At 42.5% G+C, this 108,217-nt stretch overlaps 4 protein-coding genes across 8 annotated transcripts; 1 reads left to right on the top strand and 3 right to left on the bottom strand.

The window, feature by feature from the left end:
* Positions 1 to 6,383: 6,383 nt before the first annotated feature.
* STK31 (serine/threonine kinase 31) lies at positions 6,384 to 42,122 on the bottom strand. 2 transcript variants are annotated; one of them, XM_072329051.1, is made up of 24 exons: positions 42,040 to 42,122; positions 41,775 to 41,834; positions 41,084 to 41,136; positions 39,751 to 39,849; positions 38,760 to 38,834; positions 37,860 to 38,018; positions 36,463 to 36,815; positions 33,190 to 33,376; positions 31,612 to 31,736; positions 30,916 to 31,075; positions 25,847 to 25,969; positions 21,885 to 22,064; positions 20,482 to 20,598; positions 19,867 to 19,986; positions 19,262 to 19,393; positions 18,619 to 18,720; positions 17,668 to 17,748; positions 17,247 to 17,372; positions 16,431 to 16,556; positions 16,144 to 16,230; positions 15,192 to 15,341; positions 13,246 to 13,371; positions 11,120 to 11,188; positions 6,384 to 7,749 (listed from the first exon to the last, which is right to left on the bottom strand). In XM_072329051.1, the coding sequence occupies exons 1-24, from the start codon at positions 42,095 to 42,097 to the stop codon at positions 7,525 to 7,527; spliced, it is 3,093 nt and encodes a 1,030-aa protein (XP_072185152.1). In that variant the 5' UTR covers positions 42,098 to 42,122; the 3' UTR covers positions 6,384 to 7,524. The 2 variants fall into 2 exon arrangements, with proteins under 2 accessions (XP_072185152.1, XP_072185154.1); XM_072329053.1 differs by having other exon boundaries at positions 41,953 to 42,110.
* Positions 42,123 to 42,828: 706 nt separating this feature from the next.
* On the bottom strand, positions 42,829 to 50,644 carry FAM221A (family with sequence similarity 221 member A). Its single transcript, XM_072328741.1, has 7 exons — positions 50,326 to 50,644; positions 49,092 to 49,265; positions 48,402 to 48,592; positions 46,995 to 47,201; positions 46,265 to 46,375; positions 45,714 to 45,802; positions 42,829 to 44,375 (listed from the first exon to the last, which is right to left on the bottom strand). The coding sequence occupies exons 1-7, from the start codon at positions 50,379 to 50,381 to the stop codon at positions 44,313 to 44,315; spliced, it is 891 nt and encodes a 296-aa protein (XP_072184842.1). The 5' UTR covers positions 50,382 to 50,644; the 3' UTR covers positions 42,829 to 44,312.
* A 4,816-nt stretch (positions 50,645 to 55,460) lies between these two features.
* Positions 55,461 to 68,012, bottom strand: CCDC126 (coiled-coil domain containing 126). Of its 3 annotated transcripts, XM_072330130.1 has the most exons (5): positions 67,837 to 67,878; positions 67,377 to 67,509; positions 58,720 to 58,849; positions 57,791 to 58,190; positions 55,461 to 57,108 (listed from the first exon to the last, which is right to left on the bottom strand). In XM_072330130.1, the coding sequence occupies exons 4-5, from the start codon at positions 58,026 to 58,028 to the stop codon at positions 56,927 to 56,929; spliced, it is 420 nt and encodes a 139-aa protein (XP_072186231.1). In that variant the 5' UTR covers positions 58,029 to 58,190; positions 58,720 to 58,849; positions 67,377 to 67,509; positions 67,837 to 67,878; the 3' UTR covers positions 55,461 to 56,926. The 3 variants fall into 3 exon arrangements, with proteins under 3 accessions (XP_072186231.1, XP_072186230.1, XP_072186232.1); XM_072330129.1 differs by lacking the exons at positions 67,377 to 67,509; positions 67,837 to 67,878 and adding an exon at positions 67,900 to 68,012; XM_072330131.1 differs by lacking the exon at positions 67,377 to 67,509 and having other exon boundaries at positions 67,837 to 67,895.
* A 3,358-nt stretch (positions 68,013 to 71,370) lies between these two features.
* TRA2A (transformer 2 alpha homolog) lies at positions 71,371 to 94,901 on the top strand. Of its 2 annotated transcripts, XM_072327750.1 has the most exons (9): positions 71,388 to 71,613; positions 79,579 to 79,890; positions 80,170 to 80,303; positions 81,161 to 81,332; positions 85,382 to 85,570; positions 92,234 to 92,349; positions 92,866 to 92,973; positions 93,696 to 93,763; positions 93,933 to 94,901. In XM_072327750.1, the coding sequence occupies exons 4-9, from the start codon at positions 81,300 to 81,302 to the stop codon at positions 93,941 to 93,943; spliced, it is 525 nt and encodes a 174-aa protein (XP_072183851.1). In that variant the 5' UTR covers positions 71,388 to 71,613; positions 79,579 to 79,890; positions 80,170 to 80,303; positions 81,161 to 81,299; the 3' UTR covers positions 93,944 to 94,901. The 2 variants fall into 2 exon arrangements, with proteins under 2 accessions (XP_072183852.1, XP_072183851.1); XM_072327751.1 differs by lacking the exon at positions 79,579 to 79,890 and having other exon boundaries at positions 71,371 to 71,613.
* The last annotated feature ends 13,316 nt before the right edge of the window (positions 94,902 to 108,217 follow it).

The following is a 108,217-nucleotide window of genomic DNA, read 5'->3' as shown; positions in this document are numbered from 1 at the left end:
TGGAGAAAGGGAGAGAAAGGGAGAAAGGGAGAAAGGGGAGAAAGGGAGAAAGGGAGAAAGGGAGAAAGGGAGAAAGGGAAGAAAGGGAGAGGAAAGGGAGAAAGGGAGAAAGGGGAGAAAGGGAGAAAGGGAGAAAGGGAGAAAGGAGAAAGGGAGAAAGGGAGAAAGGGAGAAAGGGAGAGAAAGGGAGAAAGGGGAGAAAGGGGAGAAAGGGAGAAGAGGGAGAAAGGGAGAAAGGGAGAAAGGGAGAGGAAAGGGAGAAAGGGAGAAAGGGAGAAAGGGAGAAAGGGAGAAAGGAGAAGGGAGAAAGGGAGAAAGGGAGAAAGGGAGAAAGGGAGAAAGGGAGAAAGGGAGAAAGGGAGAAAGGGGAGAAAGGGAGAAAGAGAAAGGGAGAAAGGGAGAAAGGGAGAAAGGGAGAAAGGGGAGAAAGGGAGAAAGGGAGAAAGGGAGAAAGGGAGAAAGGGAGAAAGGGAGAAAGGGAGAAAGGAAGGAGAAAGGGAGAAAGGGAGAAAGGGAGAAAAGGGAGAAAGGGAGAAAGGGAGAAAGGGAGGAAAGGGAGAAAGGGAGGAAAGGGAGAAAGGGAGGAAAGGGAGAAAGGGAGAAAGGGGAGAAAGGGAGAAAGGGAGGAAAGGGAGAAAGGGAGAAAGGGAGGAAAGGGAGAAAGGAGAAAGGGAGAAAGGGAGAAAGGGAGAAAGGGAGAAAGGGAGAAAGGGAGAAAGGGAGAAAGGGAGAAAGGGAGAAAGGGAGAAAGGGAGAAAGGGGAGAAAGGGAGAAAGGGAGAGAAAGGGAGAAAGGGAGAAAGGGAGGAGAAGGGAGAAAGGGAGAAAGGGAGAAAGGGAGAAAGGGAGAAAGGGAGAAAGGGAGAAAGGGAGAAAGGGTGAAAGGGAGAAAGGGAGAAAGGAGAAGGGAGAAAGGGAGAAAGGGGAGAAAGGAGAAGGGAAAGGGGAGAAAGGGAGAAAGGGAGAAAGGGAGAAAGGGAGAAAGGGAGAAAGGGAGAAAGGGAGAAAGGGAGAAAGGGAGAAAGGGAGAAAGGGAGAAAGGGAGAAAGGAGAAAGGGAGAAAGGGAGAAAGGGAGAAAGGGAGAAAGGGAGAAAGGGAGAAAGGAGAAAGGGAGAAAGGGAGAAAGGGAGAAAGGGAGAAAGGGAGAAAGGAGAAAGGGAGAAAGGGAGAAAGGGGAGAAAGGGAGAAAGGGAGAAAGGGAGAAAGGGGAGAAAGGGAGGAAAGGGGAGAAAGGGAGAAAGGGAGAAAGGGAGGAAAGGGGAAGAAAGGGGAGAAAGGGAGAAAGGGAGAAAGGGAGAAAGGGAAGAAAGGGAGAAAGGGAGAAAGGGAGAAAAGGAGGAAGAAAGGGAGAAAGGGAGAAAGGGGAGAAAGGGAGAAAGGGAGAAAGGGAGAAAGGGATGAAAGGGAGAAAGGGAGGAAAGGGAGAAAGGGAGAGAAAGGGAGGGAGAAAGGGGAGAAAGGGAGAAAGGGAGAAAGGGAGAAAGGGAGCAAAGGAGAAAGGGAAGAAAGGGAGAACGGGGAGAAAGGGAGGAAAGGGGAGAAAGGGAGGAAAGGGAGGAGGAGGAAAAGGGAGAAAGGGAGAAAGGGAGAAAGGGAGAAAAGGGGATCGACAAGGGAGAAAGGGAGAGAAAGGGAGAAGAGTAGGAAAGGGAGAAAGGGAGAAAGGGCAGAAAGGGAGCCCGGTTCGCCCGTCGTGGCCCTTTCCTCAGTAGGTCTCCCTGGCTCCCGTCTTCCCTAAAGGAGCAAGGCGAATCGAGACAAGAACAATATACATCATACACCCAGACAAGGCTAGAGGGAAAAAGGCTGCTCTGTAACAAATCCCTACAACATATCCATACTATCAGATTCACATTTTACACACATCAGTGGTCATGTAAAACTTGCAAAGAGCAACATGAAGCAAATATCAGCATCACCAAGCAAACAGAAGCACCGAACTATTCCTGTTCCAGACAACAGTCATCTTTGTGGAAACAACATAGGGAATTAAATACTGAAATATAAAGGCCACTCAGTCATAGTCACCATACTACAAGGCCCTGGCAACAAATACATCCAATGAATCTTTTAGCTTTACAGATGCACAAGGCAGTAATACAACAAAGTCATACTCTGTTTAACACAGTACTTCAGAGGATTATTAGGAAAAGGTCATTAATGTAAACATGTTTTCATCCACTAGTAACAACTCTGTAATATTCATTTCATTCCAGCGTTGGAAACCGGCTCCAGCTTTGCATACACATCCTACACATATTCACTTACTTAATGAGCATTCTACATTAGCAGGTATAGGTGGCTGACCCAGCACAAACAAGCCCCAACTCTTCAAGCAGCCACAGGTAAAGGGAGAAGCAAACAATAGAGACTGCAGGTCTATCTGAGCAGCTACTGAGCAGTGAGGTACAGCACAGAGTAACAGCAATAGAAGACTCAAAACATATACATGGAAAAAATGCCCAAACAGAAGCATAACCTGCTTGACCAGAATGACACTGCAATGTTCCTCTGAGCATTACCTGATAAAGTGCAAAAGGAAGGAGCATGCTTGCCTTAAAAGGATGAACATCAGTTTGTAGGAGCTCAAACACTGTGAAAGTCAGCAGATCCTGGGTGCTAGACTGGGGAACACAGGAAGGGCTTTTGCTTTTGAGACTATGGAGACCATACTACCAGAATTACATATTACCACACCAGTGCAAGAGCCATCATAAAACTTTATCCTTTCCTTGCTAAGCAGAAGAAAGGTCACTTTTGCTCTAATACCCCAGTGTTTCTCAATCCAGGATTAGCTCTACAGGAAAGTATCACAAGATCCGCTGAAAAGAAGAAGACTGGGAAAGGTATAACCTGAAGTATCATGGTATCATAGTATCGTGCGAGTTGGAAGGGACCTTAGAGATCATCAAGTCCAACTCCCGGGATTTGAGCCCTTCTGTGTAGCAGAGCAGCACTTCTACCACTTGCGCCACAGGGGGGATTCGAATCCGGGCCCTCCGGTGCTGCAAGCAGCACTTTATACCACTGCACCACCGGGGGCACAAGTATATCCAGGTGCTGCAAAATTCAATGTGCCGTACAGCGATCTATTATTTCATCAAAAGATTACACAAAGGTACATAGTAAGTATGTAGGCACAGCAGCCAATCCACAGGCAGATGGTTTTAAAAATAAAAGAAGGCATCCACAGACACGGGGCTAAGGGAGAAACAGAACACTTGTCCTACATAAAGAGTGGCAGCCAGAAGAAGACTTGAATAACAGCTCCACCTCTTGCTGGCAAGGAAAGAGCACAAAAACTATCAGGCAGAAATCTGACTGATGAGCTTCTAACAACGACATGCCCGTAACACGAACACTGCCAACAACCAGCCTTCAAAAACTAGCATGCACTGCTTCTGTGAAATCAGTGTTTTGACAGTTATTTCAAATTAGAAGAAAATGGTGAGGGAATAAACCTGTATTTCACAAGAGTGGACTTCAGTTTTAAACTATTCTAACAGAAGAAGGTGCCTTCAAATAAAAATAACTCCAGTTCTAGCAGCCTTCACAAGCATATTCTGCTATCAATTTCAGCACACATTCACTTTCAAGTATTCATCCAGCTTTCATCTCAGAAAAGTTGGACCAAAGCAACTTCCATCTATCTTCTCCTGGCCATACACACCTACACATACAGATGTCTGTCGGGTCTTTCAGCCAGCAGGCCTTGCACAGCACGCGACATTCTGCAGTTTACTATGGTTCATATAAACACAGCATAAGCATTTGAAGCAGTTTAACTGTCACTTCAAATTCTTCTACCAAACCCTGAGACACTCAAAAGACTTTCTAGTAGATGCATAACCAATATACTCTTCTTCAGAAGTTGCCCACACATCTAGTTTACTTCCGCCTTGGTGAGGAATAACTCACCAGAGAGTACAGTGTCAACCCTACTAAGCAATTTCCATTCCGCAGATTTTCAGGTTCCAGTAACACCTTCACAGACCAGAAGAACAGAGAAACCAGAATACCAGGCTGAAGTCAGGGAACAGAAGATCTCAAGAGGCTGACTAGAAAGACAAGTCACAGAAATGTACAAGACTCATAAGTGATGGAAAGGCAATCAAAAGCATTCCTGGAATCCACTGGAACTAACTACAATACAGCCCTATACTGCCTGAAAGGCCAGTACCTGTTTAGTACCCTAGACTACACTTGGGAGGACAAACCAAGTCACAGATGCTAAGGGCAAAATGTTCTGCAAAACTAATACCTTGCACCTCAAAGCCCCATGGCTTACAGACATAATCTCTCCCCCCTTTCTGGTCTCTCAGGTGCACTACAAACACCTGAGCTCCCTTGTGTTGGCCCTGCCTTCCTACCAGGTGCTCAATACTGGTTAAAACCGTGACTTGGCATTTCCACTACACCCACAAATGAAGAATTGTGTCAGTGAGTTTTGGCAAGCCTTCCCAGCTCTGCTCAGCAGTGGAAGGGTCTTTATCTACAGCAGTTGGCTAGCTACTAGCAACACAGAAATATAACAAATGCAAATGAGCATCACTTAGTCTCACAGCAAAGCAAAGAGTGTTTCTCTCCACCTACTGGTGATTTGTTTTTACAGCGTTAACACAAAAACACAAAACAAGAAATCCAGCTCCGTGTTCCTTCAGAAGATGCATCTACATGGTGTGATCTTGATGTATTCCCTTTCAAGCTCGAGAAATGAAGTAACTGCAGACAAAATAAATCTTTACCTCACTTAGGGGAAGTCTTTGAGGCAGCTGCTACAACGTAATTTAAGCTACAAGCTATACATAACTTTCAGCCACCATCATCGGGAGAAAACCTGTGAAAACACCAGTGAGTGTTAATGAGGACTTGCAGATAACTATTCTGTAATACAACAAACAAACATCTAAAAACTACGCAGGCAGAAACGTCAAATGCTACTGGAGTGACCAGCAAATTACATGGACGATGTGAAGTTATTATGGATGTTGGGACCAACATGCAGTTTAGGAGACAGTGAACACAACAGCGGGAGTCTCAAGAAATGACCGGATGTTTATTCCTATAGCTCCACCCAAACAATGCAGATAAAGGCCTTTGCTTCCTCCAAACCTTCTGAAAAAGGTCCTCTTCAGTAATAGGAAAAGCCTATCTCAGGTCTGCGAGATAAGCTGGGTAAGGCCAAAGCATGTGGCTGTTTGTACGTGCCTAAAGAAAGCATAAGCTCTTATACGGTTCATACCAGATCTATAGGTTAGAAGGTGACTGTGGTAACTGACTTGGGTATGATGTCCAGTGGAGAAGCTGACTGATACAGACACATGAATGGCAGACACCAAAGCCAGGAGAGCAGAGAAAAGAGAAAACTGAATAAATAAAAGATCACAGCACTCAGTTTTTCAAAAGTCAGTTCTGCAAACTGCAAGAACAGGTTCACGACTGAAAGCCATAAGATACAAACGACGTAAGGGTGTTGCGTGCTGTTGTGTGCTGAAATGAAGCATAGCCTGTTAGTCTGCACAAGGCTACTGCTTAAAACTGCAAAACACTGGTAACAAGAAAGAGTGAGGGAAGTTCAGCTTGAGCTTCTTAGCTAGTTAGTAGAGACAGCAAATCTACAGAAAGCGTCATTTCATTGTCCCATCTTCCAGACAAAAGAGATGTTTTTTATTAAAACATGCCTCAAACTAAACAGCAGGCAGCCCATTACCATGATTACCACGGAACTTCGGCAGGATAACTCTGTAACATGACCCTGAACCAACATGCTTTAAGGCCTCTAGAAAACAGCAAAGGAGAAGAAAGCCAATGATACATTACGGGAAAGGTCAAAGCAGAAATACACAAAACTAATGACCCTGTAGGACTCTCACCATTTAAATCTACACTTAATTTGAATAGAAAAGCTGTCCCATACCCTGGTGCTTGCACATACCAGAAGTTTTCAAAGGCTTCCTTGCCGATTTTATAAATAATATCATCTCTTATGTTAGGTTCCACATGTAAAATATCAGATTACTTACTGCTGGTGGAGAGATGCTGAAAAGACTGCAGTTTTTGAATCAAGCACAGACTTCTGGTTTCAGAAAACAAAGGAAGTTAAAAACTGTAGGATTTTAGAAGTACAGTTTAGGTTGTGCAGAGAAAACAGGTGCAGAAAACAGGGCAAAAGTTTATTAAATGACGGAACATCAGGTTAGTTACAAACTCTGTTCAGTGTTTAATACTGAATTTAGCATTTGTGAACAGCAAAAGGCTTCAATCAGCATTTGAAAGCATCCCACAGAACTGCTCACAGTTGTTTTCACCGACCAAAAGGAAGGAAATCAGTCTTCTGTGATTTCAGCAACAGAAATACATTAATCACACTGACCAAAAAGTTCAAATTATTTTAACAAGTGTTTTAATAACATTAATTACATACACAATAGAAATAAACAATCATTACAATTCAATGAAAATAGGACCGGGCATTTTACTTTGAGTAAAGAACAGTGACATAGGCAAGCCAGCCTGTTATCACAGAAGGAACTGCCAGAATGATACATTCGACTGTTGACTATTATTGTACCTGAGGGCTTCCTAGTTTCCCTGCTGCTGCATCTTGCCCATTACACACCAAATTTTTACATTCTTCATCTGACAACATGCATCTTCAATAATTCCTCTGCAAAATACTAGTCTGCCAACAGCACTGTCCAAGAGCAACACCCAGAGGCTAAACCTATCGCTACAGAAATTCTGAACATTAACCTTTTCCTCTCCCAAGAGAGAAGAACTATAGATAAGCAACAATTTCCTATAAAAATAAAGCACCAACAAAACTCTTTTAAGGGTAATGCAAACAGAAAAGCGCTGCAGGCAAGTAAACACGCTCAAAATGCCAAACTACAGCCAACAATATCTAAGAACAAATGATACACACGGTAGAACAGATAAGCAGTGATTTCTGCAACAGGAGCATGTGTAGAATTCCACTTAGCACAGCAACACTGTAAAAGAGCAACTGAAACAATGCTTGCAATATAGAAATCTTGAAATGCAGAAAGGGAAGAGACAGTTTGCATCCTATTTTCTTGACCAGTTGAAGTTGTATTTTTTTCCTTAAATCTTGAATACAGCTGCAGTAGGAAATACCTTGACTGCAGTAACAAAAAACTTAACTGAAAAGATATCACCCCTAGAGAATCTCTAGTAGGAACATGTATTCTGGAACTGCAGCAAGAAGAGGGATAGAAAGCTGGATACAAAAGTCACTTGACCTTAATCTTAAATACTTCCATCATTAACAAACTATACTCCATAAACACAAAGCATACATACCAGGCAAAGAGAAGGGTAACAAATCAAGGGAAAAAAACCACTTATTTCTGAACTCTTAGACTTTGCACTTTAAAGAAAACAATGATTACTTAAAACATGACTGCACCTATCAAACCATTTACATTTTGAGATTTTAAATCAGGACAACTGATCTCAAAACAAAAACAGAAGTGTCAAACACCAGATAGACAAGCTCCATATCTATTGGGTAGGGTTTAACGCATCCTTCTCAGAGTTAGCTGTATCTTCCTCTTCATCCTTCTTCTCAGAATCATGTTGTTCCTCAGGCAGCTCATGCTCTTCAACTAGCTGTGAAGGAACTGGAACGGCATCAGCTAAGAGGAAGCAATCATTCCTCAGCACCTGCTCAGCTGTCAGTCTGTCACAGCAGAACAAATTCAGGATAAGAGATTTAACTTTATCATCCTACAAGCAGAGGGAGAAGAATTTCATCAGCAAGAGAAACAAACATGATTCCAAATAACAACCAAGCATTTGATGAACAGGTCCTATAATTGCATAATAAAAGCAAGTTTTCCGCACCAGCTTGGCCAACTTTGAGCTAGCAGATTTCACAGAAAAGCAGAAATTTTGCTTTAAATACCAATTCCATGAACTACTATAGATTAGAGAAATGCGAAAGTCTGCCTTTTTACTGGGAAGGAACAGAACCAATGCCAGTAATTAACTGTCCTATCACTTTATACATTAACCAAAGTTGGGCTCTAAATCAACAGCAGCTGTTTTGCTAATCAACCACAAACTTACACCTCTGCTTTTTGGATTTTTCAGAAGGATTACATAGTAAATGCCAGGAACAACAACAGCAACAGACTGCTTACTTAAAATACTAGAACACAACTGCTACACATACACATAAACATCAGTTGTTGAGAAAAGGTATGCACTGGATTCAGACAAGGGAGCCACAAGAAACACTCAAACGTTCACCTAGAGACATATTACCAAACCAGGGCATGACAAGAACCTTTCCACAAGAACTCTTGATCGTTTGTAGCCTCTACAAACCAGCATCACCTCCAACCTGGCTCAGTAAGACAGCAAAGCATGAGATACCTGTACACCTAAAAGCCATTCAGACAAAAGAGGATCTGTGATGGAAAGGAATACACACAAGTTGCCAAAAGCCTGAAGACAGAAGCAAAGCAGACAATTTCCAGCTCTCACTGACTTGCCAAGTGACTCAAGAAAATTAACCTTTCCCCAGATGACTGGAAATCTGGGTGAAAACATGAGATCTGGAAACTGTTGATCTTACAGATATAAAGGATTTTTAAAATGCTTACAAGACATCAACAGTGATTGAAGGAGGATCTCTAGACAAAAGCATTTGACTATCTCATGCACTGCAATGCAGGGGGAAACCGTGCCTATGCACCTTCTCAGTAGAATGAAAAATGAAGAAAGCCCAAGCATTTATGGAGCTTGAGAAGCTTTGCACTTATATATTTCCATTCCACAAAAATATCAAGTGTTCATCAACAGGTTTCCCCCTTCTCATCAGTTTCTCACAGTACAGCAACTGAAAACTGATCCCCCTAAGGTAATACTGCTGTAGGAAAACATCTCATTGCACTTACTTGGACTAATTTACATCTTTGTATAAATTTAACAAAACAGAATACTGATGTACATCAAACACCGAAGCTGAGCATGACTAAATGGGTACATACAAGACGCTGCCTCTAATCAATGGCTTCCTAAATCTAACATCCCCTTTTTGAAGCTTAATGCTACCTTCCTGCATCAATTTTACGTTTCTGGAAAACAATAAATATTTTACTAGATGAAAGTGTACAATTCCTCTGGGCATAAGACAGAGATGGAAGAGAATTTACCAGCCTGTCAAGAGCTTGCAGATGGGCATAGAGATTAATTCTGAATAAGCTGATTATAGATAAAGTCTTTAAAAGCAACGTATATTTTTCCCCAAGAACTGGGGCAAGGCTTAACAGCCAGAGTTAAGTGTCCTCAAGAAACAGTTGGAATATATTCATTAGTATTACAGCTTTTAATAAACCCTCATGGGTGTTCATGTGAACTGTAGGAAACATATATCTCTTTGCAACAAACCTTGGTATTTGGTGCACATGCATCAACACATATCAGGAATGAATTCTTCTAAATTAACAGGGATGTGTTGATTGTCATTGTATCACCCATCAAGGTTAAAAAAAAGTTCTTTTCATCATCTTTTTTCAGTATCTAAGGATTATTACACATAACCCGAAATGATGCAGTGACCAGACGGTTCTGTACAAGTTTTATGGAATAAAGTTTAAATCCTACAGTTAGCACTACTGGTGATTCATGAAGTACCAAATCTTCTTTCCTATAATACTACACATTTCATGAGACTCATTTAAACTTTTAATTAAGAACCAAGAACCAACAACGAGACATAAGAAATACTATTTACAGGATCACCTCACTGCTCAAATGTTACACTTTTAATTCATTTTTCATGACGGTGTCACACTTGAATTAATTCTGCGATGGAATTTGGTAGACAGTCCTGTGCTTTGTTAGCAGCAATTTCATCATTGGAGAATTTGGCTGAATGTTATTAAAAAGACATACTGTAAAGGAGATAAGTAACCTAATAAAATTGTTTACAGTACTGGGCTGTGCAGTGATAACACACTGTCAGCACTGGAAGCACAGCAGCTATGTTAGTCTGCCTCATACAGTTTCTTAACTTAAACAGCTAAGCTCAGAACAAACAAAACTCTAGTAAATCTAGACCAATGTTTGCCCTGTGCTATCTAAGATATCTTTGCAAAGCATTCACATCATTAAGTTAATACATGTAGCGAAATCAACAGAAAAAGCATGATCTCCAGTGATTAAAAAAATACAAGAGTCACACATAGGGGGAGCTGGGAGGGGCAAATGACAAGAGCAAAGCAGTCACTAACTAGAAGAGAACAAGGACAGCAGAGGTCTGAGGCAAGTGATTTTTAAAAAGGTCCATTAATTTCCCAGGGAATTTCTTTAAACTATGTATGGTAGCATAAAAGTCAAAATAACATTAAGACATAAGAAGCATCTGTGGCAAAGGTGTTAGTTAAAAGCAGGCAAAAGAAAAGGTCTTAAGTCCCAGCAAGATAGAAAGCTTATGGGAAAGAGTCACACTGGAAAATAAACCCAAGGAAAGAGAAGTACTCAGGTTAACAAAGATCTAGACAAGGCCATAAAATCATCTAACTATGATTAACATCCAAGAGATATTTCCTATTGTAAGGAAAGGATTAAATTCAAAAGCTGAGGACCTAAGTCAGGAAATACGAAGGCACACAGATCTACTACTTTCAAAAGAATCATCAAGACATGGATAATGTTCAGACTCAAAATACAGACCAAAAATATAGTACAAGGTGTCAACAGTTGCTGATGCAAAGGCAGGCACAGAACAACAGCTGACAGAGGAGAGTGAAAGCAGCAACAGAAGTTCATGTCACACAAAGTTCTCTTATGTCTCTGGATTTGTTTCAGAGGCAAGGGAAAGCTTACATTTCACACACACACAAAATGGGCAAAAGACAAAGGGTATGTTACACACTTACAACTGCAATTAAGTGATTAAAATGGAAGTTGGCCATTTTATTAATGCTCAAGAATTGTGCAATTATTAAGTAAAAGACAGATTAGCAAAGTAAACCTCCTTGACTTGAGAAAAAGGCATGTTCCTACCTCAGTTACCATCTTTGAGGCACAAATCTCAATTACTTATCCCCATGTCTTTAACTGAGGGATACCATGACAATATACATACCATGCCAACTGCATCCACCTCAGGTGTTCCATCTTCTTTTATGCCAAATTCCTGGTTTTGAATGCATAGCTGTAAATTAAAAGATACCTAGTATGTAACACTGGTTTTTCCTTTAGTTTAAACAAATATCAGTCAGGGAGATTCCATGTTTCAAGTGAAAATGAATTGTTGTGGAAAATAGGTGAGGGAAGACTTGCTTGTCTTTTCACAATAGGGAAAAATACACAGGGGCCTTGGAGCGCCTTTGCACAGAAACAAGACCCATATAAAAATACAGTATCAGAAAAGTAACTATTAGATGTCCAAAAAAATGGACTTTTTGAAACATGACTCAAAGTCCATGCCTGAGCTGTACATTTGATTCCATTCCCCACAGCACCTCTTAGATCGTCTCTACAGATGTGAATCCTACACCTGTAAAGTAAAATTTCTGCAGCCCTTTACTATTGCCCGGAACAATGCTGATACAGAGAGCTTTTCTCCAAAATTCTGCTTGCAAGTTAAGCTGCAAATGCCTCTGTTCTGTACAAAGATAGGAGAAAGAAACATGTCTCTAGTCAGTGCTGGGCTCTTGTGACACGAGAGCCTCTGAGAGCTCACAAAACCATAGTCTCCATTTTAAAAGTGGCAGGACTGCCCAGTGAAGAACACAGTTTCAGATACCTGTCACTAAACTGGTAACTGCTGATGAAAAAATTTAGCTTGTGTTGGTTCAAACAATCAATACAACAAGACTGAGCTGCAGATTAGTTAAATACACATGGATTACTTTGAAATTCACCTGGAAAGCTTAGACAGGGTTTCAAAAGATTGCAGATGTTGCTGCATCCCAGATATTCTCTTTGAGTAGAGCCAACAATTACATTTGTTATGGTGGCTTCATGTTTCCTATTTGCTTTACGCTCACTTTCTTTTTTTTACTCACCAGGAATGTGACTTAATTTTTATTTTTTTTTAAAGCGAACAAAGATCTGAGTGGTACTAAAAACATTCCAACCAAACCATACCACATTAATAAACTATAAGCATTACAGCACTAAGCTATACTTTAGTTTATCTATTTCCATAGAAAAGTTACTTAGTTTTAAGCAAATGCTTCCTAAACTGGGAGGAAAACAAAGAGGTATGACTTCTATATGAACAACGTTCATTTCTCAGCACAGATAACTGGTAGGGGATAAAAATTAGCATGCAGTTTATATCCCTGTTACAAAGCATCTCCAGACCCTGTGACACAGAAGGGCTTAACAAAGCAAACTGGCCACATTTCCCAAGAAGATGAAATTATGTACCTTGGACCATCAAGTGGGACTCAGTGAACTAGTCCCAATGTACCAAGTGCTCATGAAAAATCCTTGCATGAGAACATCAACAGTTACTGGGTAGCTCATGGTTTTTAAAGTCCATGAGGTTGGGAGTTTTCTATTGGAACACACAACACTGATGCCCTGAGCTAAGGAAACTGCAATGCAATACTAGAAACAATAAAGGGGGAGGAAGAGGAGATGCTGTGTAACATACAACTTAACACAGGAAAGCAGGCAGCTTTTTCCTCCTCTCTGGCATCTCACACAAGAAACAAAACATCCATTTGAAAGTCCTGTTCTTACCCAAATCAAACAACAGGGAAGATGAAGGCAATTCCTCGTGGGCAAGAGTATAAGAAAAGAAGGAGAAAAGGCTGACAATGAATGAATTAGTAAGAGCCAACAATCCACAGCATGAGGAACAGTAACAGTTCTTGGTCACGTTACTAAATGAAATTTATGCAATAAATTTCACTGCACACCTAACAGGAAAAAAACGCACTTTCTGTTCAATCTTAACTCTGCTCCACACCTACCACCTAGTTTAAAAATATTAAAGAATCATCATAGAATGGCTTGGGTTGGAAGAGACCTGAAGGATCATTAAGTCCCAACCCTCCTGCCGCCAAGGAGCTAGGTTAGCCACCCAGCTAACCAATAGATCAAGTATTAGATCAGGTTGTCCAGGGACCCATCCTAATATGAGTGCTTATTTCTCCAATATTTGTCAAAGTAAAAATAACATTGATCCATTTATTGCTACCCTTGACGTGTGCTACAGTAATATTACCAGAAATTCTCTCATAATCCGTAACATACCCAGAACAGAAGGCAGCCATAGGCATACATGTCAGAAGCTGGAGAAGCTGGCTGTCCCATCTTCAGCTCAGGAGAAACCAAGCTCAGAGTACCAATGACCATCGTGTCTGCAGCAGCACGTTGCTCCTATGGGGAAAAAGCTGTACTCAGAATTTCAAGTGAGATCAATAGCATGTTGCAGCAGAGGTATCGCCCTCTCCCTTTTAACAGGTCAGACGACTTGAATAACAACATTCTATACTGACTCCAAAAGAACCGTAAAACACTCTTTCACTGACAGAAAAAGATGTGTGTAAAGTAGAAAGGAGATAAAAGTCACGCACCTATCATCTCTAACTGTAACAAAAGAATAGCACTGGCAGATTTTACCCCACACTAGAACTATCAAAGGTCACAGAGATGATAATACAAACTGTGACACTTCTCAAATAACAAAAAAACGATAGAAAATGTTTAAAGATATTCAACACTACTTTGGAAAATTTTAGTTCAGTTATCAGTTCTGCCAGCTTTCTCATTTCTTCTTCTCTGTCCTTCTGGTGTAACTTGCTGCTTCCTCCCTCCTGGTTTCCAGCACATTTTGGGAAACAACACAAGCTAGCCTCCAACTTTCAATCATTCTTCATGGTCAGCACCCATCACAGCCAAACTGAAGGGAGACTGGTCTCTACACTGCTAAGAGCATCCATTAACACAACAGTTTGCAGCTCTGCTCATCAACTTGTGACCACGCAGAAAATACAATCACCGATCAATACTCTGACACCATCTATTGAAATGGCACAAACCGGGCTGTGAACCACAGTTGAAACTTTCCTGCTCTATTATAACATTTCAGTACAGTCCACAACCTCAGGGTATGGAAAAGAGAGAGAAAACTCTCATCAGCTCTTACAACTTCCAAGATAACACAATCTGCAGTGAGCATGATCTTTCAGAATTCAGCTGTAAAAGCTTAGAAAACACTTTTCCTTAGCACATTAAAAATGCCATTTGTTTCAGACAAGTTATGCTTTGTTGTCCAAACATTTGACATACCTTGTAAGATTAATGTGCATTACATTTTTATATTGCTATAAAAATAAAACATAAAGCAGACCTCTGGCACAAAAATTTATGTAAGACAATTTGAATTGAAAATATCAAAACATGAGAGTAAAAATACATGGAAGTACTGGAAACAATGATTTGCAAATACAAGTGAAGATAATAAACTGTATTCCTAGATTTTCCCCAAAAATGACCATGAGATTCTTCATTACAGAAACTAAGGACTAAAAAGAAATACATATAAATACAAGTCAATTTATACAGGCAACATGCAGAATCTTTTCTGTTCACCAAATGCTGAGATTCAAATGCACAGCAGAATCCCATTACTTATTGCTTCCCAGAGAAGCTGTGCATGCCCAAACTGCAAGGGTGCTCAAGGTCACATTGAATGGGGCCCTGAGCAGCCTGATCTGGTGGGTCATAATCCCACCCGTGGCAGGAGCCTGGAATTGGAAGGGCATTAAAGTCCCTTCCAACCAAAGCCATTATACGATTCTATGACTCTGTGATCATAAAGAAAGGCAAAAATATGAGCGAGATTATTTTTCTTTCCCCTAACACAAGTTATTACTCTGCTGATACTGATTAAACACAGAAGACAGACAAGTAAGAAGTACTCGAACCCCTCCATTTTTCTGTTCCACTGTGTTCTTCAACCTAGGCCCAATTCTCAATACTTGTTTTTTCCCGTCCTTCAAGATTAGATCAAATTGTGCCTTGCTGAGATTTTTGTCAAACCGCCCAACGCTAATCAGAAGTTGAGACAAAAATTGCTGCAATGTTTATCAGCGTATCTTATAAAGTGCAGATACACTTCATTTTTTATACGTAACTGACTAAAATAAATAGATGAAATAAAAAACACACTGCAAGTTTGGGTTTTGGTTTTTTACCTCTGATTTAGTGAAGTCAAAGTCTCCAACAATTCCTTGTTTTCGATTCACAGCAAAAACGTTATTTCCATGCAGAGATCCGTGTACTATGTTAGCTCCATGCAATGTTTGCAGACCTTGGGCCACTCCTTTCATCACTTTTAATGTCTCCTAGTGATTTAATTCAGGTGCTTTTTAAAAAGATAGATATGGGAGAACCAAAGCAAAACATCGTTCTCTTCCAAAACTAGGACAGATTTTATTTATTTAAGATTCGTACACATTCAAAGTTTCTGATAATTGTTCTAAGTAAGGATTAATTCTCAGTACAATTGGGATAACCTGCAGTCAGTCAAAAACAAATTGCAATCATTGATTAACAAATCATTAATATGAAACAGAGAATTAAACTAACAATAAAATAAAATAATCCATGCAACATGCTTTGAGAAATGCACCTTTACAAGTGTCTTCAAGTTAGAAACCAGAAGCTTTAAGCCATCAAACACAACTAGGGAATAAACTTGTACTGGCTTCTGGCTACCTCTTCTCTGGGAAGGGCTGGTTAGCCAATATGCCAATGAACTGCGTATGGAAAGGAAAGAGGGGAGAGAACAACACACCCAAGCTCCCAAAAAGCAACCTCCTTCCCACCCAACAAGTTCTCTAAACTCCAACACAAGAATGCCTACGCTGACAAATAAGATATGCTCACTCCAGTGTTTAAATGTACTAGTAAGACAGCTGAGGCACTGATTTCAATAAAACAGTGAATCCAAGCGAAATCGTTTACAAAATTACAGTCTACTGCTTGTCAAAATGCTAACCAACCTATTCTGTGCAACTCTACAGTCAGAATTCAGCCACCTAAGGAAGAATACTGCTGAAATACCTTCAGCAGCAGCAAAATGGTGAGAGTACAGCCCAAACACATAAAAAGGAAAACACTAATAGTTTAAGTAGTTGTACTTACTTCTAAAGTTAAAGGTGTATCAGCCTGTACAGCAGTCAAACTTGCTCCAGGGTAGTACGGGACCATTAAATACACCAGAGGATCAGACTTGAGCAAGAAAATAATATATTATTTCAAATGTCAGGAACACTGGAAAGTTTCACACGCACTAGATATATGATGAATCAATTATCTAAACTATTTTCTTAGTAAACATTAAGGTCAGAAAGTAAAAAATACATTGATTCAATGATCCAACTTGAAAGTCTTTCAGCTTAAGCAAAAAAAACCACTGGTTTAAAACTTGCCTTGCAGAAAAGAAGAAACAACAGCTGTAATAAACTGGATTCCTCCTTCTGCTGATCCCAGGCTTTGTGATACTTGGCAACTCTCTCTATCACTTTGGCTTCTGAGCTCACATCTACAGAGTATCCCTGAAAAACAAGACAAATACCCAAGCTCCCATTCCTAATGCCTGTATCACTACCACATGATACTTATAGTTAAAGAACGGCATACTGTTACATTCTACCAAGTAACCTTCTTTTCTTTTTATAAAAAATAGAACTAACATCCAAATGTTTTATGCCCATTTATCAACACTTAAAGTGTGTACCAGTGAAACAGGGAGTGAGTCTCCCATTTAACATTAAGATTAATTTTTATAACAGTGCCTCCCATAACACTACATCCCTTGGATTTTTAATTGCTAGCACACTGGAAAAGAAGCAAAGCAGAGAAAAAGCAGCAGTTCCCAGAGTTTCACAGTGAAATTATCTGGAAGACAAACCTGCATTTACAAAAAGAAACAAGAATGAATAAGTCAAAGGGCTGATCAAATATCAGAATGAACAGGCAGCAGTAGAGATTCACTGTTTACTACAGCTGCCCTCAAATGAAGAGAGAATTTAAAAAAAAAAAGAAAAAAGTAAGTAACAGGAACAACCCAGAGGGAAAACAATGCTGTGTGCTATACAGGCCCCGATAAAAAAAGTGAAACGCTATCAGAAAAGGGTTTTTGAATGCAGGAACTGAAAAGAAACAGAAGAGTTAGTTCAGAATCAGCACATTCACGAGCCAAGGTCTCACCTGCAGTGATACCTGAAAGCCTGGACAAACATTACCTTGAGAAGAACCTTCTGATCCTGAATTTCTGAGCACACTAACGGCCGCTTTGTGCTCAGTTTCTTCAAGGGTTCAGCATCTAAAAGATCTCGCTCCAGACTGTGTGACAGAAGTCCACCTGAATTCTGTACACACACAGAGCCAAGGTAAGAGCACAGCTTTAACAGTCTGTAAGGCTCAAAGGCTTTGACCATCTCGCCTCTTTCTTAAACAACTTAGCAAAGCACAAACAGTGGGGGCTTGTTAAAATTAAAATTACAGCATGTGTTAGCAGGAGTCTAGCCTCAGACAAAATGGTATCTGCAAGGCAGTTATCAAGATACTGAACATCAACTAGGAGAATGGGCAGGAAGAAATAAAAAACCATGACAGCGCCCTGAACAGTAACTGGCAGCACACTCAAACACAACCTATGCTTACCATATAGCTTAGAATTCCTGCTTCTGGATACAGAAGTGGCAGCTCAGGGAACCATTTCTGTACCAAAAACGCAAGTTTCTCCTAAATGAAGGAAACAAGGCAGCTTTAGGTCACTACCTTCTGACATCACAGATGTCGACATCTGAAAAGTATATATGTTGCAGCATCTTGAATACACACGTTTGTACCTCCTTTAGCAGCATTTCTTAAAGTAACACCACCACTTTTTTTCTACCAAAGAAAAAAAACTCACCTCTCCCAGTAAGACAGCAGTTCAATACAGACAGACTTCCAAAAGCTCTAAGGGCGAGATCACTGATATTATGGGACAAAAGGAAGTGCTTTTTCTACAGTATACCACCTTTTCAACAACACAAAAGGTATAACTTCACTGAGACTAAATGGAGAAGACAAATCAAATAGTAATGCAGACCAAAGCAATCAAATCAGCTCCAGAGCTGTCATAGCTATAATGCAAGGTAACTATTACACAAAAAATGCTGCGTTTGCAGAGGAAAGCTGCAAGGCAGTAGTTTCAACTCTTCCGTCTAGATGGAGAACTCAGTGAAACAGTGACTGCCTTCAATTGGGGATAAATCCTATTTTAGCCTAGTCATAAGGAAATATTTCCCCTTTCAAGAAATAATCTTTCTTCTACACCTAATCTTACACTCACACCAGCAGTTTTTCTTAGTCAAGAAATGCAGTTCATTTTCTCTTGCTTCACCTGCTTTACGTGGGGGGGAAGGGGAAGCAGTGGTAGAATATGGGGGGAGAACTGTCTGAAGAGATCACACCCAAATACCTGCTTCCTTTCCTTCTCTCAGAGATTCTGCCAAGGAAGAGACACCTTAACATTCAACACTATTTTATCCACAACATACAAAAAAATTATCTGAAAAGCAGATGGGGCTCAAACAGCTTTATTTTAGTTGCCTAAATAATACTTACATATTCTTCTTGTTCCTTATGTATTTCCTGAAAAAGCTTATTTCGCAGAGCAGCAATTTCTTCTTTTATTCTTGTAATTTCAGGCTCACTGTAATCATCAGACTACATCAGGAATAACAAAGTTAGTATATAATTCTCATTCTGCTATTGCACCAAACAACAGTAGTCTACTATATTAGGATTAAATGATTCTATGATTAAAAAGCAGCTCCCATGTTACAGTTCTGGAGCCTAAGTTTTAGTTTCTATCCTGGAAACCCAAAGGATTCTCTTAAAAGAACTGCTATCCTTCCCAGATGGGCTCCCTTCAGAGCCAGCCCAGGCTTCACAGCAGCAGTGTTTGGTGAGGGATTTCCTATGATTTCTACATGCTACATAACTGCAGTTTCTAGCTTGACATGAAGGGAATGCAGGTTATTCAGCTCTAGTTAAAAGCAATGGTAGTGTGGCTGGGGAAAAAAAACAAACGGCTACGTACAGTTACAAGAACTCAGATCAAGCAACTTCTCAGTCCTAAATGAACCCGCAGAACACATCTTCAAAGCACCAAAAGCACATTTTGTTCTGTCTAGTTGCCACTGATTTTAACAAAATCTACATTTCTAAATAAACTTGGGAAAAAAGACCCCTAAGATTTTCATACTTCCTCAATGTTCTTTTTCTCAGTCAACTTCCATCTTAACTGGGCTTTCAAACTTTTCACTGCCTTTTTGATTGATAGTAAGTTGTCAGAATTAGGTCTTCTATTCAGCCATTCCTCAGCTTGCTTTTTGAACTAGGAAAAAAAGTAAAAAATAAAAACCAGAAAAACATTCAAGAATTCTATTTTAATATGCTTTAATCCATGCACTAGAGAAACTGCCTGAAGCCCATCTGAATTCAGCTTTTCAGAATGTTCCCTGCAAAAACGGGGTTTTAATTGTGTTTAATTTTGATTACATTTACAACCTGCTGGAAAACATCCTACTGGAAGTTCTCTTGAGTTACATACTAGATTTGCAATGAATCCACAGATCCCAGTTCCCACTGCCTTAGCAAAGCAACACCACACAAACCACCCAAACATGCAATACTGTATTCATACAAAGCAAAGTCTTTTCTAACTCTCTCTAACTTCCATCCTCTCACCACCAGCATACACTATAACTCCCATTGTAAGAGAGAAAAGATAAAAGGACATTTTTTAAAGGTACATCAGAAAGCATTACTGATGCAGATCAGCAAGGCACAAATAAACCAAGAGCTAACCTCAACACTGGCCAAGTATGTTTTTTGTATGACTGTGATCAGGTTTTGCTCCTGACGAACTTCATGCATAACTTTACTGTATGCACTCTTAATTACTTCTTTCTCTTTCTCATCATGTTCCTAGATTGAATGACAAAGATTAAAGTTTAAGAGTCATTCACTATTTATATGCACTAACATTTAATATGTAACAACTTTACTTATAAATTCTGCAGCTAATGGAAAAACTCACATATTAGATTTTTCATCTTAAAAATACAGAAAAAGGAAAGCTATTGAGTTTAAGAGATCAACCAGTAGTTTCAGTAAAATAAAGCTAAACAGCACTTCTACACAGAGAATCCATTTCATGCTAAGCAAAAAATTACTTCAATATAGAATATTAAGTACATATGGAGCACCGAAGTATGCAACCATTCTTTCAAAGCAGCCACTGGTTCTGTTGCGGGTAGCAGGCACAAGCCATGATCCTGTAACCCAAGGCTGCCCTCTGCCTGTTGCCTGGAAAACATTCTTTTCTCTCCAAGGAACAACCGGAGTGATTTTTCATCACATTCCCCCATCATTATTTCCCTGGCCCAATAAAGAAAAACAAAATTAAGAAAGAAAACATACTGTTAAGTCTGTCTTCAGTTCTTTGCAAATGCACAACTCAGCTTCTTTGAGAGCGTCATCCACATTACCAGGAATTTCCTCTATATTAGAAGATGCTTCTGAGCTCAGGTCAAAACACTTCAAAAGAGGGGGGACAAAAAATAAAATCAGCCTTGCTATCTCCTTGCTATCTTTTAGCTTTTAATTACAAGAACAGACAAAAGAATAGATCTCCGTTAGTAATGACTTCTGTAATCAGAATGTATGTCAGATATCACCTTTAACTGCCTGACTCTTCGGTGATACACCTATATATATCCTAATCCTCACACTGTTGGGTCTAATGTGCCAAATAAACGTTAGTGCTGCCTACAGAGTGATACACAAGATGCTGACAGCAAAGCTCAGTGTGGCACTCTCAGCGCTGAGTGGGTTTTGTTGTGTTTTTTTTTAAATACACTGCTGCTTGAGATAAAGCTGCACCTTGAGATCTATTTCACTGCTGATAAACAGAGATGTAAAGCTTAAGATTACCACAAAGAAACCTTGGATGTTTCCATACAAGACAGAACTAACAGCTTTGAAATAAAGATGCAGATAGCACTAGATTGAGTAAGATCAGATTATAATTGCATTGTATGTTGTTTTGGCAAAAATTTATTACTTTCATCTATGCAAAAAATAGTACATCAGCAACCAGAACTGCAATGAAAATTTGTTTCTGAATGTAATGTGCAATATACACCATCGTAATAGGAAGCAGTAAACTCTTCCTTACTCATTTACCTGTCAAGCATGTGCATTTCACTAAAGATCACAAAAACATTTTGTTGTCTTAAATAAACAAAAGCTTCTATAGCTATGTTCAAATGGTATATTGCTTCCGAAAACTGTGAGTTACACAGTGGAAAGGAACCATTCATTCTCCAAAAACAAAATCCATTATCATTCACTGATCCAATTCCATTCTAGATTTTGATGGATGTTACTCCTGATTACATGCATTTATAGAATCATAGAATGGCTTTGGTTGGAAGGGACTTAAAAGGATCATGGAGCTTCAACCCCCCTGCTACAGGCAGGGCCTCCAACTTCCACATTTAAAATAGGACGTGCTTCAATCCAAAGGCTACTTCAATCCTTTAAAGTATTTCAGTCACACAAGTATTAGATAGTGCACACACAACTTACACAGAAGCACTTTGCTTAATAGAAAAGATGTCCTCTCATATGAAAGCATAAACACTTGCCTGGTATGAGTTCCTCAAGATATACCTTCTCCCTGTGTACTGTGGCTAAGGCTTTGTGTACATGAACAGCAGAACTAGCTCCCTCTCTGCTAATGACTACTGCACACAAGCTTGGTTACATACATCATACTTAATCTTCTTCAGGAACAAGAAAGACAGACTTGTTTGCATTACCTTTAGGATGCCACTGAACAAGTCAGTGAGAATTTTCAAGGCAGCATCTGTATTATTTCTAATATCAACGAACTCCTCTATTTTAGCACACTTCCACTTAAGGAACTGTTGAAACACCTCTTCAGAGTCATTCACTTCACAAACTTGACCATAAATTGCTTCCAAAGAAACAGACAGTTCCTGTGCATTAAGCAAACAAAAACAGCATGTCGGCACATGGAAAGTACTTTTTTTAACTACTATTTTATTTAAAAAAACAAAAACAAAAACCATATTTAATGCAGAAAGAGTAAGAAATAGCCTTATGTCAGCAAGTAGTGCTATCACAAAATCCTCTTACAGTGAAGTTCTTTTCATATTCCACTTTCCTGACAAATTTCCTGGCAGTATGTCTATCAGGAAACACAATGCAGAAAAGAATCAGGCACTACTGAGTCTGATACTCCCTTCAAAATATGGAAGGAAGGGATCACAAAAAACAGATCATAATATGACAGAAGTGTTCCAGGGTCCTCTACTTACACATTGGACTTCAACACCAGACAAAAAGCAAGAACAGGTTTAGTTCACAACGCTCCTCAAAACCAAGTGTACTTGTACTAAGGAGCAAGGTGAGCAGCCAAGTGTCCAATGAATGGTTCTGGACACTGATACCTCCCATTAAGAGTCATTAGGCAAATCTCTTCTGACCACATTGATCTCCAGATGGAACCAAACCATCTGTGTGTCCAGTATCTCCAAGGACCTCTGAAGTTATTTTCACTGTCTAGAAACATTTACTTCCACCTAGATGCCAAGTTTTAAACACCTCCTTTTAATTTGCATTGGAAAACGTATCAGTGGTACACATACAGAAAAGGCACAACAGGTAAAGCTCAGGGCAAGCAGAAATCACTTGAAAATAAGACCAGTCAAATGACCTCAACAACAAGCAAGTCATTACCTCAGTCAGCACTTCAGAAAACATCTTAACAGAAGGCAGCCTTCCTTGTGTCCAAATAGAAAGTCATGTTGAAAAACACTTGAGCTACAAAGATACTTACAAAGATGCTTAAACACTATTTGCCACAGCTCAAAAGGTTGAATTTTCCCTGAAGGATGGGATTTGACCCATGTCTGCCAGGACCCTGAATCTCTAAGTGAGAGTATGGGAAGTAGATTCCATCTGAACAAGTTCAAACAAGTCCAAGACATCCTCATGCAATTGAAAGTGTATAAGTCCACAGGACCAAATGATTTCCATCGTAGGGTTCTGAAAGAGGTGACTGATGTGGTTGCTAAGCTGCTCTCAAATATGATTATATTTGAAAAATCATAGCTATCCAGTGAAGTCCCCGGTGACTGGAAAAAGGGAAACATTGCTCCTGTTTCTAAGAAAGGGAGAAAGGATGACCTGGGAAACTACAGGCCGGTGAGCCTCATCTCCATCCCTTGGATGATGATGGAGCAAATCCCCCTAGAAGCTATGTTAAGGCACATATGAGACAAAGAGGTGATTCAAGACAGCCAGCACGGCTTCACCAAGGGCAGATCTTGTCTGACCAATCTGGTGGCCGTCTATGATGGAGTGATGGCATCAGTGCATGTGGGAATGGCGATGGATGTCATCTACCTGGACTTTTGCAGAGCCTTTGACATGGTCCCGCACCACATCCTTCTCTAAATTGGAGAGGTGTGGAATTGAAGGATGGACTGTTTAGTGAATTAAGAACTGGATGGCACTTTTCTCAGATGGAGAAGGCTGAAGTATCGTAGGCCTTCCCGAAAACCATCTTGCTCATGTAGCCAAATAAAATAAACCACCACCAGAATAGTTCTCTTTCTCCTCCTTACACGGTATTTTTCAGCTTAGTCAACATCAAAAACTCTTTCAAACTCAGTCAGTGCTACAGAAAAAGCAACATGTAACATAATTTAAGCCACTCAAGACCCTCTCCAAAAGGCAATAAAATAGGATCTTATGAAATTCTAATTTGATTGCAAATAGGGTGCATTCAGTACAATAGGTTGTTTAAAACAGTCATTTCCAAGTGAGCCAGTTGGCACAAGCTTCATATGAATAAGATATGCCTACAAAACAGAACCAGTCACATCAGAAGAGCACCTGAACATATTCCAGACAGTCCTCAAAGAAAAGAGTCTCATAAGTCCTATTTCTTCCCATTTGTCTGTTTTTTATAAACACACTTTTCTAAAGCATTAGCAGCTTTATCGGCAGGAGGATATGAGAACAGATTTCAGAAGAATATCAAGCTGCCAACCAAAGACTGTTCAATGGCCCACAAACATTGAAACCAGCCACTATATGCACACGTGGAATTGAAAGTGCAGAATTCCAGGGGAGAAGAATACGCTACCAGAAATTAACCACGTGTTTATGGACAGGTAACATGGAAAAGCTCACAACTGTTCAGCTCATCCTGGCCTACTGTAAAGTAACATACGATATGTATGCCCTCACATCTTTTTTTTTTCTTAACCAATGCAGTTTTACCACTTAGAAAGCAGGGATCTAAAAAACAACTGTTTATTTGGATCAGCTGGATTCAGCTGAGGTGGAAGCTGCTTGAATTTGTCTGTAGCTCAGGCCAGTAATGGTTCTCACCAAAAAGTCTAACATCAACAGGGTGGGTTTGCAACACAGAGCGTCACTGGGACAGGCATGAGTTCCTAAGCTCCTGCTCTTCTGAGAGAGAAGAAAATACTTTTCTCTGAGGCCGCACAGAGTATGACCTCTTCAGCTCCATAACACGGCAGCCATAGTTCTCACTGAATCTTTCTGTTCTATTCAGAAAAACAACCCATATCATCTACTTTTTAATAAAAGAGAAGGGCATCAACACGGTTAAGCTAAAGCACAGAACTCAATCAATACACACACCACAGCATTTCAGTACTTCTTCAAATATCTTCCAGACAAACTACTACAATTTGACTGCAGTACAAATACCCAGGGGATGTTTAATGCCTACCACCTAGTGGGTTAGCATAACACAACCTTCATAGTCATACAAATAAAAAAAAACAAACCACCAAACCACACCACTGTATCCTTTGGTTTGGAAATAACAGGACCCACGCACGGCCCCAAATTATGGAAAGCTATGAAATGACACTCATCCAAACTTTTTTCTAAGACAACATCAACCTGCATTTCAGACTCGTAACCAGAACTAAGTGCATCAAAGCAAACCCCCCAAATAGCAGTATACAATAATTCCGTTAGAAATTGAGTAATTCCCTTAGAAACTGGATGCTTTTCTTTTTTCTTTTACTAATGCTGCTCCAACCCTATTCAAATCTGCATACTGCCTTTAATTGGGGCACTTCTTCACAGGAACCCAATTCTGTATATTTGTGGAAGCATCACAGAATGGCTTGAGTCAAAGGGACCTCAAAGATCACGAGGTTCCAACTCCCAATAAGCATCCAGGATTTGTACAAGCTGTCAAACTAACAACCTTTTTTCGTGTCCAAATACATCTGCACAGTCAAAACGAAAGTAGTATTTCTGCAGTTAAGAAGAAGAAAATAGATTATTTCCAGTAATGAAATCCCCAATACCAGTTTGGTAGTACTTCCATTAGGTGATTTTCAACAGTTCCTACTGCATCTACAAAGATTATTTCCTCACTTATAACTTTCCTGAATTGTAGGTTCTTAACAGCACTTGTCTTTTGTGTTCTCTGTGCTTTGTGAATTCCTGTTAGTCACCAAACACAATATATTAAGATAAAACCCTCGCCCAAACCCAGGATCAACATCATTTGCTTCTAGAAACAAAACATCTCGAAGACCAAGGTAGCAAGAAACGCTGAGAACCACAAGTGTCAGATGTACAGCTTAGCTCAGAAGCGAGATCTTAAGCTTCAGCTGCTTAGGTCTACAACCATAAAATGTTTAAGAAGCATTCCCAAAGGTTCTCAGTGTTTCAGACTCAGTAATTAGACCTCCTGCCATACCTGTAATACGTTCGAGCGTTCACAGATGAACAGCTGATCCACTTCCAAAATAAATTCTTTAACTGCAGAATACAAGTTTTGCTGCACTCCATTTCTTTTCATAATCAACTCATCTCTTTCATCCTATGCAGAAAGAAAAGCACATCAGGAACTTGCACACAAATGCCAGATGATAAAGAGAACACTTAAGTAGTTTTCTAGGCAATGAAAATCTTCCTCTGGAGGACTAGCAGCATAAGCTCTGCTGCTGGGAGAAGAATCCCACGTTCATATGAGACAAGATACCTAACAGACTAATCAATATCAAATCTCTTGAAATGGGTGAGGGAAGTTGAAATCCACACTCAAACATGTTTGCAGTGCTCTTTCAACAATGATTTGACACAACATGCCAACAGAAATCTGAAAACACATATGAATGTGAACAAGCAAACAACAGCTCTACAGACCTGCTGTAAAGACTTAGGGGCGTGTTCTACGTTCACCTCCAAAAATAAAAAGAGGTAAACAAGACGATGCATGCAGCTCCAACACACTGCCCTGACACAAATCCCCTCCTCCATTTCTCCCTCTAATAAAAAAAAAAAAAAAAAACGTTGGGAAGCCTTGTGTGGAAGACAATTAGCAAAGAAAATGTCATGGTTTTGTGCTGTTGCTGTCAATATTCTACATCATGACATCATGTGCAGTATGAATCATTAACTGAGGGTACAAATAGTGGCAAACTGTTTTGGTGGTATAAGAAAGTGTAGTTGTTAATGGCATACAGAAGTATAACAGAGGGTAGGTGGAAGTGTAATAGGGGGTATGCGGAAGTGTAACAGAGGGTATGCGGAAGTGTGGAAGGTTCATGCTCCAGTTCTGTGGAATGGCAGCATCCCGAGTACTCAGCTCTTGGAGGAGAACTACATATCCCAGGGGACAACGCGGTCAGAGACGAATCACCGGAGGAGGACACATATATAATCTCACTCCCAGGCTGGAACATCCTTCTTTTCGCTCTATCTATCGCTTTGGAGCGCTCCATCCCTGCCGTCTTCCTCTATCAGCAACGTTCCAGCCTGTCACCTAGAGATCACAGTAGGCCCCCCGGTTCTCCGGGACTCTTTCTCTCTCTCTCTCTCTCTCTCTCTCTCTCTGTCTTGTTTGATTTAGTAGTTGCAATTATATTGTATCATATTGTGTCATCTTGTATTCCAATATTATTCGTATTTAGTAAAATAAGTTTTCTCCTTAGATTGCTGCCACTGTTTTTGTTCATTTCCCTCCTTCCAGGGGCGGCAGCCTCTATCACAGGTAAATCTAGATAACCCGATTACAGAAACAAAAGACAAAAGTTAAATCTGGGCATTAATAACAGTTTCACATGGGGCCAATGAACATCCTACACAGTTAAATGAATACTTTCCACTAATAAATACCAAATAAACATCACGCATCCATTATGTATGCACAGGAAAAAAAAAAAAACAGAGGGATTCAGAGACCTTTAAATTTCGTTTCTCCAGTGAAAGCTTAGAAGATGAGTAAAGAGCTTCTAAGTATCCACAGACAGACTAGAAACCTTTTGTCAGACAAGGACAGAATGTGATGCAAGGTCTGGAAAGAGGAAGTTGGACAAACTAGCTGTAAATAAACCTAACATTGCACTGTTTATAAACCTAAAACCCAGATTAGCGATTGAACAGATGTAATTCAGCCAGCCAGCCATAAATGGGCTGGATAATAAAAAATACCAGCAAATTAAGTTTGAACGCAGACCTTAAAGAATTGCTTCTGCTGTTACGAAAACACAAAACAACCAAAAAAGTTATAAAGGCACTTTGCTTTCTGGGCATTTCTGGTAACTAAGCGCACACACCATTTTTACAGGCTAGATGGTAAAAGAATATGCAACACTGCATAATAATGTTGAAGGACATCTCATCCTAAAGAACACTTCCCAAGAAAAGATTCCAGAAAGCATTAACTACTTTAAAAGCTGACATTACAAAGACTTAAGCTCATCACAACAGCAGACAGTGGAATTCACTGAGGCTGAAAACTCCTCGAACTACACCTAAGAAAAGTGATTTATCCATCTCATACCTCAGACAGACACATACAAAAACCCCAGCACCCCACTGGTCTCAGTCACACCAAACACCAGTCCTCTTCAGCATTTTGTTTTCAACAACAGCAATCTTTATTATTAAATATTGTGAGAGCAGGATAAAATAGTGCAACCACTTCATCGATGCCTTCTTGCCTTAGTGACCTCATAAGCAAGAGAAAAATGCATCCCTTTCCATGGATACTTTCTAATTCATGTTTTCAGCCTCTTCCTACTTTTGGCATCAGATTTTGGCTTTTTTAGTGCAAATTATTAACTTGCAGGATGTGAAATAGTTAAAGCTAGCACTAGAGTCAGCATCCTCATTAAACTGCTCTATTTATCCCACCTTCATAAAGCAAATCTTGAATCTATTTCTAATACCAAAACATAAATGAAGCAACACTCCATAAAACACTGCCTACAGTGTCTGAGTACGCAATGCTTGCATTCCAATGTTACACTATAAGCATGCATTGCAATAAGAACAACTTCTAATTATCTGTTCCTCTACCTGTAGAGCTGCCACTCTCTCAGAAAAGTTTCACACAAGAGCTGCTTAAGTAACCAGCATCAACATCCTTTCTATTTCAGTATATTCCTTCCCATGTTGAGCAGACAATTTACATCCAATTCTACAATAACTTTCACATACATTTTCAAGCCCTTTCACTCCAGATGAGCAACCTACACTGTTCTTATGCAAATCATACCTCAGTACCATCTCAGTTCACTGTTATGTTTCCAAGATATCCATTACATAATCACCTCATTCAAGAACAAATAATTCCACCATGCATCTTCATTTGAGGATATTGAAACCGAGCAAAAAAAGTATTAAAAAACAAGGACAAATCAGAAGTGACCAAGTTAAATCAGCAAAAATCAACTATGAAACTACAGAATGCGCATAATGAAACACCACTTACTGTACATTCAAATTCTACTGGGCTGGCTTACCTGTAATACTGTCTAAGATGTACTAGGTTTCTCCAAAAGCAAGATAACACATTTACTTTCAAGAGCTGACAAACCAGAGTTGTTACAGGGAGAGGAAAGTTAAAGGAAGACCATACTGCTTAGGCGACCTAATAGCAAAAGCTAACTTTATATAACTAATTTTGACAGCTAAGTTAACAGCCAAAGCAAATAGAGTTAAAACAATCTGTTATAGCTCAATAGGCAGCTATTTCTTCCATCTGTTTGGGTTCAGTGGGCCTCCTGTGCACTGGTATCTCATTTCTACTAAATAGGAAACAAACGCAACTGAGTATGCTGATGTTGCTGGCTATTAAAAATATTTGTTAAATACTTAAATCATCATCAAGCAGAATAACAAGCAGACTATTTTACTGTGAGCTTCTTGGACATTTCTTATATCTGCAGGCAAATTCTACAAGAGCCTTGGAATATCCTGCTTCCAGCAATTCATCTTGAAAACTAAATAAACCCTTCAGGGAGCTCTGCTCTTCAACACAGATTCCCAACCGCACACCCTCTGCAGTTCTCAGGCACTCTAGGGGATACCTGACACTCAGAGCTCCTGTCATTTCTCCTTTTCCCCTATTTAAAATATGAGTGACACTGCCATGACAACCTTCCATAGCAGGAATCTTCGAAAGCCACAGAAGGCTCTTGAGAAGTCATAAGAGTTTGTGCCATTGTGCATTAATGCCTTAGTTTAAGCAATAAGGAACAACGCCAAAAAAGAAGACGGGGGTTTCATTTCTGAGCAGAACTGGTTTTCAGACTGTTGTGAGGCCACGCTTTGCCAACACAGAACATGGGGCTGAACAAACAACTGGAAGATCACAGTGCAGTCTGACCATAGCATTTCAACTGCTTTAACAGTTCAACACTACCACGCATCCTGTAGACAACATCATTGTTAGCCATTCACAACTAAAAAAAACCAGCAATGTCAAGATGGCCTAACATATTCCACTAAATTCATTCCAAAATATATATATATACATATATATGTATATCCTGAAGCACTTGTCACAATTGAGACCTCTTCACGAAACTTCTCCTGGAAGAATGCTGCTTCCTGGGGTTGGCGACTCAAGAGGAAAGAAAAGAAGTAACAGCAATTCTTCTATGTTGCCAGCCTATACAAAGCAAGCCCAAACTGCTGTATGTTTAGTAACACTTTCCTTAGACATCTGACTATGTTTTCAGTAGATAAAAGAATCGCTTCTCACCTACAGCAACTGAATGTGTGCTATGCTACAGACGTTCTAATTCTCGCCCCAGCACAGAAACAGAATGTATTTTATTCAACCAGGAGGCTTCTTATTTTTTAGTCACATTACATGAGCTATTAAATTCACTGAAGCGCTGCAACACCTCTTCAGCAAAGACATTTTAAAAGGCTTCAGGTTATATATGAGAATACAGCATGTTTGCTGCTACCTTCCCAGCCCCACCACACCACACCACCTGCCCCATAGCACAGAACCCTCCTGTTCTCCAAAGTAGCACTGAGAGGCAGTACATAAGCATATTTATCATCACAGCCACTTGTACATACTCAGGCAGGCTCTCACTGGTTGTAGCAGCTGAGGAGTTACACTAGATGGCATCTTTCCCCCGTAGAAGCCCATCTTCCTGCACAGTTGCTATTTGCATACCAATTTCCCTACACACCCCCACGGGAGGGACTTGCATAATACTGTAGTGGCATAACGCTTCAGGAAAGGTTTTAAAGACACATAAGCTGCACAGCTAAAGCGGTTTTTAATTATTACAGAGTAGAAGCCCCCTAGTTAATGTGTTCTGACATCTTCAGATGTCTTCTTAAATACCAGAGGTGTCAAAGAAGTCTACATTAACAGAACAATAACACTTCATAAATATATCAGTTGCAGCAGGTAACAAAGCTCTGATGTCTGCCTTTTGCCAGGCAGCGTTTCCTTTCTATGCCCATGACACCCCGGTACACTTAGAAGACTAGAACACTCTTGTCAAAACCTACCACGTTTTTGCATAACTGAATCATCTCCTGAGCCAAGTCATGCTCTGTCCAAAGCTTCTGCAGTTTCTCCAAGGAACATGGAACGGCGATATTTCCTTCTGTAACCAGTTTTATGGCTTGTGAAAGCTGCTCCCCAAAACCAGCGTTCTTTTTCGCATGCCTGAATATTAAGGAAGAAACAGACTTTTTAATCCAGAAGATATTTATTTCTCCCCAGAACTCAAAGCATCTCAGAAATCAACGCTATTCACACACCTTTGACATACGGAGCTTGACAACTATCACGTTAACCCAGTTTCTACCACAAGGCAGTAGCAGCGGTGTGCCTCCCTCAGCTGTTAAATCAGTCCCAATTTGAGGAAGAAGGAAGTACCAAGAATACATTCATTAAACCACAATATTATGCTTTTAATTTCTCCTGCCTTCTTTCACCCCTTTACATTTTCTTTACTCAACTGTTACAAACATGTAAGTGAGTAAGTATTATATATGCTCCTTCTTATAGGCACTGACAGTCACTTCTATATCTCAGCCCCACTGCAGCTTAGTTCCTTCTTTTAATACTAGAGAGGTAACTTCAACTACCCAATGAAACATATCTCGACCAGAAATAAAGATACCTAAACTAAATCATTTAGTACACTTTCAGGGGATAAACAGGGCAATAATAAAAAGTACTATTTTAGAGACAAATACCTTGTTTCTTTCAACACCTTCACGTTAGCAGCCAAATCTTTCATTTTTGTTCCAATGTACTTATGCAGGGTTTCCTCAAGACATTCAGCTCTTTTCCTGGATTCTTCCTTCTCTTGATTAATCATCTATCAATTTTGAAGTAACATTTCAGACAGAAAGATAGAATCAGCTGGTATGACTAATATACAGACCACAGTTTAGACCTTAATAAGCCTAGCTGTTATTGAAACACAAACAAAACGCTTAGGAACACAAAAAAGCAATATTAAACTATTTTTGTTTTTAATAGCTTCTTGCTGGTTGTTGGTTCATTTCCTTCCTCTCATTTTAGTAGTAATGTGTTTTAAGTGTACTCCCCGTTTGCTAGCAACCATTAAGACAACACAGAACATTTTCTTACTGAAAAATTCCTACACATTAGTCTAGGGAAGTCATGTTTGGGACCACATTCAACTCCCTGCTCTCATAAGCACACCTCAAAACTGTGCAGTACAATTCTTGCTGTACTCACAACCACACTGATCTTCCCACAAAGAATTTTCTGAGCACAAAGCAGAAAAACAAGAAAAGGTAATTTTGCAGGAAAAAAAAAATAGAAAAAAATCGTCAGAATATAGTTAAGAAACACTGCTAAGAACTTGAATTTAAGGAACTTTTCTTAGCTCCAGATCCTATTCTGTTGTTGGTAAATTTCATTTGCATGAATACACAAACATGGTATCTTTAGCTGATGACAAAGCCCTGTCATAACAGGTCAGTGCATATAGAAACATGAGTATTCAAGGGATACCTTGAATACCAGTAGTCTCATTATAGCAAGAAAGAAACAGGAAAGAGCTCTTTGCAATCTTGGTATTGAGGGCATCGGAATGCTTTACACAATGGTACATTTTCCTTCTTATCTCTAGATAAGAAGAGCTCGCAAGGTATTTTTCTCAACTCACACAAGAATTACATCCCTTCACACACTGATCTCTTCTCACTACTGCTGTTTACCACGTAAAACCACACAGCACTTTGAAGCCTATCGGTAATTAAGCACCGTGCTTCTCGCACAATGTTAGAAAGAATGTTTCTTTCCCAGAAGAAATACAAGCATGTGGTATTTGCATCTTTTCTATTAAGCAGCAATTAAGAAAACAAACATTTTCCTCCAGTCCTAAAATTCAATGGCTGCTATAATTCTCTGATGCTTTGGAGTTTTCAGCCTAGTACATAGAGTTTTATTTAGCCTTTAAGCGAGGAAAAAAAGGCACTGACAATATCCTTAGAAACAAAGCACGTTTTTAAATCACAAAATGCAGAACTCGAGGCTCAAACTGCATGAAGTGCAGCAGCAAGCTGGTACATGCACTCAAGGGAGTGAGGGTGCAGCCTGGACCACAGTGCTTGTGACAATGCTGCCAGCATGCCCTGCACTGGAGGAAACCAAGTCTCTGTCCAAAGCCTGTGATGCTGTTGTATTTCAAACAGCAGGGCACAGCCCTGAACTGCAGCCCGAAGAAACTACAAGACAGAAGCACCATGAAAAACACCTGCAACCAGGAAAGCAGTCTATTTTTTTCAATGTCCACACACCTGAAGTTCACCTTTCAGATGCTCAACTTCCAGTTCTAGTTCCTTCTGTCTTCTCAATAGATTTACATTCTCCTTTCTGTTAGCTTCTTTCTCCTCTTCAAAGATGCCATTCTCTTCAGCCAGGTTCTGATCTCTTACATGTGCCAAACCTCTGCTAAGCACTGGGGCAGAAGATGATGTTTTTTCCCTTTAGAAAAAAAATTAAGGGGGAATTAAAAAGACAAAAGCCACCACCGTGTGCACTCTTTCACTCTATCATAGTTTCAGTAATGACTACAGAACACCCCCAAAGAGACTATAAAAGCACCTACATAGTTATGCTTTACTTCTTCACAATTTTGAACACTGGAGAGTGTTATAAGACTGTTACACAACACTGAAGAAGAAAACAAAGAAGAAGCACAACACACACACACACACACACACATCATTTGAAGAGAACCCTTTATATGTTTTACTATCACCAACTCAAAGGCCTTCCCATGAGGAAAAAAAATCCTGCTGTACTACACATCAGACCCAGAATAGCCAAGGTCCACCATAATTCCAATTTTATACCTACAGAATAGGCTGAAATACTTTAAGGGAAGCATTTTGTATCTCTACCCCTGCAGAGCATTAGTTACATCACAGTTTTTCTTTCCACCTCATTCTCCTTCATGATTACGTCCCTCCTGCAACAAGCTAACATCACCAGAATACGTGGAAATGGAATAAGGGACCCGCAGCTGCCAGCTGCTCAAACCAAACAGGATTCTTTTGGGTACAGTGCAAGCTCAACAGTGATACATGTTATAACAATAATATTAATTATTATTGTCTCTAGTTTAAACATTAATTTGGAGTGTATGTAACTCAGAAAACAGGCCAGATTATTTGCTTTATGATAAAACACAACACTATAAATTCAGACTTCTTTGAAGAGCACTTCATCTCGTGTTAGTATTTGTTAGCAGCATAAAATTGCCCAGGTGATTTAATTGTAATTTTAAACAACCCAGGGTGTTTGGGGTTGGGTTGTTTTGGTTTGGTTTTTTTTCTCTCCGGAAGAATAGAATTTCTTACATCACTGCAGCTCTCTGAATGAGAAATACCATCTTTTCCACCCACAAACATCTTCCCCAGCAGCCTGTTGCCATGGCAATCCTAGCGATTGTAGGACAAGTTTATTTTAAAAGATTTCTGACAACTCTAACTGCCAAGTTACCACTAGCTCTTGTCAGTGTAATTACAAGCTGCAGACATCACTACCCCCTAATGCTCACATCAGACTTCAATTGCTGGCTTTATTTCTTATAAGCACACACAGTTGAGCTCCTGCACAAATAAATAACCAAAATTTGTTTGTCCTGCCAGGTGAACGTACTTTCACATTCCACATTTGAGTATGATGAGTTTTTAATACCTGTAAATAAACAGGGAGTAGCAACAAAGGGGTAGCTTGGGTTGTAGTGATCATGAGATGGTGAAGTTCAAGATCCTGAGTGGAGAAAGCAAAGCAAGAAGTAGGATTGCTACCCTGGACTTTAGGAGAGCCAACTTTGATCTCTCCTGGGACTTACTTGGGGCTATCCCATGGGCCAGGGTGTTAGAAGGCAAGGGGGCCTGTGAGAGCTGGGTAGCATTTAAACGGCTCTTCTTCCAAGCTCAGGATCGGTGCATCCCTGTGACTAAGAAATCAGGAAAAGGTGCCAGGAGACCTGCATGGATGAGCAAGGAACTCATGTGCAAGCTCCATGGAAAGAAGAAAGTACATGATATGTGGAAAAAGGGTCTGACTACTTGGGAAGAATGTAGTCAGGGACTGCAGAGATGCGACCAGGAAGGCTAAAGCTCACCTGGAGCTGAATCTAGCTAAGGTGATAAAGGATAATAAAAAAGGCTTTTTTAAGTACGTTAACAGCAAAAGGAAGGCTAGGGAGAATGTGGGCCCCATACTAAGTGAGGGGGGCGTTCTGGTAACAGGGGATGCTGAGAAGGCAGAAATACTGAACGCCTTCTTTGCCTCTGTCTTTAGTGAAAGGGTACTCCCTCAGGAATCCAGACCCTGGAAGTTGATGAGAGAGACTAGGGAATGGGAGAATTCCCTTTAGTCAGGGAAGAGTTGGTCCATGAGTGCCTAGGAAACATTAATGTCCATAAATCCATGGGACCTGATGGGGTGCAATCGTGTGCTGAGAGAGCTGGCGGAGCTCACTGCTGAGCCGCTCTCTGTTATCTTTCAGAGGTCTTGGAGAACTGGGGAGGTGCCTGAAGACTGGAGGACAGTCAATGTCACTCCAGTCTTCAGAAAGGGCAAGAAAGAAGACCCAGGTAATTAAAGGCCAGTCAGCCTCACCTCTGTCCCAGGGAAGGTGATGGAACAGCTTGTGCTGGATGCCATCTCCAGACAACTGGGAGAAAAGGAGGTTATCAGGAGTACTCAGCATGGGTTCACCAAGGGGAGGTCGTGCTCAACCAACCTGGTGGCCTTTTATGAAGATGTCACTCACTGGGTGGACGGGGGGAGAGCGGTAGATGTAGTTTACCTTGATTTCAGTAAGGCTTTTGATACGGTCCCCCATGAGATCCTTATAACAAAGCTGAGGAAGTATGGGATAGATGAGTGGACAGTGAAGTGGATCGAGAATTGGCTGACTGGCTGTCATGGTTTTGCAATTCTGTAATTTTGCTATCAGTATTCCACATCATAGAGTGCAGAGGGTTGTCACTGGTGGTGCGGTGTCTGGCTGGAGGCCTGTAACTAGCGGCATCCCCCTGGGGTCTGTGCTGGGTCTGGTCTTGTTCAACATCTTCATCAACGACCTTGATGAGGGGATAGTGACCACAAGTGTGTGGCAATTACGCGGATGCATAAATGAACATCACTGTCAGTGCAGAATCTCAAAGAAGCCCAATACCCTGCAACCTTCACTGCCAACTATGGTTCACTGTTTAACAGATGTTACACTTCCTACATTTTCAGAAGTCTCACGTTAAGATACAATCAAAATTCTCTGTGGAAAGTAAATGAACAACATGCAACAACAGTAACAAACAGATTCTGTATGGATTACTGTCCTAACTCCCATCACCACAGCACACCACACACATACTTGTATACGTACTCTCCTTCCACTCAGTACCAGCATTATTGGATACTGGGAAGACGGGAAAAGAACCTTTCACTTTAGATACTCATTTACCCCACTACCTTCTCATATAAACATATCCCAACAACTACACCAATCGCAACACTCACACAAACCTTTTCCTGATATCCCATTGCCTTACTTTGTAAGAACCATACGGTTTCCAGCAAAATCCTCATTCCTTGCAGTGGGACCTACAGGGTCCAAGAAAGCTCTGGGACGATTGCACAGCGCATGGCCAGGCCTGTTCAGCCACAGCTGGGCAGGAGCCTTCATCTTCTTACGCTGGTTTTGCGCGGCATCTTCTCTCTTTTCCACATCTTCGGTGCTTCCTGGAGATTTGTTCTTTTCAGCAAATCCTGCCTTGGCCACCTCTTCTCCAATGTCTACTTTTTCACATTCTGCCTGGACAAGAATGGTATCACCCTTCTGCTTGGCCTTCTGTCGTACTTTTATTGCCTTTTCAAAAACTAGGCTACCCAAGAACGTCTTCCCCTGTGAAGTGAAATATACTGATGTTGTGTACTGGTCATTTTGAGAACTTACAACTCAATTTAGACAGCTTTCTGCTATGAAACCAAAACAAAACAGAACTTAAGACCAAAACCCAAAGAGAAACACAAATAAAGCTTCTTATGTTTGACACACTTATTCTGAAACAATAGTGCACCTATACAACTCTGACTGTACCCGAACTAATCTCTGTTAACATCAGACTGGACATCAACACCAACATTTCTCCCTCATTATTCAACTTTAAAGAATTTGGTATCATTTATGGATAACAAGTCCAAAATCCCATCAGCTAACAGCTTTTATTTTTGTTCAGCCACGTCTGAACATAAGTTGCTGCCACTTAAAACTGAGACTGGAAGAGACTGGAGGAAGGAAAGAGGTATAGTTTCAACACACAGCAAGCATAAAAAGCTTCACTGTAAGAAATACAAAGTGATGGAAAGACAAGCAAACAAAAACCAAATGGAAATCATAACAGATTTTCACATTTTCATCACATTAAGCAACGTGAACAGGACCACAGTGAAAAAAACTCTATACACAAGGGGTCTCAGTATCTCCTCTGAATGGCACAGAGGTACAAGGCAAACAAGACAGCCATTCCCTGTTCGGCTCTTCTGGCAACTGCTGCTCAAAGCAGCTGCTGGTGAAGTGCTGGAAGCACCAGCAACAAGAGCAAAATTTCAGGAGCGCAGAATGAGTGGTGTCCACAAAAAAAGAGATCAACACTCAAAACTGGATTGACCAGTGCCACTAAGAACAGCTCTGAGCTGTTATTAGTCCTGTTGGTAACAGCTGCTGAGCACACAGAACTGTAAAAGTCTACTCTAAAATCATTTCCCCCCCCCCAACACACCGTGAACCAGAGCACTTTAGCTTCTGGACTTCGTTCAGGGCAAGCGACCAGTGCTTCTCAGCATCCCCTGCTATCATAACTGAGCACTCAGCTCATCAAAAACTCCTCAAGACACTACGTAGATATTTGGCACCATCTGTTACAGGCACATCATATCTGCCACTCACCTGGTCAAACATGTTTAAGTTCTGGTCAGCTGGTAACTGCAGTCCCCAGAGTCTGTACTTCTTGGCAACACCTGGATATTGCAAGTTTTCGGGAATTTCAACTATTTCTGATCTATTTATTATCTCAGAATTTCCATAGTCAATGTATAATACCTGACACTGTAACAATGATACAAAACATAATTAAGAAGTTGTGTGAACCTCCTACCAAAACATGCACTGAAAACAACTACAGCACAAGCATTTTAACAAACAAGTGTGACAAAGCACTATGCCTAACATCAGACCCTCTCATACTACGTCTAACACACCCTTCAAAGAAAGGCAGTTAGAAAAGTTGCACAAAAACTGACAAAACTTGGAGTACCACGACATATTTACTGGTGACATTCTTTTACCCCTCCAGGAACTACAATTTGGAAGTAATATAGAAGACTTCCTTCCATAGGCAGATACACAATCTAAGGTGCTCAGAAATCATCACTTTAAAAAGGAACTACAAACCTTCTGGGTCAGCCACCCAAAAGAGACAAACAACCCTTCCAGTGCAATTGGATCAGTGCTGACACGCCACACAACAGCTACCATTTTCACCTCTCCGCAGCTTGAAATTAAACTGCATCGTTTAACAACATTAACTATCGCTTGTGATCTTTTTTTTTTCCCCAAGACATCCCAACAGCACTTTGCAAGTATGTCACGTCTTGTCAGTCTTCTCATCAGCAACATTCAAAATTGCAGGTCGCTTGGATTTGTGTCACATATCCATATTCATTGGTTTTTCTATTTATTCTGACAGGAAGGCTAGGAGAAGGAGGAAGGAGTTGCTTTCATTTCCTGCAAGAGCGTAGAAAAGTTGATATATTTTTAAAACTGGAGGGAAAAAAAAATGGTTCCTGCCTTTTCATTGTTGATCATACGCTGCACCATACATCTGTACCAACATCTATCTTCAGAAAAACAGCCACCATAGATCTGAAAATTAGGAAAAAAGATCAAGAGCAGCATTTTGAAAATACAAGCATAGACCAAAATGATATTCGTAACACACTGCAAATCTTACTTTCACTCTGCTAGAATGATCTCAACAGCACCATAAAAACAAAGGGATGCATCTGATGTCCCACCTCTCACAACAACATACACTTGATGCTTCAAAAACTATAAACCTCTACTCCACAAACAACAGCTCAAAGATAATCCTCTAACTATAAAAACTAAAGTTTGACACAGCGGGTTCGTACATGTTTTTTCTACAAACATGTCACTACAGCGTTTTACTGGCACTGGCAGCTCAGTAAGCTGAGCTAAGGAACAGACGGTCACACCACAAACATGATGAGTTTGCTGTCGATGTGTTTTCTTCAAGAGGAATGCCGAAGGCCATTTACCTGCACACAAAAAACAGCTCAAAGATAGACTGTTTTATTAAATCTTCTTTAGCAGTAAGCCATCAGCAGTTCACTAAAGTTTGCTACCACTCTTTGTAGGCTGAATTCACCATAAAACTGCTACTAAACATATTCTTGTTATTTTCTTAAGACCACTTTGTATGCCCAGTAAGCACTACAGATTTTCACTTGATCTTTCATACTTTCTGAGAGGCAGCAAAGAATCCCTTCTCTAGAAAGCATTGCTCTATAGTTATAAACCACAATCTTATATCAATACATACATGCACACACACGGTTGCATAATTTAACTGAGATCTGAAGTAAAGAAAGAAAGAAAATTTGCTCTTCTTTAGGATCAACAGCCGTTCTTAAATAGATTTGGAGAGCACAGACCCAAAACATAAAGACCAATAAAACAGCAAAGAAACTGGCTGCATTCGATTAAAGCTTTTACATCCAAGGGGAAAACAAATTTTACATACACATAGCCTACATACCTTATTAAAATCAAGCTTGCCAAATGCTGCTTGAGCCTGAGGACAAGCTTCTGCCAGAGCACAACTTAATTTCAAGAGGTCATTACAGCTACTGATATTCTAGGTAAGGAGAGAGGGCATGAATTAGTGTCATTTTTAATTGCTGCTTGATGGCTTACAACAGACAAAAATTAAGTCAGAACAGTTGTGCAGCTGCTGAAGTAAGTAATGCTCCACCTTAAACTTCTGAACTTCGTGGTTTTAGCTGTACTTCTAAGCCTGCTCTCATCTTTCAAAACTTCATGGAGAGGTAGACAAACGTATCCCAAAATGGACAGTCCACAAAGAGCACTTTTAACAGTTTAAATACCAGATTCTTCGAGAAATACACAGATCCATGTATCAATCCTGCCTCACAAACTTTTGTATGTGTTCAGTGTTCTTTGTATCTCTCTCCATAAACCCAAGAGACAACAGCTCTAGCATGCCCATCATCTCCTTACTTTGAAGACATAGGTTTTGGTTTAGCTAAGCAATGCAGATACTTTCTAGTTACAGCTTGGTTATGTGAACAACTGAGAGGCTTGGTCAGATCCAGAAGCGTGGTATGCACTCAATGTCAATTTCACATGTAATTCAAAGCAAAACATTCAGAGCTCGGAAAGAAAACATCAGTGCAGCTAAACAGTCTGTCATCCTCAAAAGTAAACTCCTAACTTTTACACCTTACAGTAAGAAATAAGACACCGTAACCAAGACTGAGAACACAAGGGTAAGAACCCAAAGGAGAATGAACTATTAGATCTACTTTTATTTTAAAGAGGAAGCTATTACATAAACAGTACAAGCAAAACTTGCTCTCTCTCCCCGCTAGCTCTTATTAACACAGCCAGTGCCTGCTGTGCCCATGGGGCTTGCAGTGAGACAGGTGCTGACAACACACACTCCATCAGTCTACAGCAGCCAACAGACCAACCAGACAATGTAAACCCAGAACCACCTGGATTTCTCTTCTCCCTTCTTCACCCAATTAATTAAAGCTGCTTGTTTGCATCTCATTCACACCTCCCTCCTGCCCACATAGCCCAAAATGGAAAGGACCTGATGCTTCAAGCAGAGCAGAAGAAACCCACCCACCCCCCCAGCTGCCTGCTGAGGTGCTCCCATTGCCTCCCATGGTACTTTGCAAGTAATATCAAACTTGCAACCACAGTGATTCCATGAAAACCTGGCTTACAGTTCAAACAGACAGACACTTATTTTTGACTTTTAAACAAAGTGACTGATGTCAGTTTTAAATGATACAGGACTTGTGATTCTGAGATCTAAATTAACCTTTTTGGTTTACACTCACCTGTGCCCAAAACGTTATGGCATCTTCAACATAGCAGCCCACAACATCCTCGGCTTGTAGGAGGAAGAAAAAAATGAGTAATGAAGTATTACATTTGCGGTGATTTAACCCAGAAGCAGCTGAACACCACACAGCCCTTATTCACTGCCCACTTCCCAATGGGGTAGGGGAGAGAATTAGAGAAAAAGGAAAGTCATGGGTTGAGACAAAAAGCTAAGGTAGAGAAGAGGGAAAAAAAAGGATGGCAGCTATGATACGAATACGTAAGTATACCAAACAAGTGCCACACAAAGCAATTGCTCACCACCTGCTGACCAATACCCAGACAGCCCCCATGCAAGCAGCTCCTCAGCTCTACAGTTCTTCCACAGGATGCCTCGGGGCAGGAATAGCCCTCTGAGCTGCTGAGCTCAGCTGTTGTGGTTCTGCCCCTTCCCACCCCTCGCTGGCAGGACAGCAGGAGCAGCAAAGGAAACTGACAGGTCTGTGGCTCTGTGCAGCGCTACTCAGCAACAACTGAAACATTGCTTTGTTACCAACACTGTTTTTCTCCTACAAACACAACGCAGCATCACACCAGACACTGTGAGGCAAAACAGCTCCGTCCCAGGTAAAACCAGGCTAACTTCGTTCTCAAATGTAAGGCTGCATTGTTCGTAGAAAAAGAATAAAAACAACAACCTCGCATTACCTTTTCTGTACTCTGTGCCTTCATCCGTGCAACCACTCGTGACAGAATTCATGACAGCCCCTGAAACACCACAGACTCCCTTCAGCTGAGGCAAAGCAGCAGTATCACCCAAACAGCCCACGAGACCCCTCTGAGGCTAAAAGCAAGATCTCCACCCCTCAGCACCCCCTGCGCTCACCTTACCCACAGATCGGACCCCGCTGAGGGAGCTCAAAGCGCATTTAACCACAACAAACCCCCACCGCGTGACAGCACCTCCTCTAACCCGACGGCTGCACACGCTGCCGCCTTTCGTGCAGCTTCCCGCCGCTCGCCCTGCGCATGCGCGCACCGCGCCGTGGCCGCAAAGTGCGGGAGAGGGAGGCTGAGGGAAAGAGGTGGGAGCCCCTTCTCCTTCCCTTATCACTGGCCGTTCTTTAGTGTCATGAATACCACACCTCAGTTCTTCCACGGGAGGATGGAAATCAGTGAAAAAAACTGTCTTCTACTCTGAGCATTGTAAGAATGGCAAATATTCGATTGAAAGCCAATGATTCTAAACACAAAAAGAGGCTAAGTGCTGCCTCAGACTTATGCAATTACATTTTAACAGGTTAGAGCACAATATTTATGACAAATCCTCATATCTCCTGCGCCTTCCCTTTCCCTCCCCTCCACTTTCCCCTTCCCTTTCCTCTTCTCCTTCCCTTTCCCCTTTCCTTTCCCTTTTCCTTTCCCTCTTCCAATAGAGAAACTATTAAAACCTCTCCCTGTAAAGCATATTGTTGCAATACACCTCATCTTTGAATTGTACACATACATCTCTGGAACTGCGTTCTCCAACAGCTACAGCCATAGGGATAAATACAGAACATCTGGAAGAAATTTCTCACTTTACTTTGTAGTAATCCCTTGCAGAACAGAAATCAAATTATTTTTTTTTCTATATTTTTATTTGCCATTTTTTTGAAGTGTTATCTACGTGTGTGTTTTTTTGTTGTTATTTCTTCTAATTCTGCTGTGAAACCGCGCAAGTAGAGGTACTATAGAAATGATTGCTTATAAGGACCAGAAGAGGGAGCTCAAATTAGTATTTTTATTTATTAAGTTAAATCGTATGTAACAGCATAGAATTTAAAGGTAAATATATGTTTTAAACATTCGGTATGCACTTCAATATATCATGCATTCCAACAAAGGTAATAGGTTAACCTCTATGATTAGCATCGCTGGTAAAAGCAACACAGAGCACAGTTAAGTAAAGGTGATCAGTCACTGCTCCCTCTCCAATTTGGGCAATCAAGCCTTTAATCTCTCAGCACTCAGACCCAGCCACCTCCATCAGTCACTGTATGACTCACATGCACTTCCAAGAGCCTTCCTTCTTTTGCACAGCTGCTATTGGAAGAAAAGACCAAGTTACCCAAATGCATTCCGTCTCACCAGATTTCCAGTATGGCACACACAAGCACCACAGTGGATTCAGCTCTCTGATGAGAATCAAAGCCTTTAAAGCTTTTCCAAGTCATGTTCAAGAACTCTTAAAGACAAACAGCTTTACATCTCTGTTTTCAGGCAAGCCTACAAAGTTAACTCAGGTGCTATTTTTGCCTCCTAATTCCAACCATCCTGCAGCCTCAGCCAGGTATTCAGCATCATGCTACTGAACAGACCTAAAGCACCACACAGCTTTACCACATTTTAAGTTCTCACACAAATATCCACAGCCTTTAGTACAATATATGCTGCCACAGCTGCGCACAAACTAAACAAATGGCCATCTCCCATCCTGAGAGACTCTTGCATTAGACATGATGTTGGATAAAAAGCTTTATATCAAGCGATATATAATTATTTACATGCAATAATGTCCGTTTCCATTTAACGTTGTCAGAAGTTCAGTCTAACAGTCACTGTTCTGCAGACAGCAGGATCCCTTCAGCTAGCCAGTAAGAATGTGTGGAAATGCAGTTGTGAGCACGTGGAACTTCACACATAACAAACACACACGGGAAGAACAGAACGTAGAGAAGCGTGAGAGACAAAAGGTACGTCTGAATTTCATGCAACAGAGATGAAACCAACAGAAAGAAAAACAAACAGTTTAAAGATTAAAATGTCAGCGTTAATAGGACAAACACTACCGAGTACAAATCCATGAGCAAGGTGAGTCTTAGCAATTGTACAAATAAAGTGTGTCATAGAAGTCTAGGAATAGGATGCTTAACACTTCCTTTGCCCTGCTGCGATGTAATACTTTAAAACACGCTCATTCTCTCAGACCTTAAATAACAGTTCTGTAAATCCATAAATATGGTTTTTCATTCTCAGAAGAGTACTTGTATAACAATTCCAGTGATTAGAAACGCTTGGATTAAAGTACCAAATTTATTACAAGATAATTAAAAATTAACTTGGGTAGAAGAACAGAACCAAATAAAGTAGGGAAGAAATCAGTAAACAAACGCGTACAGTGACAAAATATCCTTAACATATGTAATTAACATGTGATCAACAAGTCATAAATGATTAACCACAGTTAATATTTATTCATTAATCTCAGGGCTTCTTTGATGGCACCAGGCTTTTCTCTCTTCTTTTAGCAGCCTTCTCCTTTTTCAGCTGTAACAGAGAGAGTCACGTCAGTGATTCAAGAGTTAATTTGCAAGTAGGCTAACAATGACAATAACACTGAGCCTCTAGAACCAGCCACAAATTTAGCAGTGATTTATGGGACAGAGAGAGGTAGAGATTATTCTTAGTTCAACCCAGAAGTGCTCACTTTTGAATCAAGTGACAAAGAAGCGCTTTTGTAGCTCTACAGCTCCTATGCTATTCAAGCCAGGACTGCCTTTATTTCTGAAAAAGGCAACGTAGGTATTCACGTGTCCCTTGAGGCCAAAGTCCCTCAATTCATGGATTAATCTTAATCTCAATGAAAATTAAAGGTGTTTTATCACAGCTGTGTAACAAACACAGAACAACCGCCACACACAAAACCACAATGAAATTTTGTTGCTGAAGTAGAGGTTAAAGCTGCATCTCCACGTCTCCCTGCTGAGCACAAGGTCACTTCCTCCTCAGCAGGCTTTTTCACATAGTAGGCTCTTAGAGCACGGTCTGATCTGCCAGCATGCACCTATTTTAACTCATCCATTTTATAGTAAGGCTTATTAATTAGTCCAAACAAAGATGACCATTGGTTTCAGAAGCAACAATTTTCCTTGTGTATTATTACAAGTGACTGAAATCCTCTTCAGAGCAATTATATGAAAGGGATATATCAGAAATGCAAGGAAAAAGAAAACAGCATTTTTAACATGCTTTTTTTTTCTTCCAATACAACAGTCTAAAAGAAAGCAAAGGATGTTATAGAAGCAAACGGACTGCTAACTATTCCTGTAGATGTCTACACAGGAACTCACTGTAAAACATCTTCCTTTATTTGCAGTTGTGAGGTCTGTCACTGAAATCCCTCCTAACTTTTGCAGAGAAATGAAACTCTTGGCATGGAGGGAAGGCTTAGCAATTTGAATGTTATGGTAACATTTTCTCCTGGAAATTGATCCCGTATTTGCAACATTCTGTCATGATTTCCAAAATAAAGAAAACGATTTAAAGGTTCACAAAGCTCCAACAGCTTTCTCAGTTACAAACACACCTTGTTGCAAGGAGCAAGCGGAACAGCAGTTAAGCTCTTAGGAGGTTCTTTTTAATGTAATGGAGGGTTGGCACGATAAAAATCCATGTGTTTAAGGCAAATACCATCCAGACATAACTGACTGTCCTGCAATAGCACATAATTGTATTTCAAACCTTGTCTTAATAGGCTTTTAATAGGTTTTTCACATGGAGAGATGACATCATATATTTATATGCCACTTAAATTGGATGCTTAACTTTCTTAGCCATCTCTTTGTGAGAATCTATTCAAATGAAGCACTAAATACAACAACTTGCCCGCTCCTGATAACGCATTTCGAAATAAGCCATGTCATCTTCTTCTGAACGCCTGTCATGAGAAGTCGGTGCTGTGGCACTAGAACCACCTACAGAGAAAAAAAAACAAGAAACCATTGTCGTTAATGTTACTCTCTATTCCACAGTACTGGCAAAACTAGTTTAAAAATGAGATGTAGGATGCGTGTAGTAAAACACAAGTAACAAACCCCAGAAGCTGAACTAATGAGTATCCCTTTTAGTCTAAGGCCAGTGGCTATGAGAAACAGGAATTCAGCAGTGATAGTAATCGCTTAATACTTTTTCAAAAGAAGGAATATAAAGCAAGCATAACAGATCCGTAATTCCATGCAGAAAAGACTTTCTGGCAGAAGGCATTCTTACTGGATTGAGCTAAGCAACTGCGCTAACTTCCAGATAAGTAGGCATCTACACTTGTTTTAGCATATAACTTTGATTTTTATCCCTAAACGTGCTACAGCTCAGAAGTAAATTAGGTTTTATATGATATATTTACTGTAAGAGGTATAACTAATATACTAATATACCACCTGCTATCTGCGAGATGCTCTGGGCAGAGCAAGAAGGTCCCTGAAATGCCTTTAGAAATGGATGATCCATGCTGGTTACAGGGGATTCTAACAGCTCAGCAGAAGGAGCCCCTGTTAAAGAATAAGTTGAATGAAAACAAAAATTCACTTTGCAAGATGCATTAAAAACATGGATACTGGTGTCAAAACAAAGGTACAGATTCACACAAACAACACTGTGCAGAAAAAGGCTGAAGAGGATGGCTTCAAAAGAAATGGAGGGCTCCAGTTCACAGGCACTGATCTATGGGGGGCGTTTTTTAATGTTGGAATAATACAAAAAAAAGGAAGGTCTGGACAGAATTGTGCTAAAGGACTGACATAAATACAAAATGAAAATAATAATAAAAAAAGAAGCTGCAGAATTATCTTTAAATACATATTGCAATTCGACTAGAAGCTACTGTGCTGAACACTGAAATGACTGATAGAACATCACTTGGATCATTTCACTGCGGGAAGTTGGACAGGACGGTGATCTCCTCACACATAAGGACTGCTGGAAAGAAGACTGTCTTTAAGTCCTACTCCTGTTGATCCAGTTCACCTTCAGACTCTGGAAGTCCCTGCTGAACGGCTGCTTCACACAGAATCACAGAATTGTAGGGATTGGAAGGGACCTCTTGAGATCATCGAGTCCAAAACACCCAGTTGGAGCACTCCAGTTTAATCCTCGGTCAGCTGCACTCACCTATTCCGCTGTCATCAAGTCTCATGTAGCCTTCTGCCAGTGAACTGAAACCGGTCAGTCCTCCCATAGCAGCATAAGGAACGTCCTGCCCCACTGGCCTTCCCTGGGCTAACCGCTCTTGTTTAGTTTCCACTACTGTTTCATGTGCATATGTTGGCTGACCACACCCACAGGTAAAGCAACTGTGAAATCCCGAACATGTGGTACCTAATTAACAAGTAAATAAAAGTTGTGAGTGAGATGATAATGGCATTTAGACCTCATAGCAGACAAAGCGCTATTTCTGATCAATAAACCGATCTTGTCAAAACTAGAGTTTCTTCACCGCAAAAGCATCCAGCCACATTTTCCATAGGGTAGCTTCTACACGATTTGGTCTTTGCTAAAAACATTTCAGCCTCACAGTATGAAAAGGATACAGGGCAGAGGTGTATCTGCCCTAAGAAAGGCTCAGAGCAAGTATCATAAAGCCCCGCTGGAGAGAGATCTGGACAAGAAATTGAAGAACTACAAACGTTTCATTATTCTTTTTGGACTGCACTACAAACCTACTCATGACCTGCCCCTCACTCATCTCAGTTACAGGTCATCCTGTAGAGTGTTCTTAGAACTGTTAACGGCTTGCTTACTTCATTTTGGGCACCCTCTAGTCATAGAGATCTTACCCTGTATTTTCATACAAAACATAGTATGTGCCATACATAAAGTACTGGTTTTAGATTTTAATATTACATCTAATTTATCTACCATGTTAGCTTGACAGCTGGGCTAGAGTAATACTAGTACAGTAAAACTACACTGAAGCAAGCCTTGGCCATTCTCTGTGTGATCTCTAAAGCTCTCAGAAGTGCCTGCTGTTTTCAAGAAACACAAGACAAAGTGCAGAATATAAATGACTGTGTAAAGCATTTTGTTCTAAGGTTCCACTTTGAACCATCCGATTGCACATTTAGGTCTTACACACGACTCAGAGCAATCTCTTGACAGGCTGTCACGTAAATATTCTGTGTTAATCCCATGGGACGTGATTCTCACCTCATCCAGCAAAAGCTGAGTGTACACATTAAATAGATTTCAGGAAAGAAATTATCAAATATTACAGAAATCTGAGAAAAAATCTTCAGTTTATACAATTCGAGGCTCCAACGAAGAAGTAGCTTGTGCATTCTTTAATTTCTTTAGTTATTGCTGCTGTTTCGTTACAATAACCTCAATCACCTGAAGCAAAAAGCTCCCCCTGAATGCTTTCCCAAACCTTTTGTGTGGGATTTTGCTGCTATTTGCATTTCTGGACCAACAATCACTATCTTCAGGAACTGCTTTGTTACAGTGTTAACAGTGCTCTGGGCAGAGACTGCTCCCCACCAGTTCACTGGCAAAGGTTGCTGCAAGCTGATGGGAACTCACACGAGTTGCAGTTGAATCCAGGAGCTGCACTGTGCTGATCAGCAAAGTGTTTGCACCTACAGCGGATGGGCTGCGTGCCATTGAGAGGAACGTAGTGGTAGGACCGGCACGGACAGTGGCTCACTCTGCACGGCACGCAGATGGGACGGTCTTTGGGAATCACTTCGTAGTCTGTTTTGTGTTGTTTGTACCTGAAATGGGCAAAAATAACAGCCTTTATAACCTTGTTGGCATGTGCGATAAAACTAGTTGGAAGAGCTGTAGTTTAGCTTACAACTTCTGAGCTGAAGTATCTTTAATTATCGTAATTACTGTTAATTAATGATGTTTAATTAGGTACTTAATATCAGGCGTATTTACATCCGTCTGTTTTATAAATGTTACAGATCATTACGTTTCATTTTGACAACAATGTTGGAATCGATCCCACCTACAGATAGCGCCAACACAATCAATCTGATCTACAATAACTTGTGCCTTGAAGCTGAATTAATTGATGGCCATAGAACTGCTCCGATCTGCACAAACGTTACTGGGATTAAGGTTCTTTAAAAGAATTCTTACGATTCAAAACCTGATTTTCCAGAACAGACCTTAAATTAACTTCCCTGTGCCTGGATCTAGAAAACTGTACATTTCTTTGATGTAAAAAGGACACAAAGGTACAGGATAAAAAGCAAAGAACCCCACCGGTGAGTACAGAAGCACAGCGTCTCAGGTCCCACCAGCTTGCAGTCCATGCCCGTGGGGGATCTCCAGCTGACGTACAGCCTGTTCTGCAGCCGGATGGGCAGCACCTTCCTTTTGTACGCCTCGTATTCCTCAGGGGTAAAAGGCTTTCCTCCATCGTCATCGCCTACAATTCTATAAGCACGCCGTTAAAAAGTCAAAAAGGAGAAAGTAAAAGGTTTCCCAGTATATTTCTTTCAAACAATACATAACAGTATCTTTGCTGTAAAAGCAAAAAACTGCGTATTACAGAGTACTATCCCAGTAACATACTAGGTCCATTCCAACAGCAATGCCTCTCATTTCATTATACATCAGAGGCGGATGTTGGTGGTGTGGCAGCAGAGGTTGAACCTTCCCACCAATATCCCATTAAGTGTCATTGCCGTGTGACAGCTGGCAGCAGGGGGGCGGGCTGACAGAATGGTGGCTGACATGGAAGTGTGTGTAAAGCAAAGGGGCGCCGCTCAGTTCCTCCACGTGGATAAAATGGCACCTGCTGACATTCATCAACACTTGCTGAATGTTTGTGGAGACCAAAGAGGGGGTGTGAGCACAGTGAGGCGATGGGCGGTGCGTTTAGCAGTGGCAACTGTGCGAGTTTGTCAGGTGCTACGGAACCAACATGAGGACAGCTTCCTGCATCACATCATTGCCTGTGCTGAGATGCGGTATCACCACTATGAGCCAGGGACAGAACAGCAATCCATGGAGGGGTGATGTGAATTCCCCACACAAACTGTTAACTCTGCGGACTGAGCTGAAGGCTCCAGCTGCCAGTCAGGCCACAGAAGAAGACAGCCTTCCCCTTGCAACACCATAACGCCAGGCCACACCGCACTGAGAGGACTGTGGAGCACACTGCTGATGCTGGCTGGGCTCTCCTACCACACCCGTCATAGGGCACAGATGTGATGCCTTCTCTTTGTGCCGATGATGCTGTTTGCCATAGTGGCTGTGAGGCAGTGGGTCACCGATCAGGGTGACAACGCACAGCTGACAGCGGTGACTGTGTTGGAAAATAGTGCCTTGTGGCTGAGGATTTGCTCTGTCGAATACCGTTACCGTGCTCCCTCTATCTGTTGTAGTATCCATGGAAATACACGGGAGGCATTACTTTCGGTGAGACCCACCCGCTCTTCCCACAGCTCCCCTCCCCTCGGGCTGCCCGTGCCGGTCCCTGCCGTGCTCTCACCGCCGGTACTCCGCGTATTCCTCCAAGGCCGCCGCGTCCGCCCGCAGCCGCTCCATTCCCAGACCGCCGGGCAGCGGCCGCCCCGCGCGCACCCGAGCCTTGTAGGCGCGCACTTGACCGCACCGCGTGGGGAGCGGCCCCTGCTGCACACAGCCCCGGGCTGCTGCCGCTACAGCCCTGATTGCTGCTCGTCCTGCTGTCGCTACAGCCCTGTTTGCTGCTCGTCCTGCTGTCGCTACAGCCCCGATTGCTGCTCGTCCTGCTGCCGTGCGCTGTAAGCAAACGGATGCCCTGGAAACGCTCTGTATGAAATAAAGGCTAACACTGCCCCGCGCGGTTTGGCTTCTACCACTTGCTCCTGCAGTACAGCAGAAACCATGGGTGTTGTTCGGGTTGGGAGCATCCAAGAAGTGGATCTGTCACCCGCTGTGCAGCACATCAGCCCTCACACGCTCGGGAGAGGCACTGCTTGTGTCCCAGCCTCCACCAGTCCTGAATGTATTTTTGTACATCCTGAACCTAAAGGTTCCTATCGTGGTGAGCTCAGACCTTATGGAGCATTCCAGTCTGGTGAATGAAGGAATCTACATGGATGTGGAGGATGTGGCCCAGCTGCAGCACTTGCTGTACATCTCTGTAGAGCACAGTTCCCATCGTGAAAGAATCCAGAGCTGCTGGTCCTAAAAAAACACTTGCCATTTACCCAGAGCAGCTCGGAAGATCTATTTCACGCAGAACACCAAAGCTGCCTCCTAAAATCATTAATGTGACCTTCCACTCACTGATGTTCTTTGAAAGCTCATCCTTTGTGGAATAAACTGTTCATAGTTCAAGACAAAAAGTGAGGGAACAGCCCATAGCCATAACAGCCCATAGCCATAACAGCCCATAGCCACAGGTGGTTCTGGCAACCTGCAGTTCCCCTCTAGCTCTCGGTGTGCCACAAGCAGCAGCACAGCTCCTCCTGCAATAGGCAGACCACAGTGGTTGCTCCTGATACTGCATTGTCTATGAATTGACCGCCTGATATAAACAGATCAACCCTCACACTTCGCACAGCGAAATGAAGCAGAGCACGGGGTGTTGTGTGTATCTCTGAACTGAGGTTTAGGAAACTGATGTTTAAATTGCACATCAGCATACGCCATGAGCTCACACCCAGGCTGTGACTGCGAGACCTTAGAGGGAAAGCTTTAAAGCTTTTCCAAACAGTGAAGTGACAGACGCCTGTTGAAAAATGCACAGCCATTCAAAGAAATCTCTGGGTTGCTTTGCACTGGGCAAGGCACCAGCAAGGAAACAGAAGGTGAAGAGATGTCACAAGGACCAATGCAGCGCTTTGCCAGCACTTCCCCTGGAGAGCTGAAACCACAGGGACACTGTCAGCTTTCCAGCAGGAGCTGAGCAAGGTGCAGGGACATATGGTTGGGCTGTTTCTCCTGTGGCTACACCCTGTGTATAAATATAAGCACTGCAGCACAGATCTGTCCCTCTGGCCTGTGAACCCATAACTTGTATATCTTAAAGGCAGAGAAGATGTGGGAGCAAGTCGTGGTGGCAGTCAGCGCTCCTGCAAAGCAGCAGCTAGATGAGGAAAACAGAGATGTCAGGAATGGCTCTTCGAGAAAGAAAGAATTCCTACAGTGACCAGCGTTTTGAAATGGGCAGGGGAGAGGGAACTTGGAAAGTGGGAAGCTCTGCAAACAGGGAATGAACACGTACCGGGGAACACAGTGCTGTTCAGGAGCTGCGCTACAACTGGAATAAAGCAGCTGCTGGTGAGGGCTGCAAATATTCAACCGTACTATATTTCAGCATCAAAATACCTGTGAATAGTCAGTGTGAAGGTTTTGAGAGTAAAACACAATTTCCTGTTCCTGCCCTCGAACTACCAGTCCTCCACCTTAAAAAGAATCAAGGCTTTATTAACAGGTTTGATCCCAGCAAGTGATCTTTGTGACAGAGAGCCAGCATTCAGCTCAGCAGTATCCCAGTGTCTGCTTGGATCCAAATCTGTGCTCACCGATTTCTTTGGGAACGGACATAAAAAGTCAAAGAGTTCGGCAAAGAAATCCACTTCAAAAATTATAAATGGCTATTTTAAAGTGCTCCTGTGTCATAGCAAGAGTACTGGAATACATTTTGGATTCAGAACATCTTATCTCCCACTCCTAAGAGATTGTTAGTGGACACCTGAAATCACAACCATTAAGTACCAAGTCAAATCAGACTTTGCACAGTAAACCATCAGATCAGCGTACACAGCTTTCTGCTACTGCAAACAAGGAGCGCCACAAGGTAAGCTCAAGAAACACAGGGCCAGGCTGGATGTGGCTCTGGGCAGCCCGGTCTGGTGGTTGGCAACCCTGCACATAGCAGGGGGGTTGAAACTGGATGATCATTGTGGTGCTTTTCAACCCAGGCCATTCTACGATTCTATGAATCTATATAGTCCAGATGGCTGTTCTACCTCCTGTGCCTGCCATGCAGCATACGGGCACTGCTGGCCCAAGCTCTCAGAACATATCAAAGTGGGCTGAACATATGGACACTCACCCACAGGATGGTTCTGGGAGACCTGAGGTGCCACCTACACATCATTGGCAACAGATTAAAGCTGCACCGGGTGTTGATGCTCTCCATTAACACCCTCTGTTAACAATGAAATGTGCAACACAATACTACTTTTTTGTTTAAATCCTTCCAAGCTTGAGAAGTGCTTTAAAAATCATCTCAGTAGAATACCCGTGTAAATAGAAAAAAGCTGATTTATTGATGCCATCATAAATACATTAAAAATAACTGTACTTCAAACTCTCGTTAAGGTACTAACCAGCCATTCTATTTCTATGCATTCAGTAAGTGACCATTGCTGATTAGCTGCTCTAAAAATGAGAACTAGAGCAGCATAAAGAATAATGGAAACACTCTCCACCCAATTGTTTCTTCCCTCCACATTTGTTACCAATACTCTGAAATACTTAAACAAAAGCACACAAAATTCACCATGAGCTCCTAACAGCGACCATACAATATGCTACGATTAAAAAAGCACAGCTTACAATTAGCTCTAGCTCACAGGCACGTAAAAGATGTCAACACATTTCAGTTTTGCCATCAGAGAAACGATTAGACATCTACTGACCGACCACAAGAAGTTGATGAATGCTTCAAGGTATATGCGAGCTCATACACAACTGAGGGCCAATTAATAATGAAAGGTTTTTACTGGAGGTGCTGAGAAACAGAGTTGGGAAATTCGTAGCAATTGCATCATGTGCTGATAATTCTGCAGCATGTGATGCCACTGGTGATTACAAAGATGTATATCACATGATTTTTTCTTTTTTCCTTCAGCTTGGACCGTATTTTAAGAATCTTTACGATATTTTAATCAGATACAAAATGTAGGTGTGCATCACTGCAGAGAACCTAAGGCTTTGTGAAGCATCAGTTCAGTAACAGTCCACTCCATGGGTATCCAACATTTTGGGGGGCCTAGACTTGAAGATTCCAGAGGTCTTCTCCAACCTTAAAGATTCTGATTGCATGAAGAGGAATTGTCTTGGGCCATACAACATATATAGTTAATGTATAAATGTAACAAGACTTTATATTTTATGAAGCTATTAAAAAAACAAGGCAATAAAAACAAAATGAGTGGGATACAACATTGCAAAAGTCTGATTCACCTTTTTAGTTGCTATAAAATTAAAACTTGCCTCTGAAAGAAAACCTTTTCCATGCTGTCAAATATATTAGCTCAAATCCTGCGGTCAGCCAACCTGTTGTGCAGCACAAACTAATCAAAGTCCCGGGTAAGAAGGTCATAGTTGGGTTAATAGTTAGACACATCCATTGACACTCCGTAGCATCTTAAAAATAAACCAGCCATTAACTGGGGTTTAGAAATTGAGCTCATTCCATGAATTTGAGGGTTTTGAAGAAGCATTAAGAAAACATCATAAGCTTAGATTTCAAAGTTCATGTATTTATTTTTCCCCAGTTGTTTATGGCAGCTACTTCCACAGTAAGTATCTACACAAGGAAGCACTTGGTCCCTTGGGCAACTTGCCCCCTTCTTGAGTCTGATGATGCCATCTGGAATTGTCAGCATCAGATAATCCTGCTCGAAAATATTTGCGTCTGTCTAGCCAGACCCCATAAATGACTGCATTAGAAAAACAAATATTGAGCAGATACTTGGAAAAATAGACAACTGTGCAGCATATGACTGGATGCCAAGAAGATGGATGTTTCAGCACAGTGCCTACAAAGACCCCTACATTCTTGTGCTACGCTGCTGTCTTACTACTTTTTATTTCACTGAAAACAGATCAGTAAAATTCTGTGATCCAAACAGTGGATGAATAGATTTGCTTCAAGCAGTCTTGATAGGTGTCAGTGGAATATCTGTTCATCCAACCAAAGTCTGGGACCACTCAGCACCAAACAGGACTGGCCACAAAGAAAGGAGCAAGACGTATCTTGAATACTGATACAATGCTATATATGCCATAGCAACTGTTCACTAATGGAACCATGAACTACAAGGGGTACATAACTGCATTTAAGTCAATATGTGTCTATCTGTTTCCAAAATCCTGCACATGTGCACACAAATACACACCCGGCAGCCTGTTAGCCTTGTTTAGCAACCCTCAAACCTGTTTTTGACTTCATGTACCCTAACGAGAAAAAGACGCTTTACATACACAAGCAAAATCACTTGCACTACTCATTATAGCGCCAAGAGGCGTCACCACCAAGGTTTCTATTGCTACAGATCAAACACACAGGGAATAAAAAGCACAGATAGACATAAAAACCTACCTCCACATTACAAACTTGCAGATGGTGCTTGTATTCCTCTCTTTTCACTTAAGAGTGGGATCTTTATGATTAAAGATATAAAACAATCTGTTTTACTACATTTCAGTATCTTTCTCCACTCATCTCTAGTCTGAAAGTTTCCCAGACATTCGACAGTAAGAAGATCCAGTGATTCAGCTGCAAGTGTAGTAGACATTACTACTAAACCTCAGAGACATAGAGCTTTCCTGAAACACCTGGAGCACGTTAAGTAAGAATAACAGCGCTGTTAACAGAACCCACAACACACAGGAGTCTTTGTAAGTACAATTAAAAATTTATTTTTCTCTTTCTGCAAGGAAGCACAACTTCACACACAGCTTGACAGGAAAAAAAACAAACAAACCATTATCTGTCTGCTATGGTTCTAACTATGTTTTCCAATATACAAATCCAGAGGGGGGAAAAAAAAAAAGACGCATAGCTTTGGATGGCATGTCATCCAGCACCGCCATTTTTACTGCATGTTCTTCCTTAACTAAAAAAAAAAACAACAAAGAAATAAGGTCCACTCACCTTAAAAGATAAATAACGAACACACGTTTGGCTAAAGTCCCTGAACGTAGCCTTCCCCTCCCTGCAAAACATTCACTATTCACTACGTTTTAATAAAGCAGGCTCAGTGGCACTTGAATATGACTTCAGTAACATTGTGAAATACAGCGCATCCACACTGCAATTCACTTTGCTATAAGGCTAACTTAGACATAAGGCAAGTACTACCTTAGCTCTGAAATATTCAATAAGACACCTTTAGTACAATGTCTCTGTTAAAGGCAGAGATGCCTCGTCTCCCTTCGTTGCCCTCCCTCCTGATCAGGGAAGCATTTCAGGGAGATGGTGTGCTACTCTCATCACAAATCACAAGTTACTCAAGAGTTAAAGTGAAACAGCAGTGAATAAAAATAAACAGTATTCACATATCTAAAACTTATTTCCATCACTTAAATAGTTTCATCTGCGTTTAAAAAATACTTACACTTAAATATCTTAGTAAGAAACAATCGTTAAGATATCACAGATTATGTTTGCTTTTGGTAATCTAACTGCCCTAAGTCTGACACAAGGATACACCTGAACAGTGTAACTACCTAGAATGTTTTCCTATTAGAACTGATTTTCTTAAATATACAGTAAATTCTCTCTAGCTATTCTGGTAGTGCAAATAAAGACATTCTTTGGGTCACAACTCTAAAACATTATCCCCCCCAAAGCGCTATCCTCAATTGAATATTTTAATAAATGAGTAACAAAATACTGTTAAGTATACGCATTTTCTAACATGTTTAAACAATGTTCTCCTCAGTTACCTGTTTAATGCAGATCACAAAAATGAATAAGCTACAATGCTGCTCACCTATCCAAAAGATATGCTATATTTATATTTAAATAAATACATTTATAAACCTACCCCTAAGTTCCTCATTGCTGTCCATTTACTGTTATTATCCAAGGGCATACTACATCAAATGATGATATCAAAATAGCTTTCAAGACAACAAAGATCACTTTAGAAGCACTGCTCAAAGGCAATGAAATAGTGCTTTAAGAACCTTGTACCTTATGACCATAAGTTAGGCCTATTTATTTATATATATCCAAGGCATTCTTCAACAGAATAGCATATGCTTCATTTAGAATCAGCTACTGTTTTGCCCTAGCCAGAGATAAAAAGCTTATCTTAATTATGATCTATCATACATGTAGCAACACAACATAGCCTGCTTTGCTATCTAATGTTGCCTGCTGCCTTTGCACGTTTGCTTGAATTTACTGACACTTGGTTGCTAGTTCCATTAGTGGTATTTGTTGCTGAACCATTCACAATGATGTAATCCACTTTGTTCTCCAGTTTCACAAGACGCTGTAAGATGTCATCCAGAAGAACAGCAATTGTTCGCTTAAGATCCGCTGAAAGGCAATGGAAAAAATTCCCATGAATTACTCTATGCAGACAATAACTGCTATTCCAAAATATTCATATCTTAGTTTGTTACCCCGTCTAATATCCTATTTCAAAAAGAGAACAGATTCCAGGGGTGGGAGAACTAGAAGTTTTTGTGTTGGTTTTTTTTTTGTAAATACAATTTCTTTGGTACTTTAGGAAAGGAAGATACCCCCACAATACCGAGATGTGAAACAAGGCAGCTAAATACTAAGACCGTAAGAACAAAACTTCAAACAGAATGGTGGTGATTCTTCAAAGGAAGTGTTTCAAATTTCACCCAGGTAACATCCACCTGTGACACCATTCAGCTTTCCAGTGAGACAGAGTATTTTCAAATACCTTCCAATATATAAGAGTAGTTATTTAACGCTTTTCTCTAAGTAACAGAAAAACTGTTGTTAAAGTATATAATTTCTTATGCAAGCTACAAAGCATGCAACTATATTCTCTCAAATCTGAGACAAAGATGACATTTAAACTTACCTGGTTTTACAAGGTCTACCACATCTCAAATTTCAACTTTGGTCAATAAACTAGAACCAAAATAATTAGTACACAGAGATATTTTCTCTTAAAGAGCACATATCACTTGAAGAAGTTACTTAAAAGTTATCTGAACAATCAGCATGCTTTTTTTCCTCTTACCATATCCTGCTACAGAGGCTCCGCTGCCACCATTCATTAAATTCTTATTTTCTTCTGCCAGTGCTTTGACATATCTTTTACTTAGGTCTAATATCTGACCACGCAGCTCAGCACTGCTTTGACGCCTTGGATACTGAAAAGTGTAGCGTAGCAACATCAAACCCCAAATGATTCCAAAAACTAGTAAAAACATGCTTAGTTTCTGGGACATGTTTTTTCTTGAAAATGTTAGGAACATTTTTGATGAAGGCCACAGGTGTCGTAATTTCAAGAAAAATAACTGAACTTCGGTTAGTCAAATGATATTACATATTAAATGAACTCAGAACTTCTATAAAGTAACAAGTCTTCCGGCTGGATCATCTCGAACACATCTTCTTGGTTCAGCTGGCCTTGATTCCTGAAACGTGTAAAACATTACTTAGTTATTCAGAATTGCTATAGTTGTTGAGATCAAGGACAAACACAATTTTCCAAATGCAATACTACAGCCAAAGACTCGCATCTGCTCAGAGCTACAGTCATCCTTCCATCTCATCTGCTGTTACACGGTTTCCTCTTTTTATTTTTGTTCTTCAAAACTTCCGTGCTTTTACAAGTTACCTTAAATATTTTAAATACTGTACTTTGAACCAGTAAGCCCAAATGCAACACCTAGAATTGACTTGAGAAATGATCTGCTTGATCTTTATTACTCATGTAGAAGCATTGGGCAATACAAAGAGAGAAAACAAGGCTTCTTGTTTTGTTAGTTCTGAGTTGGCTGCCTTCTGCTTTTGTACAGTACTGTTGTTTTGGTTTTCTTGGTTTTTTTTGTTTCCTTTCTGGTGGCCTTGCTCAGAAATTAAACCAAAACAAAGATGCACACTGCACACACTTCTAGCAGTTTGCTACTACAATTACAAAAGGAAAACAAAACAAAAACTTACCATAGCAGCCACTTCTGACAACTTGATAGATTAAGGATTCAGGAGAACAAGCAGTAGGAAAACTTCAGCAGTTCAACAGGAAATAGCCAGGCAGATTGGAGTAAAATGAGCCAGACATCTTCAAGGAGCCCTGTATTGGAAGAAAAAAATTTACTCAAACAAGACAAAGTGCAGGACTAAAAGACTTCAATCTTCCCATGTAGTAGTTGAAGTTGATCTCTTCAAGGCATGTATTTTTCAAAATGAAATACATTTTCAGTTTTAAAGCAACTGTTAGAGGAAATTGCAGAATCCAAATCCACTTTATTATAATATTTGAGCGTCCCAAGACTGATTTAAACACATTAACTGAAAAAAGCCTTAAGAATCTCACTGAAATAACTCACTCATCTTAGGCTACAGTGGACACATATGTTCCAGACTGATCACATTTGCCTACACACATATTTGTGTTCTTATTCATTTTTTCCCTTCAAACGCACCCTGTCATATTTCTCACCTCCCAGCTAACTCTAAAACTTACTCTCAAAAAAGTACTGATAATTGAAAATTCCATCATTTAAGTCTGCCAAAAGCAACTGATTCTACCTAATGGTGCATTTTCATGTTACTCTCCATTCTCTCACACATGTAATCTGACATGAGTAGCTTTTAGACTGTAGATAGACATTCAGCAGAGCTCCTCACCAGACCTCCCATACTGAGACTTCAACCTCTGTTTTGAATAGACAATGTTAGTTCAGAATATTGAGACTGTAGTCCTCATCCTGCTAAGCATCCACCTAAACCGAACTCAGACTCCACAGTGTGTTTCATCACTTCTGCTGAGTGCCTCAACTGGCCTAACACCAACAAACCACAGCCTACTGCTAATTCAAGTGTTACCATCAGCGGTGCCCTGAGGTGTGCTGATTGCTTCTTAACCTTCATCCTTCAGATGATATATCAGCATTACTCTGAAAACTTTAAACCCCAGCTGGGGGCAATATGAGGATTTGAACAACAAAGTTGCTGAGAAGTCACAAGGTATTACATGAGAGTAAACTGTCAGTACACAAAAAGCTTACTTTTGATGTTGGGTGTACTGAAATAAGAGGTATACAGAACTCTGTGAATCAGGAATAGGTTACTGCACCTTTGTTAGGCAGATAACATAACCCCTGCATAGCAACAAACAGGATGGAAAACATTTACATATGATATACCACAGCAATGCATCCATGTGATGGCTCTTAACAAACAATACCTCCCTCAAAGAGAAAGACAAGAAGTTCCACTCCCCCTTCTGAAAAGACTGAATCTTGCAGATCTGATTTTGTTCTGTTTGAAATAACACAGGCAGCTCTAGCAGAATTTTCATGAAATTCAGCTCTCCACAGATCCCCACTCAAATCTCATCCTGAACTGCCTTACTAGACAGTATCACCAGAGAGCTTTGGAGTAGCAATAACTCTGCCATTATACTGTAAATAAGACCACAAGCCAAGATAAGAATCCTGGCCAAGATGAACAGATTGAATAAACTCTTGCCAAAGAGCAGTAGGAACTACAGGCTGGGCCTTTGCCACATGTATTTCATTCACAGTGCGCACGCTGACCACTGAAACGAACAGCCTCAACCCGCTGGGCAAATGGCCTAACGCCACACACGTAACCCAGAGAAAGCAACAGGGCGTAAGGCACACAACTATTAGCAGCTGTCACTTTTCCTATGCTATAAAGGCATTTTTAAGAGGCCTTTCCACCTTATTTAAATTCCAGTGCAATTTCAAGAGTTCTGGAGATGTGGCCTCTTACTTCTTCCTGAAACAGGTGCTTCCAGTGACCTGTAACACACTGCAAAAACCTTCCAAGATCAACACAGTGCAGAGTGAAAAAAAACAAAGCCAAGCAAATCACTCAAGAGATCTGCAGGTAGGAAAAAAATGGGGCTTCTGAGTAGCAGCAGCAGCAGCACGCATTAGGAAGAAAACAGCACAATAAATAAGATGGATGGACTGGAATAATCTTGTACTGACCTTCCAGGTCAACAGGAGGTATTTCTGGAGCGTGAGCATTATAGATTAAATAAAAATACTCAGAATGGACCTTTTTTTTTTTTCCCCCAGTAACAAGGAGGTAACACCTCATGAAATAACAGCATACTTGTACACAGCAACCAACATCGATCCCTGTGATTTTTTTCCCCTCATTCTCTTAATTCCTCCTTACCTACCACTTCCTGCTGAAAGGGGGAAAAAAAAGCAGCTGAGACTTCCTTCTTCACAGTGATTCAGCCTGCGTGGGAACCCAGGCTTACTGCTCTCCCAGCCTCAGCTGAAGGGATTTCATGGCAAAGGAAGACATTGCAGAAAACAACAGGAAAAGAGAACACAGAATTACACATTGCTGGAGCTCCTACCATCCCTTACTGAATGAAGGCAAAGCAAAGAAGATCATGAAGACAGAAGTACAGACGAGACAAACCTTAAAGTTCCATGGAGGAAAAAGAAAGAACAAAAAAAAATTAAGTGACTGTACAGACAAAATAGCCAAAGTAGCAGCTCCAGGAACCACGCAGAAATGAGCATCTTCCAGACAGTCCTTTCAACAGGCAGGCAAAGATGACTGATTCAAGAGGCAATTTTTCTAAGACATCTGAAGCCAAAACGAATATTTGAATTATTTTCAGAATGATTAACCCAAGCCAGATACAACAGGAGAGCTTGGAACTACAGGCAGTTCCAAAACAGAGACTTGGATTCTCTTTCACAACACAGAAAGAGTTTGGGTTTGACACCACAGTTTAAGAAAATCTGTCGTTGAAGCCCGTCAGTGTCAATTTAACGGTGATGATACAATAGTGACACTTTTCTCACAATGAAAACAATGAACTCAGGACCTCGTCCTCTCCACAATAAGTCACACCTCCATCCTCTCAACTGCGTGCTGGCTCTGAAGTCGTGTGTAAATTGTATCACAAGTGTGTGAAACGAAAGAAACAGAGACCAAAGAAAAAGCTAGGTAAAATCCATTGTATGTTCTATAATAAAGCAAAGCTCTACTCTCTGATGCTACTTAAACAATAGCATTAGACTTCAATCTGGGTACTGACTCTGCTCCATGGAAACCAAGCCATACTTAAAACCATGATAGCTGAATTGTGCTGCAGTTTTCCTTAGATTCTGCCTTGTTTATTCCTAGCAAAACCCAGAGATGATACATCACAAGAAACAACAATTTATGAGACAAAGGCACACCTCATACATCCTCTTAAACAACATAAGAGCATTTTGCAAACAAGGCATGCGTAACTCCTTAGCAAGTTACAATTTGCCTTGCAGAGCTGTCAGTTCTGCTAGTCAGTCAGCTCATGAAGGACCTGTACATATTCACCACCGCTGTTCTCATCTGTCCAAGTGAGCACCCTTCACAAAACTGCACAATGTGGTTAACGACATCAGAACAGCCAATCTGAAACTGCAGCAGGGATGGTACATACCTCCTGGCTTTGAAAAAAGAACGGATGAAGTTGAGTATAAGAGCATAAGAAAGGAATGAGCAACTATCAGGTGCTTCTGGTAATTACTAGTAAGCAGCTTTAGCTAAAAAGATTAACAGTGTCAATAGGGGGAGAGGGAAGGGCTGGAACAGAAGCCTCTGAATCACTCTGCTTTCCAGGATGAAGCCAGGAAAAATGCCCTCAATGTTGTATTATTAACACACAGTCTGATTCAATCATCTTTTGGTTATATATCTGAAAGATAGAACGCCAAATACTGAAGCAGAAATTCCTCAGCAGTACCCAAGAGATCTATCTACATAGGTCTCAAACTAATACATGAAGGAAGTAACCTTGATAAATAGCAATTTTACTCAATATATTACATACAGCGATCACACTTCTGTTTCTGATTGACAAATTACGATCAACAATGTGACACGGTGAATTCCAAAGTCAGTCTGGCTTGTGATTCATTATCATTATTAACCGTATAAACAAAATGGTGACCTATCAAGACATAAAAAAGAAACAACAAATACAGCCAACAAGATACTGCATCCAAATACAGACAGATGAAGGGTTAAAATGCTGCAAAAGGACAGAGAGCAGGCAAAAACTAGAACAGTATCAATAAAAGCTGACATTAATGATTACTGTAAAGTAATTGTACAGCACTGTACCGCAATCTCAGTGGAAGTATAACAACTTTCTGAAACCACCAGGGATTTTAAATCAGCACACTAAAGTTACATCTGTACTAGAAATTTCTCTTAGATTCATGGCAGCAAATATTTCTTGGTACGGAGGGCATATCGTATTAACTAACAATAAGCTGCCAACTGAATTCATGATGCTCTCATTGCAACAGTCAATATACCTCTCTGGAAAACCAAATCACAGGGCCTAACAGAACTCCTGCAAATGCCCCTAAAGTTCCATCAACAACATCCTATTGGTTTTCTCTTATACATGTATTTAGAACTCATCCCTCATCATCTCTTCATTCTCTAAAGCCTTTTTTTATGACTTTCCAACAGAAAACCTCCAGAATCACAGCCACTTAACCTACAGACATCACACTGACCACCCTAACAACAGTGTCTCTGGTACCTGGAGACCTATCAGCTCAGACCCCGCGCAGCAAAGAGAATGGCTGACACACAAAAAAGCACAGAAATGCAGTTAAATGTACTCACCAATCAACCAATCCCTGAAGATAAGGATAAAGAAATAAGCACGCAGAAGCCACTTTTGGTCTTTCCTGATCAGGAAGACCAAAACTGATGCTTGTATTCTGCCTATTTGTGTTTTTATCTGGTTATCTGCTTGGCAGTAGGACAGAAGTCTGCATAGAGTGCTGTTGACAAATAGATGTCCAAAGAAATTACATACATCCTATTACACAGGACTGTGACTCCTGGTGAGAATCAGGAGAAAATAATTTATATATATATCCACACACACGCATATACATTATATATTTCTTCATCTGTTACTTAATTCAACACTATGCCAGGATAACAGAAAAGAGAGCTGCATGGCTCCATAAAAGACCTGGATGTTCTACAAGGCAGCAAAAAATTACTGGCAAAGTGTGCCCTAAGAGAAATGAAATCACGTTCGAGCTTATTTTTGACAAGACCAACTCTCAGTACACTCAGTATTCCTTTTACTGCTGGTGTAAAATCTGGTCAACGGAGAAGTGCCACCAACAGGGAAGAGAAAGGAAAAAGATTCCTTATCACCAAAAGCCTCAGCAATGCCCGGCACAACAAAGTCCTTCAAAATACTACACCTGGATGCTGATACGGCCTGAAGGTCTTTTCAACCTGTGGCACAGATCAGTCAATAGAAAGAATTAACACTAATGTCTGCTAGGCTCAACTACAGAGAGCAGCACTCAAGAATGAGTAAGAAGGTAAGCAGCAGGTTTATCTCCTACGTGCCCCTGAGAACAGCACACAACTTTCAGCATGTGGACTTTGAGTTGAAAGTAATAAAAACATAAAATAAACCTTCAGACTTGAAGATCCACCTGTCAGGTTTGCAGTGCCTCTGTGACCAAACTCACCTGAGCACCCAAACGCTACACAACACTTAGCATAGCAGAATACAAGAAACTCTAGGGACTTGTTTCAATTTCGAATGTAGCCCAGTTCGTACTGGGTGCTTATTTTGCATTTTCTGCCAATGACTCTTCTTACTTTGCATTAGCCTAAGGAGTCTGCTGAATACCTTTCAGTTCCTGTATAGTATCCTAGCTTGCCTCTCTTTTTCTTCCTCCCCTCCCCCTTGTTTTGCCTGCCACTGTCAGCAAATGCTTCTAAAATCAACCAACAGAAATCCTTTGTTCCTTGCCTGCAGGCAGTCAGCCAAGGTTTTGAGAGGGGAAATGACTTGGCAAGTGCTAGGAAGCAAGTTAAAGCAAGCAAATATCAATGGGGACAGTATATTATATTCTACTTGCTGCCCACGATAAGTCCATCTTGGCCTCAAAGCATTCCTACAGCTTCTTAGCAGCTTCTTCACTTTATCTGGTACACTTCTGCCTGTATGCTTTGCCACTGCGGTTCAGGCAATCATAGTGGGACACCCGCTCACAAGAGCCACAGCTACAGCAGAGTGTGAGGTACCGCCCTACCTTCTTCTGGTAGTTTTGCCACAGCGCAGTTGAATACCGGGCTATAAAAAACACTTCCTTGACAACTTCCTCCGTGAAATTTCACAGCTATGTTTGCACCCCGTCTTCAAAACCCAAAACTTCCTTCTGAAATGTTAACATTTGGCTAATTTTAGCTAGCTATACCAGGAGCCATCATTTCAAGACTATCAGCGTGGGCTACTGAGAGAGATTTTCACTGAATGTTTTAAAAATAACAGGATGGGGGGGAAGGGGACAAAAGCCAACTAGCAAAGTGACTGCCACAAAGGCAGAAAGTTGGCCGCTGTAGAACTGGTCATATATGCATACAGCCACATGCGTATATACAGCACCCACAGAAGCAGTGCTCCTGTAGAAAGTAACAAAAGAGCATACTACTGGGGAGAGAGGAAGAACGGAACGAGTCGGGTTTTACTTCAGGAAACCTGCGGGATTGAAGCTGAGTACGGATATGTGCAAGACTCGTTTATGCGCAAGTGGTAGAAGTGCCGCTCTGCTACACAGAGGGCTCGAATCCCAGGAGTTGGACTTGATGATCTCTAAGGTCCCTTCCAACTCGCACGATACTGTGGTACTGTGATATCAGCAATGCCACTGGGTGCTCACACTACAGTACAGACCAGGCCTCAGACTCGCGCTCCCTCTCCCAGGAAGCTGACCCAGCTGAACATGTTCTTAAAATGAAAGTGGAGGAATTGTTAAAGCCTGACAATTTCGTCCCTTCTTCAGCTTCCATTACGGCTAGATGAATCTGTCATTTTAACTTAGCATCACACAGGTTATGGCAGATGGTCTTTAACCATAAAGGTAGGCAAAGCAAAAGAATTCATTCTTCAAACGAAATACAAGATACCCAGAAATTTAACCGAGCTGTCAGTATCAAGGTAGCCTCATTTCTTTGCTGCTACTGTAGAGATGACTTTCAATGGGGTAAGTTTTAAGCCGTCCCGAACCCAGTACTAGCTCACACCCTCTTTTAAATAAACGAAGTACCCACTTAGTTCAAAATTAATCTTCTACATGGCACAGGCAAAGGGTAAAATCATTTTTGTAAATCTGATAATCATACAAGAAAAGTTAAGAGACTATTACTAACACTTGGTTCAGGAAGCCCAGCCCACCTGACGGTGCTTTCAGTCACAGCTGAAAGAGCTTTTCAAATAACAAATACCTTATAAAGCACATTTCAGCAGTACATTTCCACCAGGACAAAACACATTCATCTGAATGACTGAGATGCACGGCAGATTTTTTGACAGCTACTGTAAACAACTTAACACGTATTTTTGATGCTTACTTGTCTGTAGATATGGAGTCTACGCAGCTGACAATTTAAGCTGACAGCATGCAGTTATCCTGCTCAACGTGGGCAAGATGCAAAAACCGGTGTGTGCAGCCATTCTCAAAAAGATACCAGTGCTCATGAATTCCAGGGGAAATATTTTACTTGTAGCAGTTAAGTGGCATTCAATCTCCCAGCTAAAAAGCAAGGGATTAGTTTATACCAATGCCTCCTTTGGAAAGCTAGAAGCCGCAAGGGGGTTTAAAACAAGGGATGAAGAAGAGGATAAAAGAACTGGAAGTAGCTACATCTTTACCTGAAAAAGCATTAAGAGAGAGACCTATTTATTGGATTGAATGAACTTAATAATTGCTTAATTCTCTGGAGTTCTCAAGTATCTGAATTAAATTACTGAACATACTGAAATGCATAAAATAACATAAAGAGGACGCAGGCATCTCTGTTTTATACACGGGTATCTCCAGCAGTCAAACTGGAATGAAAGGGAGCAATTAATTTGATCTAAGAGTGCAAGCTCAGCACATACAACACTAGAACAAGATGCTGCTCGCAGTGCATTGCCATCATCCCATCTCTTCTCTTTGATATCCTCACAAGGATGAAATAGCAGTTCATGACACTTGCAGCAGAACAACAATGCATCACAATTAGTCAGAGCAAATCTCGCGCATTGTTAGCTTTTATATTCAACGTGCTCATATTCTGAAGGCTTTGTTACAAAGTACATAAAGAACTCAGTTCTGACAAAGCTCAGTTTACCAAGAGAAGTCTCCCGCAGCTGTAAGTCACCCACAGACAGGAATAAAGCTGGAAGCATTTGTTAGTTTGCTGTAGACCACACTGAAGAACTGCACCCCTATGTAAGAAACGCCACACGTCCTTCTCCGTACTGCTCTGGTGCACCAATCCAGAACTCGTGCTCCCTTCCACCCGCCACTATCTTTCAGAGACACGTTATATAAAAGAGAATTTACAGATGCGTTGGACTAGAAAAGCAAAAATGTATTAAAAACGAGTGATTAATGAGACTACGGAAACGAGAAAGAGAGACGTTAGCGCACTGCCATTGCTAATGATCCCACTTCTGCTCAAACACGGGCTAAGCAAACTACCGTCCTTCCTCCTTATAAGTCCCACCGCAGCGCTGTGAGAAGCCGGGTCACTACAGCAGCAGGCAGGCGTAAATCCTGCAGAGTCACTGCACTCACCGCTGTGACAGCAAGGCCACCGCATGCGGGGAACGAAGCCACGACGGATTTTGGGAAGTTCAGAGCAAGTTCCAGACCCGCTTACGTTACGTGGGGTGTTTCAGTCCCTCACTGGATGCTTCCACACAAATCACTTGGAAAAACAAAATCACAAATACCGCACGATCTACCCTACAGGAAGGAAAGCCGCGCGGACGCCGCGGAGCGGGCAGCAGCCGGCGCCCGCAAGCAAGAGAATAAAACAACGATGCCGAACGGAACCCGAAGCAGAACAAAGCGGGCGCCCAGGCGGAAGCTCGGGTCCGACCGCCGTTAGGCCGCAGCCGCCCGCTCGCCCCTCCCCGCCCCCCAGCTCCGTGCCGACGGGGCGCCCACCTCCCCGCACGGCTCCGACCCCCGGCCTCTCCCTGCCCCTTCCGCACGCGCGGGACACCGCCGCTCCCGCTGCCCCGCGCGGCACCTCAGCACGACACGAGCTCAGCGCGACGGCCACCGCGTTATCTCCGGTCCCACCCGCACCCACCTGACAACGTCCCGCTCTCCGCTCCCACCGACCACGCCAACCAACGCTCAACCGGCCGGCCCGCCCCTTCCCCTCCCCGCCGGGAGGGCTGCCGCAACGCCTCGGCGGCGCATGCGCGGAACGCCGCTTCTTCCCGCCCCCCTCCGCGGCCATCGTCTTGGCGGGGGGAGGGGTTCGTACAGTCCTCAGTACAGGAGAGACATAGAGCTGGTAGTGCGATCAGAGATAGGCCACAGACATGATCCAAGGCTTGGGACACCTCGCCTATGAGAACAGGCTGAGAGAGCTGGGGCTGTTGAGCTTGGAGAAGGCCCTGGGTAGACCTGAGTGCAGCCTTTCTGTTTCTAAATGGCGGCTGTAAGAAAGAAGGGGACAGGCTCTTTAGCAGGGTCTGCTGTGATAGAACAAGGGGAAATGGTTTCAAACTAGAAGAGGGGAGATTTAGACTAATATCTAGGATGCAGATTTTTAGAGTAATGGTAGTGAAGCACTGGAACAAGTTGCCCAGAGAGGTGGTGGATGCCCCATTCCTTGGGACGTTCCAGATGAGGCTGATCAGGGCTCTGAACAACATGATCTATAGCTGTAGGTGTCCCTGTTAATGACAGGGAAGTTGGTCTAGATGGCATTCAAGGGTCCTTTCCGACTCAGTTCTGTGATTCGGGTGAAGCGAGGGTGTCTTTACAAAAATGGGAACGGCATCATTTCTGCCCTCTACTGGTGTAAGTGAGTTTTGACAGTCGGCACAGGAGCAAGCACCATCCATCAGGATTGGCATGTGGTTACTACGCTGTTACGTGGGGTTCAGTTCTGATCACAGGTTGCAGAAGCTACTCACAGCTTTGACACCCTGACACCGTACTATTCAAGTATCCACTTAAATCAGATGTGTGCGCAGAGCTGGGCCAGCAAGTCACATTGTATTTTTCACCCTTCTTTTCTACATGGATTAAAGATGGGAAAATTCTGCATTTAAATCCAGTGCTCCGACGGGAAGAAAAAAAGGGTATTAATGCATCAGAGGGTTTGGTGGCCTAGACCTAAGAAAACAAACAAAACTGGGGGTAGGTGGTATCCCAACAGACAGCAAATCCGATGTGGATGCAAATATTTGCTTATATGAGTTTTCTGATGCTAAATAGTCTGCAGTGCCTTATTTCAGTCTTGCAAGACCTACTTTGGAAAAACGATGTTTTTCTTGCTGGTGCAAAGCTAGATAGATGCTGTATTCCCACAGAGAAATGACAAGAAGCTGTGTTTGTTAAAGGAATGCTTTTATTACTTTTGATTACACAATTCGTCCATGGGGAAAAAAAAAGGTCTTTTGCTAAGGAGAGGCAAAAATTAAGACATGAAATATTTCATAAGCATCTTTTGAGTGAACATACTGATTATACATTGTGCAGCACCAATACATTTGTTGGTAGAATTATTTTCCAAAGGCAAATAACCTCATCAGTTTCTGTAAGCGTTTTCTCATTAATAATTCCTCTCCTATTATCAATAAAAGATCAAAAGCAATATCTGAAATGGACTTCATGTAACACATGTACCACAGCTACATACTGCCATTTATTGTTGTACTACTTACCTCGTGATTAATCCTTTATTTTCACAGTGAGCAGCTGTAATGTCTTTGCAAATGTAAGTTCTATGAAATTTAGAGCTTACAAGGGAAAGAAAGGGAAACCTGTCAATATGTAAGCACAGGATTTGCTGGTGGGGTTGGAGAATTAAGATCTCTGTCTCTGCTATAAATGTATCCTCTGTTTACAGGAACTCTCAACTATTATTAACATTCTTAATTCCTGTTGCCCGAAGGCCTTGTGCATTTGGTTATCCTTCATGAACATGCATCTCATCATACACTCTTTCTTCTTATGCTCACCACCTTATAGATTGTGAAGGCTGAACCTGAAATATACAGGTAATGTCAAATAATTATCAGTTTTATTCTCCAGGAAGCTGTGGTGATGTTATTGTAGGAAATGATGAAGTGCAATTATATTATATATGTTATTTTCTCTATGTTCTTGGTTCTCTTTTTTTTCTCACTGATCCACCTGGTGGCAGAAGACTGATAAGCATCTTCGTGTTAGAATTTATGTGTGGCTTTTGTGTCTTTCCCTTTTGTTCCCTCTGCTTATAAGCAGCATCAGGATCAGATTGTGCCAGAACAGAACACAATCTTGTAGGATACATGCTTATTAATAGAGTTACACCAGGAAGGGGAAATGAGCAAACATATCTGCTGGAACTGAATGGAGCAGAGTTGGTATAAAAGACATTAAGATGTGGACTAAGAATGTATTTTGGAAAGCTAGACAACAGCAGTGTCTAAAACATAGCCTAGCCTTTCACAACGGACAAATTATGTGCAAAGGAATTAACTAAATCGTTTGAAAGAAATAAAAAGCAAGAAGTTTTTGGCCCAAATAAAACATTTCAAACACAGAGAATGAAGACCTTTCTGAAATACCACCTTTAAATATATATATATGTGTATATATATATAAATTGTGGTATTAGTTTGTGGTATTTGCTTCTGATTCTCCAGACAAAAAGAGGAAAGGCTGGCACATAGAGTTCCAGCCTTTCACTGATGGGTCAAGGGTAGGAAACAGCCCCAACCCTTTCGGTACAGACAAGCATGCACAAAGGCTGTGGTAAAGCTCTGGTGCAATGAAAAGCACAGTAATAAAAGCAGAGTGGCAAAGTCCTAGACTGCAGCAAGTGAGGGTAAGCCCAAAGGCAACACCTGCTAATACAGAAACTAAGAAAAAACACTGTTTGCCTTTGAAAGGCTACAGGTAAATAGGGCTCTTCGGTAAGATACCCTTGCCTCCACTGCCAACCCTTAAATGAGGTCTGAGAAGGGATGGATCCTCACTCCACCCCTTCTGGTCACTCGGGTGCATTGCACCTGGTTCAGCTGGTCGTTTCTTGGTTACCACTGTGGTGAACTGAAGTTTCAGCGTAGAGATGAAGGCAGAACTGCTTCTCAGCAGCTCTGGGAAGCTCTTAGTCTGCAGTAGCAACCAACCAGTAATCCTGACACACTCTCACAGCTTTCTGGTACAAGCAAAGCATGGTGAGCTATTTTGTCAACTTTAGCCAAGTTTGAAGGAACTACCTGTGTGGCAGCTGTGCTGAGCCATGGTTCTGCAAGGGATCACTGCAACAGGGAATGGTTGTACACTGAGACAGGGGAGGTTTAGGTTAGATATTAGATATGAGGAGGAAGAACTCAGGGCAAGGGGGTGATGTTAACGAGAGATGCAAAGCAAAGCATCTCTGGCACGGCCGCAGGGAGGAGGCGCGCACAGCCCGCGCTGCCGGGCGGGATTCGGCCTTCGGTGGCACGAGGACGGGGACGCGCATGCGCGGCGGCGGCACCACTCGGCGCCCATCGCAGCCGCTCGTCGTCCGCCGGCGGCGCCTCCTTTGTGGCGGGCGGGCCGAGCCCCACCCCCGAGCCGTGTCGGGCGCAGACGAAGCGGAGGCGCCATTTTGCGCTGCTGCGGGAGACGGGCTGGGAGGCTTTGGCGGGAGGGAGGCGGCGGTGGCGGTAGGGGTAGCGTTAACCGCGGTAACCATAGCGGTAGCGGCGGTGGGTGCGGTCGCTGTTCGGGACTAGCGTCCCCGTTCGCCCGGCCCCGCGGTCAGGACTTTGCCGACATGAGCGACGTGGAGGAGAACAACTTCGAGGGGAGGGTGAGTGGCCGTCCCTGCCGGGGCCGTGCTGAGGGCCGGCCGGGCCCGAGCGGGGGGCGGGGGCGCCAGGTGCAACTCGGGCGGAGGCGGCGGCGCGGTTGTGTCTAAAATGGCTCCTTGGGGAGCCCGGGTTCCGGCGGGGCCTGGCCGCCTCGCGGCCCCCTCGCCCCGTTGTCCTCGTTTGTTTTATTTTTCTTACGGCGACCTGGCGCGGAACAGCGGGTTGAGGCTCGGCCCAGCACGGACTGAGCCCCACCGCCTCGGCCTTCGCCCGCTTCCTTCTCCCCTCAGGGCTCCGTCCCATCCCCCTGCCCGGGCTGCGGGCGCTGCCGCCCCGCTCCTCCCTCCCTCCCTCTTTCTCTCCTTTCCTCCCCGGCCCGGGCTCGCCGAGCCCCGTGCTTTCTCCCCGCTTCCCCCTTATTTCTGTCCCTGCCCATCGTTCCGAGCCGTCCGTCCCCCGTTCACCCCCGCGCGGCCTTCGCCGTGCCCGCCCGGTCCCTTTGTGAGCGGCGCCGCTCGCACCCTCCGGCCGCGCGGGGAGCCCCGGGAGGCACGGCCTGCCTCGAGCCGCGCGGGCGATCCGGCCGCGTAGCCGAGGGCTTTATCTCAGCGTGCCGCTGCGGTTTTGTAACCCTGTTAGGCCCGTGTCTTCTCTTCCACCCACCCCCGCCCCCCCATTGGTGCAGTTTCTCTCTACGCCTATAATCGAGCCCTTCCATTTTCTGTTTCTTTTTCTTAGTGATGTTCAGGATAAGCAGCAATTAGAAGCTGCTTGAAGCAGAAATTAAACGTGTGTTATCCTCGCTCCATCGCTACTTCTTTTAATTTTGCAGATTTTTTTTTTGTTTGCTCCCTAGGAATTGCTTTAGAAGAACACCTGAGCATCCTTTTGGTGACTTTTTCTGATGAACCAGCGGTAGCAGCTTTTCGTTTCTATCAGCTCGTTGCCTGGGGAAACAAACGTTTTAAAAGAGCAGAGTCTTATTCCAATAACGGTCTTTATAGAAATGTGCTTATCCTTTTTGCAATGTCAAACCAAAAACAACCCAAAAGAAAACAGTCCCCAGGCTCGGTGTGTTTTACCTGGCTGTGCAGTGACTGCTGCTGGTTCCTCAGGTGAGGTAAACAAAATCTGTTCTTGTGTTAATTGCTAATGCAAAGGTGGCCACATACCTGTGCGCTTTCCTGTTAAATAAGCTAATCTCAGGGGGAAGCCAGCCAGGTCTGAGAAAGCTGAGCACCGTGTGTTCTTTGTTGGTCATTTTTTAAGGTTTTTACTCCAGTCTCGTAGTTTGCAGCAAGATTTAGATATTTTTTATATATATATATATTTTTAACAGATATTGTCTTTGTATGCCAGAAGTTCTTGCTCTTTGATTGAAATATTAGGTTCCTTGGTGGGCCTCTTGCTAGCGCTACAGAAACAAATAGAGCTGAGGATTTCTGCATCCATTCTGCCAAATGTAGAAGTACAACAGCGTTTTGACAGTATGTGAGCTATGAGGAGTCCCACGTAGCAGTTTTTCTGTTACTTGTCAGTTGGCCTATGCTTTTTTTTTTTCCTGAGGTGGAAAATCTACCTGTTGGAAAGAACTGCTGACCCCATTGGGTTGTTCTTTGCAAAACTGGCATTCTTTTTACTCCCCAATTCTGGAGTTTCTGAAATGTTAGCATGTGAGTGTCCCATTTTTTAAATGTAGCTGAACATAATGGCAGGCAATTGATTCCCTCGCAGCATTTGTTTATTCTCATTAAGAATGTTCCTAAGCAGTTCTTTATCAAAAATGCATTACCGAAATGATGCTATTAAAATACTTTGACAACCTTACAGCCCGATAAATATATATATATTTTATTTTCGCTGCAAATAATTGCAGGCATAAAATTAAACGTGTAAATTTGTGGGCGGGGCTGATTTGGTGTTTAACGTGACGTTCCTGATCAGACCAGAACTCTTCAGCTCTTGGATGTCCTAGTGCTTTAGTGTGAGATGTGCAGGCGCATGGCATGGGGGTTGTGTGGCCTAAGCCTTCAGCAGAAGGAAACAGAAGAAATGGGGTGGGGTCAGGGGATGGGGGAGTGTTTGTAAGGAGCCTGCTTTCCTCATGCTTAGCACAAGAGATGGGACCTTTTGAGTTCCCCGATCTCCCTCAATACTGGGTTTCAGGACCCTTAGAGTGGTGTTTAAGGAGGCCTCGTTCTTGTAAGTAGCTGTGGTCAGATACTGAGCTAAAGGTACTGATTGAATGAATAGTAAGCAAAAGATTCTTTCAAACAAATCCTAGTGTAAGCTCAGTTAAAAAGTCTTTCCTCTTTCGCTTCTTACTTGTGAACAAGTTTCATATGTGATTATTGAATTTTAGAATCATACCAGCATTTAGTACGTAGAGGAGTTTTAGGATGATCTTGGAAGCAACTTGCCAGCAAGGCTGCATAGTTTGTGCTGTCTGGGAACCTGTCCTTCTAAAGCATTGGATGAAATGATTGTAGACATTGGTAGGGATTTTTTAATTATTAGTACTCTTTAGCTCTCTTAGTGACCACTTTTTTTCAAAGCAAATGTTAGTCAGATATGCTTGGGCTAATTAACATCTGCTCTGTTTCTGTATCATTTTGCTTCAACTTCAGCAAGGTTTAGTTGCTGGTTGAACAAAAGAGCTCTTCCACTTCCTCGCCAGAAAACATGGAAGCACGGTGATTTCATAGAAATTGCTACAGTAGTTGGAAACGTAATGGACATACAAGAATTAAGTTGATGGTCTCCAAGGAGGAACGTGATTTTAAGTCACGTTTATGTGCAGTGACTTGAATTTTGGAAGCGTTAAAGGATTTGATCAGTGTTAAGTGTTCATTGAGAGCAGGTTAGGCAGATGAGGCTTTTCATCCTGTTGTTAGGTAGCAGGCAACTTGAAACAAAGATTTAGGTATTATTTCCTTTCATCTTTGTCCTTATTTGTAAGAACATGTTATTCATCCAGTGCATATTCTGTGATGCAGCTTCATTGAAAGCTTTCTCTGAGCAGTGAAGGACTGGCAGTCTGAACAGAGCTGGGCAGAAGCTCCACTTGCAGTATCTCAATGAAGGCAGAACTCTGGATTGATTGCCCTTGATTCTCAGGAGATGCCTCTTCCTGCTCTCTGTATGATCATAGTGATCTCCTTCTATAAAAGCACTTAGAGTTTATATCACTGCTAAAGGAAGTATATAAGTGTATACGTAGTTCCTATGTGAGTAGCTTTTAGACCAGCTAATCTGTAATTGTCTTGTGTTTTTTGTATACAAGTTTCACGAAGCAAATACTAAAGTTAACGTATGTTCTGGTGTTAATTACCTAAACCTGATCATGCTCACAATTCACTTGGATTCAGACTAACGTGATGGCAGTCTGTTATCTGAGCAGCAAGGAGAGCACACTGCTTACTGTGTGTCTTGAGGTCCAGGCATGGCTGTGCTCATGCTGTGTAGTTCAGCATTGGCTTGGAGAAAGCTGCAGTGGAGTTTCTAATGTCAGGCATGGGAAGGAGACTTCTTAGGCAATTTGATTATCATTTTGTTTAATCAAGCTTAAAGTTTAGGCCGGTACCTGGGCATGAGACTGCCTACAGAACCCTCCCCTGAGCAGGTGTAGATTCAGCCCTCAGTGAGAAGATGCAGAATTATAAACTGATAATCTGCAAAAAAATTAATTGCTGAAGTTTTTGGTCTTAATTGGAGTAGTGTCGTAAAGGAATGCATAATGCTTGCTGATGTTGGTGACTTTTTAAAGGTGTCTACAAGGCAGCACAAGCTAATTTTGCTTCATAGAAAAGGGGTTTTTTTTGCCTACACATGCATTAAAACATTTATAGAAGAAGAGCTGATAAAGGGATTAGTTTGAGTATAGAGTGGCAGGTCATAGAATTAAACAAATACTGTTTAACTTCTGTTGTGAACTTGAAGTTGGTAGGCTCCTGTCAGAGCAGTAGCTGAAAGGTAATTGTCTCATCTCATAAAGCTTTGCTGCTGAATTGATGGATTCATCCAGTGAATGTAGGGTGGTATTGATTTGGTTAATTTTCAGACTACTTCTGCTTTTCTGCCCCCTTATAAAGTTGGAGTTCATTAATTTTTGGCATTTGGGCAGGAGTTTTTTAGCAAGATTTTTATGAAGTCTGAGCTTTAGTTTTTCCTAGCTCAGTGGTGTTGCCGGGCCACTTGTGTCCTGTCCTGTCCTCTTCCATCCCTCACATGCTGTTGGTACTTCCTAAGGTTGAATGAAGTACAGCTGAAATTTGTGTGATCTTTGTGGTTGTTTTTTTGTTTTATTTTCCTTCCTTCCCATTTTTTGTTCACAGAAAGCCTAGCATAAGCCTCATCAGCTCTTTTTATTTAGTCTCACTTTCAATTTTGATAGCATGGTAATAAACTTGTTCTGTCATACTTGGAAGCGATAACACCTGAGGTAAGACATGACACAGTGAGGGTGGAAGAGTGGCTTAAAACAACTATTTTTGTCATCTTGCTATCTTTATCGTACCCTCTGATGGTAGCTGGAAACCTGAAAATACATCTTGAAGACTTCTGCGGTTCTATTCAGTGTAGAACTGTTTTGAATACTTTTTTCTTTTGAGCAATAGCTATATTTGAAAGCAGCGTTTCTGTTGAAGGATGTGAGGAAGACAAATGACAGACAGATGTACCAGTATGGATGAAATGCATTGACATCTTGCTCAGCTGGCCGATGGGAAGCTCCCAACGAGTTATTCAGTGCCTAGTCATATGTGATCATTAGGTAATGATAGAAAAGGGCTTTTCCTGTCCATACCGCTTGGTTTCACATTGGTCTTTCTGGAGTGAAGAGGGTGTGAAGAATGGAAAATACTCTTTGGCTTTGGAGCTGTCATCCAGAGAATCAGTAGCTGGAGCTGCAGTCTTCAGATTGCATTCACCTACAATTTATTTGGCTCTTTCTTCTTCTTGATGAATCATTAATCCCATTTCCCACTACACACTGAGGGAATTGTAATGTGATGTTCTGAGGAAGCGCATTTCTTGTTTTTTTTTCATTTTGCAATGGGTTTCTTGCACATGTATTCCTTTTGAAAGGGAAACTTGATCCGAGGAATATTACACAGTTAGTAGGCTGTCTCTTTGCTACAGGCTGTAGTGACAGCAAAGCTAGATACTTGCAAATGGTGACAGTGAGGATCTGCCTTGTAAGTTTGTGAGGGTGAGAGCGGTGACTGGATGGTTGTACAACAAAGCAGAAGATGCCTGCTGTCATTGGTGAGATTGTTGCGGGGTGAGAAGCTGCGCTGAAAAAAATGCATGTGAGGATCTTCAGAGCGGAAAGAGAAGTAAATGTTGAGGATCCAGAGAGAAAGTGTAGCTTATTCTCTTGTAAGTAGTAATTACATTCATTTCTGGGTAAATAAGGAGCAAAGATCAGAGTTTGTATATTGCTTGAACAGTAGTAAGGGATTAGAATGCTTTGGTTAATAGAGGTGTCTATTTGCTGTTGTGAAAGATGACATAATAAGAAAAACTGTTAAACGTGGCATTCTTTTTGATACTGCAGAATGGATATAAATTGTTAATGCAGAACGATTGGATCTGTCTGACACAGACAAAGAAATACCTTGATTATTTCCTTATGGGGAAACAAAGGAGGAAAGTTCTTTAAAATCTCACGTTGTGACACCTTGAAGCTCTGAATCTCTTAATCCCTACCTGTAGTCTTGCTAATATCAATCTTATTAGGTGCTTTTTCAGCGTCTTCCTTAAGTCCTTAAACTCTTGCAGTTTATTATGATTCTCTTAGTCTCTCCTGTTGAAGAGCACTGTAGGAGATATAACTAGGTGATCAGTGTTGCATCAGAAGATGAGATGTAATTGCCTGCCAATGCCAGACACAGTATGCAACTTCTACCAGGTAATCTCTCTTTAGCTGCAGTTTACACCTACAGTAAAGTTGAGGAAGTTTGAAATGTATACAGACTTATGCTGTCACCTCTGTCGCTCCACTTCTAAAGTGATGTGTTTGCAAATGCAGCCTCTGAAGGGCTGAAGCAACAACTTCTGAATGAACGTGACCTAATGTAGTATTTGCTTCTGGCAACTTCATATGGACTCAATGTCATAACCAATGCTATTAGAAAGAGCTGCGGGTGGTGTCAGAAGATGCTGCAGGTGAATAGATAAGAATGCTAAGCTAACTTTTTTTCCACATATGGGAGTTCCCAGGTCCTTAATGCTTCTGGTACCTTCCAGCAGATCATTTTATTTTATTTTATTTCTGCTGATGTTGTTTCTGTTGTTTCTATCATTGTTCAAGATGTGATCTTCCAAATGTAAAAAGAGTGAGCAATTTAATATCCTCACTTCTTTGCCTTCTTATTGGAAGTTCTAATTTAAATCTTGACAGTGATGCGTTAAATGCTGTATTGCTGATCAGTTTTACTGGGGTGGGAAGGGGACCGATGGAATGAACTCCCAGAGAAAATGAGAGCTACTGCTGGGGATTAAGTGTGAAGGGAAGACTGAGGAGAGGCACTTAAAAAGCACGTTAGTGCCCCTAGAAGGATATGTGTGTGTGTGTGTTTATATATATATATATATATATATATAGTGAACAGTCAATTTTAGGTGTAATAAATAGAAGCATCAAAATTCAGTATGATTGAAGCGTGCATCCTTCCTCCTATTTCTGTGACAGTTTTGTAGCTAGATTAGCAGTTAGCTGGTTTAATAGGGGTAACCTCTAACGCTGTGGTTCATGTGTTGCAGCCAGGCTTTGAATGTAGCCTTTGCTGGTAAGTTTAACATACCTATCATCCCTGTAGGTGACGTTCTCCATAAATCCTTTGTCCTTTTCATTGAGGTGAAGGGCAACAGGTAGTGTAGCTGTAATGTTTGTTAGTGAGGGATCTTTCAAGTTCCATTTTATGCATTTCATTGTCTAGAAATGCGAGGAAGGAGCCCTTCGAAAAAGGACTTGGGTTCTGAGTGCTGAGGAATTCAACTGTGAAAGGAAATACAAAGCTGAATTTAAATGTAATAGTAAATAAATTGAGAAATACGTTCTGTGGACAAGCAGGAGGGGAAATGATGAAAATAAGAGTGAAATGTCACGCTTGTGGGAGGGGAACTTGCTGTGCTTTTTTTTGTTAAGGGTTCTGCACAATTTTTTGTGATAATATAGATGTTATAGATACGTACAATTTATATGTGTGGTGTTGCCATAGTTCTTTTTTATTGCTGAGCTCCTTAGAAATGCCGCTTGCTAAAGTGCGAGGAAATCCTAACCTGCTCTTTGTTTACTTGTTTTCTTAGTTTTTCTCGCGTGCGTTATCGTACAAGAAAACAAAGTTGTGTATTTCATTGGATTGCTTTGAACTGCTGTATTATGTCTTTTTGTTTTTTGTGGATTAAGTTGTATGCAAGAAAAACAGGATAACAATGAGGAAGAGAAAGTAGGAAGAAAATTTTGTCTTGCGTATATCTATGTGCATGTACTGTGCGAGTAAGTATGTGCATAGATAGATTTTTGACTGGAAATTGTTGGCCATTCTATTGAACTGAGAGTGTCTTAGTAATAATGTGTAGGGGTAGAATTTGGGATATTGAATACTGAGAAAACATAGTTGCTGTTTTAGGGGGGAAAATCAGTTGCTGGTATCAATATTTTAATATATTTGTGCTAAGTAGTCTTTTAGTTCATTTGTGTGTCTTACAAAGAATAACAAGCTTGAAAGGGGAGGAGGGTAGCTTTGAAAATACAGTAAACACTGAGAACTCAGTAAGCTTATTGTTAGACCGTAGACACGTATACAGTTTTAAAGCTTTTTTTTTAAAAAGTTGTTTTATAAAGTAGTTTCTTGCACTTTACCTGCTGGCTTTTCAATTTGGTAGATAACATCTGAACTCCAGCAGAGTTTTATAATCCCCACGTGCTTAAATATACTAAATGTTCTTTTTCCATTAAGGTTAATGTTCGTGAAGAAATTGAAGAGTTTTTTCCAAGAATGTGGAAGATAAATCAAGATAAAAGAAGGCTAATGAAAAGTATTAAAGAGCAGAAAATTAAAATTGAATGGGGGAAAAAATTGAACAGAAGATTGGTCAGATAGAAGCACTTGAATGTTTTTTTAAGGCTTTAATGAATTGTTTGAATTGGGGAAGAATACACGAAGTATGAAAAATGAAAAACTCAATGAAGAATGAAGAAAAGTAGAAAGCAAGAGTGAAGTAGAATTAAAAGAATCTGGAAGAATGAATGGGTCCTAGGTTAAGTAAATGTATGGTTTATGTTCCAGTGTCTGTATGATCAAGTTGTAGATGAATTTGCATGATTACTTAGTTAATAGAGAATTGGTGATCTGGTTCGAGCAGGGATCTATTTGAGGAAAGCATACAATATTAACAGTGGGCTAGCAAAATGAAATTTGTTCTGGAGGGTATTCCCTAACCATTTGTTTTTCAGGAGCAATCAATATAATAGAATTACTGTACATTAAATGTTAGGAGTTAGGCATTTATACAACCAATACCATTTGTAATACTGTTCTTTTTGTTAGGAGTCTCGCTCCCAGTCAAAATCTCCAGCTGGGAGTCCTGCTCGTGTAAAATCGGAGAGCAGGTCAGGATCTCGCAGTCCATCGAGAGCTTCCAAACATTCTGAATCACACTCTAGGTCAAGATCAAAATCGAGGTATGTCTGGGAAGTAGTTCTAGTTGGTTCAATATTATTGCTCGTGTTCGTTCTTTTGTTACATTACTGTCTTTTTTTTTTCTCTTGTAAAAATTATAAGCCTTTTAGAGGGTGTTAAGAGGGCTGTGTTAATTTGCATGTTGGTGGAAAAGGCTGGGTGGAGATTCCAGAAGTAATAAAGCATGTGTGTGTAAAGAGGAAGTAATGTAAATAGGCATAGTTGTGTAGAAGTCACTGCTGAAGTAAATAGATTGAATTATTCCTGAGAAGGGAGAAGAGGTTGCAGTTCAGTTATTTGAAATGTAATGTCCTCTTCTCCCAAAAATCTTCGAGGAGGGTTTTGTGTGTGGACCTTTCATGCAGGTAAGAAGGAAGACTCGAGCAAGAACCACAGCAAAGGTAGTGTGTTAGGTAAGGGTTAGCTCTGTATTGGAACTACTGAAAATGTTGAAGGATAATTGCTTGGGGCAGTTCTTGACATTTCTTCACTGAAGCACTGAGTCTTTGTAAAAACAACATCTGAAAGCTACACGTAGAGTCAGGCACAGATAGCTTCTTGATTTACGTGCATTTTAAGATTTGAATTCATTTTTGGAACACTTTCTGTCAGTGTGTTCCTGTGCAGGCAAAGTTCTGTAGCTCTCCCATCTAAGGAAGCTGTAAAACAGGGAGTTCAGAGCACAGGAGGACTCTTTTCTCTAAGTGTATCTTAAAATATTTTTCAGCTCAAACAACTATTTTAATTGTAGTGAGCCTCAGAAAAATGAATTTGTGTTTTTTCTCTGGGAAAAGTAAGGCTTACAATTCTATATGCTTGTGTGCGTATGATCTAACTAAAAACTTTATCTTTGTTGAAGATCCAGGTCCAGAAGACACTCGCACAGACGTTACACTCGCTCCAGATCCCATTCCCATTCTCATTCCCATAGGAGACGTTCTCGAAGCAGATCGTACACACCAGAATATCGTCGTCGAAGGAGCCGTAGTCATTCTCCAATGTCCAACAGGAGAAGGCACACAGGCAGCAGAGTATGTCATGTTGGAGGCTGAGTATTAACAAAACGGTTGCTGCTTACACACCAGTATAATCCAAGTTAACTGCAGGCTGCATGTGACTTACTGTCTTGTCAGTGGAGGCTAGGGGAAATGGGTTTTGAGTGGAAGATGGGGTTGAAAGCAGCAGAGTCTTTCCTTTCTACTGGGCCCTTATTGTTTGCACAGGCAACACACAGGGCAGATGCCAAAATCTGTACTACTGCAGTTGAGTGTGGGCAGATTGCTAATGTCTGCTTCCCTCTGCTCTAAAGTTGGACTGTTTCTTGTTTTGTTCCAAGCATATGCATTCTTCACAAAATAAGGTCTTCTCTGGATACAGTTAAACAAAACAGTGTAGATACCTACAAGATGGACCAGAGAAATAAAGAAACAAACTTGTAAAGTGTTCTTGTTCATAACATAGTCTGTGTTTAAGGTTGCTTGTGATTTTGTACCTCTAAATAATGAATTGGGCTTAACTTGAATAAACCCGTGCAGTTAGCTAATGTGTAAATCTTAATAAGCTAGAAAAACAGTTATGAGAAAGATCAGTAGGCCTCTCAGAATCCAAATGGGACATAAATAGTCTCTCTTTGGAAAGGATAGGAAGTGTTGGTAAACCAGCCAAGATGTGAGACACTGCTTGTGTGTCATCCTGAGAGATTTCCCCGAGTCATTCCTTGTTCAGCACCTTCTGTTTCTGCGTTGCATCAAGCTGATCAAAATATATATTGCTGCACACGTCATCCTTTTTTTCTTGGTGAGATATGTGATGCTTGCAGTTCTAATGTAGTTTAGTTTGTCTGAATGTTTTTATTAACTAGTTTTGCTTACCCATGGTGAAGCAGCTCACTAGGACCAGTTAATACTGATGTGAGAGGGAAGATGAGAGTGTGGAACATGACGGCAAGACTACACCAGTGCTAGTTAATGTACAGTGTCTTAAGCTGCTGTGAAGCAGCATTTGTAGTTAAGCTGCTTGTGGATTATTGCCGGTGTGTAATAGTGATGTAGTAAACATGAATCTAACGTCTTGAAAAGTTGGAAGGAGTAACTGAACTTCAAAAGGCATAGCAGATTTCCTAGTGAAAGACAAACTGATTTATTACTTTTAGAAGAGAAAGACTAGGATATTTTTCTCTGAATAAGTTTTGGGTTATTTTTTTTTTTCTCTTGATAATGACTCAACGACCGTGAAACATGAAACTCCTTTTCAAAATGAATTCCACACAGATTCTGAACAGTAGTTCTAATAACGTCAAAATAAACCAGATTTGAATTCCCTAAATGCAGGGACCTAAAGCACCAGAGACAGTTTTGCCACTTCTTCACAGTATAAAAACTTGATATTGAAGGTGTCTATTTGTCCTCCACCATTGAAATTCATCTAGTGATGAATGATGTAACTGTCTCTTGTTGCTTAGGTTGCACAGACTGATTCTCTTGCCTCAGGAAAGGTAATTGGATTTAATTTTGGGCGGGGATGTATAAGAGGGCAATACTGAGGAGTACCATGTGTAGGGGCTTGTCTAAGCAATAATTTAAAAGACTGTGAGGTCTCATTGAGCTTGTGTTTCAGTGGATGTTAGTGCCACTAAATTATTAAATAGCTTTAAATGAAAGGGAATAAAAAAAGAAATTGAAACCTCTCTAATTGAAACTTTAAAGTGGCGAGCTGCCAGTTTTTGTCGTGCCATGTATTGTAATGAGGAGCTGTATGAAGTTCACGTCCTAAAACTGAAGCTTGAAATTCGGCAAATGGGAAAAGCAAATACACAGGTGTATTGGATGCTGTTTTTTACAGTGGATTCCTGAACGCAAACTCTGAAAGTGGAAAAATCCACACCAATTTGGAACATAGCCTTACGAAAATAAGGAAGGGTAGGAGGGGAGTGTAGGTAAATCACATTGTTCATCTGTCAGCAGTGGCGCAGTGGTATAAGCTGCTGCCTGCGGCACCGGAGGGCCCGGGTTCAAATCCCCCCTGTGGCGCAGGGGGTAGAAGTGCCGCTTCGCTGCACAGGGGGCTCGAAACCTGGGAGTTGGACTCGATGATCTCTAAGGTCCCTTCCAACTCTCACAATACTATGATACTATGATATGATACTATGATCTGTCTTCTGTGCTTTGGTAGAAGATGAGGAGAGTTTATGTCAGCAAGCTGTGGGGTTTTTTGGTCAGTTTTTATAATGTTTCAAAGTGTGCTCTCGTTTAAGAAAATAAGAGTCAGCTGGACTGTTTTGCTGTAGCTGTGCTCAGGGGATACTTAATTGATGTGTCATCCAGACCTCTTCCCTGATGAGAATTCCTTGGCTGAACGTACACTCTGCTCTTAATAGCAAGTGGAGTGGCTTGGAATACGGTTTGTTTACTGAACTTTGTGTGTGATATTTTTTTTTTTCCTCTGTTCACAGTCTTTTCTATTTATGGTGTGGGAGAATCCTTGTAAAAGAAAGTTGAGTTAAATCTTGATTGTTGCAACAAGAGCTAAGCTAGGCTGCAGATCTCCTGATAGGAGAAACTGATGGGCCTATTGAATGTGCTCAGATGAAAGCAAGCAAGCAGAGTTTTTAGTGTTCTTCTACATCCTTGTGAAAGTAACTGTTTGTGATGACCCTGTTATTACATGGGAAAGTACTATACAGATGCTTTTTACCTCGTGCATATGAAGATGTGCTTATCTCAATCACAGCTGGCAAGATAATGCTATGTTCTTCCAGAAAAGGAGTTTAAGCCCTAAGCATTTCCTTACAGAGCCTTGTAGGGTAGATTTGAGCATACTGGTCGTAGGCATGTTTGTCTTTATGTTTTGCATGCGGACTTCCTGAGCTCTTTTATTTCAAAATCTACATGTTGGATACCTATATGCATGCTCCAAAATTTTGGTTTAACTTAAAAATTAAGTTTAGATTTCAGCTAGGGACCATGGAATACTTTTGCTCAGCACTTAGTCTCAGTCGCAATGAAGGGGAAGCTCTGAGGCATAAATTACCGTGCATCAGAGGCTCTGAAAATCTGAAACTGAAACACAAATTTCAGCTGTTAAATTCCCATTAGTATTTCAGCAGGAAAAAATGAAATCCCTATGCCTGCTGCTGTTATTTTCAGGTATTCTAGTGTTGCAGGTGCCAGGAACTTAAGGCAGAAAAAAGCTAACAAAAAACTTCCGCTTATAGAGCTACATTTATCAATATAAAAGGAATTGGCTTAATATGAATTCTTGAGGCTTGTAGAGAAACTTTGTACCTACTAGAAAAATGAATTGCGTTACCTTGAACAATTGTACAACTCCATATTTGAGTGACTTCAGTTGAAGTGTACAAATAGTTCAGTCTCTCACGTCATGTTAAAGGAGTCTAGAGTCTTGTTCTAGACAAGCGCACGTGCTTCTGAATTAGTTTCATAGAACTAGTATTTGTTTCTGTGTAGTGAAGTTGGTGGTTTTGATCCAGTTTCATGAGGCAGAGAGAATATTTTCACTTTAAATATTAACCTTTGCTATATCTGAAGGACAAGTGTTGAGGTGGGAAGGAAGTACACAGTTCTGGTAGAAGGCAAGTTAAAAGTTCAGCTGTTCATGGTGACAAGCTCAGGTGCATTTATTGTGTGAAAGCGGAGGTGCAGCATCCAGCATTTGGCATCAGGGTGACCTTATGGGAATGCTGAAGACGGGAGGGAGTTTGGGATGACCGGCTTGTTCTTAGCACCCTTAAATGTCCTGTCTGCATCTTGTTGCTGATTTGAGTGAGAAATACTAGTAAAGCAGTTTCCTGTTAGCTGCATCTTTTCTGTAATTGTAATACTTCATGTTTCTGAATTGTACCATCAGTACAGCTTGTGAAATTTACCCTTGTGTTTTTCTGAAATGAATATCAGGAAATAAGTTACATTTTGAAAGTATCTGAAGATTGGAATTGTTAACTCTTGAAGTATTAAAATGTGTAATGAACTATACTTCACTTTCTTCGTAAAGCTGAGAAATGTATATGTGTAAACACTTGTTTTTTATTAACTTAATTGGTGTTAACCTCTTATCTCACCAGGCTAATCCAGATCCAAATACATGTCTTGGAGTGTTTGGTCTCAGTTTATACACCACCGAGAGAGATTTGCGTGAAGTCTTTTCTCGTTATGGACCTTTGACTGGTGTCAATGTTGTTTATGACCAACGGACTGGACGATCAAGAGGATTTGCTTTTGTTTATTTTGAGAGAATTGATGATTCGAAAGAGGTAAATTCATCATTTACTACTTAAAATGAGTGTGCTATTTGTGTATTGACTTCATAAATATCTTAGTAAAAAGCTGAGTGTGTGTTCTCTAAACTGAATCTCACTGAGAGCTTTCCAAATGCTTTCTTCAAACCATGTGGCACTTCTAAACAGATTAAGAACATTAATTCAATGTTCGGATGCTCAGGTGAAGTTTGAGGCTGGACTGTTGTTTGTATTGAATCACTAACAAATCTGGCAGTTTGATTTCTTAATCTGGTACTTCAAGATAAGAATCTACAGACAGACATGGAAGTCTTACAGGATTTTTTTTTACCGTTCTCTTTGGAAGTGTGTTGTTATGCATTTTAGAGTCTGTTTATGTCATGAGTTAGTGGCTAGTTGGACAAATAGCTGTCTGTGTCTGGACTAAGTGTTCATTCGTATAATTGATGTGTAGGGAAGCAATCAAAGAATCTAAACAGCAGTCTGTGTTATGGTTCACTGTATTAGGAATTTTTTTTAACTTGTGTAAGGGTGCAGCAAGCCTTAACTAATTTAATAAGACTGTAAGAGCTTGCTGTTAAATAAATAGTTGTATTCTCTTTGTTCTAACAAAATAAAAAAATGCTTGTATTTCAAATATCCAGGGTATTTCGTCGTGCACTTTTCTTTTTAGTAACAGTGCAGATGCTGACTTGAATGTTATGCCCTTTTCACGAGGATGTCTCTTCTTAAGGGCAGACTTAAAACATGTTTGTGGGCAGATATTTCAGATACGGTGTTTGATTCTGTTTGCACTGGGTAAAAGTATATTCACAATGCTTGGGTATGACTTCTCTCAATTAGCACTGCAGGACGGGAGGGTGACAGCTGTGGATCTACTGTCAGTAGCTCAGAAATGAAAACTGCTGATGGGAGTTGATGAAAGAGTCATGAATGAGTTAGTTGGGCTAGATGCAGTTTTGAACTTTAACTCATTTCTGGTATGATCCTACAGGCAATTTTGATAGAGCAAACAGCTGTAGAAGATGATTAAACAAGATTTTCATGGAAGCGGTTTATGACAAGAATAGTGGTTGTATATGTGTGATGGTTGCAGGTTATAGGAGAGTAGCAAGTAAAAAGAGCTGGAAGCTTCCTTCAGTTTCCTTTTGTTTTCCCATTATCACCTTGACAGGTTGAGAGGGGAGTTACTGGGATGGATGGTCTGTGCATTTTAGTGGTCTCTTTGGTTGTCGCTTCTTAGTCTCGTGTTTCTTTACAGCCTGGTGGGATCTGAAGCTGTGACTGTTCTGAAGCACAGTCAGTATCCAAAACTCTTGCACGTCGTTTTGTAGCATTCATGTGCTTGTTTGTCTGTTTTAAAACTTCATGTCTTTAGAAGTACTTCTTCCTAGCTGTCTTTGGCAGTGGTCATGCATGACACCATACGCTTCTTAAAATGTTCCGTGTAAATACCATGAAGTAATTTGTTTAGTATGGAGCTGCTTTGGCAGAATCTACAAAATTGGAATGCAAAGGAAAAAAATGGGATATTACACACAGAAGCAAAAATGCAGTAATAAAGATGAGTACTGTAAGTAGGAACTAAAGTAACTGGGAATGTAAACAAACTTCCAGTCTCTGCTTTGCTGTATTATTTCAGTTCTGTAAGTTCCAAGTGGTGGGAGGTTTTTTGTCCCTCCTCTTCCCTACACCAGCTCACTGGGGAGAAAAAATGGCTTTATTTGAATTAATTTTACAGACCATGAAGACAGATTTGAAGTGGCACTAAGTAGGAAAAGAGGATATAGCTATAGGCGTGAAACTGACAGGCCCTGGAGGAGTGCTGAGAGGAGTGTTATAAATCCTTGGGGAAGGTGGGCCAGATCTGAAAAGCTGGGTATGCTAACAGTAGTGTTAGTTGAGCTGCTGCTGTTTTAGGTAAATACGTTTCTTCTTTAAAGAAACAATAAAACAAACCAAGCCTCTGAGTTAAGGCGATGTGAAACTGTAGGTAAGAAGTGGAGTGGAATTCTGGTCTTCTAAAAGCAGCCATAGATGATTAAATAGGTGTAGAGGAATCCCGGGAAGAAGGTACAATCGCTAAGATGTCACATCATCTTTACTTTTACCCTTCTGAGAGGGGTGCTCCAGAAAGCCTCTTAGCTGGCATGCTTTGAAACAGTCTTGATACTCAGATGGGACACCAAAGGAGTTGTGAATGGTTGTCTTTAAACTTTGTAACTTGGTCAGCTGTGGTATTGTGTGGGTTCCCTTGCAGGTGAAATCCTGTTGGGATCTTTGTTAGTAGTAACCTTCCTTAAAAATCATGAGCTGGTTAAAATGTTACTGTTTTGCCTTTTTATGAAGTTACATTTTTGTTTCTTGAAAGTTAGAGCAGTAGTGTTTGGTACTGATTTTGGCAAGGTCTTACATTATCATCCTTCTGCTAAGACTTTAGAACCACACCTGAGTACAGCATCTCTGTGCAAAGAGCCAGACCTATAATCTTCTGTTGGAGGCCTATTTCTGAAGCTTGGCGTACTTTGTTTTGCGACACTAGCGCTGAACTGTCTGTTTTGTAATGTGTCAGCTAAGTTATTCACATGTCCATCACGTTAGTGGTTTAGGACGTTTTGTTTCTTCCTCTTACAGGAGAAATATGCGCTGTGTTACAAACTGTACTAGAATGGGAAGAAAACAACCACCTTTGAGGCAGATTGATTATCTTGGGGTTAATAATAAGAGGATCACAGGTAGAAGGTTTGGTGTTGTAGGGATGTGATTCTACATTTACCAGGGATTTCCTTCCAGCTTTTTAGTAACTTGTACAATAAACTAATAGTTGTTAAAACTGAGGCTACTGTAAATGCACTGTGTGTATAAAGAACTCATCTGTGAAGCATTAACTACAACAGCTGTTGGCAATACAGAATTTCCAGTTTCTCATGCTACTTACATGCTATTTACAGTTTTGACTACATTTCAGAATGCTTTTCTGAAGTAGCGTATATTGACAATTAAGGCAAACCTGACACAGACCAACCGAACTGCTGACATAATTTGTTGCCTGAGACTGTAATATTTCCAAGTTTCTGTGTGTTTCTTTGTTTTTGCAAGACATTCTGTGGTGCAGGCAGAGCAATTTAGAACAGTTGTCATTGACCAACTTCTCCTGCTGCCTTAAGTGATATTTTCAGCATCAAATGGACTCCTGATAAACGAGAAAAGAACATGAGGATATTTCCAGGGTGTGGAGCTGAGTTACAGGCTTCTGGAGACCACGCATTACCATGAAATTGTAGTCATAGTGAGGGAAGCGTACCCAGCTACTCATGGTGATGCTCCAAAATCTTGTTGCTCTTTACAGCTCTAAGGTCTGATTTAAAAAGAATTCCTGTCATCAACAGATGCTACAGCTCAGAATAATGGCCGGTATTTTGATTCCGTTTCAAAACAAAAAGCAGCAATGATATCCCGTGCTCCACCTGTGATTCAATAGAGATGATAGTTTTACTGTTGATGTTAAGTACAACATAGGAAGGATTTGGGGGTTTAAAAAAGAAAGATTTTTAAGCTCCCCAAAGTGGTTTTCTTTTAAAATGAGTCATAACATAAATTGTTTGTGTTTGGCTGTTTAAATACATTCAGTCTGCTTTTTGTAAGCTCTTGGCCTTTTACAGAATGACGCTTACTGTAATATACAACAAATGAGTTGGAATCTGTTAAATTTAATGTTTGCTGTTTGTAGCCAATGGAGGTTATGACCCAGTGGTTTAGAAACTGCTCATCTTGACAGACCTTACAAGGCGTAATTGAGAAGACCTTTGTTGTTAAGGGTAGATTGTTCTAGGTTTAAAACTGTAATCTAAGATTGAGTTCCTGCTTGTGTCACTGCCAAGTCTTATTCTGTTTCTGACCCTCCATGTGCAGGTATACAACCTGGTGTATGAAGTCAGTCTTTCTGCATTTTGCGGCCAATGCTAATAGTGTAGGTTCATGTGAATCCTGCTTGCTTGCTTACTGTCCTCTTGCAAAAGCTGTGCCAGTCTTTTAACAGTGCTGAGATATTTGGAAGGAAACCTAGGCTGGAATAAAAATAGACTTGGTCAGTTAAAGGCTCCTGAGAGGGTATTATATGCCTTTAAATCCCAACATAATTTGATTTTTTTTCTTTGGCATGTTTTATTTGATGATCTGGAAAATATACTTCTGACTTGTAGACAGCGTCTGAAAATGCTTCTTGCGTTGTTAACCCAGGTGTGCAATGTCTTTTCACTTACATCTAAATACTCTTAGCATTCATGCGTGTACAAAACCAGCAGGAAAAGCAAACAGAGATTGGTTCTGAATGAAACACGCTACTCTAACAAAGCTGTGAAATCTCAAATTTGATTTTCAGGTGCTCTTAGTTCAAGGAGAAAATGAAAATGTCAGTATTTGTCAGTAACGTTTGTGATTCCAGTCTGTGCACAAAACAAATAGTGTGGTGTCACTTGTCTGAAATGGTTGTAAAATACTGGTGCTGGTAGAAGCAGTCATTAGCCAGGAGGTGCTTTGCTTCAGAGCATTGAGGGGTGTAAGCTGCAGTTGCGAAGGACTGAATGTGAGTGGTGGTATCAATATTGGTGCTTTCCTGCAATTTGATGAAAATAAGTGTGGAAGGCTTCACCTGCATAGATATCTATTGCCAGATTTTGGCTAACTTGATAGTTAGCAGTTATTGCTAGCAGCTCTGAAAGCAAATACAGTGGAAGTTTTAACATTGAGTGGAATGTCAGGTATGGTGACCAGGGCTTCTGTCTTCCTTGCAGGCTGGGAGCTGTCAGCTAGTCTTCATCTGTTGAAATGTAATACATTTCTCAGCACTTTCAAGACAATCTATCAAATTTTATTATCAAAAGTAACTTGTTGGCTGTCCTGCTGTTACCTGCTCTTCTCTGCACTGCTCCTTATGTCTGAGAACTGTTTTTTCTTCTACTTTAGAGGAGGCACTTGTTCTTTTAATTAAATGAAACTAGTGCCAAATGGGCTGGATTTGGGGGATCATACGTGAAAGCATCATGAAGCAGAACATTCCTTTCTTTTTAAAATGCACCGTGTATGGCCAAACCTCCAGAAAGATGCTTGTATTTCTTGTATAAAGCTTGTATTTCTAGCAGCTTGTTTGCAGATTTGTTTTGGATTTGTGATAACTCACAGGATGTGTGCGCAGAATTACTTTAAGTTCATTCACCCTTGTGCAGCGAGATCCGAAAGATTAAAGACTAGAAAACTGGAGTTAATGGGCAAGCTTTGTTGAGAAAACATTTTAGTGTATGTTGAGATGCGATGTGCGCTTGGCTCAGCCTTGCAGTTAGCCTAATGTGATGTTGCTGTGTAGGAACAGCCCTCACTAGGTGGCGATATAGCACAGATATAAACGGGGCTCTTAAAGCACAATGAGTGCAGCTCATTAGGCTAGTGATAGCTCGGTCACTTCCAGTTCTGAGCCACAAAGTGAAATCATGTGGGTGTTATTTCCTCCTCTACATAGATAGATGTTAATCCAGTGCGGTTCCTGTTATGGAACTGGGAAGAAGTTAATTTCTGAACAGCTGTTAAACTCTTTTGTTGTTGTTGTTGTAGAAAAGGGGAAAACCTGTGGTGCTTAGAGACATGTTTGTAAGCTGGGGTTGTGTATTGTGTCTCCCAGCTAAGTAATGTAAAAAAAATCTTGAGTTAAACTCAAGATTGCAGGAATATATCTGACCCAGAAATGAAAATAATACATACGGGACAAGCTGCCTTGTGAGGCAGTATTTTGGAGATCTTAGGGCAGTGGTCGATGGAAGGTGTGAAACAAAAAAAAGTACTTTGAAAATGTTAAGAACTCTCAGGTCCAACCTTAATTGCGTGTGAAATCGGTAATTATTTGTTTTTCAAGTTAGCATTCCTTGGTGTGTAATTCTCAACAGTTTGCTGTGGTCCTTAGAAAAAACTGCTTGCATGATTTTGAGTTAGTGAAAGGCCATTGTATTGATTCAGAGATGAAAGGAGCGGGGTAGAACCCCCCGTGAGCACGTGCACGGGCTGTGAGCAGCTCTGAAGGCGCGGGCTTCTGAGGCGCAGCCCCCTGTGCGTATCGCTTTGGCTGGCCGCTATTGTGAGAGCGAGTGGGGAGGAAGGTTGTAATTAGGTATCCATGTAGGCTGAACCCGCCATTTTACTAAGCTGGAGTAGGTCCTTGTAAGGGAGATGGCAGGAGGCTGGGAGAGCATGAAATGGCAGCCGACTAGCAGTAATCCGGCCATATGCACCCTACAGGAAGCCACTGTTTTGCACAGCCTTTGAATCCGCCCATCCCCTCTGGGTCAGAGCCGATGGTAGGAAAGATGTGGTTTTCAGGAAAAGCTGTTTTGACTTTGTTTACCTTTTTGATGGGTAGAAGGCAAAGTCTACTACAAGGGAAGCGATTGTGCTAGTGGATGGTCCTGTGCTTTCTTAACAAGGGATCGATTGCGTGAGCCCTGAAAGCGCTGCCGGCAAGCAGGCTAAGGGGCCGGAGCCGAGCCACCACAGTGGGGCACTAGTAACCAGCTTGAGTAGAACCGGCCTGGGGCTTGTTGGTCTGGGTCTGGCAGAAATAAGTGTGGTTTGTGCCTAGCTTTCCATAGGAGGTCGAAGGTTTCACATCCTCATTCCTTCTCTTCCCCACAGGCAATGGAGCATGCAAACGGAATGGAGCTGGATGGCAGGAGGATTCGGGTGGATTACTCCATCACCAAGAGAGCGCATACACCCACCCCAGGCATCTACATGGGCAGGCCAACGCAGTAAGGAGTCCTCATTTCCTGTGGTGGGACTAAAATTGATTTAAATGGAAAGACTGAAGTCTGGTTGAAGAAACAGTACTGCAGACTACTTCCTATTTTATTTTCACATTTTAGAATTAAACGTTTTTTCGCACAAAGGTATTAATGTAAAGTGTGTTACTGTGGTTCAGATTTAAGTCCTTCTGCGGTTGCTTGGATTTTTATTTTTAAAAAATTGTTGTTTTTTTCCAAGTTTCATTCAGTGCAGTCAGCTGATGCACCCTGAGCTTTCTGAAATACCAGGGTGCCCATTTGCCTTCAATTTTTATGAGATCTAGGCTGAAAGCCTTGATGGTGTTTTGCGTTTTTGGGAGGGGAAGAGGTGTTAAGGGTTATTTATTTGGAAGGTGTTTAAATGTTTAGTCAGATTGTTTAAGGGCTTAGTCGTCAGGGTCTGATTTACAACACAGAAAAAGGTTTTTGAATGATCTCATTTGATGAAGAGTGTAACCTGAAGTTCTTATTTCTTCCTAACAGCAGTGGAGGAGGTGGTGGTGGTGGAGCAGGTCGGCGCCGTGACTCTTACTACGATAGGGGGTATGATAGAGGATATGACAGATACGAAGAATATGACTACAGATACAGGTAAATAATTGCCGTATTTCTTTGAGAGCAGTGGAATTGGGAGAAAAGAAATTTCTCAGTTATAGATGGTACAAATGGGATAACATTTCTGTCAAGATTTTTCATGCATGCTTGCTTTGTTTAGAGCAACCTTACAGTAGATTTTGTAATACAAGATTACAAGTACTTTAGTCCTCAGTGTTTCTGTAGTGCAGTTACATGTTAATGGGTTGTGTGAGAGGTTAATTTTGCTGTCTGGAGAAGGTATAGAATGTAGGCCCTCCAAACATAGCAGACAGGAATAAAAGGGAACTCTCTTATTTTTTTCCATACTTTATATAGAACCAGGAACAGCTGACAAACAGCGCTGCTGAAGAAGGGGTTATTTGTAGATGGGGGTTTTTAATGCTTGACATTTTACAGCTATCTGACCATTTTGAAAGTTATCTAGTTTCAGAGAACGTCGTACAATGAAAATTGTAGGCATCTGTAAAAGCTCTTAGGTGTTTACAGAGCTAGTGAGAGTTTATTAAGTGTGCTGTAGAGATACATCGGGTTTTAAACACATCAGATAGAGAAATGTAGAAGCATCTGTTAAATAACTGTAAGCCACAGCCAAGTGAAGCTGGAGTCATTCATGCAAGCCAGGTCTTTCAGTGCTAAGGAATGATTCTGTTCTGTAGAAGTAATGTGAATGAGGCTGCTTTCATTATGGTTGTTTTCTTTTTTAATTTCCTTTAAAGGAGACGATCACCATCACCTTACTATAGCAGGTACCGGTCACGGTCAAGATCCCGCTCCTATAGTCCAAGTGAGTAAACACAAGTGAATAAACAGAATCGGGCTGGTGTGACGCTTGTTACGGTATTACTTGATCAGTGAGAGTTCTGAATGTGGAAGCAAAAAAACTGGGCACTGCAATGCCCGAGTCTGCGTGTGCTCTTAACTCATAGTAATGACGTTGTCTTTCTTTTTTTCAGGGCGCTACTGAAGATCGGAAGAAGGAACAGTTGAGGACTTGATTTTTAAATAAAAAGTTTAGATCTTAGCTTCCCTCCTGTTTTCCCTCCTTCTCTTCCCTTCCTTGTCCTCCATCCAGCTATTTTAGAAATCCTGGGTTCATTTAGAATGTCCATATCTTCCGTTGACGTACTCCTGTTTTCCATCCCTCCTTATGTAATACTCTTAAATATTGTAATTGTAGTTTTTGTGTAGTATAACATCTTAAGCAATGTTAAATAGAAAACCCAAAGTGTTGATACATTTTGGAAGTCATTCCTATTTTGTTTTTAAAACGATCGGACTCCTGGCTAATCAAAAGAGAGCAGTGATATTTTTAAAGCTTGCATGTCACTTGTAATGCGCACACTCGGATACTTTGATATCAGCCTGCATTTCCAAGTAACTCGTTTATCTTTCTGTTAAAAGACAAACATTTTACTTTGATAAACAAGTAACGACTTCGAGCCTTTACTGTAAAGACAAATTTATTTAGGTAGTGATGAACCAGAGGAGGGTTTCTTTTATTTTGGTCAGGTAGTTGCTTTGAGTGTAGAATATTTGAGCTAGAGGAAAAAATGGGTATTTGGCTGACTGGGAAGGCAGATCCTTGTACACTGAAAATTCAGGCTGTGTTTTATAGATACGTTTCTGGATAGCTACACAGTGGAAAATATTTGGAGTTTCAACCATAGAAGTCCTGGGATATTTTTCTTTTTCCTATTGTGCTTGGTTAAATATTCCCCCTTAATAAGCGCAGGAGAGAACAACTATTTATTGAACATAGCAATTAGTTATATAATTTGCTGTTCACTTAAAAACAAACGAAACCCCAGACTTTTGGTATTGCAATAACGATGAAGTTTTGTTTCCAGTCCTTTTGAAAGCATGGATGGAAAACCTGTAACAACTTGTAAACTTTTCTTTCAATAAAAGTAAATTCCACTGAGATGTGCTTGCGTGTTGTCTGGTTTGCGTCTCACGTCACCTTGGTAGATAGGTTAAGCTGGACATGGTGCTGCCCTATGGGTTATAACATAGCCAGCATTTATCAGTTTGCTTGGGGACTCTGCCTTCCCTCAGAACTGGCAGCAATGGGATGAGATGGCGAAGCAGAAGTGGGTAGTCCAGGCTTTTCCTGGCTGCTTGGGCACTTGGTGGAATCATGGTGAGATGGTCTAAGGAGAGGAAACACTGTTGACTTTGGATTTCTGGCGGGTTCTGCCCTCTGAAACAACTTGCCATGTGGCTGCCTCAGCGCTGGTGTTGGCACGGCAAGAGGAGTGAGACTACCGAGCTCTCGCAGCAAAAATCATTGCGTCCTGATTGTCATGGAATGCCACCAAAAGCATTTGTCATAATTCTGAGCGGATAAGCGCATGAAGCAATTGTGTTTCTGAACATCGGTGCCAGGAACTATTTACAAGTAATTAAAAGAAACAAACACCCACATGTTTCTAAGAGATGTGATAGAACACGCGGGGAGCAACATGTATCTTACTGCTACCACTCAGTAGTTATCTGTTACGGTTTATCCCTAAATTGCAATTGAAAGCCCTCAGTAAAATGAGCCTGTGTTCAACCCAGGGAGGAGAACTTTCCTTTAGGGTTGGTGTTAGATGAATTTAAGGGCACCATTTATGTCAGCTACTGATACTGTGTGTGAAAGCAAACAGCCTGGGTAAGGCAGTGTCTGCGGAGCCTTGAAAGCTGGTGGTTGTGCAGGAAGTGCTTCCTCTTGCTGCTCTGGAGTTCTGCAGCTCTGACGGTGTACAGAAGTTTTGCAACAAAGTCCGATTAAGTCAACCTAAGTAACAAATCTCGGGAAGAGTGTTGCTTTGTGCTGCTGGCCAGGAAGCTGAATTTCACCGCAGGATTCAATAAGTATTGACTAAGGAAAAACCCAGCGGTTCACCTTGGTTCTTCTATGGCTCTAATTGAAAGCTTAGCGTATAGAATGCAAGATAATACTCCCAACAGCTGCTGTGCAGGCCAGCCCAAGGCTGTAACGGAAAGCCTGCAACTGATGGCAGCAGTTAAGGGAAATACTGCTTTGTGCATTTGGTCAGAATAACTTCTGAGTTTGCGTGTGCGTGAGGTGAAGTGAGCTTATTAAGGCTGTCGTGTGATGTCACTTATGTTATAACTGCCCTCCAAAACTGTGACAGCACAAAAGCTTCTGTCCTGCGGTACTGACTGAGCGTTTGGCTGCCACTGTGTGATACCGAGAGCTTGTGACCTAGTCTGCTGAGTAATGCTTTCAGGCAGAAGCACCTTCTGTTGCGTGGCTTCGGTAAGGAGCCATAGTTACTTATTCTTACCCTTTCCTTGGTATATACATACTCTTAGAAGATAGGGACAGGCAGAGGCTGAGTGAATAAACCACGTTGTTACAGCTCTGCACTGTTTCCTCCTGTGGAAGAGGCTCCAGTTCTTACCCAGCTGCCTGCTGTGGAGCTGCTGCAGTTCTCAGGAGCTTACAGGACATCTCAGGGCTGCAGTCTGGCGCAGCCAGTCTGTATGGCTCCCTGTGATGGAAGCTGGGTGAACGATGTGACCAAACTTGCGCACGCAGTCAGAGTCCTTATCTTCTAAACAGAAGCGTGATGGAAAGCGCGATGTTTTCAAGGCATACTGTGTAGTATCCAGACATCTCCCATGCTGCTTGTGTTTGGCTCCTGGGTCAAGTATTCCAGGTGCCACTACCTCTGTCTGCAGCCAGAGGAGGAGCGCTGCTTTCAGAGGTTATATCGTGTTTCATCATGTTTGTATTGCACTGAGCTGGAAGTACAGCAGCGGCACCCAGTCCAGGTGGAAAGCACTATTTCCCATGTGTAGAGCAGTACTTTGTGTGGACAGCATGCGAATGCTGTCATCACACTTCTTCAGCTCACGTGGAAAGTATCATCAAACAAGGGCGAATAAGCTTAATCGTTTTTCTTCTCTACTTTCGACATGAGCTGTGGATAAAAGATGTTCCGTGTTTGTTCTACAGAAATGACAGCTCTGTGTGCGCCCTAGAGAAGGCTGTAGGCCACTGCTGTAGAGAGGCGTGATGATGAGAGAGATCACCGTGTGCAGAATGACTTCTTAGCCCTTGTGACATTTACTGGCGGTTGCATCATTGATGTCTGATAGCAGATAGCTTTTCAAATCAACCATTAAACGTATTTGGCTGAGCACTGGAGGTGATTAATTAGGATCCGGGTACCTGTACTTAAATCAGTGCTTGGAAAAAAAATGGGTGGCTACGATGGAGATAGAAGTTTCCCTAAGTGAGAAAAGGCTCGCAGTGCTTCCTATATGAGATTGCTTTCCAATCGCATCACAGCCATGGGGTGGAGCTTGTGTGGGTCTTAGTTTTAAAAGGAGAAAAGATAGGTGCTCCTCTGGACTTGCTGGGGTGGAGCGGTGTGTCGGTGCTATTAGAATGTGGAGAAACCATGGGCTGTTTGGACCCATTTGTTGTACTGCTCCATGTTTGCTCGCATTCTCAGCGTAGCGGTAATGAAGCAGGGTTAGGAAAATGAGACGCTTAATTACTGTACTGCAATATCTGTCAGCTGGCCCTCTCTGTCTTGTGGTGGAAACGTGAAGATACGGAAAACCCGAAGCACAGCTGAAGATAACTGATGTCTGTACCCTCTATGCTGCTGGTTTCTAATAACTTGCAATAGTCCAACTGTCTTCCACAGGGCTGTGTGGCAATGGACACCCAGCTCTCACTGCAGTCACTCATGTAGGAAGAAAAAGCTGCTGGCTGTTGCTGACTGAAGCATGATTTGTGATACGCGATTCAAGATCCTTATGAATATAAGCAATAAAAAGCATCTGATTCTCTACAAATGCACACAGAGATTTTCAGCAGGAAGAATTCAACCTCTGATGGTGCTCTCACACACACTGGAATATGTTGGCATGATCTGGGCTGCAGCAGAACAGCAGCAGGATGAAGAACTTCATCAGCAGCTCCCGTCTCCTGCTTGTAACACCTCACAGCTTCTCACGCTTTCCTGGCGCTCCTATTTCTCTTCTGCTCCTGGCTCTCACTGTCAGCTTTTCCCTCCCTCTGGGTTCGGTGCAGCGCTGGGGCAGGTGGAGAGAAGCAAAACCTTGAGAAGAGAGAGCTAAGCTGCTTCCGAGAGAGCAGTCCCAGACGTAGCACCCCATGGTCACTCTACAGTCCCTCCTGGCTGGGGATCTGCCTCGGGTTCCTCAGCTGTGGTTGTAGCGCAGCAAGTGCTCAGAAGCCGGTCACCGAAACCAAAAGCAAGATAAACCAAAAAGCTCCCCCCCAACAAACAAACAAACCCCAAACCGCTCAGAAGACTTCACTGCCCACCAAACGGCCCTTCAGTTCAGCTGAACTTTGTGTAGTTCTATAGACGTGGAAACCTCTAACAGTTTTTATTCCTTTGGAGCAATCCGTTCTCCTTAGAGGAAGGTTAATGATGTGTAATAAAGCCTCCCGTTAGCAGAATGCTGACTTCCACCCCAAGCCAAGGCTGGGGCAGCAGCTCCATCCCTCTGCTCTCTGCTTTCCTCTTCCTGCCTGCCTAGCACGGTGACAGTGCCCCGAATGCTCTGTTGTTGACCAGGAGAGAGACAAAAAGCAGGGAGATCAGGTTATAACCTGCACTGCACACTTGAAGGCCTTTCCTTGCATGTGTGTGCGCAGGGCTGAACAGTAAAGCTGCCAGCTTCTTTCTGGTCTGTATTGGGACTGAGAGTAATAGCTGGCAGGCAGGCAGAAAAGGGTGATGGCTGTGCAGGACCTGCAGCACTGGTCCAGCACTGCAACTGGGGCGGGTGCTGCTTTCAACTTAGCTGTGTTATCTGCTGATGTTCAAGGGAGAAGGCAGTGAGCACAAGGCTTTGCTACAAACAAACATCCAGTTCTGGTCTCTCACTCACAGCGGAGCATAAAAGTGCAGCAGTTTGTTCTGGGGTTAACATGCATCTTTCAAAGTCTTGACTTCCAGGCACTCATCTGCGGCGTATCTGACATCTGGCTGGAGCCCGGAAAGAAGCCAATGCAGCAAAGACCCCTGAGGGCTTCGCAGAAAGGAGACAAGAAAAACAGGTATTCAGAATACAAGATGACAGAGCCTGACTGGAGCTGACAGCTGGACCAGACTCTGGTCTGACTGAGGGTGTTCTCTGGTAAGTTTGTGCTGGGACAAAGTCACCCGATGGCTGCTCTGCTCCTGCCTCAGCCCGCTTTTGACCTCAGACAGAGTGCATCATCTTGCTTTTCTGGCTGTGAAGACAAGGATGAGAGTCTCCCATCCCTCATCATCTTTTGTTTGGAAGACAATGGGCAATTTGTGAGAGGATCCGTGAAAAATCAAGCAGCTCCTCACCTAGCAGTGAGCGCAGACAGCACAACCCAGAGCAGGGCTGAGCCTTTGTGCTCCGGGGCTGCAGGTATGTCTGGAACCAGGCCAGGGATTGGGCTGGAGCTGGGCTGGATCAGGCTAAGAGCCAGACGAGATGGGGAGCTGGAGATGGGCTGAATGGGGGCCAGCAGGGCCTCAGCAGGTGCTTTCCCCAGCCACAACCCCATTCCCATGCAGTGATGCAATGAGGGAGAGGCAGAGGGACAGCTGCTCCCTGCTCTCCCTCTCGTGAGTCTCCTCTGACAGCGAATATCATTAATCAGTTTAATTAACCGATGGGGGCAGGTAGCTGGGAGATGGCGAGCCCTGTGAAAGACATGCCTGTTTTTTAAATGAACTCCCCACAGCAGGCGAATGGTTGCCTCATTATTTCCTCCGTTCATTTCTTTACAATCTTTCCATTGTGGACAACGTGTAGTTCTCCCCTGCTGAGGTCCTGGCTGAGGCTGTGGGTGCTGCTTCCTGGGCTCTTACCCTGCTGTGTGCAAAGGGGAAGGCGTGTGTGGTGTTCCTAAAGCTCAGGAGGAGTCAGGAAGTAGGAATCATGAGAATTTCAGACCTTATCTGAAACCAAAAGATCCCAGTCACGCACCCATTCCTCTGCAGGGGATCCTGAGGCTGAGCCCCATGGAGAAGCAGAACAAGAGCTGGTGGCCGTGTGCTGACCTGCCTCTGACAGCAGCGATTCCCACATGAAAATGTGCATTTGAGGAGAGCACTGATGTCAGCCTGGGAGCCGGGCAGGAAAAGAAAGGAGAGAATAATGTGAGAGATTTTCAATGAGGGGAGAACCACTGAGATCTGGAGAATCTCCTCCAGACATTGTCGTGGAGAAGACCCCTCCAGAAAGGCTGGCTACAAGGGGAGGTAAACTTGCCATAGGGAAACACAGCAGCATCTTCTTGCCCTGTATGCTATGGGAGTGCACTCAGTGACTGATGCTCTCTCTGCTGGGGCAGGAGCAGCTCCATCACATCCCTGCCATCCTGCTGCCTCTCCAGGCTCAGGCTCAGTGCGCTGCGGGGCAGAGCAGTGTGCGGTGTTTGTTTATTCCAGCTCCTGAATGTGGTCAGAAATGTTCAGCCATCCTCACCAGGCGGCCTGTGCCCATACAAGCACAGCAGCGGCTGGATGGCCACGCTTGCTATGAGCCTGCAGCAATCCTTCTCAGAGCTCCCCTCCTGCTCTGGAAAGTGTGTGGAACTGCCTTTGAAGCACAGCCCTCCCCAGGTGTTGCAGGCATCGCGCTCTTCACAAGAGCCATCTGACAACCAATTATACCCCTGGAGGCACCCGGCGCCAGGGAGCAACCCGCAGCCAGGCGAGCGGCAGGAGGATTTCCACTCCAATCCCTTCCCACATAGCTAACACCATCCTCTGCGGCATGTGGAAATGGAAACCTTCGTTTTTCCCGCCCGCTGAAGCCACCTGCTGCTCTCTCCTCCTGCTTTCTACTTTTAGCTCATTAGTTCCGCCAGCATTGCCCTGCAGCCCCGCTGCCCCTCACCGCGGGCACGTCAGCCGCTCTGAACGGCTGCGGCAGCTGGGATGGGAGCAGCCATGGTGTGAGCTGAGCGGTGGTCTGGTGTGAGGGGAGCCCTGAAACCCCACGGCTGCACAGCCATGGCCCTGGCTGGGATCCTCCCCAGCTCCTGGCTGAAGCCCTCTATGGCTGTCAATAGTTTTGTGAGTTGGCTGCCGAGCTGTCGGCAGGCTGGGGGATGCGGGCAGCCTGCTCGTGGTGATTATACCCATGCAGAAAGTTGCTGTGATCTCCTATTGGCCGTGAGGAATGTTGAGAGGAAATCTGAAGAGCTGCCCAAGAATGTCCCCAATTCCACCAGGTGCAACAGCTCACTCGGAGAAGGCTCTGCTTTCATGTCTCCCCCACTGGGGAGGCAGCCCTTCTCTGCAGCACTGCTGACATTGGCAATGGCTTCTTCTCTACATCCAGCTCCTCATTGACAAAGATGAGGGAGAAAAAGCATCCTTTAAATGGGGGGAGTCAGAAGGGCAGGGCTGGGTGTGGGGCCAAATCTGGGCACCATTTCTGAGCTCCAGGGAGGGAAGGAAGGGAGGGAAGGAAGTGAGAGAGGGAAGGGAGGGAAGGGAGGGAAGGGAGGGAAGGGAGGGAAGGGAGGGAAGGGAGGGAAGGGAGGGAAGGGAGGGAAGGGAGGGAAGGGAGGGAAGGGAGGGAGGAAGGAAGGAAGGAAGGAAGGAAGGAAGGAAGGAAGGAAGGAAGGAAGGAAGGAAGGAAGGAAGGAAGGAAGGAAGGAAGGAAGGAAGGAAGGAAGGAAGGAAGGAAGGAAGGAAGGAAGGAAGGAAGGAAGGAAGGAAGGAAGGAAGGAAGGAAGGAAGGAAGGAAGGAAGGAAGGAAGGAAGGAAGGAAGGAAGGAAGGAAGGAAGGAAGGAAGGAAGGAAGGAAGGAAGGAAGGAAGGAAGGAAGGAAGGAAGGAAGGAAGGAAGGAAGGAAGGAAGGAAGGAAGGAAGGAAGGAAGGAAGATGTGAGAAGGGGAATTTCCACTGCTTTGCTGGATGGTGTGGGAGCGTCACGGGGAGAGGGGAAAGCATGCAGCAGGGCTGAAGGCAGCAGGGGCAAGGTCAGAGCTCACCCTGGGAGTTATGGAGATGCAGAAAGGAGCAAAGAAGGAGAGCAGTGAGGGTTACAGAGTGGGAGAACCTGAGAGTAGCCTCTGAACAGTGGAGAGGAGCCCAGTTCAGCAACAGTGAGATCCCAGACATAGAACAGGGGCTGAGCAGCATACAGGCACAGGAGGTGAAGGGCTTGGGCAAGAAGCAGTCCTGCAGGGCACTTCTCTGGGGCTTTCTCCTCAATCCCAACATTCTCCTCTCAGAGCACCGGGTTGCTGTGCAGCGCTGAGCGCCATCTCCTCGCCTCGTGCACAGCGATGTTTCTCATTACACAAAGTTGCAGTGGGATGAACCCGTCTGAGTTGCACTTTGCTGAGCACGAGCTGGTAACCTTTGAATTACTAACCAGGGAACCTGTAACATTTCAAAACAGCACAGATCTGCAGAGAAGATAGGGTGGTGTCTGCAGTCTTGCAGTGCTGACAGCAGTAAGTTCGGGAGCACCCATACTTTTCCGAGTGCTCCAGAAGTAGCCTGATTTTCCTTCTGGCAGCCAGCACGTTGTTTTTCTCCTGGAGCAGGGAGACTGGTAGGTGTCTAAGTGAACAATATGGATTTTCACTACTGCCCTCCTCCTTTCTTTTTCCCTTCATGCCAGCGTGAATTGGCTCTTCCTGTCAGCCACCAGTTGCTGCAAACCCACAAAGATCTCATCTGCTCTTCACTTCCTCCCCAGCCGGGCTCAGCGCTCCCCTGCCCAGCACCCCGACAGCTGCTCACCGGGCGCTGCTCTGCATCTGCTGCACCCGACGTCGCTCCACTGCCCCGTGTCTGCTGTGCTCAGACCCACAGCCATATCCACGTCCCTGCCACCGTGTCCCCACTGCTGAGTCCCCACTGTGTGACCCCCCAGCACTGATCGTGTGGAGTACAACCCCAGATCCAAGCAGTCTCCCACTGCTCTGCTGCTGCTCTGCCTTCTCCCAGAGCTGCCTCAGTGAGGAGACCTATGCTGGGAGACATTCTCCCCTGCAGCTTGTTGTGCTAAGTATTGTCATATTTGGGTGCCAGTGTTGCACCAGGAAGGTCTGCAAGCTGGGTGCCCCCCAGGTGTGGCTGGCTGATAGAAATTCTGAGCAGAGACATTAAATTCTGACTTCTGGTGTGGGTCAGGATATCAAAAGGCACACGTGTGCCATAGGAACTGGCACAGCATAGAACTGAATGTGGGCAGCCAGGGGATGAAGGCACGACATGAAGAGGGGAGGGGAAGGAGAAGGGGGCCCAGGGGGCACAGCTGGAGGAAGGGTGGGAGCTGAAGGTCAGCAGCCAAAAAGGGAAGCGGGGAAGGAAGAAAAACTGGGTGAAACAGGAAAGGCGTGCTATGAGCAGGGCAAAGGAGAGCAGGGAGCAGGTATGACATCCCTGCACAGAGGAGAGCAGTGAATGTGACATCCCCACCACCAGAGCTCTGCTGCGCTGCCTGTGGGAGGGCAGACACCGAGCAGGCATCTGTGCTGAGTATGGAGAGGGCTGCACCCCAAGAGCCGGGCTCTGTGGCCGTGCCCAGTGAGCAGCGAGGAGCTGGAGGCTGTGGAGACCTGGGTGCAGGCGGGCACAGCTTTCACGGGCTCTGCCTTTGTGCTGCTGCCCTTCTCCCTTGGGCTTTTGCTGGAGGAAAAGGAAGCGCTCTGACCACCACCGCTCAGCACACTGTTCTCTCCAGGATCAGGTTCACCTTTAGCTCCTGGGAGGGACGTTGTGTTGTAGCAAGGCACATGTGTAAAAATCGCTTCTTTTGGGATCCACACGTACGCACTTTGCTCTGGCTCTGCCGCCTCCCGTTTGAGACCACAGCCAAAGAAAATAAGCGAATCCAGCACCCCTGCTAGGGGCATATGTCTGAACAGGCACAAGCTTAATAATGTCCCTATTTAAATATGTATAGAGCCGATTGTTAATGTAGAGCAGGCACATGCTAGAACATTTTCAGGCGATGCTCGGAGAGGTGAGGGCACCTTCCGTGAGGTCAGTGCGAAGGAAATCTTGGTGTCTTCCCTTCTCCCGCTGCTCCAAGCCACCAATTGCTACAGATTTATCCCCATCTTGTGCCGTCGGCACAGCGTCCCAGCAGCCCACAGGCTCCGTGTTCCCCCTCAGACCACCTTCTGGAGGGCAGAAATCAGAGGTGGGGACGTGGTGTCTCCAGGCTGCCTCATCCCCAGACCCTGCCCCAGCAGCTGCCGCTTTCCCCGGGGCGGGGTTGGGGGAGGGGGAGGACTGAGGGAACCCGAAGCCCACGGAACCACTGCGCTGCCTCTGGCTCCAGCGCTGCCTCCCCCCCTGCCCTCACCACGGCAGAAGGTGCCCTTCCCGCACAGCTTCCCGACGTGGGCTGGCTCGGTTCCTCCAGCAGGTTCCTTCCTTAGCTGCGAGCTGCTGCACTCCAAGGCAGGAAACAAAGGAGGGGAAGCATCACCCACCCATTCTGAAAGCCCACCCGTTCTGAAAGCCTCCCCATTCGTATTGTTTTTGGGTGAGATCATTGCACTGAATGCCCCCCCCCCTCCTTGCTCAGCTGGAGAAAGATCAGCTCAGCTCCCTCCAGAAAGTGCTGGCCATATTACGGTGGGATCCACGTTGCGAGCTTATATAGGTGTTAAATCCGGAAGGTTATATCTATTAGCACACATCTCTACTCAGTCTCTCTCTTCAGAGACCTCCAAACCCAGACTAGAATATTACATACGTGAACTGTGAAGTTAAAACAGTGACTCTGAAGCCACCTTTCACCCACTGAAACAGCGGAGATCTGGCTCCCAGGTGCCTCATCGCGGCTCTTTGTCAGATATTGAGCCATGATGAAGAGAAGGGTGACTATCTCTCACCCCCAGGGAGCGTTCCTGGTGCCTGCAGGTGGGCGATGGGAGCCACGGGGATGGCACTGCCCTGCTCCGTGTGCACTGGGCTCCTCCGAGGGCTGCTGAGCTTTGTCAGAAGGGAAATGTCCTCCATGGGACCCCACCTTCGTTTTAGGACAAAAGCTCGTTGTGAGAAGGGAACACTGCCCACAGATGGAACGGGTTGGAGGTTTTGTGCTAATGTATTCTCTGCTGGTGTGGATTCCTCTGTTTAGTTTACTTACTACTAGATCTGAATTTAAGACAGCAACTAAAGGTGATGCGGTTTCTCACAGTAGGGCAAGGAAAAGCATCCCTCTGCCCCTCGGTTCTCTGCTGGTGTTGGTTCCAGTGTGGGCAGTGTGAGCTCTGCTGTGTCTGCAACTACTTCCTGTGTTGTTGTAGGGGTCACACAAAAAGGATCATGGAAAGGAATGCCTCTCCTGAAATACTAAGAGCTGCACCTCAGCGCTGCATTGCGAGAAACGTCTCGTACCTCGTACCTCAAAACCAAACCAAACTGAGACCTTGTTCTGCTCTGCTGTCTTTGTCTCTTGATTCTGAAGGTATTCCTTATTTTGGAGGTGCCTGGCTAAGGTTTGTGAATGTTTGAATCTGTTAAGTGTGCAAAAAGGGCGTGAGCAACAACCAAGGAGGTACTATCGACTAAGTGCGTTTTGAGATTAGAAAACTGAAAAGAATCCAAACGAAAACCAGAAATCGTGTAAGCAAACAAAGATCACTAAATTAACGGGTCAGCAAGAACAAATTAACGCAAGACACAAACCCCGCGAGTGCAACGTGTGAAGAAAATCCCAAAGAAAAGAGCTGCTTTATTCGTTTCAAAACGCACCCGTTGTGTCCCCCTGCCCCACCAGCAAGCCCAGGGTCGGCAGTCTGGGCCATGGGTGTCCCAATGGGGGGCTGGGCAGCAGCACGGCCCCCAGCCCTGGATCCTGAGGAGCTCAGCACCTCCCTGCTGGACCCACAGCTGCAGCACGGCATGCCCTGTCTTGCTGCTGTGCCTTGGGGTGGCCAATGGGCACCGACAGTGTCAGGGAGCCCACTGCAAGGTGGCTGGCATGAGGGGATTGCCATTAAAAAAAATAGAATAATCACTTTTAAAAAGAAAAATAAACCAACAAAAAATGACCCAATGTTTTGTATGAGAATAGAAAGAATCAACTGCAACTTTATTTGCAGCAGAAGGAAACAGGAGAGGGTTCTGGTGGGGATTTCGGGTGTGAAATCTCATATCTTTTTCGTTCCTTTTCCACACATAATTTATAGAGAAAACAAAATCTTCCCTTTGGCTCTCATTTGTTGTGGGGTTTTTTTCCTGCTCGGAAGAGCTCCTGAGCTGTGTGAAGGCAGCAAGGGGCAGAAACAGCATGTTCCAGGGGGGAGCATGGGCTGCTCCCTCTTTCCCAATGATAGGGACAGCCGGACTTTGGCACCTGGTGCGTGGCTGCGCACCCGCGAGCAGCCCCTATGGGACAGGGCAAAGGTGGAAACTTCAAGCACTGACCCACTGAGGGATGGATCTCCCACAGAACCCCACAGAGGCCCCCAGAGTCCCCATTGCAGCCCCCGGCTGAGCCTCGTTGCCCTCAGGTTGGCAGAGCTGGGTGGAACCTTTCAATGGCTGGGCCAGCAAGGAACAGCTCAACGGCTGCCATTGAAACAAGAAGTTTGGGCTGGGAACACGGCATATTCCATCACACAGTTACACTGAGCCGCTGACAGGAGACATCTTCACTTAATCCCTGCCTACAAATACGTCCTCAATTGGTTTACTGTTATTTTGTTTTTATTTTTACACGAAGAGTCAAAGCTCTGTATTTTCGTTATCTTGCAGGCGCGGGGGGAAATTTAAGCAGAATTCCTGGAATGTGATGGTTCCATTCAGCAGCTTTAGCCCCCATTTTGATGAAGGCTGCGTTTCATCACCATCGGAACCGGAGTTTGGATTCTTTTGTTTTGAGAAGAAACTCTGCTGCTGTTTTGACTCGGACCATGCCTGGGTTCGGTGTTGGGATTCCGCCTTATTGGCACCAGAAACCCAAACAAAGCCAAAGGAAGGAGGCACAAAACACTCCCGAATTTCCTTGGATCCAGCGCTCAGTGCAAGGAAATAGAATAGCAAGGATAACCTTATTCTATTTTTTCACCCGAAGGGCAAAACAAAACAAACGTTGGCATTTTGTTGGTGGCACAACTTGACTCTGTTCTTACATTGCTACGCTGTGGCCGGGAAGGTGGATAGGAGCCTTGCCTCCAAGGGCTGCCTATCAGAATGCCTCGGTGGATGTGTGCTTATGGGCGGTGGTTTATCACGGCTCTGATGCAAGAAAGCCGCATTTTTCCTGTGGCCCCGTGACCCCATCGCAGCGCTGTGCCCCACTGCCTCAAAGCCTGATCCGCTCACACAATGCCCTGCAAGGAGCTCACGGCCAACAGCCTCACACCACACCTCAACGTGGCATTTCTCTCATCTTCCCCTGTTGGATTTGCAAACTTTGGTTTAAGTACGAGCTGAAAAACGTTTAAAAGCTCGGCAGAACTCTTTGCTGATACCGGAAAGAGAAAAAAAGATTAATAATAATAATGAAAAAATAAATAAAATAAAAAGATCTGCTGGGAACCCAAAATGATTTCCTGTAGGGAAAACTTGGGGCTGAAGTTGGTAGAAAGTGCTTCTCAGTGCACGATACATTTCTGTGCCCCCGTGGCATCAGGGTTCGCCCCATTGAGATGCAAATGGAGCCTCGAAATGGGAATGAATGAGCGGAGAGCGGGGCTGGCCGGCTGCGCTGGGGCTGCCGTTTGTTTCCCCAGGTTGAACCTTTGGGGATGCACAGCACTGCTGGGTTATGTTGCTTTCTCTGCTCCTACTTTGGTACTTCTTTTTTTGTATCAGTTTGAGCTGCTCCCATTTTCTTTTTTAAATTTAATTTAATTATTATTATTCTTTGCAGTAACAATGAAGTGTCGTAGGAAAAAAAAAGATAAATAAAGGCCAAACTTCATTAGCTAATTAATCGTCAGCAACCCAAAACTTGGGGGGGGGGGGGGGCAGAACAACAAAGAAAAGAAGAAGAAGAAAAAAAGGCATTTCCTCCCCTCGCGTGGCTGTGCAGCCATTTTGCACTGACAATACCATCCAAACTGATCTCCCCTCATCAAAGTTCCCCACGTTTTTCTATCTAAAGCCCCGAGCCATGTGCTCAGGTAATGCACAGAGCAAGGCGAGCAGCTCTGGGGAATGGCTTTGTGAGGAGCACAGAGCTCATTTCGGGGCAGATGAAGAAAGACAGAAGGACGCAGGGAGGAGGTTGGGGTGCAGGAGGGGCGGTGGGGACACCTCGGGCTCTG

Source organism: Excalfactoria chinensis, chromosome 2, assembly GCF_039878825.1.
Source record: "Excalfactoria chinensis isolate bCotChi1 chromosome 2, bCotChi1.hap2, whole genome shotgun sequence".
In the NCBI taxonomy this organism is placed as follows: domain Eukaryota; kingdom Metazoa; phylum Chordata; class Aves; order Galliformes; family Phasianidae; genus Excalfactoria; species Excalfactoria chinensis.
Note: the sequence above shows the minus strand (reverse complement) of the source record. Positions and strands in the feature narration are given on the sequence as shown.

Coding starts and splice junctions, on each gene's coding strand:
- STK31 (XM_072329051.1), bottom strand. CDS start 42,097: ATGCGCAGGGCGAGCGGCGGGAAGCTGCACGAAAGGCGGCAGCGTGTG. Junction 17,373..17,667: donor CAGGAATTCTAAGCTATATG/GTAAGCATAGGT, acceptor GTGTGTGTACAG/AATTCAGGTGGACTTCTGTC. Junction 16,557..17,246: donor ATCAGAAGGTTCTTCTCAAG/GTAATGTTTGTC, acceptor CTTGTTTTTCAG/GGATACTCTGTAGATGTGAG.
- FAM221A (XM_072328741.1), bottom strand. CDS start 50,381: ATGGAGCGGCTGCGGGCGGACGCGGCGGCCTTGGAGGAATACGCGGAG. Junction 49,266..50,325: donor GAATACGCGGAGTACCGGCG/GTGAGAGCACGG, acceptor GCGTGCTTATAG/AATTGTAGGCGATGACGATG. Junction 45,803..46,264: donor GAGCATCTCGCAGATAGCAG/GTGGTATATTAG, acceptor TTTTCTCTGTAG/GTGGTTCTAGTGCCACAGCA.
- CCDC126 (XM_072330129.1), bottom strand. CDS start 58,028: ATGTTCCTAACATTTTCAAGAAAAAACATGTCCCAGAAACTAAGCATG. Junction 57,109..57,790: donor AGCCTCTGTAGCAGGATATG/GTAAGAGGAAAA, acceptor ATTGCCTTTCAG/CGGATCTTAAGCGAACAATT.
- TRA2A (XM_072327751.1), top strand. CDS start 71,578: ATGAGCGACGTGGAGGAGAACAACTTCGAGGGGAGG. Junction 92,350..92,865: donor TACATGGGCAGGCCAACGCA/GTAAGGAGTCCT, acceptor TCTTCCTAACAG/CAGTGGAGGAGGTGGTGGTG. Junction 92,974..93,695: donor GAATATGACTACAGATACAG/GTAAATAATTGC, acceptor TTTCCTTTAAAG/GAGACGATCACCATCACCTT.